General features: G+C 36.0%; 4 protein-coding genes across 5 annotated transcripts; 1 reads left to right on the forward strand and 3 right to left on the reverse strand.

The window, feature by feature from the left end:
* Positions 1–18617: 18617 nt before the first annotated feature.
* On the reverse strand, positions 18618–32183 carry LOC129260505 (follistatin-like). Of its 2 annotated transcripts, none has more exons than XM_054898474.2 (6): positions 32019–32183; positions 24770–24964; positions 21595–21813; positions 20921–21145; positions 19997–20227; positions 18618–19013 (listed from the first exon to the last, which is right to left on the reverse strand). In XM_054898474.2, exons 1-6 carry the CDS (start codon positions 32089–32091, stop codon positions 18691–18693), a joined length of 1266 nt encoding a protein of 421 aa, XP_054754449.2. In that variant the 5' UTR covers positions 32092–32183; the 3' UTR covers positions 18618–18690. The 2 variants fall into 2 exon arrangements, with proteins under 2 accessions (XP_054754449.2, XP_054754448.2); XM_054898473.2 differs by having other exon boundaries at positions 24755–24964.
* Positions 32184–36461: 4278 nt separating this feature from the next.
* LOC135154101 (uncharacterized) lies at positions 36462–43110 on the reverse strand. The gene is made up of 2 exons (XM_064099334.1): positions 42961–43110; positions 36462–36719 (listed from the first exon to the last, which is right to left on the reverse strand). Exons 1-2 carry the CDS (start codon positions 43108–43110, stop codon positions 36462–36464), a joined length of 408 nt encoding a protein of 135 aa, XP_063955404.1.
* Positions 43111–45675: 2565 nt separating this feature from the next.
* On the reverse strand, positions 45676–69197 carry LOC129262421 (coiled-coil domain-containing protein 112-like). Its single transcript, XM_064099830.1, has 13 exons — positions 69170–69197; positions 66678–66844; positions 66050–66171; positions 65034–65123; positions 64121–64196; positions 61881–62073; positions 56461–56547; positions 54570–54719; positions 53594–53734; positions 52490–52585; positions 51223–51468; positions 50475–50593; positions 45676–49099 (listed from the first exon to the last, which is right to left on the reverse strand). Exons 1-13 carry the CDS (start codon positions 69179–69181, stop codon positions 49066–49068), a joined length of 1533 nt encoding a protein of 510 aa, XP_063955900.1. The 5' UTR covers positions 69182–69197; the 3' UTR covers positions 45676–49065.
* Positions 69198–73077: 3880 nt separating this feature from the next.
* LOC129262420 (sperm-associated antigen 8-like) lies at positions 73078–78126 on the forward strand. The gene is made up of 5 exons (XM_064099831.1): positions 73078–73392; positions 73458–73738; positions 74286–74478; positions 75012–75235; positions 75700–78126. The coding sequence occupies exons 2-5, from the start codon at positions 73664–73666 to the stop codon at positions 75820–75822; spliced, it is 615 nt and encodes a 204-aa protein (XP_063955901.1). The 5' UTR covers positions 73078–73392; positions 73458–73663; the 3' UTR covers positions 75823–78126.
* Positions 78127–144179: the final 66053 nt, after the last annotated feature.

Here is a 144179-nt window from a genome sequence, read left to right on the forward strand (position 1 = left end):
TCTTTCTATGTGTATTAATCATGTCAATGGTGTAATGAAGACGCTGTTTGCGAAATTCATCATTGTTGGATTAATATTGGGCTTTCTCCTCTGAATACAAAATTCTAATATCTATCTGACCTAGTGACTCAGATATGTACTTTGGTTTTAGTATGGGGTTCACTTTATACGATGATGTATATGGCACAAGTTAAATCTGATAACCAAATTATGAAATCATGACGTGCATAACATGATATTCTATATATTCTATGTCAATTTCATAGTAATGCGGGGGCAGTAGGATGGTGGACTAGCGGTCTCGAATGTTTGGGGGTAGGGAGAGGGGAAGATAATCGGTGCAAAAGGAGAATATTGCTTATCTTATAAATTGTAATAATCAGAAATCCTATCAATGTTATCACAATCCAATTACATGTGATGACATCCCCTTCTCCAGCCCACCCCCCCCCCCCCTCCCACCCCTTCGAGTCCCTCATACGCCTCCGTTGGTCGTAACCAATCTTGTTATTAGTCCCGTAAAATGGATTATTGTGGTGTACTATTCTAGATATGGATAGCTACCAAATATGTGATTTGATCCCCATGACATTTTTGGACTGAAAATAAACCCGCTAATTTCATTTATGCTCTTCCGTTAAAGTTGACATTTAACTTACTAAACAAAATATATATTGGATCGTATCGACCATGGAGCTATAAAAAAAAAAAAGAAAATTGAACTGTTGCTCATACCCATGAGGTTATATTATATTGGATGATTATGGCAATAATATTTTCTAAAAGAAGTTTGATAACAATATAAATTTATTGTAAACATTGCGCAACAAAGGAAATGCCACTTAATCTCTACTAGCCAAGGGTACGGCATTTTAATCGGCAATGCAGTGAATATAGGGTATTGTATTTATTAAATATTAACTTAATCATACAACAATGTTCCATTTCATTTATTGATTTATTCAAGTTCATTAAAATTCACTTGGCATATAATAACTATAACAAAACATAAAAAGTAAAGAAAAATAAAAACAAAGATACATGTTAAGATGCGAGTAAGATACAAAAAAGCTAAGATTGAACAAAGGCTATTTACAGTACATGCATAAAAATGAACTTGAAATGGGAAGCTGCAAAAGAACAATTATGCAAAGGTTCTGTCGAGATAGTCCCTATGTATGTTATATGTAGTTGTCTAGTGGTAATGCCTCTCGTCTTTCAATCTGAGGGACGTGGGTTCGATTCCCAGCCATGACGTATTTTCTTTCAGCAAGAAATTTACCTTGTGCTACACTCAACCCAGGTGAGGTGAATGGTGCCCGGTAGGAAGAAACTCCTCGAATGTAAGAACGCCAGTAGGCAGTACGGATAGAGTCAGTGTAATAATGATAAAACAAATAGCATAATTGCAATGCGCAGTTGAGTATTATAACTATGGAAATTGTGCAATGTAAATGTACAATTTATCAAATAAATGTAAAATTATAACAGAGACTAACTGCCGAATATCATAAAATTATATCAAACCAATAAATACGGAGTAATCAAACATAAGTGGTTTGTGTTATATGAGAAAATGGTTACAAACCAAGAGACATCGGAATCAAACAGTTAAAAAGAGGCAAATTATTGGAAGAGATGGGTTAGAAGTTGTGTTCTTCACAACAGAAGAAAGTCCACCGTAAAGCCGGCCTTAAGAAAGTTATCAATATTTATGTTTTTCCTCTTTTTCTCATTCCAGAGAAGACAGGATTGAAGCGTGTCATATGTTTTTTTTCAGGGTTGGGGGGATATTCAGTGAAGAGAATTGACTAAGAAGAAACATTTTGCATGTTGTAATATTGCAATTGTACAATCTTGTGCACATCATGGAGGATTATTACCCTAAATCAAACACCTAATAAAATTTTGCCCAGAAGTTGTCTATCTAAAAATATCTAATTCTATTTTTTGGCTACAGCCTCGTCAAGTTAAAGTATCTTTGAACTTTTGCAGTGACCCGATTCCATTAGATTATTTTTTCTTTGTATGTGAAACCAATGCCCTATTCCTGTTTGCATAACTTGTATTGTTTTGAATGTAAATCTTATAAATGTGTAAGTTTGAATCTAAATTTGTATCTTTTTATCGAACGGAATAAATAAATCTTGAAATCTCGAAACGTGTATATAAGGAATGAAGAAGTAACATGCATGGTTACGTGAAAATAGTTGCTCCATGCCTCAACCTTGAGCACGAAAGAATGAAAATACAGGAAGGGTCTATCTTGAAATAATCTTCATAAAAAGTTAAGGACGTTGCCAATTTAGCCCCATGTCCAGAATTGAGTAACATAAGATAATAAAAATCTTAGAAAGTATCTTCGGCAAGCCCGAGAGGACGTTTTAATCTTCATTGTGTCCGATTCCTACCAGAAAACGAAACATTTCATTTCCCCCAAATCTTTCAGGCGTTTACCGGATCACGTGGATCTAAAGGGGATAACCTAGATTAGGCTTATAATGTGGTCTCTCTACTGGGTTTCGGCGGGGGACACGGATTAACTCAATCTCAGGATCAGGAAATCATTGAGCTTAGAAAGACAAACAGAGGATTAAGACGGTGACGACAGATGACAGACTGCGGTAACACCGCAGTAATCGAAACTAAAATAAAAATATATTTGTCAGACGCATGCATGCAAAATATATTCAAATTTTATCCAACATTGTGCAATATTCTTTTCTACAGTCTATTAAAGGAAACCAGAACACAAGAAGAGAAGCAATCTTATTGGAAAGAGTAAAATAAGAGGAACAATTTAAAACAAGTTTCATCAAAATCAGTTGTAAAATAAGCAAGTTATGGACGTTTAAAAAGTCTTGTTGTACCTTCTATGGGGATCCTCAAATTGGCAAAAATGCTTCAAAATGGCTGATTTTGTGGACAATTCTCCATTCGTTTTGTTCACAATTTTTCAGATATTCCATTTTATCTTTAAAATTGTCTAATGCCTCATTCTGAGCATAGCATATGTCATGGGAATATATAATTCACACCACAGATGTGAAGGTCAGGAGGAGATAATGTGAAATATGTAAAATAATGGGGAAAATCTAAACAAATTGTGTACAAAACATATGGAGGGTTGTCTACAATATCAGCCATTTTGAAGCATGTTTGCCAATTTAAGGATCTCCATAGAAAGTACAACAAGACTTTTTAAACGTCCATAACTTTCTTATTTCATTACCGATTTTGATGAAACTTGTTTTAAATTGTTCCTCTTGTTTTACTCCTTTCAATAAAATTGCTTCTCTTCTTGGCTTTTGGTTTCCTTTAATTGTATGAAAGCTGCCTGACATATGTTACATTTTTTTACATATTTTTTTTTTCAGTTTGATTTGATTTGAATTGAATTTATTCAGACAAATAAAATAAAATATTTACATGTCTTGGATTGGCAAACAAGGTTTAGAAAAACCCATACAAGGAGGCATCCCAGCTTATAAAACAAAATACATAATCAATGACATTAGATAGGAATAAAAATAGGCAACATACCAAGGCATATCATAATAGATTAAATTTCAAACGGAAAACTACAGCAGAAAGACAACAAGTAATTCTTAAAAATACTAAAGTTGCATATGGATATTTCAAGTGTCTAATTTGAGATATTTTAACAAAGCTGATTTAAATGTATGAAGTGATTGATCGCTAACTACTATTTGCGGGAGATGATTCCATTCATTAATTGTTGGAGGATAGAAGGACTTCATATAATAATCTGTACTAACAAATGGAACATTCAATTTATAGGTGTGGTCATTTCTTCCTATTCTATTTGCTCATGTGCACCTATTTACTTCTACATTTATCAAGTTGTGTACAATCTTATGTTGAAAAACAAGCCGATGGTATTTACGTCTTTTTTCTAATAAGTTCATATTAAACCGTTTTAATAACACGATATAGTTTGAAGTCCAGTCTTTGGACATCATCCTTACGTCTTTGGACATCATCCTTGCGTAACGTCTTAGGATGCTTCAATCATGCCTTTGTTTTTTATTCTGTAGGAATCCCACGCTATACATGAATATTCTAAACGTGAACGAATCAATGTTTCAAAAAGACTTGTTAAATAGATATTGGGCTATCAACGAGATTCCTCCTTATAAATCCCATTATTTTGTTTCATCTTGTATGTAGATCCATGCATTGGTCGTTCCAGTTGATACCTAAATAATTTTCAGATTTAACAGTTATGAGTTCATGTCCATTAATAGAATACATATGTGTTATATCATGATGTTTGCGTGACATTTTCATAATTTTACACTTACATGTAGATTAAAATCGAGCCTCCATGTTTCAGACCATTTGCTTAAAACTTCTAAATCGTGTTGTAGTATTTTGCAATCATTAACATTGAAAATAGAACGGTATACTATACAATTGTCTGCGTATAATAATCGAATAGTGGATGAGATATTATTATGTATATCATTTTTAAAGCTTGAAAATAACACCGTCCCTAAAATTGTCCCTTGGGGAACACCGGATTTAACCTTACACCATGAGGAACTTTTACTATTAATAACGACTCTTTGGTAACGATTTTGTAAAAACTTCATGATCCACTGTAAATTTTAAGAAATTTAAAGCATTGTTTGATATTGCTTTAACTTTTAAAATCTAATTTGTCTGACTCCTGATTTTTACATTTGTCTGTGATGTGCCGTAAAACAGAAGCCCTAAAATGAAATTTTGTTCTTCCAAAAGTGAATATGTATGCAGGTGAATATATCTCCGTAGGCTAGAAAAGGATTAGAATTACAAGGAGAAACATAACGGAGCCCTAACGATTATAATAACTTTCTAGAGGTAAGGTATTAACAAGAGTTATATTCTTGGTCAGAGTAATGAAGTTACATCAACTCGATAAAAGAAGGTAAAAAGAATACAAACAATCTTAATCTGCTGTAAAAAATTTCATATTCCATCGTTGTCTGGAAAATTAGAAAAATAGTGATGATTATTAGAATAAAAATATTTATTTATTTATTGGTTTTATTCATACAGGGTGGCAAAGTCAGTTTCAAAACTGCCTTCAACAGCGACCTTCTCATAACATGCAATTGGTTATAATTTAATATAATTGAATCAGTAATATTTACATAATCAATAGCACAAATTATGTATTCACTTATATACATATCTATTTAAATTTGTAACCCAAAAGCATTGAAAAAAGACTAACAAACAAAAATAATGTACATCAAAATCTAAACAGTGAATCAATTGATTCGAAAATAAACGAAACCCTAAAAACAAACCCCCAAAACGATTTAAAAAAAGTAAATAAATCATATGAAATTCGTCCTAATCCAATAATCAAAATAAAACTATCACACATTTTTTTTTTAACCAGGCTTTAGAATTCATATTTACCTTCATATATTTTGATTGTTTTATACGATATACGGAAAATTATAATTTCCCTCAATTAAGATAAATAAATCCTGATATAAAAACCTTCAAATATTATTCAAGTATTATTACTATACAACAATACGACTAAGGGTCAAGACCTAATCATTCCCCCTTTTCCTAAGTGAAAAAATAGCAGTTTGAAATGCCTTCGGGACTGCAGATTATCAAAATGATATTTTTTATCAATTTAATCAATTCACGATGTCGCAATTATTAGGTTTAGCGCGAATATCAAGCCGAATGGGAAACGTCTGCGGCTTTGTGCGACTGAGAGAGGAATGAAAGATATCCTTTCGAAGCAGAATTAGTCGCTTTGAGAGATTATCATCAGAAAACGAGAAAGAATTCATTATCTGGCTTCCTTTGTTTTTACACCCTGCCCTCTGACGAAATAGTTACATTAATTGCACAATTTTGTCAGTTTCAAGTAATATTTCTTACCAGGTGCCAGGTTAGCGAGCATGCATTTTTACATTTTCATCCCATAAATATCGATATCCTCGTGATATATCGAGGATTGTCATGAAAAAAAAACATATGTTAACAAAAGGAGCAATATGTTATTGATCGGGTAACATGGGTTATGTTTCTTTTCAATTTTTATTTTTTCTCGAAAAATTATGAATTGAATAATGGTTTTGTGATTTTCGACAGTGACGAAATAGTTACATTAATTCCACAATTTTTGTCCATTTCAAGTAATATTTCTTACCTGGCTTGCGAGCATGGATTTTTTGTTACATTGTTTTTCCATAAATATCGATATCCTCTACAGTGTATCACGATAAATCGAGGATTGATATGAAAAACATATGTAAATAAAAGGGGCAATATTTAATTTTCAATATTTATAATTAATCGGATTTTTGGTTTCTTTCTTCTTAACTTTTATTTTTCTTCCGAAAATTGCACGATAAAAGATCAATTATAAATTTTAAAAAAGAGTTTTGTACTTTTCGACATTGTCGATTACTTGATAAAATTCATGCTTTCACAACAACCACTGTTCTACGTTAGGTCCTTCCACTTTGAATGTAAAAAGATGGATTGCTTTTTTGTTCTTTATATGATTGCTTTGTGAATAGAAAATGAAATGAATTGGAATATAGTCATACCAGTTTAACAGGCTACACGCTGATCGATGATATGTAGTTTGAAATGACGTGAGAAGTTTGTTCGGTCTGAATTCAATTTCGACGTTATCATGGTTATATCTATAGCATAAGTCTTGGTTAAGCCCCTTTCACAATTGACGTACGACCACTTGCGACCTTTTGGTCGTGCGACAGGCTGCAACAGGCATCAATCGCCAGTCATCTCATAATATCGCACAGAGGCTTTCACAGTTGCAACAGCTGTCGTACAACAAAAACAACCAGTAAAACCCGTTGCACGAGTAAGTCGCTTATGATCCTATTGTGCTCGTGCGATCACATGCGAGTGTTGCACGAGGGTTTGCGAGGGGAACGGTCGCACACAACGGTAGTGCAATGTTGTAAGCCGTTGCGATCGGTCTTGCAACAGTCTTATGGCCCATCATATTATCGCACCCAGTCGCAAGACAGGTCTCTGTACATGTAGGTCGCTAGCACATGTGCAAGTGTTGTACGACCTCCAGTCGAGTAAATGCGACTACTTAGTTGTGCCACCTGTCGCACCAAGTCGTGAAACGTTGAACAACACTCCCACGATGATCGCCCGACCGATGGTACGACCTCGGATACGAGCTGATGCGAGTGAATCGGTCGTATTTGATCGCGTTCGGATTTTGAACATGTTCAAAGTTCAGATGTGACCAGTCACGACCACCTTGAGTTCGTGCGACCGTCTACAACGACTGCGAGTGCTCGCAAGTTACCAAGAGATCGATCGTGCAACAGCAGGAAAAAACTGTTGCAGGCGGTCGTAAACTGGTCGGATGTCAATTGTGAAAGGGGCTGTACGGTCGCATACATGCGAATGCAACGGTAGTGGAATGTTGTAAGCCGTAATTTCGATCGGTCTTGCAACAGTCTTATATTATCGCAACCAGTCTTAAGACTGGTCTCTGTAGGTATCTAGCGCATGTGCAAGTGTTGTACGACCTCCAGTCGACTAAATGCGACTATACGTAGTTGTGTCACCTCTCGCACCAAGTCGTACAACGTTGAACAACACTCACACGATGATCGCCCGACCGATGGTACGACCTGATGCGAGTAAATCAATCGTATTTGATCGCGTTTGGATTTTGAACATGTTCAAATTCAGATGCGACCAGTCACGACCACCTCAAATTCGCGCGTTCGTCTACAACCACTGCGAGTGCTCGCAAGACACCAAGAGATCGATCGTGCAACAACAAGAAAAAACTGTTGCAGGCGGTCGTAAACAGGTCGTACGTCAATTGTGAAAGGGGCTTTAGGCATGCCGATGGGAATAATATCCAATGATGTATTTCTTGTTTGCCTGTATTTTTTTTTAACGTACAAGAACTAACCTGAGTGGTTTAAAAATGAAATAAAAATAGTCACAAATTGTCATTCAAAATCAATGAAGTAGATTGTAAGAATATTCAGAGTTGTCTTTGGTAGATAGTAAAGTGTTATTGAATCCAATGGCCTTGATACTGCTGCTGGCGTTTTCAGTGGTGATGGTGGTGAGGGTTTCAAGCAAAAAATTACCGTGTATTTAACTAAATCTTGTACGGGCGGGCTCATGAACAAAAATAAATATATTTTAATGGAAATTCACATCATTATATACCACCACCATCACTTCCATGAAAACTTACTTCCAATTCAAAACATTGTTCTTGGTGAACTCAGGAGGATGGTGCCTTCTAGCTTCTTTGAAAGTGATTGTTGTTTTTTTTCATTTTGGAACGGGTGCATTTCTCAGTACCATATTACGTCATAAAGGATATTGGCTCTAAGGTTAAGCCTTGCAGTTTGGCTCTGTCATCGGCTTAACGAGGTTGGTCACGTGATAGGGATAGGAAGCCATCATCGGTGTAACTAGGTCACTCAGGTGTCCATCTTCCCTTGAGAGGAAACCATTTCCATGATGTCATCTCATTTGAATAAGCGTGTATGTCCACAGCCAAAGCATGAATGATAATAGTGGTCAATGCATAGTTTTCAGATAGCGTTGGTGACGTAACAATGGTTTTCTGAAGCCCGATCACCAACACATTATAATAATGATCAGGATCATTATCACATTGTCCTGATTAAACTAGTTACATTACTTAGTTACATTAATGAATATCTAACTACGACAGCAATAGTTGATATATTGGTTTTATGGTATGATTCAAGGGAAACGATACCCCTCCCCTTTGCATTGTTTTGTTATACTCATCTTCCTCATCTATAGTCATTGTTGTTGACCTTTTTTTCACTCTCTTTTTTCTCTCTTCTTCATTATCTTCTTCAGTTCTCAGTGTTCAGCTGTTATATATGTTTTATCGATAACCTGTCGGGATGAGTGAGAAGTTTGCAAGCATATTTGGACCCAAGTCGAATTCAATACTGCATCAGTTAGTATAATTCCATATGTGCTCTAAGTTGTCCAGTAAAAAATACTTCAATTTAGCCTCAATTATTTTATCACCATGATAACAGATCTTATAATCACATTGCGCAATACATTCCGTCAGTTGTTTATAAAAGATAAAGTTTTAACAATTATTTTTTTAGATATTTTACCTTCCTGTATACTTTTAAGAAAGTGGAGTTTCCATGTATGAGCCTCCATTAGTGCAAGGAATACGATGGGTAAACACAAGTTGTATTCATTTAGATTATCTCAGCAGATATTGTCATTTCAATTTTTTTTTTATATATACATTATTTTAGGATTTACTTAACGTTCAGCAGCCTTCCCCTTCTGCTCCTCATCATATTTTTTTTATCTTCTTTTTCTTCTCTTTCTTCGTCTTCTTCTCCTCCTCTTCCTCCTCCTCCATGTCTACCTTTTCTTCTTTCTCTTCTCTTTCCTAGATTCCCTCTTATTCTTATATTTCTTTCCTTCTTCTTCTTTCTCCTCCTCCTCCTTCTTCTTCTTCGCATGCTAACTTACTCCCCTCCACCTTATTCGTCTTCTTTTCCATATTGTACGAATGTGCGAAGACTTCTTCTACTTCTACCTTACCTGCTATGTCCATCAGCGTAGTGCTTGTTTAATTTTTCTTTATTCATTGAAATAATTTTTTTCCATGATAAACTTGACCTTTAAGGTTTCTAATGTACAAATGGAAACTTAGGAGGGAAATAACAAGACTGTAAGAAAAGAAGGTGATCGCCTCCAGGCTTTGTAAAATGAAAGTTTAGAGTCGTGAACATCTTGTCAAAGACAAGACATTTGTCATGCTCGTCCTTCTTCAAACCTTTTTTTCGTCATACCTCCCAGGGGAGACTGTCTGGCTACTATAACTTCATTAGCGTCAATGGCTCAAGTCCAAGTAAATGCCTGTCTCAACCAAATAAACCATCACAACATCAGTCATAGTTTAATGACATATCGTTAATTCAAAAGGATAATTCCCTTTTTTCCCTCAACTATATAGATGTTATCATGGATTCGAAGTGTGTGCCTACTTTTTTCAGATAAAGTGAAATTTACAGTCAGTCTACAAGCCCCTATGTTAATGAGCAAATGAGCCAGATTTATCCAAGTCTTCTCGTGACTGAATTTATATCCCTACAAAATCTCGTGAATTGTGAGATTTTTTCTCAAAGAATTTAACCATTTTCTCCTTGAGTAAAATTGATTATTTTTTGTACCATAGGAAAGAGTAAGTGTTACTCTTTTATATTGGTTATTTCTTTTGAATAAAATATTTTGATAAATAGGTGAATTTCAGACCTGAAAAGAGGCCTCAAACAGAGTTTTCTTCCTCTCTTTTCTATTGCAAATTGTGAAAAATTTTGTGTTTTGGGCACAAACATTATTTATATCATCAGAAAACTCAAACTCTCTACTTTCATACAATGTCACTCTTGATATGTGACACCTTTTAGAAAAGTCAGCAGCCAGCCTTTTCCATCAAGATGCAAGACGAGATTTCTGAAATTTCTGAGTGGCATAAAATCTATAGTTCTGATTGGCTGAATAATGTTTTTAAAGGCCCAGTGTGGGGAAAATTGGAATTTGCGTGGGTGTGTGGTCTCTACTTTGGGTCTCTATGACCAATCAGAGCGCAGTATTCTTGTTTTTGAGCTGCTACCCCTGCTAAATGTACTTGGCCTATGAATAGCTGGCTGCTGACCCATCTAAAATACCTCTTGTTAAACAATTATATCATATTAAAGCTTAGATCTTCAGCTTTATCATGATTTAAAAATCATTTGTGCTCAAACAGAAATTAAGGCCAAAAACAACAATTTCTTTTGCATGAAAATAATTATTTTGTGTCATGTTTTAGATCAAAAGATTCCCCTATATTACAACATCTTTTTAAAAATCCAAACGCATGACCTGAAAGAATGATTTTTTTCTTTCTAAAGATACCAAAAACATGAAATTTGGTTAATATTTAGAGCAGCAATGGCCGAATAAAAAGAGGTGTTTTTAGTCCGCACCAAGCTCATTAACAATGCAAAAACAGAACAGAACAAAAAACTAGTGATGAATATCACTTGGATAAAAGAAGCCACTTTTTGAGGGCTTGCCGACTGACTGTTTATCAGAGAAAGTTTATGCTATCCTTCTCCAACTGCTGTAATATATCTTACAACGAGGAAATTCATTATTATCATGATCACCCTCCCCCTACCCCCCCCCCCCCTCTCTCGCTATCTACGTTTTTATTCATCTTTCTAGCACCCGCCCACTCCCCTTTACCCCCTTCTCTGTTTAATATCAGAATGGCACTTAATCGAGTCTCTATTAAAAAGGATAGAAGATCCTTGTCAAGATTAATTTTGTTAAACATAAGCCCCCTTTGAAAAGATACGTGTTTTTTTTATAAAGAAGATTTCCTTATTTCATACAAATCCTATTAATTGCCCCTTTGATATATTGTAGAATCAATATGAGCAGAGAAGGTTTTCTAAAGTCAATGGTTCGTATTTTGTTTCTCGTCTCAATTCTGTTATGTTTTTAATTTTGCTGAGTTACGCAATCTATTAATATATTTTTTATATGATCAGTCAATAAGAATCCTAAACAGTCTCTGTATCGCCGTTTGGCAGGTCTGGGCTTTATCCTAAGATTGACTGTCGAATTCCTATCTACTGCATTAATTATCTTTAGTTAATTAATTGAAAATTATAAAAAATTGTAACATTTACATGTAGGATCTTGTTGATTACTTTTTAGGGGGGTGTATAATCTCAGTCGTGATCGCGAGATCATTGAACTGCTCATATCTGAGGGGGTGCTCCTTAGATATATAGAGTAGGAGAGTGGTAGATGACAGTTGGTTTATCGTTATCGTTGCTAAATAGAAAACTGCAGAATGTCTGGGCCGGATGGATCACTCCAATATTGTAATTAACCATCAAAACCGTGAGCACTGTAAACATACGGAACATAGCCAAAGCAAATTAAATATTTGGACGTTTGTAGCTACTAAAAAGTAAACCGCTGATTTTAACCATGCTTTTTCAGAAGAATTATACTTACCTTAATGGTCATATGTTATTTAATTGGATGCGGTGACCGTTAATGAAGAGGTCTGTTAAGAAGGGGCACTTTGTATCTTATACATATCTTTGATGTTGGCTGTGTTGTGGGTGGAAGACATTTCCAACCACATCCGTCCTGGATCGTTGCCCATCTCTGATGTGTCACTATCTTACTAACAAGCGTCTTCTGGAGACGTGTGACAGACGTGACAGACCAGGGTCCCCTAACACACAGAGTTACGATTGATCCGATCAATATCAACTGCATGGAAGTCCATCAATGTCATAGTTTTTGTTGTTTTTTTCTTCAGGAAATTTGCACAATGTCATTTGTAAACAAAAAGAAGCATACATAATTTTCAGGAAAATTAATAAACAATGAATGTATGAAAATACAATATATCTATTAAAATATTTTGAATGAACATGTATTTCATATGTTGATGTTGCTGGCTTTCAATAGTTGTGATTGATTGGATCAATCGCAACTCTTTGTAAAGCGGGGTCCTGAACCCAACTGGCTTAATATGTAGTTGTCAGTGACGCAATGATCCCTACTAAATTGACGCATTGGACAAAATTTTGTTTTACTCCGCCCCCAGAAAAAAATGTTACAGGCGAGCAAAGCGAGTAAGCAAAAATTAACGCCTCTTAAAAAAGAGAGACAAATGTAGTAATGAGATATATTTTGACATGAATATTTAAAAGCTAATGACATATTTCACCCTTTTTATAAATTTCCTTTTCTTTACTTATCTAAAACTTGTTTTGTAGTTGCGAAGCTTTCTCAGGGGAGTAAGTGGGAGGGGGTGGTGGGGTAGTCCAGTTTTTCACAAGGCCCCCAATCTATAGGGGAAGGCGGGGTAAGTTGTGACACTTTTTGCTTTTTGCATGTTAGAATTGATATGATTAATAATCTTGTAGAAATAAGTACCTTGCCTTAAAATTTAATTCTTCTGAAATATTTTTCACCTATATATAACTTTCTACCCCCACACTGAAAGTCATTGTCACCTTTGAAAAAAGATATGTCAAATGGCTCAACTTGCCCCATCTGCGGGGTAAGTTTGAGCCACCTTCTGGGGTAAGTTGAGCCACAAAAACTATGTACAAAATGTATGGGGGAAGAACCAGCATGTCAATTTCTTATTTAAAGTCTTTTCACTTGCTAATTCTCTATAAATACTAACATCTTCCAAAAGGAAATGAACAGTCGTGTAAATTTGCTCCTTTCAGCCTGCATATCGAGGATTTTTAAGGTTTTTTTTTTAAATACATTACCATAAGAATTACCATGGCTCTACCGATGTTGTCTGGCTCAACTTACCCCAGTCCGAACTTAATGCGATAATCTCGTATCCACACATTTCGTATGCATCCGTCATGTAAAAGACTATGACAAGAATGAATATCCATACCTGGACTGACAATGTTGTTCTCATGTCTTTATTATATTTAAAGACGTTTGTGTGTATAAAAAGCACTTACCGGTATCTATTTCACACCCTCTTTTACTTTTTTGGCTGAAATTTGTATTTTCCCCTCTAAAAGATATACTTTTTGTTTCAAAGTTGAAAACAATGTGGTGGGGTTAGGGGTTATGCTATGGGTCATCAATACATGACACCACCACAATGTCTGACTCATTTACATTATTGGCCTGGAGCTGGTGGCTCACATTGCCCCTATGCTCAACTTACCTCGCCTTCCCCTACACATGCAGTTGTTATTTTTCCCCTATTGTACTGAATTGTTTCATTGAATATTCAATATAACCCCTTCACAACTAATTCAAGGCGAAAATGCAAATGGAGCCACAAATAGTCTATATTCGAGGATATTTCATTGTCTTGTCTTTAAAACATAATCAACTAGACAAATATTCTCTTGGATTTAGGCATCCGCATTGACATATCATAAGGATGTTGTTTGAGTCGCTGTTGTCGCTACTGTACTATATAATTTTTTTAATTCAATATTTAAGGACAAGTCCACCCCTACAAAAAATTGATTTAAATACAAATAGAAAAATCAACATGCATAACATTGAAAATTTCATCAAAATGGGATGCAAAATAAGAAAGTTATGACATTTTCAAGTTTCGCTTAATTCACAAATTAGTTATGTGTACATCCCGCTTGGTATGCAAATGAGGGAACTGATGAAATCACTCACTCACTTTTTCTTTTGTATTTTATTATATGAAATATGAAATATTCTCATTTTCTCGTCATTGACCTGTGAAACAAAGTTTCTCCCTGAACATGTGGAATTACCTTTGTTTATTGTATGGTTCAGTCAAGTTTGTCCTTATGTCAAATCTGTAAAAATTGAAGTATTGTATAATTAAAAAAAAAGAAATATTGAGTGAGGGACATCATCGATTCTCTCATTTGCATGTGACTAAATTGTGCATAACTATTTTGTGAAAAGTAAGCGAAATTTTAAAATGTCATAACTTTCTTATTGTACATCCGATTTTGATGAAATTTTCAGCATTATGCTTGTCTGATTTTCTCTATTGATTAAAATCAACATCTTTTTAGGTGGACTTGACCTGTAAGCAAGGACTTCACGAAATATTCCTAACAACGGACCTGACATTAAGTACGCACCCCAATCAAATATTATTTTCTATTCTAAATAATAAGAGGAAAAGAAGTTTCATTATGAAAATAAACGGATTATAATCGTTCCTATCATTGCCATGTAGCTTCGTTTATAACATCTTTTTTGTTATTGCTATAATTACAATACTATTTCTAATATCATTATTTTATTGATTACCTTTGTCATATTAAAACAAAGATTGATATAAAATGTCTATGTTGATCTAAAAACAAAATACACAATATAACGACATAAAACATTTTTGTTTATATTACAAGACACCTCAAAGCAAACTGGACTACTAGGTGAGGATCAACTGAAAACATGATTGTGATAATGTGGTCTCCGAAACTGTTTTGGTATTTCATAGACAGTTCATTGAAAAGTGACTGCAAGTTTTGTTTTTTGATTCGACACTAAACTTTGAAGCAGAGAGATTACTATCTCACTATAAAATGAGTAGATATCATCACCATCAAACGGCACACCCCGAGTTTATCTAGGGAACTACCGAATGAAATATCCTTCCACTGTCTCCGCTAGACCAAAACACCGGGCCTTAAACCATGCTTTAAATCTTTTAAGATCACGAAAAGACCTGAAAAATCCCCATCAGAAACATGTGATCATGGAGATCGTAAATATAGGGAGTGGGGGAGGTGTAGTTTCCAGGGCGCTAGATTTATGCTCCTCGAACATTTTCTTCCCGGTGTCACATAGGAATGATAATTAACACGAATCATAGAGCTTTAAAGTAATTTGCAACTCGTCAGTGTGGTTCACTTTGAAGGGGGTGCAAAAAAAAACCCAACAAAATACGGGGAGGGGGATTGGGGAATTAAGTCCTATAAAAGTTACCCAAGTAGTTAATTGCGTAAAAATGGAATGGATGCGATCTCAGCAACCGCCCCTGCTTCAGAATTAGTAAGGGGGCAATTTCAGCGCTTGGGTTTAGCTGAACCTTTCCCACCCCCCACCCAAAAATCTACTTCGGAGAAAAAAAAAAGAAACAAAGAGAAGAGAAAGGGAATAAAAGTGAAAGAAAAGTGAAACGGTACGGGAAATGAAACATGGAAATTAAAAAGGTAAAATATTACTTATTTTGCATCATGTTAAAATATGTTGCAAAATTAAATTCTTGTTTCAAAATTGCCTTGCTCGCTTGCATGGAACTGAATACATTTACCCCCCTCGAGACATGTTCTACTCATTTTGTTATCATTGCCCCGCTTATTAATGCATATTTTCTTCAAGATTGTCTCATTTAGTCTATTATACTGTGAATCAATTTCGTCTAAACAAATCATGTCATTGCAGTGTGCTGTAAAAGCAGGAAAAATCTCCATTAACCTTTAACTTTTACCTTTTAATCCATTATTTTGTTAAATCTTCCCCTGGATAGTATGCTGGAAATTATGAATTATCTTTGCAATTGGTCGGTCAGCTTGGTTTGTATGGGTCAATGGTTAAAAACAAGAAGGGAGTAAACGAATAATTTCCTGGCCCAATCACCCGAGCCCGGTCAATTTCAAGGCTCATCAGAATCGAAGTAGATGACGAGTGCACTTTGAGAAACAAGTCTGTTTGTTTTGCTAGAAGATGAGGTTAAGGTCAAGTTATGCTGAAAGTTAGTCGTTTTTAATTATGACATTTTTATCATTATCACCACCACCACCACCATCATCATCCCCATTGTATGTTGAAAATTAGGTGTTTCTAAGTTTAACTTTATCATTCAGAAAAACATGAAAATTATTTATAAATAATGTTGTAACTTTGTTCACCTTCATGACAGTCATCATCATCATCATCATCATCATCATTATCATCATCCTTAACTTCAGTAAATATCAGCACCACCATCATCATCATCATCCATTTTATCATTAATATCATCATCATTATCATCAAAATTAATAAATACTCATATTTTTAAAATCGCACTACCCTACATGCATTTCATTGCCGAAAAGCAACTTTATTGTCTAAGGGAATGACAGCTTATCTATATTTTCATTCATCAAATAATCAGCTGATAGTTATCGGGAAATAATGAATTTCCAGATTGTTTAATGAAATATTTTCAATCACAGCCACAGAATATGGGGTATAGATGTATTATTGTGTCACTATATGCTGTTGGCAGAAATTCCTCTCAGAAAAACGAAAAAACAACATGAATTCTAAATATTTGATAGATTATTTTCAAGAGATATCAAACCTGACAGAAAAAAAACAAGAGCATAAATTAAGAGAGGGATGGAGGGAGGAGGGTGGGACATACCGATCATGTTAAAATTACATGATGAAAGTAAAGTAGCTTTAATTGCTCGTGTTATACAACACAGTTTATATTACGATCATATCACGATATCATAAAATGATCAATGATTGTTGCAGACACACAAAAAAAAATCACACACATTGTTTATGTATGTTTAAAGATAATTTATTTACAACATGCGCATTATTTCAATTATCCTATGCTGCTTACAATGGTCACTCCCTTGTATATTCTTCACAACATAAACAAAATTGATAGAAAATTTCAACAACAAAAAAACCTTTAAAAAATATAGAGAAGGAATGAGAGAAAATAATGAGGTAATTATTGACAAATGAGGTATTATTAGGCGATTTTATAACAGTAATTATAGAAAGGAAATATCTATTCATGCTGAAAAGGATTTCTTGGAATTTCAGAAAGGTATAGTGCATTGCAGCATATCGTATGAATAACGGAAGCTATAGAATTGTAATTTGAATTGTAAGCGATCTCACAGCAAAACGAGGTGAAAGGCAATACATGTAGTATTATTTGCTTTAATAAACGAAAATAATCGGACACAGGCAGTAAAATAATGTTGGGTCTACATTCACAATAGAGGGCGCAAGTGAATTTCTGAAAAACTGTTTTTTTTTCTTCTAGCAATGAAACGTTGCCTATTGATAGATATTAATTTTGGTGACATTTCCTACGTAGTCCTTAGATGACGTTATTGGTCGTCTTGTTGGGATTTTTTTTTATCAACGCCAAAACATGAAAAATACCTTGATAAAATGCTATTCACATTTTTCTCCGAACATAATATTTGAGAGAATAAAATTTAAAGTGCAATTAAGAAAGAAATAGTGAATTTTCACAGCAAATTTCAAGTCCTTGATGTATAACGCTTCAGTGATGAAGTATATATATGGAACACACTATTGCGATTATTGAAAAAAAAACATTTCTTTACGATAAACCCTAAATAACCTTCTCGAGGAGCACCAAATGTATGTTTGAATACACAGCAAAATGAAGATGCAGCAAAACAAATAATGTTTCACAATTATGTACAATTCTATTAGCAGATAAAAAAAATGTTTGGTGAAATTTTTAAGAAAAGAATTTAAAAGATAAATAAGGATTTTGGATATAAGAGTTCGAGATAAAAGGAGGAACAATTAGAAAATTCTGCATTATTTCAGCAAGCTTGAAATAACAAAAAAGCCTCTCAAAAAAGTAAATAAGTATACTACATGATTGAACAAACAAATGTAGCAGTAAAGATGATTTTTTTTTTTAATTATATATCAGAGAGATATTATAAAATCATCGACTAGGAAAGACTTATAAAGTAAAATAAAATTTCTGCGGAGCTGTGAAGCAACTCTTAAGAAAAAACGACCCTTCGCTAATATCAAAGCGAGTAATGATAATTTTAATAATATTGTAATAAAAAATTGTAATAATAATTATTATAATAATAAGATAATAAAAGAACAAATAATTTGAAAGATAAAATGAATGATAGCCTAGAAACAAAGCTTTAGACGCGTTATAAATATGACATATTATTTTCATCATTAAACTAAAATTCAACTGAAAAGACAACTTAAGAGAGCGTTGCAAGTCTTCAGTAGATATTCGTTGCAGCTTTTACCCATGCTCATTAATTAGCAAGTTTCTATTCTTTATTGTTCTTTTCTTCCAAATGTCATTCCAAGTCTCTATGCCTCGCCCATACCAGCTGAAGCAGGATCGGCCTGCCTCTTATTCGAGCTGCCTTCACCGTCACGGCCATCACCGTCAGTCACAACCAGCGGATCCTGAACATCTTCAATCTCAGTTACGATCGTCGTTTCGACTTCGATGATCTCCGTCGTAACGTCCAAATCCTTGTCGATTCGTGATATCGCATTCGATCTCTGAAGCAACGCCGATCGTTCTGTTTTGTTGACCTGACCGAGTGGGACAGCGATTGGCTCGACGATGTCGAGGAATGTTGTGTGGTCGATAGACCCAGTTTCCTCGATGCTGTTTGTGTTTTCCACTAAAATCATGATTATAAGAAAACAAATAGAATTAGTTCGAATCAGAGTCGATGTCAAGTATTTTGATGTGGTTAACTTAAAAGTCATAAAGTTAGACTTCGAAGCTTTTGTTCCTGAATTATCTTTCCGCTCCTACCCCCTTTTTAGATAATTTTTTAGGCTCTTGAATAGTCATTATTTGATATCGACCCCATTGCTCCTCATCCTATATTTTAATTGCACTAACATGACTAATAATTTTTCATTAGTCAAATCTAATTGAATCAATCATGTGAAATACCATATTTAGTCAACTGATATTAATGGATGGCCAGAATTCGGAGATTCGTCTGAAAACAAAATGCATTCATGGCATCTGATGAAATAAATAACGTTGAGGCGATAGATGGTGGTGTTTATAGAAGACTAAACAGAGATAGCACAGATAGTTATGCACTAGAGATGAGTTTTTACATGTTGGAGAAAAACCCAAACTATATATAAAGGGAAAATAATGAAGGGATGATAATTCATTACTAAATATGATTATGGCACAGATTGAAGGAGGGAGCTAGTATGTGGGCTCTGCCCTCTAAAAGCTCCGCGACCGAAAGCAAGGAGAAAAAAAGTAAAATGATGAAATTATTATTTGAGCATCATCCCCAAATTATAGTTTCTTTTTGAAAGGTAAATTTTTTCACTCGCTCGCTTTGCTCACTTTTTTTCTAAATTTACCCACATAGGCCATGCTGGAAATGTCCCTTGAAATGTTTCGCTAATTACGCCATTGAGATGAAAAAGATAAAGAAATAAATGAAATAATACATAATTGGTCCTCGATTATATCTAAGACTGAAATGAACTTATAAACGAAACGATATCATTCGCATAAACTTCGTTACACATCTAATCTCCTTAATTTTGTCTTCTTGAAAAAAAAAAGATTACATATATATAATTGTCTGGAATTTTCAAGGAGGAAAAAGAACAATGAATGTCCCACCGTTGCACGGGCTGCGTCTGTCCACGAAAACGTAGGTATTGTTCGCACACATGTGGTTGTGAAGATGACACTGTGTGGGATACGTAACGCCGTCACTCCCGCAGACGGGACCAGTGAGCCACCTTTCGGGACAGGTGATGTTACACAAGACACAGCGTGGTTCCTCCTCCATGTAATCCATTACACACTGCTTGCCGCGAACACAGCTCAACGCAGAACATGTCGTGAAATCTGGCGGGAAAAGATGTGACAATTATTATTCCATAAATTTAAATTTTCTTATCGATATAATCAATGAGAATTAGGAGCGAGATGACTACCATAGGAAAAAAAGACGGCATGTTACTCAAGCTTAGTGCTCCGTCACATTTTAAACGTCACTTTCAGATGTTCTATTAAAGAATGTACAGTCTAGTCCTGTTATCCTATCACGTTTTTATAGAATAAAGAGATTGTACAAGACTTTTCTGATGACAAATATGAAACGAAATTATTGACAAACATTATTCAAAGATACCAAGTAAATATGTGAATTGCAGCTAGCAAGTAGTTTCTAGTTTCTGAACAAAATTGACACAGCAAATGGCCAATCTATTGCCGAACGATATGCGTGGTAAAAAAAAAATGCTCTCTCTCCAGTAGTTAGTGTTTGTTTGTTCGATTTTTTCCTTGCTGTTGATTTGGATCAGTTTATTTACTAAATAATACACATTTCCAGGGGGAAAATGTCAATGGTTGTCTTATTGTAGAGAGAGAGAGAGAGGGGGGGATAATGGTGCAATATTAACGCCAAACTGACGCGTCAGTCATGACGGTAGGTCTACGTTATTTGTAATAACGCAATTTAGCTTTAATTTGTCAGTCTGGAGTCGGTTCTACTGGTGTAAACGTCGCTTAACGTTGGTCATCGGTCAAAGAACGTACTTTCGCATCTTCCTCTGTGAGCGATGCCCACGGCTCTCCCCATGAGGCAGGAACTAAGTCGGAGATGGCACCGCGATTCGTAGGTGATCTGATCACGACCGCACGCGTAATCGAGATCACCGATGGGATAGCTACACACCGCCCAGCAGAGAACGCAGTGAGGTCGCCCTGTCTGGTCTTCGACGCAACGGCGTCCTCGCGGACACGTTACTCCATCGCAGGATCCTGCCAAATAGAAAGGGATCAGATAAGTGACAGAATACCAACACGTAGTCATTACGGTTGTGATTATATTATTGGTGAAGCCACAGAGGAAGAAAGAGGGTGAGAGAGTGTGGAGGAACAAATTTGTTGACAAAATATTTTGAATTTTAGAAATTAGCACATATTAAAAATCGTTTACTTGAAAAATAAAAACCTTGGATATCACAAGGATGCAAATAAAACCAATTGAGAACCAGTTATTTTGTAAAACATTTTTCAGCACTTCTTTGGTCGGACAAAATCATATTCACCAACACCATGTGCATATTGTTTAATCTATTTATTTTTACATTTTTTTAGTGTACGTAGACATTTTTCTTTTAGTATTGTAGTCCTTAAGATAATCGACATTGTCTCAGTGAGAGCCTTTGCAACAATGAAGAACAATTTTGATCTCTACATGCCCTTACTCTGACATCGTCCGTAGTACGCCACTTCGACCTCGCTGGACCGGTGACACCGTTCGGTGCGGAGGTCGCATATTGATCGGTACTGGAAGTTATCCGTTCCGCATACCGGTCCGTCGTACTGAATGTCATCGCACCGCGGCTGGCAGATGCAGCGGGTCCGGTTGTTCGAGTCCAATATGCATTTCTGGTCATCGCGACACTGCATCTCTTCACATGTGTCTAGAATGGGGAGGATTATTTGGAAGAAGGAGAGCAATAATGGAAGAGGAGATTTATGAGAGAGTTGGAGTTGAACAATAGTGACGGATGACAATTCAATGGTGATCATTACTATCACTAATTCAGTATTTTATCTTATATTATGATTTCAGGCACAGTTTACATAGCGAGATCAAGTAATATCTGATAGGTAAAACCACGAGGGTAAACATCAAACTTACGATATTTGAGATGAGATGGGATTTCGGGGAGCCAACTACCCCCTAAAGACGACAACAAACAAATCAAGCGAGAAAAATAACAAAGTGCGACCCAAAAATTAAAAATTCAACTCGGAAGATCTCGGAGGATAAGTGTAAACGTTTCCAAAAGACAAAACAAAGAGTACGCTATACAAACGTCCACTTTTTATTTTTGTTCCATTTTTTTTTACAAATCAAAGAGAATTTAATTCGTGTTAGTTAAACATTCAATAGAAATGTGTCAGATTACATTAGTATTAATATCATCATACATGTCATATCTTTACGTACGCTACAATGTTGATATATGAATCTAAACATGACTTAGGCAAAACAAAGTGAAATAGAAACAATCACAAAATTGATAAGTTATGTTAATGTTATCGTACAAGATGTCTACTCTAAATAAATAATAATCTAATATTAGATATATCAAGGTTCGTGGATATAAAATACGGGTTGATATGAGTATGGAACATTTACAATCTACAGGATGGTATTCTAAAATATCAATAGAAGACTTCCAAGCGCCTAGGACACCAATATTCAGTGCCTGGATAAAGCGGTATCATATGACCAAATGAATAAGATCCAACGTTGAATGAAATTTCGGGTATACAAATCTTCTTGCTTGTTTTAATTGCTTTTTAATTGCTTTTTTAATTATTAGTGAGGTCTATTTCCATTTTTTTTTTTGGGGGGGGCTAGTTGATAACCATTTCTTATTCCATTTGTTTCTTGCTAGACAGATTTTTGAGGATGCAACTGTCGATCCATTTTAACTCCATTGTCAACCGTTTTGTGTCGACAAGAATAAAATGTTCAACAACGTGAACCCCCGAAAAAAATTTACGGGGTTGTTGATGATATTCTTGTTTTCTGTTTATGAAAAAACAGATAAGAATTTAATTAAATAAATAATCTCTTGTAATCTTTCTTTCATATATAACTAAACATGTATATATTACAAGCCTGAAGGTATTCATCTAGAATGCTTTTGGTGTTCTTAATAAGTGTTTCAATTCAGGTAACATTCAAAATTGAATATAAAAACCTTGTTGGTATTATCCCAATTTTTAATTATCATTTTTAATCCGCACTCTTCATCGTAATGTGGTTAAAGTGATATAAATACAAATGACCTCATGGCAAGATTATAATAAATTGTTTTAGTATTACTAATCTGATGTAAACCGATATCTATTATAATATTTGATGTTTAACGAATGATTAGGATCTATAAAATGATATCATGTTAGAAATTATGGATAGTTTGAGGAACATGGACACCAAGATACAAAGAGAATGCATTTATAAGTCAATGTGTTACCTCCTGTCTCGATGATAGCGCCATCTCGTGTTCTCAAAAAGAACATGATTCTTATTTCAACCAGAGAAAAAAAATAAAATAGACAATTAGCCGTCGAGACAACTTATAATCTCACTTTCACATAATTTTACTTTTATAGTTTTCCTCACCAATTTTCTTTATGAGCTTCCTTTTCTATATCTCTTTTTTGTCAATACCCTCCTGCTCCTTCTTCTTCATCTTCATCTCCATCTTCTTTTTCTTCCCTTCTTCTTCTTCTTCTTCTCTTGTTCTTCTATTCCCTCTTATTTTTATTTACCTTCATTTTTACTCCTCTTCATTTGAAAGACTTGTTGATTTTTTATGTAACTTTACTTTTTGAGATTTCAAAATCGGTTTGAGTCAGAATATTTTTCAAAAACTGTCAATATCTATGAACTCCGGGATCCGATAATCGATTAATGCTTCTCAATTCATATTACTTACGATACGATAGATACTGTATGGATGAATTTCAGTTTGTCCAACTGCATCCCAGCTGTATCCAAACTATCGTGACTATCAGAAAATTTCTATTTAAACTTTATTTTTACGAGTTTTTTTATACGATGAAAAATCAAAGGGGAATAATCAAAATTCGGCGTAAGTATTGCCAACTATTAAACAACAACAACAAAAACAACTGGCTGCTGTATTACGTAGAATTTGAAGTATCCTTATCTCAGTTGTGTCCCTTAGTGGTATAATTCGAAAAGTGTTTCCCAATTTAATTCACTCAGTTCATATCAACAGGTACTCTTGTTTTGCTAATTCTCCTCAGCAGGAAAATAGGTAGTTGTTGCTTTTACGACGGGAAACTCTCTACAACGCAGAGAAAATGCAATTAAAATCACAAAAGAGAGCTGGGAGGCATTTCTCGAAAGTTGGTGGAATTGGACAGCAGATCAACCGAAGATTTGCACCGGACGAACAATTGCAAACGGTCGTTGTCCAGAGCCAAGAGATTCCGATGCTGTCCCGGTCCACTAACTTTCGACAAAAGCCTCTCTCACCTCTCCATTGTGTATTACCTTGCATTTTCAAAGGATTTGGTTTGTTGGAGAGAGTTCCCCCGTAGTAAATGCGAAAAGTTCGGAATACAGCTTTGACGGACGACCGCATTCCTCGAAGACTTACCGATTGAATAATTACGATAAAGGCACACCGACAAAGCCAACTCCTAACCGTTCAATGGTATGTCATTGGAAACAACGCAATGGATTTGATCGGTCTGTAGTCGGTTTCGCGGGTGCGACTGTGTCAATAGTATAATATACATACCCTGTTTACATTAGGGTGGGGTGGGTGGGCGTGGTCACGGTGCAATACATGATGACGAGCGTGCACTTACCACTCACGGACTCACCTCGGCACGGGATACACTCAGACAATGATATTCTGGATGTAAACAATTTCCTCATGAGATTACCCAAGTCGAGATCCTGGCTCGACCATGAGATCGTCGGCCCTTGCTTGTGACAGCATTCTTCCTGCGAGATGTTGAGCTTGACGAGCTGGGAGCACGGGTTGCCGTTCTGGGGAGAACTCCAGCACACACCGCCTGGATAAAGAGGAGAAATTATAAAAATTCAATATTTCAGAGTGATGATTTTCCGATGACGGCATCAATAAAAGGGTCATCATTTTTTTTTCAATATTTTTATTCAAGCTCAAATTAAAACTACGAATCTTTGTCATGAGATTCGTTATGTCTTTTCTGGTTTTGAGTTGCAGCTTGTGTTATATCTGACTTTTAATAGAGAAATGAGCTGCAGTTTTTCTTTTAATTGATTTTCAAAGGTCAAGTCCACCCCAGGAAAATGCTGACTTGAATAAATAAAGAAAAATCTAATTAGCAAAGTGCTAAAAATGTCATCAAAATCGGATGTAAAATGAGAAAGCTATGACATTTTAAAGTTTCGCTTATTTTTCACACAACAGTGATATGCACAACTAGGTGAGTCAGTCGATGATGTCCATCACTCACTATTTCTTTTGTTTTTTATTGATTGAATTACACAATATTTCATTTTTTATATAAGGACCAACTTGACTGAACCGTATAGTATTAAACAATACTAATTCCATATGTTCAGGAGGGAATTATCGTTGTATCACTTGACAATGGGGAGAAAATTAGAATATTTCATATAATAAAATACAAAAGAAATAGTGAGTGGATGACGTCATAGTCTACTCATTTGCATATTAGCCAGATTGTGCTTATAAATGTTTTGTGAAATTAAGCGAGACTTTAAAATGTCATAACTTTCTTATTTCACATCCGATTTTGATGAAATTTTCAGTGTTATGCTTGTTGGATTTTTCTCTTTTTATTCATATCAACTTTTTGTTGGGGTATACTTGTCCTTTAAGGAGTTCGCTTCTTTACATATATCTTTATGTATGAAATCAGCACCACTAGCAGGGGCCGCGGAACCGGGGGGGGGCTTCAGCCCCCCACTTTTTTCCAAAACCGTTTACAAAAACGCAAAAATTACCATATGATTGTGATTTTTAGCATGGTCAGCCCCCCACTTTTGGCTCAGCCCCCCACTTTGAAAACCGTTCCGCGGCCCCTGACTAGTGAGTTCAGAGTGTTCTTAAAGACTGTAAAATTATAATGTGAAGTGCCGTGTATTAACGAGACTTCCTACAGTCTAAGTACTATCTAGAACAGTTTGTTAAATAATTGATATCAAGTAAAGTCTTACTAAAAGTAAAATCTTCTAAACCTTGGATGATGAAAGCAAAGCCTATGTAGTCGCTTGACGCCGCAGGCCATGTGCTAGAAAAGAGTCGTAATCGGCAGATATGGTGTTTGAAAATGTATAAATTTGTTTCATTATCTTACAGTAAAAAAGTTGCGTACAGATAGGGGGCTTGGGACGCTTGCCCGCCCCCCCCCCAAAAAAAAAAAAAAAAAAAAAAAAATCACGACCATGAAAAAAAAGAGAAAAGGAAAGAGAAAAGGGTGAAATATTATATTATGTTTTTGATATCATATCAACATTTATCATAAAAACTTGATTTTTGTAATAAAATTGTAGATTTTTTATATAAATTTTTGCCAGATACGCCATTTCTGACCCCCTCAGAGTTTTTGTCTCACCTGCATAGCAGAGTGAGACTATAGGCGCCGCTTTTCCGACGGCGGCGGCGGCGGCGGCGGCGTCAACACCAAATCTTAACCTGAGGTTAAGTTTTTGAAATGACAGCATAACTTAGAAAGTATATGGACCTAGTTCATGAGACTTGGCCATAAGATTAATCAAGTATTACTGAACATCCTGCCTGAGTTTCATGTCACATGACCATGGTCAATGGTCATTTAGGGTCAATGAACTTAGACCATGTTGGGGGAATCAACATCAAAATCTTAACCTAAGGTTAAGTTTTTGAAATGTCATCATAACTTAGAAAATATATGGACCTAGTTCATGAAACTTATACATAAGGTTAATCAAGTATCACTGAACATCCTGCATGAGTTTCACGTCACATGACCAAGGTCAATGGTCATTTAGGGTCAATGAACTTTGGCCGAATTGGGGGTATCTGTAGATTTACCATCATAACTTTAAAAGTTTATGGATCTGATTCATGAAACTTGGACATAATAGTAATCAAGTATTACTGAACATCCTGTGCAAGTTTCAGGTCACATGATCAAGGTCAAAGGTCATTTAGGGTCAATGAACTTTGGTCAAATTGGGGTATTTGTTGAATTACCGGCAAATAACTTTGAAAGTGTGTTGGTCTAGTTCATAAAACTTGGACATAAGAGTAATGAAGTATCACTGAACATCCTTTGCGCATTTTAGGTCACATGACCAAGGTCAAAGGTCAATGAACTTTGGCCTTAATGGGGGTATCTGTTGAATTACCATCATAACTTGGAAAGTTGATGGATCTTTCTCTTGAAACTTGGACATAAGAGTAATCAAGTATCACTGAACATCCTGTGCGAGTTTCAGGTCACATGATCAAGGTCAAACGTCATGTAAGGTCAATGAACTTTGGCCACGTTGGGGGTATTTGTTGAATTACCATCATATCTCTATAAGTGTATGGGTCTAGTTCATAAAACGTGGAAATAAGAGTAACCAAGTATCACTGAACATCTTGTGCGAGTTATAGTAGTTTTCAAAATCAGCACTGCTGCTATATTGAATCGCGTGATGCAGGTGAGACGGCCAGAGGCATTCCACTTGTTGGCTCATTACGCCACTGATTTCAAGGGTACTTTGATCATGGGATAACATAGCTATATATGTCTGTCTTCCTCCCTCGCTCGCTCGCTGCGCCCTCTCGGATGATGATGTTAGTATGTTTGATGTCTTGTAAAACAAATTCAGCAGGCGCATTCGCCAAATGTTCATAAATTATTATTGTGGTTCTATAACCCTTCATGCATGGTGTGATTTGATGACAAATCATCATTTTTACCATGTCTAATATGCTTTACAAAACCAAAAGTGTTATTTTTCATGAGCGGTATAAGATGGTATAATGACATAAAAATACAATAAAAACAAATGAATTCGGCAATTGAGGCAAATTGTTATTTCCAACGTAGCTCGTGTGTAGTGTATATTTAGGATATGTTTCATTTCCACCACGATTGCAGTGAACACGATTTGTCTTTGCATGGTACAATTACAAGTCCCCCCCCCCCTCCCCCCCCCCAAAAAAAAAAATCAGGCAAACAAACTGACAAACATTAGTTCACAACTTATCTAACGATCTCATCCCAGAAAAGTTCAACTTTAAAGGACCTTATTCACCTTACAGCCAAGTTTCCGAACTAATGTGAGTCATTTACGGTTATGTGAGGCTAAAGTTAGTTAAACCATTGGCAGAATTACCCGCAGGCAACTGTCCAAATTTCTATGTTAACACAGATAACCTATTGGTCAAATTGAATACCAAGTTTGTCAATTATAAAAGTTTGTCTTCCAAAGATTCCCTTAAAAGTAATGCTCTTCCAAAGATTCCCTTAAAAGTAATGCAATAAATGACAGGTGATACACATATTTTTTTTCCAGGGGGGGGGGCAAGACGGGTAAAAAAATCGAATATTCTCAAAAGCAATAGGGCAAAGCTTTTGCATTTGAAGGATTCTTTGAATTCTAAACAAATATTGGGTAAAAATGCTCCATGAGGTAATTATGTTTCCAACCAACAATGACCATTTCTTTTAGGAATATTTTTTTATCAAGTGTGATAAAAAATTTTCCCATTCTAAAATAATTGCTGCTTTTGTTAACCTTACTGGACAATATGCTTCCCGCATTGGGTAAAATACTGCCCAAAATTGGCTGGACACATAATTATCCTCAAGCTGGTTAAAATATTACTCAATATTTTTTTACAGTGTGCACCCTTTTCGTGAATTTCTTGAAAATGCTCAGTAAAACAATGTAAGTTTTCAAAATCCCCTCCCCTCCTTATTGATTAAAAAAAAAAAAATCAGTAAAACAATGTAAGAGTTCACCTCCCCCCGTGCGTACGGCCATGGCAATACCAAGGACGTAATACCACATTTAGTTCATCGGGGAAGCCGAGCCAGACCGACAAAAACTATTACGTTATTAAAAATGGTATACCACCGATAGTTTGCAGTCGGTTTCGTTAGTATGACTTGAGCATTATCGAGAACTTTTATAGAGATTAACAGCTGCTACGAATGAGCTTCTCATGCAGGCTTAGTAGTATTTGGTATTATAGAATTTGAAAATGATTTTCATTCGAGAAAGTCATGTTTTCTGTTGCATATCGTTGCAAATCTATTATTCACATTGATGTCATATGGACTTCTTCATAAATTATGTTATGTGGCTTGTCATTGGTAACGATCCCTTACGCGGTTTGAATTCTTTCTTTTTATAGAGAATCTTATATTCTGGTAAATTTCGGAAATACGGGGAAACAGCGAGAGAACAATGCGCGAATGGGGTGACTAAGCGATACAAATCCATGTTTCGGCCCGACAGACTGTTCGGGTCCCGCCCGGAAAACAACATCAAACATGAACATGGTCGAGAACAACGATATTGACAGAACTACTTAAGAAGACTCTAGTAGTGCTAAGGACAAGTCACGGAACTGACGTCGGGACAGATGTCGATGGTGACGCCAGATAAACGACCATCGAAACCTTGCTTGTGGACAGACTTGATTTTCTGAAAGGAACTGATGGTTACAAAACATTCATGTTCAATAATTTGCTGCGTTCATAATGGTATCAATTTCAGACCTGTACCCCACTGGGGACTTAGATGGCCATGTACCCCAAGAAATGTCACAATGTCACTACCAAGAAAATTATGAGAAAAAGAAAGTGACATAACATCGGTCGATGTGGGGTACACTGTTGAAAAACCCCTGATTTTACAGAAAAAACAGAAGATTTTGCAAAAAGCAACAACAGAATCATTCTGTAAATTCATAAAACAGGAATTTTTCTGCAATTTAACATAACAGGTCTGTTAAAAAAGGGGGAAAATCTGTTTTATATAAGGAAATTCGTAACATTCCATTATTACACCAAATACCAATTTCCTGTAAGATTACGCAATCTGGTAAGATTACAGGTGTTCTCGAGACTCTGCTGCAGGAACTTCTTTTATTTTAAGGATAAATTTTCTAACAGTGTATTTTTTCTATGTGTCTGTAGCATTAGATATTACAATGATTCATCTTTATTTAATTGGAATAAGATCAAGTGTGAAAGGGGGCATTTATTGTCAAATTTGCATTCATTACCCGAGGTTCAGATGATCGTTCATGGCAGACTTTTTCTTTGAATCGGTAACCTCTAAACCAAACCATAATAAATACTTCCAAAAGACTCCATATAATGATTTAATCTTTATGTCATTGATTTTATATCAAGCCAACGTTAATTTTATCTGATAAGAAATTCACACTTTGCATGACGGTTATTATTGCTAAAAATTGCAACATTTTGAGAGTTAATTTTGAAGAAAAAAAATGACAATGACAAATGTATAAAATACAACATATTATTATAGAATAACCTCTACATAATTCCATTTATAGTTTTTTAACTGTATTTGTAAATAAATACATGGATATATAGAAAACACCGAATGGATGAATATATGTCTGGAAGAAAAAATAAGCTGAATAACCAGCTTACTATGTAAATAAATACATAGATAGATAAATATATGACTAGATAAATATATATAGATATAGATAAATAAATACATAAATAAATAATTAACAAATTCAAGAACTAAAACAATATTTAGTGAGTGAGTTAATGGATAAGTGAATGAATAAAGGAATAATTGAATAAATGTATTTAATATGAATAAATTCATGAATTCATAGATTCATTTATTCATTCATTCATAAGTGATAAATAACCATCATTCCTGATTGTCGTTCTCTGACTGGTGGACGCCCAAACCATCAAATTGTTCTCAAGATCTATATCTTCTACCTGTCAGTCGAATGTTAACTATGATTGAGAAGTCGGTGCCTCTGATTCACTTGAAAGACAGAGGCAGCATCGAAATCTTCATCATCGTCATCATCAATGTCTTAATTATTTTCTGCTCAAATTACATTCTAAGGAATGGTTTATATCCTGATCGGAAAATACAGATAATAAACTAATGGTATATTTTTGAAACTTCACATGCCGCAGGTAAATGAAATCTGAAATGGATGTTTATACAGTAGTATGCAGGTAGATTGATATCAAGAGAAGTCACAGCAAATGTATAATTATGGCAAGTCATGAAGATACGATGGATGATTTCAAGTCCGGTGTTGGCCTTGGTGTTGGTGTTGGAATTTGGATTACTTCCCCTAGCTTCAAAACGTATACAGAGTTTGTAAAACTGATCCAGATCATATTATTGACAAAACATCAACTATAGTGAGTGACTTTTAGGGACCATCTTCATTTTATGTTTGGTGGTTTAATCGAGTAAAAATTGACACACACACAAAATTTGACACCAACACCAAAAGGTCAACACTGAACTTGAAATCACCGTGTTGCCGGTGTAGAAAAAAAGAAGAAGAAGCAATTACTAGGTGGAGGTTCAGATAGAATAGAATTGAAATGAGTTTACACAAGTGATATTATTTACTTTTTTATACCTGTACATCAATATATTGAAAATGTCTTCATTGTTTGCTGTTGGTTATTCACCATGGATAAAAATAAGTAACTTGATCTAAGTAAACAGTGTCGTTACACTGTTAAAAAAAAATTCTACTTAAAAAAACCCCAAAATTACTGCAGCAGCTAGTCTCGAGAACACTTGTAATCTTACTGCACTGTGTAATCTTTTATACAAACATTTGTGTAAAATTACAGAAAAATTAGAATTTGGTGTATGTAAACTTGCAAACCTGTTCTGTAAAATTGTAGAAATATTGAAGAAAATCTTTCCTGTTATAACAATGTACAGAATGATTTGGTTATTTCCTTCTGTAAATTCTGTTTTTTAATTTTTCTTCTGTAAAATATTCTGTTTTTTCTAACAGTGATTGAAAGGCAGTTTTGTAACATAAAATTCTACTGCGTGTTAATTCAAAGTAACAAGTAGATAGAAACACTATTTATTTACCATCTGCAAGCTGTATTCCACAAAATGTCCAGATTGATATGATGGCAAAGACTTGTTGATTATACCGCCTCATTTTGTGAAGTTATCTCTCGCTTTCACACCTTTTTGCTTCAATGATATGCAAATCGATAGGTCCGATGCCCAAACTCTCTCAAGATTGGTATAATTAGCGGATGTTCTAAGACTGGTGATGAAGTTCTTCAAGATGACATTCTCCGAGATGAAAATTTCCAAGATAACATATATCAAGATCAATAAGACATGCGCAAGATGCTTCTAAGATATAAAGCAACTTCGGCGGATTGGAATGATATATATAAGAGGCCTCACGTATGGATTTGTAGAAAATGAAGTTATGAATGGCGCTGTAAGTTGGCTCCCAAACTATAAACATTTTCAGTCATCGAGCAATGAGTTGAGATAACGCTGTAAAGAATTTTGAATGCCTGATGGTTCACGAGACACGAGACAAACCAACCAATCATGGGTCTTCAACTTCCATCTGGAAGCTGGTTAAAGATTAAGAAAATAGTCAGACACGAGATGACGTCGATGCCTTGCCAATACCCTCACCCCCCCACACACACACATTGTTTTCATATTTTTGTTTTCTGCTTTTGTCTGAATTTCTTTGTTCGTTCTTTCTTCTACTCAACCATCCCTATCTGTCTCTCTATTCATATCTCCCTATCTATATATATATTTATCTATCTATCTAACTATCCATCCATCCATCCATCTATCTAACTATCTATAGATCTATCTTTCTTTCTTTCTATATATCTATCTATATATCTATCTATCGATCGATCGATCTAGTAATCTACCATTCTTTCTTTCTCCCTTGCTATCTATCTATTTATCTATCTATCTATCTTATTATTTATATATCAACCTATCTATTTTTATGTCTATATATCTCTATCGATCTACCTATCTACCTACCTATATACCTACCTATCTATCTATCTATCTACCTACCAATTTATCTATATATATATATATATATATATATATATATCCATCTATATATCTATGTATCTATCAGTGTATCTCTATCAGCTGATATCATCTTAATTGTAATACCTCTCCTTCTGAATATATCTGTCTGAAAGTGTTATGGTAAAACTGTAGCAAGAATTTCAGGGAAATCGTTCCCTCCGTTTTCTCATTATTAGTTGCAGGTTTCCTATACCAGTCCGGTGGTGAAGACAGCATAATTAATCCCGGTTACGTCATTTTGTCTGAATTCATGATCTTAATCATCTCCTGTACATTTCCATTTGGTCATTAAAAGATTCCCTCTGCAGTATCTGCAATTTCTCTATGCACTGTTAAAAAAACCTGATTTTACAGAAAAAAGAAGATTTTGCAGAAAGCAATAACAGAATCATTCTGTAAATTCATAAAACAGGAATTTTTCTGCAATTTAACAGAACAGGTCTGTTTAAAAAGGGGGAAAGGGTGTTTTCTTTAAGGAAATTTGTAAGGTTCCATACACCAAATACCAATTTCCTGTAAGATTACGCAATCTGGTAAGATTTACAGGTGTTCTCGAGACTCTGCTGCAGGAACTTCTTTTATTTTAAGAATAAATTTTCTAACAGTGTACCCCCTACCCCCATTCTTATAGTCTCATCTCAAACACACTCAAACCTAGCTTCCCACCCCACCTTCCTCTATCCATTGTTCTATACAAAAAAAAAAAACTCACTTGCATATACCCTCACCCCACCCCACACACGCATTTCATATACGGATTTCGCACCTATACCCTATAAATATTAATTTATCTATACGTGGAATACATAGATACACTTGACAAGCACGCACACCACAAATATCCTCCTAAATTCGCTTAACTTTGCAGGTAGACACACAGAGCACACACACCCTCACACACACACACACACACACACATTTTAATACCAATCACACATCAAACCTTTCAATATCCTCTTACAAGATTACACAGAGCAAATGCAAAACACGGGCAAAACACCAACACCACCCACAAATATCGTCTACATTCATTTATCTGTAGATAAACAAACACACGCGCACACCTCACACGCGCCCACCCAGCCCACAAGTATCCTTCCTGTATTGTTTGTATACACAAAACAACACGTACAACCCACCCACACACACGTACATCACCCATCCCCTTATATCCTACTACATTAATTTATCTACACAATTTTATCGAAAAGAACACGCACACTCACAAACACACTCACACATCTCCCACCTCCCACACTTTATATGACATAAGAATAAAATTCCCTCATAACTAATGCGAAACCCTGTATCACTCCTTGAATAATGTGTGGTCGCCAATCTGCAACCTATTTTAATTCATTGAACATGCTGAGTAATCGTCAAATCGTCAAATCTGCACCAATTGATATATTTTGTATTTAATAAATAAAATACAACGGGGATAGTGAATGCGTGACATCATCGACTCTCTCCTTTGCAGATCATCCGTGTTGTGTAATTAGCGACATTAAGCAAAGCTTTGAGATTTCCTAAATTTCTTCATCCGCTTAAAAAAACATTTATCGAGATATGCTGGTTCGATTTGTCTTTTTTATTATTGAGACCTCCACTTTTTGTAGGGGTGACTTGACCTTTAAAATTTGTAGGTAGAGCATTTATATGTTGGGCTCTGACCCGACACAAATTGATATATATTACTGGACATGATCCAAAATATTAACGGCCCGTCCTTCTTCGATAAAATAAGACCTTAATCCCTATGCGATGCTCCTTGGAATGCCAAACGCTAGAAATATATTTAGAGTATGTACATAAATCATCAAGCGTCGATTTCATCCTTTTCAGTGGGTCATTCACCTGGCTTTGCCCTCTTTAATCATCACAGCAAAATGTTACATTAAAAATATGAATGATATTGTTTCATTTGATTGAATAAACAAAGATAAATTATTCATGCCTATTATTTTCTCATCATGTGATCAATTATTATTTTTTAATTTATTCAATATATCTCGTGCCATTACATTTTAAAATTGTTTAATTGATTTCTATAAACACTTTTTGTGTTTTAATTTTTGAAACAATAAATTCCATTTTACTTTATCTTTTTCTTTCGGTATATATATTAACAATCTATGTTGAGTTGCAATTATTTTCAATTTTGATGTTTTAAATAGTTTTGTACACTATCTTTTGTAACCCTGTAAAGTGTACGCAATTCAGCCTCTTGACTGCGAAGTACAATGATAATAAACCATTTTCCAATTCAACTTTATTCAATTCAAGTTACCGTTTCAGACAATGATTTGTTTTGATTTAATTTATTTCTTAATTCACCCAAAGTAATATTTTTCGCTTAAATCCTATTCATACAACGTCTATTTTTTATTTGATTCAATCATATCATTGAGGTTTTCTTCAACAAACCATTTATCTATTTTGTTCTATTACCTTTATTTGTTTCCCTTCTGTAATCTGTAATGTCAAACACATGGATCTTTTTAAGTTTATTGTTATTCTATCAGTCACAGAGGGCATATTACCATTGTTATTTTTTTCTTCAAATGATTTAATTAATCATCTGTGTCTTACCTTTGTTCAATTAAATTATTTTTTTTGATATTTTTTTTGTAAACTTAAAATGTTTAGCCTGCGAGCTTTTCTTTTTATGCTCTTTTTAATAAACCACTTCAATTCATTTCAGAAAGGGTCCCTCTATAAACTGTAAAGGATATGTCGAACCGAATCACGTGACATGCGCGCCCAAAACTTTGTCATCTGTGTGTGGCATCGTTATTTCTCCTTTTTATGGCCTCTTCATTAGAAATGAATTATTTCACACTCTAAATTATCAGCGATTTCGGGCAAAAAAATCGTCTGTAACATCATGGGTGGTTCAACTGTCTGGCGTGGTTCTTGCGAGCATGAAGGAACTTAGGAAATGGACGCTATTAAAATCGAGCATGTGTCTGGTGAAGTACAAGCAGGTGCTGTGAACAATGATAGATAAGGTACAATCCGTTTTCTGACTTAATTCTCTCTGTTTGTCATTACTTCCTCTGCTTGATATATATTGTTCTTTTCATGTTTCAAATAAAACATAACTGACATTTTTTAGGTAAATACATCGAAATTAACATCGATTTGACTTGATGAAAAATATTGTTATTATTATCATTACTATTATTATTGTTATTGTTATTATCATTATTATCATCATTACTATTACTATTATTATTTCCATTGTCCACAACTTGATGTTTTGTTGGTATATTAGACAGCAACCGGACTTCTTCCAGAAATCTAGGGTTATTGTTCTATATTCTATCAAATGGGTCCTCTTCTCATTGTTCAATTCTCTTTCTAATTCAAGACCTTCCGTAAGATATGAGCTGTTCCAAGCAAGCTTGCCTTCTGTATCGTTTCAAAGGACACCTCGACTCATAGAACAGCCAGAAAGCTTATGTGTCTTGATGTCACTGTTCCTAAGGCTCCGATGACTATTGGTACCACCTTCGTCTTCACCTTCCATATCCTTCTCAGCTCCCATGCCAGATCGTTATACTTCTGTATCTTTTCCTCCTCTTTACGCCAAGCTCTGCAGTCTCCCGGAATCGCAATATCTATGATGAGACATTCCTTTTCCTTCTTCTTTAAGAGAACGATGTCTGGTCGTCTAGCTTCAATGACCTTGTCTGTCTGGATATTAAAATCCCATAAAAGTTATTATTATTATTATTATCATTATTATTATCATTATTATTATTATCATTAATATTATTATTGCTATTATTATTATCATTATTATTATTGTTATTATCATTATTATCATTATTATCGTCATCATCATCATCACCACCACCACCATCATCATCATATACAATTCAATCATTCCTCTTTATTTTGATACCTAATATGAGACGAACACTTCAGGGCATTACTGAGCAAACGTGTTTGAGATTTTAATGTAAAAAACAAGTTGCACAGAAAAAATTGACAAGATTGGTGCGTGATACGACGACCGAGCTTATTTGACAATTAGCTCATTAGTATTTCTTTTGTATTTTCGTTGAGTTCCTATCACTGATCCCTGAATTGAGTATGGATTTAGATTCACCCGTGGGTTCGTGCGAAAATCGTTTCTGATATTCCTCAATATCTATTTTTTTTTAGTAATCTGCCATGCGTGAACGATTTGCTAAGCTGTTGATCTCAAATCAAAGACGAGATTCCATGCACTCTTACCATGTGTATCAAATGAAACATATTTATTGTGAAAACTAGCTCTGAAAACGGGTTTCTTATTTTTGTGGGACGCGCTGTATTGATTTACGTCCTTCTTTTTCGTTTCTTATATTTCAAGGTCAAGTCCACCCCAGGAAAATGCTGACTTGAATAAATAGAGAAAAATAAAACTAGCATAGTGCTGAAAATTTCATCAAAATTGGATGTAAAATAAGAAAGTTATGACATTTTAAAGTTTTTGCTTATTTTTCACAAAACAGTGATATGCACAACTAGGTGAGTAAGTCGATGATGTCCATCACTCACTATTTATTTTGCTCTTTATTGTTTGAATTATACAATATTTCATTTTTTATAGATTTGACAATAAGGACCAACTTGACTGAACCATAAAGTATTAAACAATGCTAATTCCACATGTTCAGGGAGGAATTAATCGTTGTATCACTTGACAATGAGGAGGAAAATTAGAATATTTCATATTTCCTATAATAAAATACAAAAGAAATAGTGAGTGGATGACGTCATCAGTCTCCTCATTTGCATACAGACCAGGATGTGCATATAACTGTTTTGTGAAATTCAGCGAAACTTTGAAATGTCATAACTTTCTTATTTTACATCCGATTTTGATGAAATTTTCAGTGTTATGCTTGGTGGATTTTTCTCTTTTTATTCAAATCAACTTTTTGTTGGGGTGGACTTGTCCTTTAATATTACGCAGGCATTATTTTATACTCAAATATCATTTGAATTTATTTTAAGATATTTTCTTTTTGCATGTTTTATATGCAATATATATATATATATATATATATACACACACAAACACACCGTCACACACACATACACACACATATATATATATATACAGTGCGTCCCAGAAAAAACGAAACCGAGATTAAGCGATGATTTATCATAACTTAATCACAAATACAATAGACAGATGACCTACCAATGTAAAGCTTAGAATCTCCTCTTTCATCTGATATTACTTAGATTTTTCCCCATTCACGCATAAGTGAGCAAAAACAATTTGAAGAAAGGATACCAAAAGCTCATTTGGCGGGGGGTATCTGAATTTCAAAAAGAAAATCACATGCCTAGAAAGTTCAATATCTGCTCTTTTATTTGATACCTTGATCACAAAAAATGGTCAAGAAGTAAAAAAGTTATGTTCCCTCGAAACAATGCTTGTATTTCCATAATTTCATTAAATAAACGTGTTTTCACCGGTTTCCCACAGAAGCAATCGCATGGTTAACAAAATACTTAATGCATGGCTGATCGTCAACAAAACGGAGTGTCAAGTGAGTTTAGCCCGTAGAACCTCTTAATTTTATGAAATTATTGAAATTCAAGCCTTATTTCAAATAAACAGAACTTTGTTATTTCTTGACCATTTTCTGTAATTGAATGGAATTGAATCAAATTAAAGAGCAGATATTTAACTTTATAAAAATGTGGTTTTCTTTTTGAAACCCAGATACAGCCCGCCAAATGACTTTTTGGTATCCCCTCTTCAAATTGTTTTTACTCAGTCATGCGTGAATGAGAAATAATCTAAGTAATTTCAGATGAAAGAGGAGATTCTAAGCTTTACAATCATATGGTAGGTCATTTGTCTATTGTATTTGTGATTAATTTATGATAACTCATTGATAAATCTTGGTTTCGTTTTTTGTGGGACGCACTATATATATATATATATATATATATATATATATATATATATATATTTGCACTCATTGTTTTTATAAACGAATAAAGATAATCAGTTAAACGATCGAGACCTTTTTATACAACTCAGAATTCCTTTCCCCGATCTCTTCTTTACAACCTGAAAACTTAAAGGCACGGTCACCGGTACCCCCCCCCCCCCCTGTAGGCTCTAGCGCTGCCTCTGAACTGAAATCATTTAAAGGGTATACGAACCGGCAGCCTTAATAGCTCCACCTCAAGTCCTGAACTACCCAGATCTGACCAGGTTCAATACCCATAATGCAATAGTCTTGTATCATAGTGTTGTAATAATATGTCCTCTTGAATGATAACACATAGATCAGCTAGTTAATGATTATGCTACCATGCAGTAAAACTCATTCATCTTTCCAATAGAAAAACTTCAACTTCTATACACAAATGAAATTAGTATAGCTAATCTGTCTTCTTTATTGTTAATACCGCCATTTCACACGGTAAAAAATATTGTAATTTGAATGATGATTCCAGCTAGTGAAAATTAAGGCTAACGACGAATATTTAGCACGTGTGAAACCAAACTATAACATGATTAGAATCACGCCACGCTAATCATAGTCACGAGTACAATAGCAATCGTCATTACAATGATGATTCAAGATTCACGTGTGAAAAGGCCCATAGTCACCTTGAAAGGTATATTTTGAGACTAAACATTAACCACATACAATGTTGGCCAGTTAGCTCCTCATTTGAACGTATTGACAAGACCTTGTTTTAAAGGGCAAGTCCACCCATTGATGACATCATCCACTCACTATTTTTTTTTGTATTTCATTATATGAAATATGAACTATTTTAATTTTCTCCTCATTGTCATGGGAAACAACGTTTTAAACCTCCCTGAACATGTGGAATTGACATTGTTCTATCATTTTATGGTTCAACCAAGTTGGCCATTACTGTAAAATCTGTAACAATAGTGACCCAATATGTGTATATATCTCAGAAATGTCAACCATGCTTGTGAAAAATATCCTAATATTTATTTTTTTACCCTATTTTCAGGCATGAAATCCAATTTTCTTTAAAATTGTAAAAGAAACCTACCAAACATCTTCATTCTTATAAGTTTCAAAAATCCTATTTAGTGTCACATTTCCCTAAAAAAAAATCCTACTAGATAAAATAAAACCATACTAATTGGTAGCTCCGATACCTCCAAAAAGTTGAAATTTTCATGTCAACTCATTGTGAACTTTCACGATGACCCAGAAAACTTGTCGACCCCAGTTCGAATACTGGCGTGAGGGAACCAGCTATGACCTGGGTAATATGAATTCACATGGGCCAAGGCGAAGAATTCATCGGACCCTTGACATTCAACATCACTCGGACCGGGATGAAGATACCAATGAAACATGAAGACATATAGCCCATAACCTAACCTATAAATACAAAAAACATTACACCTCTTCTGAGTAGCATTAATGGTATGATACTTTAAGGTCAAACAAGTACATGGAGGATAAGCATGGTGTTGAAATGGAAAAAAAGGTTTTAAGTCCCTAGCTTTGGTGACGATTCTGTATTTGTTTATCTCATACTTTGGTTACTGTTTGTCTGTTAATCATGCAATTGAATATTAGCTATGTAATCAGTTTGTGTTATATTACGTGGAAATGAATAAATACGAATTGACGTTTCGTGCATTTTGCCTCACTAGTGGGAAAGTTCACCCTGACGAAAAGTAAATTGTAAAAATACAAAATTATGAAAAGACATTGGTGAAGGGTTGAGGAAAATCCACCAAAGCTTTAAAAAGTTATTAGAAATTAATTTTGTTTATTTGTGACATCTATATAAGAGCATTCTCCCCATATATCCTGACAGGGGCGGCAGAGCGAATTTGAAAGTTGGGGGGGGGGGGACAGGAAAAAGGGCACCTTTTCTTTCGAAAAGGGCACTATCTTAATCAAATTTTTAAAAATGACTTATCTACAGTGGTGTAGCAGTGAGCAAAAAAATTGAGGGGGCTAGATATGTCGAATCATGTAAAATTTATATGAAGCTGTTAGCGAGTAAAAATTAAACATTTTTAAAGCGAAAATCCAAGTTTGTGATAGATTTCGACATGAATATTCAGAAAATGATATCATATTTCACCCTTCTCCCTTTCCTTTTCTCTTTTTTTTTTGGGGGGGGGGCTAGAGCCCCCCATCTGTACGCCACCGCTTATCTACCCCACTCACATGACTCTCGAAACTTATAGCACGTAGGATTTTTCTTACAAGTTTTCTTCCTATAAGCAGTTACATCTAAAAATGAGAATATTGTTTTCTTGTTTCAAAAGGGCACTTGTTAACATAATAATTATAATTAAACGGGTCCTTCTTAGGTATGAAAGGGGCACAGACCACGTTTGTGAGTAGCACTTTTCTTTGGTAAAAAGGGGCACTGATTCGAGAAAGGGCACTAACAAAAAAGCAAGGGTGCACTTGCTCACACAAAAAACGGATCCTTCTCAAGTGAAAGGGGCACAGAACACGTTCGAGAGGGGCATTTTTTTGGTAAAAGATTGGCACTGATTCGAGAAATGGCACTTACTAACACATAAAACGGGTCCTTCTCAGGTAAAAGTGACACAGAAATCGTTCGAGAGGGGGGGGGGTTGTAAAAATTGGCACTTATACGAGAAAGGGCACTAATTGGTATCCCCTAAAACGGTTCCTCCTCAGGTGAAAAGGGCACAGTACATGTTCGTGAGGGGACACTTTTTTAGTGCTTTAAAAAGTGGGGGGGGGGGCACTGTGATCCCAGGATCGCCACCCCTGTATCGTGATGTAAATGATCAATAAAATGTAAGTATCTTGATTACATCAACATACAAAATATTTTTTCATTATTATTATTATGTTATAATAATTATCAATATTATTTTGTTTTTATTAAATTGTCATTATTATTATCATTAGTATTATTTTTGTTGCACGTAATTTCTACTGTATTTATATTGTTCCGGGTAGGACTTCTACCTTGAACTTTCTTCTTTTGTTATTCCCCCTTCTGAAGTTGTCTGGTTTTCGTTTGTGCAGTAATTATCCCTTCCAAAATTCAACCTTGTGAGATCTTGAAGAAAAAAACACACGTTTGTATGGGAAAATACAATTGTTGTTATCATTATAACAAAGGACGTAGCTATTGAATATCAGCTTTCTGCAGCAATTAATCTCCTCGCCCGCCATGATTCGCCCCCCCCCCCTTTCCTCTCCCTTGGCAGAGTCGTTCTCCGGATACAGTGCACCTTCCCATGGAACCATTGTGACTCGACCCGACACACAATAATCGCCTCCTCCCAGAGGTGGAGTTTCGCCCGAATGATTGGGAGGTTTGAAAGTCCCGGCTCGTGAGATGGTTCCGACCACAGGCATTTCTTCCAGGAAAGCAGTGTGGCAGCTGTTTTAGTGAAGACGTCAGACCAGACAGTGAACTTGGATCACCCTGTGAGGCTGTGTGGACACCGCGACATCGAGTTGTCAATTTTTATTGCGCTCTCAGGGTCCCCGCCCCTGACCCCTCCCAAGTTCTTGGCACCGTCAATGAGGCTGCTAGTTGATTTATTTCAAATCAAGCGTGTTCTTGCTGTTATTGGTGCAGCCACAGGACCACTGGCGTACCTAGGATTTTCCAGAAGGGAGGAAAAAATTTGACAAGCCAAAAAAAAAAAAGGTCTTCAACCACAAATAAAAGATTTCTTACCACCCAAAAAAATTGACAAGAAAAAAAGAAAAATAAGAAAAAAAAGGTCTTCATCCAAAAAAAAGGGATTTCTTACCAAAAAAAGTCTTCAGGTTTTTTGTGACTCGTCAGGGAAGGGGGGCAGGGATACGTCCCCTGCACGAGTTGTGACTCGTCAGGGGGGCAGTCTGCGCCACTGCCCCCCCCCCCCCCTTAGGTACGCTAGTGCACGGGACATACATAATTTTAGAACTACTATCTCCTCTCTTCCTCCTCCTCCCCCTTCTTCTCCTCCTCCCCCTTCATCTTCTTCTTCTCCCCCTCCTTCTCCATCATTGTTTCCGCCTAGTCCTCCATTTATGCCTTCCAGTCCCTCTCTCTTAAAGGGGAATCCAGCCCTGGTCATAATAAGTTGTGTTTAAAAGGAGAAAAATAAATAAAACAGAATGGTGACAGTTTGAAAGAAATCGGACAAGCAATAAGAAAGTTATGGCTGTTTTAAAAGTGAGATCTCTAAGACTAGGTAGATTTCAAATTGGCAACTGGGTAAGTACATTATGAGAAGAGGCAAGGACAACTTTCCCATAGGCCATGTACTTTATTATCAGTAATTTGTGGTTTTCTCCCAAGTACCAATTCCCCTGGGGCTGTAATCTAAATAGAGCTTAGGTAGTATATTGTCTCATGTCCTCATGAAAGAAAAAAATAATTTGAAGTAAAACATTTGAAAAAAAAATGTAATTTTAGTCATTTTATGGAGTACATGGAAGAGTATAGTCCTTGCCTTACATCACTTTGACATCACATTTGTTGCCAATTTGAAATCTCCATAGTATAGTGATTACCAATATTCACAACTTTTAAAAATTCATAACTTTCTTATTGTTTGTCCGATATTGTTCAAACTTTCACCTATCAACTTGTCTGATTTTCCTTTTTCCTCTAAAAGCAAGTTTTTATTTGGGTTGGATTCCCCTTTAATGAGGAGGATCATTCTTAGTCTGCACCCTTATTGGCATTGTTTACTTCGCTCTTTTCTTTCCCCCTCAAACGTTATTTCTATTTATTCATTTTTATATTATTCCATCTTGTCTTTAACTCTTACTGGAAAATGCTCCACAACGAGTGGTGATAAACTTTGTTTTCTTTTCTACTTTTTTTTTTTTTTTTTGGGGGGGGGGTGTTTCAGAGATTTTTTTAAAGAAAAGGTAGGCCCCTATGTGAGTCCCTGGTCAGTCCTATATCCATAGCTGTACAGCACAAATTGATATCTTTCATAATCATATCTATTAAAATCGCCATTTAATCTTTGAGGAGTTTTTGGATCTTATCCAATTCTCTCCTTCTCAACACACACTTGCCCTTTCTCTCCATTTCTTTGTCCCCCTCTTTATTTCTCTCTCTCCTGCTTATCATCCCCCCCCCCCTCTCTCTCTCTCTATATCTGAATGTTTCTGTATCTATTACATTATATGGCCCGTATTCTGAAGTCGGGTCTAACTTAAACTTAAACTTAAGGTTTAAAGTTGTGGTTTAAGTATGGGAAGCCAAAAGTATCAAAATTTTCATTAAGTTATGTTTAATTTTCATTTAAGTTATGTTTCTTATGTTTGCTGTGCTCTTTGCTGATTCATCGATGGTGAAGACAATCATCTATTTATACTTCCTAGCAGGGTTGTTGATTTTTTTTATTTAAAAAAAAAAATCAAAAAATCAGATTTTTTTTATTTAAATCGGATTTTTATGATTTAAATCAGATTTTTTTTATTTTTTTCCAACGAAAAGTAATGGTCACACTTAACAAGTTTTAAACTATATTTAAACTGTTTTACACCAATAATAGTGGTCAAGTAGTCTTTTGAACATTGTGTATTGTACTATTTGACACAATAATCCATTTATATACAGGTAATCTTTTTTATTTTTTTATAATTTATTTGCATTATAGAGAGGGACATTTTATGGAAGCCCAAGTAATGTTATGTATTATGTATACATTTAAACTATTGAAATTTTTATATCAGTCAGTTCAAAACATCCAAAGTGTTACTCCAATGCATGAAGTACTCAAAGAACTTGAGAATTTCCAACAAAATTGACATTATTAAAGGCCTGTTAGGGTTCCTATACTGCCCTTGGGAATTCTAGCTGGGAATATTTCCTAGAATTATCACATGGGGGATTTTAGCTAGGAATATTTCCTAGAACTATCACATGGGGGACTTCCCAACTAACAGCTGGTAATAGCTAATAAACAAAGGGTTTTGCAACTTAAGTAATTGAAAGAATGGGTATTAATAGTAACAAGAAGGAGGTACATACAAGTAGTTCAGCTGTTTTGTAAAAGTATCCAAGTTGTGGACTTTGAGCACCTTTGTAGATTTTATATATTATTTCATTGAAGATTTAACAGTTTGGTGTACATACAGAGAGTTATTTATCATTACTTCGTTAGAAACTTGTTGTTTTCATCAGTTTTGCTTGTTTTACAATTTGAAAATAAAACAGTGGTGTTAAATCAGACTCCATGAGGGTGTATCATTCTTTTAAAGTATCTTTAAAGCATGTGGAACAGAAATGAAAATGATTACATTGAAAGTATCTGTTAAGAAGAAGAGATAATAGAGAAAACTATTTTTTTTCATAAAAGTTGATTTAAATCAGTGATTTTTTTGAAAAAAATCAAGTGATTTAAATCGCGATTTAAATCATGATTTAAATCGACATGATTTAAATCAAACAACCCTGCTTCCTAGACAATTATGAATGCTTTTGAGAGTCAAATGAGCTGAAGTATGATATCTCTACTGTTAGTGATTTATGTAACAATTGGCTATCCATACTTAAACCACAACTTTAAACCCGAGTTTAAGTTAAACCTGCTTTCAGAATACGGGCCTATGTACATGTATCTAATTCCTTTTATCCTACTGCTGGTCAAGTCAATATAAAATGGAAACACGTACGAATATTAAATTGAAATAATTATTATTGTAAAGACCTCTAATACATGTATCATTCTAAAAGCTTACAAATAAAATGAAAGAATCTGGTAGGTAAAGATGACAATATTCAGATCAAATTCAAATTTTATGCAAATTACTCAAAGACCCAGACCGGACCCAAAAGTGAAATAGACATATCAAAAGCTTCATGAACCACTTAACACAGAAATGTAAGCTTGATTCCTTTCTTCACCACTTAATTGCTGAGTATTTTGTTTAAGAATAGCTCCAATTATCGAGCTTCGAAAATAGGTTTTCTTGTCCTTTTTCACCAGCCCTTAAGATCATGACGTATTGTTGTATTAGAAGCGTTGTGATTTTATTAGTTTGTACACAGAAAAAACTGGGTGAATTTTCTGTTTTTCAGATTACACATTTTATTTTCTTCTCTTCTTCGTAGATATCATACACACAGAAAAAACTGGGTGAATTTTCTGTTTTTCAGATTACACATTTTATTTTCTTCTCTTTTTCGTAGATATCATACATATCTTTTCCTGCAAGCTTGGATGGAGGAAATCTACATCATTGGATTACTTTTTGCCATATTCCATTTCCCGCTTATTTGATGCAGCTTCCCAATTCTATCGGCATTCAGATTGTGTGTAATAACTTTTCCAGACAGCAGTTTAGGCACAATAAGAGCCAAATAACGAAATCACACACAAAAAAACTATACTTGTGAAGAGTTGTATGTTTCCATCCATTCGAGCACTGAATAATTGTCAGTGCCATTTTCTTCAGCAAATTGAAAAAAAAAATCATTATCTGAAAAGCAGAAAAATCACCAATTTTTTTCTGTACAAACCTATGGAATCACAACCCTTCCAACACAACAATAATGCCACAGTCTAGAGGCCAGTGAAAAGCACTAGAAAGCCTATTTTTTAAAGCCTGTTTATTTGAGTTTTTCTTAAGCAAAATACTCAGTTGTCAAGAGGGAAATATGAATAAAACGTACATTCTTGTGCTATGTATCTTGATAATTATCTCCCATTTGTCAATTTCACTTTTAGCTCTGGGCCTTTTAAAGGACAAGTCCACCCCAACAAAAAATTTATTTGAATAAAAAGAGAAAAATCCAACAAGCATAACACTGAAAATTTCATCAAAATCGGATGTAAAATAAAAAAGTTATGATATTTTAAATTTTCGCTTAATTTCACAAAACAGTTATATGCACATCCTGGTCGGTATACAAATGAGGAGACTGATGACGTCATCCACTCACTATTTCTTTTGTATTTTATTATATGAAATATTCTGATTTTCTCCTCATTGTCAAGTGAAACAGTGATTAGTTCCTCCCAATACATGTGGAATTAGCATTGTTTAATATTATATGGTTCAGTCAAGTCGGTCCCTATGGTCAAATCTGTAAAAAATGAAATATTGTATAATTCAAACAATAGAAAACAAAAGAAATAGTGAGTGATGGACATCATCAACTGACTCATTTGTATGTCACTGAGTTATGCATATCACTGTTTTGTGAAAAATAAGCGAAACTTTAAAATGCCATAACTTTCTTATTTTACATCCGATTTTGATGAAATTTTCAGTGTTATGCTAGTTTGATTCTTCTCTATTTATTCAAATCAACATTTTGCTGGGGTGGACTTGACCTTTAATAATTGAACAACGGATAATATTTGATCTTCTTCGTCAAAGATAAGTCCAATGTATAATTGCAAGTGAAACCTCAGAAAAATCAAATTCCATTTAGATGCATAATTCAAACATTAAAAAATGCTTGTGTGTTTAAAGGGGAAGAACACCATGAAGAATAGTTGGTTTTCATAAAAGTAAAAATTCATGAAAATATTGGTGAAGGTTTGATCATGGACCTATGAAGAGATGGACATTCATCGCTTAGATACTGAATTCACTAACAGATGACTGATATTGTCGTCTGAATAACATCCTCTTCATACTTCATACGTCTACTTTGATCCTGTGATCAGATGATCGTTACCGTAAGAAGGGCCTGAAGCAGTTTGTCATTGGAACTTTATGGAACTTTATATTTCACAGATTGTATGCGCAATCACTTAAATCATGGAAAATTGATGTGCAGTTCTTGTTTACCTTTGGTAATCTCTGTTCCATGTGTTTTATTTTGGACAATGTCGGCAAATATTTTAATAGAGGCAAATTTGTCATTGATTGTTAACCATTTTTAAGTTCATTTTCCCAAGTTTCTCCATAATATTCCAGATATATGTGGCACATAGCGTGTATAGATCGTGTGTCTCTCAATGTTACTGAGATCCTTGCGCGTCTGGAAGTGTCCGGATCGAATAATATCATATTTTATATCACAAAAATTGTCTGCTTCTCAAGTTTGCTGCTCCAAATATGAAGCATATTGATTGAAAGGCACATGCTGAAAGAGGGTATCAGCCAACAAAACTAAGACCGGGGAAACTGATCCGTCTTTAAGCGATCAGATACGTCTTGATATTCATGATAATTGCTATTGTCACAACACCTGTATGTTCGTATAAAGATGCACATAACCAGGTGACGGTCACTATCATTGGATCCAAGAAATGCAGACCCCAAATTGCTCAAAAACATGAATTTGTGTACAAATCCAATGCAAATTGTGTTTTTAGCCAAAATTCATAAATGTATCATTATTTTTACTTTTACCGATTAAAATCAATTAATTTCGTTTTTTTATGGTCAAAATAAAGCCACCAACAATTCCCACTGAAAAAAAACAATAAAAAACAAAAAGTAAAAGAACAAGGTAATATATAAGAAATTTAGAAAACAATAAAATACATAAGAAAATAAATGTGATGTTGAAATTTTATAAAGTACATTTTATCAGATTCCTATAAAGAGTCTGTGAACCAAAAATTGTCATTTTAGAGGCATTGTTTAGTTGGAGCAATTTTTTTATTTTACGCATAAATTAGCATAATTAATTAGCAATGAGATTTTTCACAGAATTTGACCTAATAGTTTTGTAGATTATGACATGGGTAATGCGTGTGCCAATTTTTTTGGCGATCGCGTGATTGACGGCCGAGATCATAAGGGGGGGGGGGCTGAAACAGACCCTCCTCCCCCGTCTTCTTATGCGTCGAAATAGCCCAGTCTATTTAGCGTTAACTGTATATATTGTATCTCTGATAAGTGGTCTATCATCATATATTGCCAAAGTGCATTTAATAAATAATCATACAGTATACACACAGCTGATCAAGGTTTTGAAAATGTCCAAGAGTCGTGACACCTGAAGTAACCTCATGGAAACTCTGAGATGAGCCGATATCAGGTAGAAGGTTTGCACGGGACATAGAAACACTGACGATCCATACTACTCTTGTCAAGTTGTGAAAGAATCAAGATGGCCCGCCCCTCCAGGATGGCACGGCTCTGAAAAAAAGATGACAAGAACAGGATAAATAAAATGATTTGTTGTATTAAATGTACCACATTTTGCATTACGATTTTTGTAACTGTAATGCTATCGCCATTACACGTATATATTTTGGTAGTTGAAGAAGCAAGCTGGAGTAAAACATCAAAACTCATTACAGACGAAGGGAGATGGATCTGGGAAAATTACAAAAAAAGTATCCTCTATTGTTACTGATATTAGTTTGCTGGCATATCAGTATGATGATTGTCATCACCATCATCATTGTCATCATCGTCATCATCATCATTGTCGTCGGCACCACCACCACCATTATCGTCATCATCACCCTAACCATCATCACTACTACAATTATCATTATCACCACCAACATCATCATCAACATCATGACCAATCACCATCAAATATCAACTCCATCCACTATCACCACCACCACCATCACTAACATCAGCAGCAGCAACATTACATATGAATATTATTTTTAAAAATCGGTTTCCTTCATGTGTGGGAAAACCAGGGAACTTTCTCACAAAGAGCACTTCTGAAAGCAATTATGAACAAACTCGGTGATCGTTATTTAATATCATGGAAAAACAGTCTCAACGATAACATGCAACATTCCAATGACCAATGCAATAAACTAAGAACCTATAAAACATTGAAAAAAAGATTAAGATTGAAAATTACTTACTATTAGATATTTAAAAGACGCACATCACTAATTTTGCAAAGTTAAGAATAAGCAATAGCAAACTTATGATAGAACAAGGTAGATATGAAAGGATTGCTGTAAACGATAGAATATGCCCTGCTTGTACGACTTATGTAGAGGATGAATACCATTTCACTGTACACTGTTAGGCCCTCGAAGAACCCCAAAATAAATTATTAAAAAAGTTAAAGCTGCTGGATTTTACGAGAATAACTAACAAAAACAAATTCCAATTGATATTAGGTAGCAATGACATGGATATCAGCAAAAATATGTGTTATAGGAATAAGTAACATGTACGTGGAGAGATTAAGGATGCTTGAAAGAAAAAGATAATATATATGTTTATGTATTTGTATAGGTATGTGTGTATTATATTTAGGTATATTATGTATGTGTGTGTATAGTTATGCATTGATATGTATCTCGCATCTAACACTTTATCCAATATTGTTTGTTTGTTTGTTTTTTGGAATCACAAGATTTTGCCTAATCGTTGTTACTATGTTATGTTTATGTTATATTATTTTTTTTCTTTTTTATTTAATGTTTCTTTGTTTTTGACGATGATCCTTCAATGTCAGGATTTGTTATCAATAAACTTTTGAAATTGAATTTGTTAAAGAATGTCTGTATATACTGGGGGTCGTCTGCAATACCTGTGCGGTATATGAAGGACTGGTCCATTTCCTGTAGCAGTAGTATCTTTCTTCCTCTCCTTCCATCCGGCTGTGAGTTGATAGAGTCTGGTAGGATCACGCTTGGCTTGCACTTCAACCTAAACACACACAAAAAAAAACATTCATCCTTTATCATGCATTCTCATAAACCCCAAAGCATATGGGGGCATCGTGGTCTAGTGGCTACGACTCTCCTCTTTTCATCTGAGAGACGAGGGTTCACCCTTATTAAAGCAAGAAATTTACCCAAGTTGTGCTGCACTCAACCTGGTTAGGAGAATGGGTACCCGGTAGGAAGATATTCATTGAATGCTTGATTGCCTATATAGGCAGCACAGCTTAAGTCATGGTAATAATGGCAGCGCTTTGTATCCTCAGGCAAAATGTGCTTTATAAATCCAGCTACGGTATTATTATTATTATATCACAATATCCAAAAGTTACATGTACATAGTATTATCAACTCTACTCAAATTGTGATTCAGAACATGTAAACTATATTTCAATATCTTGAAGTTGCAGACAACTTCTTTTTATCAATATTTTCTTCAACAACTACAGATCCCTGGCTGAACAGCTTTGCATCCCTTTTTTTCTTTTCACTTTTTCCCTATTTTTTACCCGCTTGAAAGTGACTTTCAAGGCGCATGCACGTCATGCCCTTCCACAAGATACGCCACTGTGGTGTGGATCATTTTAGTTTCATTGTCTGGAGTCCGACACCCACCTGGCCCTTTATTCTTTGCAACCTCTCTTTCTTTCTCTTCTCTTCCTCCTCCTTGGCCTTCTCCTTGGCTAATCTCTCTTCCATCTGTCGCTTGTCTCTCTCTAGGAAGCGGACCCTCTCCTGGGCAGCGATCCTCCTCTTTTCTTCACTCTCCGCCTCTCGTCTCCTTTCCTCTTCCATCTGACGAAGCAGGTCTTCTTCTTTCCTCTGCTGGATGTGCATCTGAACCTTGGCTTTCTCCTCCATCTGTCATCCAAAGTCAAGATAAATCAAGATAAATGCCAGCCGGTGTGGCGACAACCCAAAAAAATTTCTTGGAACAGAATCAAATGAAATGACCACCCAGACATTTGGTGTGTTTGAATAAAACATACGTGCCAATTGGTTTTTGAAGAAAATGTGTATTTGATGGGAAATGAGCAAAATAAGAAAGGCATACCAGCCAGGTGTCCAGTCGTTTCTAAGCAATAAATATACACAGTCCCACATGTGGTCACCTGTGTCAGATATTTTGAGTGCAATCATTTTCACGATATCAAAGAGTTTGATTAATAATAATGATATTAATAATAATAACAATAGTAATAGTAATAATGCTTATGCAGGTCGCACTTTGTGGAATAGCCTTCCTGAAGACATCAAAAAATGTACCTCTGTCAAGACTTTTATAAATCTTCTCAAAAATCTTTCATTTAACTCTTAGCTCTTTATGCTCAGATGCTTTATCATTATTATTATTAATAAATGTGACTTACAAAGCACCAAATCCACCCTGTAGAGTGCTCAAAGCGCATAAAGAAATTAGGAAGGGAATAGAAATGCTTTAAGAACTTGTTTAAAGTACTCAACTGCGATACAATTTTTGATGTCTTGAGGAAGTCTTTTCACAGTATGGGGCACGCAGAAGCAATGGATCTTTCATTTATGCAAATGAACCTGATCTAGATCTATGGTGATAATTGATTTTGGGGGAATTTTTCATGAAAGCATTGCTTGTTGCAACTACATGTATTTAGCTTTGAAATATAGTCACAAAAATTTGTCAAATTTAAATATCCAAACCAGTGAAGATGAACTGTCATTTAATTCAATCATCAATTTTCTAAGTTATTGTCCATCAGTCAAATTTCCTTCAATTTCCAAAACAAGGTTTAAAAGTTTACCCCAACTTTAATTTCAACTTCAGTTTGTTGAATGAAATAGCAATGTATAAATAATTGTAACAGAGGTGATGGATATATTGTATGATTCAATCTTGAAGGCTTACCTTTCGTTGTCTCTCCTGCTCTTGTTTCCTCGCTTTCTTGTACTCTTCTTCCAATATCCTCTCTTCCTCTTCAGCTTTCTCCAATTCCTTTTGCACCTGAAAGAGAACATTATTCTCCCAGAATTTAATGATTTTTCATTATCATCATCAATATCATAATCATCATCAGGAGCATTATCATCATCAGGAGCATTATCATCACTACCACCATCACCACTGCCATCATTAGCCTCCTCCTCATCATCACCACAACCATCACCATCACCATTATCCTCCTCCTCCTCACCATCACCACCACCACCATCACTATCTCCATCATCATTATCCTCCTCCTCATCATCATCATCACCACTATCATCATCACCACTGCCATCACTACCATCACCGTTATCTTCCTCCTTCTCATTACCACCACAATCACCACCACAGCCAAAATCATCATCAGATACAAAAAGAAAAAAAACAATGAGAAAATATGTTTCGGAAGTGAACCACCACTAATATTTCATTAACGATTTGTTAGGCATTGAGTTCATATTTCCCTTTTCTTTTTTTTATTCCAGTGTCTTAGCTTTTAGTTCTGCTTTTTATCATGATCAATTATCATCACGACTGCCAACACCACCATCACCACTACTTTCATCATTATCCTCCTCCTCCTTAACATCATCACCAAAACCAAAGCCAACACCATCACCAACAACATCATCTTTATCATCCTCATTATTATCATCATCAACACAACAACCACTACCATCATCATCCTCCTCACCATCATCACTAACACAAACACAACCACCACCATCATTATGATCATCATCATCACCATTCTCCTCCTCACCATCATCACTAATACCAACACAACCACCACCATCATCATCGTTATCATAATTATGATTATGATCATCATCATCATCATCATCACTATCATCCTCCTCACCATCACCACTAATACCAACACAACCACAACCATCATCATCTTTATCATCATGATGATGATCATCACCATCATCATCATCATCAGATACAACGTAGAAAAACAACAATTAGGAAATATATTCTAAAATTCAACCATTGATAGAGGGCGCTCTTTCAATTACTTACTTTCCAAGCATTGAGTTTTTCATATTTCTCCCTTTTTTCTTCTTCCAGCCTCTTAGCTTTGAGTTCTGCTTTTCTCTGTGCCACCTCTAGCTCTTCCTCATCCTCATTTCCCACGTTGGACATCAGCTCATCTTTCTGAGCCTGTCAAACAAATAAGAAGAGATTTTTTTTTCCAAAGAGGAAAAATAAGAGATTACCACAATTTCATATCATTAAATCTAGTTTAGATTGAAAAACATTTCAGGAAATCTATTTTAGGAAGAAAGACACAGTATGAAATAGACAGGGAATTGATTTGGACATTTGTTATAGTTATATCTTAAAAATGTCAAAATTCATATTTTCACCAAGCTATTTTTAAGTGAATTAAAGGCAAAACTATACAGTTAAAGGCAAAATCAAACAAATTTTCATACACTTATTTGCATAAATAATGAATTCAAAAAATAATAAAGACCATTTTATCAATTATGTCAGACTCTACGCGTGTGCAAATTTTCACGGTGACTGTGCGATCAGTGGCTGAGATCTGAAGGGGGGATCAATCCAACCACCCCACCCCCATAAAAGCCTGGTCTGAAAGAACCCAGTTAAAATAGGGTTAAAGTGACTAAAATGATACGATACAAATTGTGCATTTGTTATTATATTATAACAAGTCTTTATGAAACGGGAGCAAGTAATTTTGTGAATTAAAGTTTTAAAATCACTGATTTAGACAGACTTTGGCGACGGATATTGAAAATACCATCTCTCAGAGCGGGTACATGTCATAATTATCTTATCAAAAACTGAGTGAATTAATACCAAAATTATAGTCAACAGTCAGATAAACCCAATTAAATACATGCAGTGTCCGTATAAGCATAGAGTATCACATGTACCTGGCATTTTACTAACAATATGGTACAAGTCTTTTTTCTAATTATTATCTCACTTGCAATTCTCCACGTGTTAATTTATTAATTATGCTCACTTCTTTCACAAGTCTCCATTTCTGAATAGCCTCCTTCTTGCGCTGAAGGAGAGTACTGTATTCCTGATACCAGTTCTCATGGCATTTAACATCAATCATATCTCTACCGGGCAGAGACACGGCTGCTTCATCCATGAATGCTGGTCTTCCCTAGATTAAAAAAAAGACAAAAAAAGTATAATTTTTATAAAAATCTATACTTCTTGTTTTTCCATATACCTCCTTTGAATCATAATTTATCTTCATATTTAACCCTAAAATGGCCGGGGGGGGGGTTGAATCAACCCCCCCCTCAACATTTTCAGCGATCATTCCGCCGCGCGAAATTTTTTGACCGCGCCGCTCGCAGAGTTTATACTTTTAAGTCTCGCGCATCTTTTGAGACCAAATTTACGACGCCCGGGTACGCGGTTTCGAAATTACGCAACATTTTGTAAGTGCATGTCAGACCAAAAATTGTTCCAAAACGTGATTTTGTGTACAAAGTCAATGCAAATTGAGTTTTCTCATCTTATTCATAAAGATATGATTATTTATACTTTAAACAGCTGAAAGCAATTGATTTTAGCATAATTATGCTTCAAAAAGGTTGTGCAATAAATCTGGTGAAAAAAACAAAGAAAAACAAAAGGTTGAAAAACAAGGAAATACATAAGAAATTCATAAAACAATAAAATACATAAGAAATTGATTTCCAAACCGAAGTTTTTTTCAATTGCCATTGTTAAGAATGCTACAAAGAATATTTTTACCAAAAATTAGCATTCTAGGAGCTTTATTTATTGAATTAGAGCAAAAAGTATGATTTAATTCATATAAAATAAAATTTCATTATTTTGGAAAATTTTACCATACAGCCTTGTAGATTACATCGCACACTACCAGCGTGCAAATTTTTGCGGCGCTCGCGCGATCGGCGGCCGAGATCTCAGGGGGGGGGGGGTTGAATCAACCCCCCCCCCCCGGCCACAGAACAGCCAAAAAAGCCCGGCCTAGTTAGGGTTAAAGAAACAAAATACGATTCTCTATGTTTTCCCATTTTTTTTTTACACTGTACAATGCCTTGTATTCTGAAGTCATGTTAATTCAAACTCCGGTTTTAAAGTTGTGGTTTAACTATGGATAGCCAATAGTGGCATAAATCTCTTACAGTAGAATTTCAATGTAAAGCTCATTTTTTCCTTAAATCATTCTTAACTGTTTCAGAAGGATAAATAAGAAAGCTTTCTTCACTATCCATGAGTAAGGAAAGAGCACAGTAAACATAAGAAACATACAAAGTAGGAAATTTTTGACATTTTTGGCTCCCCATAATTTTAGCACAGATTTAGACCATGGTCTAAATTAAACCTGACTTCAGAATACGGCCATTAAGTCCTACAAGAAAAGAAATGGAATTCATAGAACTTTCACTTTCCGTAAAAAAATCCAAATACATATATATATATATATACATATATATATATATATACATATATAAATATGTAGCCTATATACCATTTTTTTTTCATTTAAACCTCTTTTTATGTCAACGGTCTCCTTTTCAAACAATTTTTTTTTTAATGAGTTAACATGTTTGCCCTATTTAATTTTCTAATAAAGGACTCTACCATTGCAATAGGTGAGTATATAAATTAGGTTGGTAACAAGCGGCACACATGCTAATGGGGGCAGATCAGGCCCTGTGAAGTGATGCATGCAAGTTGCTATGAAGATAAAAAGAACATCAAATTAATACATTACTTTCTATAAATTGTTGTTTCCATTACTAATAACTGTTAAAAGAGCCAATATGAAAGCTTTTTTTCTAAGGTTTTAATCTTCTCACAGCATTTATTCTTGCATTTATATTACCTTCAATTTATTTCTTAACTTCAATTCTCTCTCTCACCTTGAATTTAATTCTGATCTTCATGAATGTAGTGTGATCATACTCATCCCAACCACCTCTGTGACCTCCCGTTTGCTGCAAAAAACGCTGTATGAAAAACAAGACACACAAATACTTGGATAGTAAGTAACTTTTTATAAATAATTGTACATACACAATGAAAATATTTTTGTTGTTCTATTATCCAAATAAAAGTTTTTTTTTTTTTAAATAATGCTTATTCATATTAATGAAAATCATTGATTTGATCTCTTTTTGTGTTAACAATGGAAATATATTTCCTAGAACATGGAAGGGGGGCAACAAATCATTATTGTAAATATATTCCCTTTGTGTGAAATTATCATTCAATATAAGTAATTAGACTATATTCATTAAGTTTTGAACAAATTAAACTGCCGAAAATTAGTTCAAGCAAAACAAGAACAGCCTTGAATATTAATATATATTTGGGGGGGGGGTGCATTATATATAGGTATTATTGGCAAAATGCATGGTATCTTTATCATGATAATAATAATATACATGTAGGATTTGTATAGTGCACGTATCCACCTTGCTAGGTGCTCAAGGCGCTAATATTATATATCCCCGGGTAAGTTTGTCTACTGATTCCGGTGCGCACAGCTTTTTGAGGAACTACTTCCTGCCGGTACCCATTTACCTCAACTGGGTTGAGTGCAGCACAATGTGGTTTAATTTCTTGCGGAAGGAAAACACGCCATGGCTTGGAATCGAACCCACGTCTCTCAGATTGAAAGACAAGAGTCTTAACCACTAGACCACAACACCCCCACACTATTTGGTTTTATTGTATATTTGGTTGCAAGCATTATTTATAATGCTTGCAACCAAATATGGACAGATGGGGCAGAGAGAGATACATGTAGAAAAGGTTAACTTAAAGGGACGGTCCAAGCTGAAAATATTTATATCTAAATAGAGTAAAATTCACAGAAGACAATGCTAAAAATTTCATCAAAATCGGATAACAAATAACGAAGTTATTGAATTTTAAAGTAGTGCTGCAAGTCAGGCGCCATGTTCGGGTTCGGTTCGGTTCGGCAAGGTTCGGCAGAAATTTGCCGAACATTGGTTCGGTTCGGGGTTCGGTAATGATAGACTGATAAAGCTATAGTTCATTCAGGTATACGTAGCGTACCGGTAGACAATTTGTACTTGATTGACTGCATGTGCTCGCGTGTACCTCTGTCACATCAAACCATTTTATCTCTATCTTGTTGACATGAAACTATGAAAGTTATAGCGCTCAACGAATCAACTGTTATCTCGAATTTGATTATCTGATGACAGATTAATTGGGTATAACTCACAGTTCTAAAATGGCGACTCTTCCTAGTCGTCCATACCTGGACCACACTTTGGATACTTGCCAAATTAACTACGCTCGCACTCGTACCAGTACCAGCTAGGCCAGCGCATGCAGTCCCCTTGTAGCGGGACTCTGAGCTCATGAATATTTATATATACAGTCCGGCCAAACGTGATTGGCAAGAGGCGGCCAGCGCCAGTGCACTGAACTGTAGGCATAGTAGGGCCAGGGGCGTGTCGAAGAAAGCGTGCTTATGTAATGCGCCTTTCGCTAATTGGCTCGATGGGTGAACTAAAACACCAATCGCATGTCGCTGATTGTCGCATCGGCACATACAGCCACGTGCTTTGTCTGCTCGCGAAACTCAGCTCACTGATTAATTGAAGAGCAATTCCCGAGATTTCTATGATTTCATTGGTCAGATTTCATTCGACCATGAACATACAGACCAAGTGGGATGCAAAGTTTTATGACTGTAATGGGACAGGGGGAGTAGAGTGATCATCGAATTGTTTATGGTTAATTTGAGAAGTTGATAAGAAAGGAAAACAAAAGTAAAGATTGGGGGTCATTTTCCCCCCAAGAGATGAATGTTTCCGCATGGCTTTATCTTCATTCAACTTGTCAACGAGGGGAAGGGGATCTTGCTATATGCTATACCGTAATCATTCATGAGTATTTGATTTTTATTTTCATCTGATTGTTAATAATAAAAAAGAAAACTTCACCTCATCTCATTTCTATATTATTTGTTTTGCGTCTCTCCTTTCCATCTCTAACAGTCACTCACTTTATTTCCCACTTTCACTTGATCTCTCCTTTTCAAAACTCTTTACTTCTCTCTAAAATCATGAAAACTAGACAGAAGCGAGCCGACACCTCAATAATAACGTCAATCACCTCAATCAGATCTTTATTCTCCGCCGCAACAATACACGAGTTACGATCTTAATCACATCGTATCGTAATTCGTAATATTAATGGTACTTCATCTTTCACTTTCAGTTTATTGAGCTCGTTCATTCAAAATACTTTGAAGATTTTCAAACAAGAATCTTGTTCGCCACCTAAAAACAACAATATTTTAGATAATTAGATTTAACCAATGAACACTCATACAGTTTTGGTTTTCTTTACCATGCTTCGGCGATTCGGCCACAGAGCGAGAGATGATGAAAGCCAGTAAAATGATTATAGCGCAAGCTCGCGCAACATCATTCATCAGATCTCCTTTCTTAATCAGGGCCGTAAAAACCACAATGTCAACATGAAAATGAAAACAAAATCTAGTAACCGCAAAATATGCGCATACTTCCAACATAAAATTGCAAAGAAGATTCAATAGAGAATGCGCAAATATAATGATTAGAAAGGGTGTAAACTTATAAATTTATTAGCTGAAAGCCGTTTTTTTTTTTTTTTGCCGAACTTCCGAACCAAGTCTTAGTGTTCGGTTCGGTTCTGTTCGGTTCGGAAGTGCCATGTTCGGCGAACTACCGTCCGGTTCGGCTGTTCGGCTACAGCACTATTTTAAAGTTTATCAATATTTTGTGAAAACAGTCATATGCACATCGTCATGAATATTTATTAGGTTGGCTGATGATGTCACATCCCCAATTTCCTTTTTCTTATGTTATTACATGAAATCATAATTCTTTCATTTTTCATACATGTCTAAATGATGTGTCTCCATTATGATGAAATAAGCTGTGGCAATAAATAACGAATGCACTTAATCAGTTGTCAATCCGATCGTTTTAGTTCTTGGTAGAAATTTTTTGAATAAACCTAATTTCATATAATAAAATACAAAGGAACAAGTGGGGATATGACATCATCAGCCCACCTAATGAATATTCATGAAGACAAGCCTCGAACTGTTTCACCGGAATAATGCAAATCTTTATAATCAAATAACTTTGTTATTTTTTATCCGATTTTGATGAAATTTTCAGCATTTTGCTCTGTGAATTTTTCTATATTTCTTTAGATATAAATACTTTCAGCCCGGACCATCCCTTTAAGACAGAGGAAGTACGAGGGAGACACATACACAAAATGAAAAGATATCTAGAGAGGAAAAATAAAAGAGAAAATGAAAAAACAAATTGATAGACATAGAGAGTAGGAGAGAGTGAGAAAAGGGGAAGTAATAAAAAGAGCGATGGAAGGAAATAGTAATGATACTTTTAGCAACAAAGATACTCTCTAGTCCGATATCAATTACCACAACCTTGAGTTAAAGGGAAGAGACAGAGATTATAGATAGAGAGAGGAAGATAAATCAAGAGAAACAGAAAGAGAAAGTGAGGGATGGAAACACATAGAGTGAGAAAAAAAAGACAAAGACAAATAGAAAAAGACATAGAGAATAGAAGAGAGAGAGCGTGAGAAAAGGGGAAGTAATAGAAAGAGCGATGGAAAGAAATAGTAATGATACTTTTAGCAACAAAGATACTCTCTAGTCTATCAAATTACCACAACTAAAAACGGGAAGAGACAGAGATATATTGTATAGAGAGAGGAAGATAAAGCAAGAAAAATACAGATAGTGAGAGATGGAGAGAGATATAGAGGCTAAGAAGAGAGCAAAAGAGAAAAGAGAGATAGACAAATAGACGATGACATAGAGAGCGGGAGAGAGAGAGAGTGAGAAGCATGGATGGAAATAAACAGTAATGTTACTTCTGGCAACATGGATGCTACCTCACATCCGATATCAATTACCGCAAATCAGAAGTATGTGCACTTGTATGTTCATCAGAGCACGGGGAGGATGTCCTTTGCGACCATAAGATGAAATGGGATGCTGTTTGTGTCTAAGAGATGGATAGTCTTTCCAAAGGTGGTTAAGATTCAGAATCACAGGCTGTCTTGAAGTGTGGAGTGGTCAGTTTCAGAAGCCTTTTTAGCTATGCTTCCTTATTCAAGGATGCAGACAATATCAGAACTGTTCATGACTTCTGAAGCCAGTTTGAATTTTCTTTTTAACAACTGATTTATCAGAATATATACAGGCCTATGTTTTAAATTATTTAATATGTCAAAATCATCCTTTTTCATTTAATCATAGGCAGCTAAAATACCTTCTAAAACTACTATTATCTGATCATATGATAAGCATCTTTCTCATTCCATTGGATAAGATGCCTGCTATAATTTTGTTGATTTTGCTGGACTGCTTACTTTATACATTTTTGTACTCTTGTCATTATTTGCATCGTGTGTATATTTGTATGCTTGTATGACTTGTGCTTTTTAAAGAAGCGAATGAAGAAGCTATTATTATTATTATTACCTATATTTTTAATCATTTTAGTTAAAAAGTATCCCTCTCTCTCCTCCTCTCCATCTCTTCCCTTTTTGTATATCAGTCTCCTCCTTTATTTCTCTCTCTCTCACTCTCTCTTACAGTCTCAAGTTAAATGAATTACGTTTGTGCCCCACCTCAAATGAAAAATTTAATACGTACACAAAGTAGCTAGTCTTGTAAACTGGAGTTACATAGATCTCAATAAACCTGCATCATAATGGCAATACACAGAATTAACCCATGTAAGCTTAAGATTCAGTCGTACACAGTTTGTTAAATGAAAGCGGTTTGTGCCTAATGACCAAAAGCGCAGTATAATAATAATAATACAAAATATTTCTATAGCACACTTTCGTCTTTATCAGGATACATGTACAGAGTGAATTAAAAACAACACCACAGAGTAAATTACAGGTTAAAAACATAAATTATGAATGGATAAATGGATTTCTATCAAAATGCACTCTTATACTTATAGTCTTTAGGGGTGTCACACCACAATTGCTCCGGTCTTAAAATCTCAGATGGCATAAGGTATGAGTTAGAATTGTAACAGAGTTTTTGGTTCAGAATAGTGCAAAGATGAGGATTAGGGTTTAGTTAGTTTTGTAGGTTAGGGTTCATGTATGGCTTAACGTGCAGATTTTCCATCGGAGCAATTGTCGCCAGAGCAAATGTCATGGAACAGTCTTGAGGTTGCCCTGGCCTTGAAGGTGATTGCTGATGTCTGGGATGATAGCTGGTGTAGTATGATTACATAAATAGGACACTTACCTCAAAAGCTGCCACTTCAGGAGGCATGGAGGCCACGGCATTACGTGCCGACGACACTGGCTGTAGTTTGGACGATGCCTTGGTGGGTACGGGGATGGTTATTGGGGGCGCTTGGGCCCAGGATTCAAACCTCTTCTCAAGAGCTGATATCTCTTGCCACAACGTCTTCTCTTCTTTCATCAGTTCTTCGTAACTACCAATTATAATAAACAAGTTTAACAATAACAAAATGTAAACAGGATCTCGACTCTAACTAAATGTCATAAATTGGTCAAGCCCTCATGTCTTTGTCAGCATTCAACAACTCAATACAATGCATATTTGTTCCATATGGAGTCTGTTATGCCAATACGGCTGTGGCGTAGGTTCTTTCAATGATACTTGCTTCTAACACGGATCGGGATGAGCTTAACAAGTTCACCATTCAACTTTTGGGTGATTAAGATAAAAAAGACTCGTTCTGCAAAAATTCCATGGAGTTCTAATCCTTTTTCAGTGACCTTTTAACAATAATGGGAAGTGTGCTATTCTATACTGGAAAATTGTATAGAAGAGATGAATATTCTTCTCTTTGTGGAGTGGATTAGGAATGATTAATACAATTAACATTTGAGAAACTTTTTTATGAACCTCTACCTACATGTAAATATAGATGTACATCAAATACAGCTATCATTTCTTTTATTTCATTTACTAGTAATCAAATCTTTAATACTTTGATCTTAAACTTATACTTATTTTCAATTTTTTTTTATTATTTCATTTGTTATTTATGTGTTTGATTATTTTCATTTTTTTCATGTTCATTTATTTAAATTTATTCTTATTTGTTTATTGATTTATTTATTTTATCTATTTATTTTATATTATTTATTTTCATTTATTTATTTTTATTTTTATTATTATTATTTTTTTTTTTTTTGGGGGGGGGGGGAGTTGTGGTGCCCAGGGCTCTTATTATATATTTATTTCTAATGTTATATTTAATATTGTCTTACAAATATCTTCAGCATAAAGATTTTTTTTAATTTGAATATTCTCTTTACTTTTATTTGAACTTAGCTTTCTTTTCTGCACATTGGTTGATTATATGATAAAGGACATGTCAGGGAAAAGCATGGGTGGTCATAACATGGAGAAGATAACTTTGAAAAAATTGATTTATAATAATTAAGAAGATATTACTTTACTATGGTCAAAATTTAATACATGTAGTAAAGACATTTTTTGAAATATCACTGCTGGTCAGAATTCAAAGAGTTATTCTGGGCCCCAGATTGATTGATTGTTTGGCCGAGTTTTAATAAATGCAATCAATCGCAAAAATCAGTACCATGATCAATCGAAAAGCTTTATATTACAGGGCCCAAATATAATCATTATAACAATAATAATAATTACTCTTATTTACCCAGAGTAAACACTTCAGCTGTAAGCTGTTCTTCCAGTAGGCCCTGCATTACGCAACATGTTATCATTATTACCCTTCTCCATTTTCGAGCACCTGACAAGAAGGCAGAAGGTCCCATTTTTTAAAGGGGAATCCAGCCTTGGTCATAAAATGTTGTGTTGGAAAGGAGAGTAATAAATAAAACAGAATGGTCAAAGTTTTAGAGAAATCAGACAAGCAATAATAAAGTTATGGCTGTTTTAAAATTGAGATCCCTAAGACCATGTAGATTTCAAATTGGCAACTTGGTAAGTAAATTATGACAAGGGGCAAGGACAACTTTCCCATAGGCCACATACTTAATTATCAGTGATTTGTGGTATTCTCCTAAGTACCCATTTCCCTGGGGCTGTAATCTAAATATAGCCTAGGTAGTATATTATTTTATGTCCTCATGAGAGAAAAATATAATTCGAAATAAAACTTGAAAAAAAAAAGTAATTTTTGCCATTTTATGTATTGGAGTACATGGAAGAGTAGTCCTTGCCTTACATCCTTATGACATCCTATTTCTGACCAATTTGAAGTCTCCATGGGTATAGTGATTACCAAAAGTCACAACTTTTAAAAATTCATAACTTTCTTATTGTTTATCCAATATTGTTCAAACTTTCACCTATCAACTTGTCTGATTTTCGTTTTACCTCTAAAAGCAAGTTTTTATTTGGGTTGGATTTCCCTTTAAGTCTTTGGTATGACTCTGCCGGGAATTGAACCCACGACCTCATGTTCATGAGGCGGGCGCTCTACCACTGAGCTGATCTACCATGCCCGGTCGATAAATACTCACATTGTTCTCTGTTGATCCTTGAAGGAGTTGATGACACTCTCAATATCCTCCATTGTCTCCTTCAGCTTCTCTACAACTGTAATTTAATAAATTAATTCATTAACACTCACCAGGCCTGGACTTATGAAAACTTTAATGAAGTTTGTAAAAAACATACTCTATTTTGATTTACATATTAATTCTAAATGTATTTGCAATTTTATGTGTGATTTATATGCCTTTTTTCATATTTCACTTTCCATTTTATTCCCCTCCTATTCACCTACTTACTAAGTTCGTAACTTGCCTACCCCCCCCCCCCCATTTTATTCTGTTACCTGTTCCCTTCTTTCTCCTTTTTTTCTTTATTTCTTTCTTTCTTTCTTTGTCCTTTTTTCCTATTGCTATCATTCTTTGATCATGATTATTTGGTGTATTTTATTGTGTGATGTAGATCCCACTAAATTCATCTTTGGGCTGCCATGTTGTGTTTTTTTTATATAAATACCTTTTCAAGTTCCAGTTTGAATAAATATTTTCATAAAGTAATCACGGATGGAAAAGGCGATGGGCAAAGTTTCTTAAATCATTTAAAGGTCAAATCGACCCCCAAAACTGTTTGAATGCTTGAATCAATAGAGAAAAATCAAACAAGCATAATGCTGAAAATTTCATCAAAATCAGATGTAAAATAGGAAAGTTATGACATGTTAAAATTTCGCTTGTATTTTCACAGAACAGTGTGCATAACTCTGTGACATGGAAATGAGAGAGTTGATGATGTCCTTCACTCACTATTTCTTTTGTTTTCTAAGAAAATTTCAGTGTTATCCTTGTTGGATATTTTGGTTGGGGTGGAGTTTCTTTGAAATATGTGGAGACCAGACATGTGAATGAAATCAATTGTAGAGAAGGGAAACAGAGATTAACTTACATTCTGGGGTAGGTTTCACATTCTGTAGCTGGTGTTGGAATTTATCCACGGTACTCCTCATCTTTTCTAGCTGCCCTCTGACTTTCACCTCTATTCAATGGAAACAAAAACGCCAGGATAAAACAACAATAATTTTTTTTTTACCTGGTTCCCGGGGACCGAGTTGTGACATGGGGAGCGGTGTGTCGGACTGCTATGGCCCTCATTGCTAGGATTCAGTAATTAAAAAACCCCAAAACTTGGCAATGAGGGTTTGGTGTTCATGTCCTCGCTCTCAGAGATGGTCCCTGCTCGGTTCTCCGGAATTGGGTAAGGCACACTTCTTATGAATTATGTACCCCCTCATGTTTTTACGCTCAAAACTGATATTGTGATTCATCTTTTCTGTAATTCACCGCTGTTGCCATGCATGTAATGATTATTTTGTGACCTTGGCTTATTTCCTTTTTATTATGTATACACCTATGAATATTGAATAAAGGGACGATTAATCAACGTCATTTATATAGTGCCATTAATCTAGATATAATAATCTATCCTGAAGTGCACTATAATCATAAATCCCTGCTTTGAGCTGCCACTACAAGGACTCAATGCATTCAAGGAATTAATCCTGCAGGGTACCCATTCACCTCACCTGGGTTGAGTTGAGTCAATATGGGTATATTTCTTCCTGAAGGAAAAACGGGGCATGGCTAGCATTAGAACCCACAACCCTCTAAATAAATGATGAGAGTCAGGACAACTAGACCACTATGGATGTATTAAGAATGTTTGAGCATGTCTTTGTCTACCCCTTTTATATTATACCTAACACTCCATCATAACATTTCTATGGCATTTCCAAGATGCAAGTGTTGTTATGATATTTTGAGAATTGTAGAAAATTTCCACATCTATAAATGACCTATTTAAAGGTCCAAGGACATTAATTCTCTTTTTTTACAATAATACAATAATGAATATTCTTTATAAAAATTCAAGTTTCCTTTCAGCTGTTAGTTTTGTTGACTCACTTTCATTTCTCCTGTCGTTGACTGTCTTGGATTCCAATTCTTCCAGAGGAAGGTAGTCTTGTCTAAACTCACTCCGCTTGCTGTAGACATGTGCTTGTTTTTCTCTTTCTAGAGCAGCAATCCTGACAAAACAAAAGGAATAAGGAATGAAATTTAAAGAATTAAAGGATCATGGCATTGGAGGGAACTCGGTCTTAACTCTCATAAATTTCCTTTTAATATATCAACTTTCCTGGTCACACAGTTTTCTTTTATAAATTCCATTTTATTATACAACAGGCCTGAAACTTGATAGAAATTTTACTTCATTGTCCAAGGGACAATTTCCTAGCTGACAGACCAGAAAAAAAAAAAAAAATTTGGTTGATTTAAAAAACTTTGTTTCTTGCAGTAATGAATGCTAAACAGGAAGTAGCCTTGATAGGCCAATGGCTTTTTTGCTACTCCATCACAATTCTTTGACTGTTTACCTGTTTCAACCAGAGAACAATACATTAATTGGACTGAATCTATTGTTCTATAGTTGAAACAGGTAAACAGGACTGTGACTGGTACTATGTAGTGTAAATACATTCTTTAAGCTATTCTATAAGAAGAAATCAAAAGTGATGAAAATTGAATGAATTACTTTTTCTCTAGCTGGTCAAGCTCCCTTAGTAGTTCAATTTTCTTGACTTGATCCGGAGAGCTCTTGTGGATCCAGGTGGCTTTATTGCCTGTTCTTGATGATGTCCTGCCACTATTCATTCTGGAAGAGCTCCTAGATGAAGATCTTCCACTGTCTATTTTTGCTTTCTGTTAAAGGGTTGGAACAATGCTCATTTAGTTTGAAAGTGGATTGCACCACCAATCTATTTCATAAATTCATTCATACATATTCCTCAGACCTCTAAATCATAATGTACATAAAATAAAGATATGCATGTACATGTAAGACTCTATCTAAAGTTCTAAACCTATTGACTATACCAAAGATTACCCAAGAGTGCTGATGATCTAAACAGTCGTGCTTCCAGTTTACTGCCTTCATCAAGCTCATCATTCTCAGTAGTTGCCTAGTTGGGTATCATCCACTAACCTCGTACTAGTGTGAGTGGGTATCATCATACATGTAGCACTTAGCAGTCTACATGTACATGTAGCTTGGAATATATTGGTTATGTTATCAGCTTCAAATTGCATCGTTTTCGCATACATGCAAAATTTGGTTGCTTAGTTTAAAATGGTATTGTATTAGATCTATCCAATATCTACCCCAGGTGATGATTTGTGTACACTTCACAACTACACAACCCATCAGTGAGAGCCAATACATCCAAAATATGACTTTAAAATCAATTCAGATCACCAGTTTTCTTGCAGGGTGCATTTGCTTAAAAAATTAACTTTTTCCCATTTTATCGCGAAATGATCAACTGCACATTTTAAAAGCCTTTCTTAATCTAAACCTAAAGACAATAATAGTACTAATATTAACAAAATATTGTAAAATTTTTCATTAGAAATAGCTCATCAGTGTCAGTGATTTCATTGTGTTTTCAACTTTCCCCACATAATTAATGTTACCATTTTCAATTGATCAAAATATTTAACATGCAGAGAGGGGTGCGATTGAAAATGGAAGTTGTTAGTGATAAGTGATATAATAAAAAAGAAAAATGATTTCGAAAATATTTTTGCAAAAAGGGTGTAACAGTAGTAATGGCAACGACAAACATTTAGAGAGTTAGAATCTTCTAACGAGCAACGTCATAAATCTAGGTCTAACACTAACAGCATAATCTAATAAATCATGTATGGGTGGGGAACCTAAAGCTACGCACTTTGTTTATGGTTGGGGGGTCCTAAAGTGAAACTTTACTTAGTTTAGTGAAGTAAAGATCGTGATGTTGCATTTATTTTATATTTTCCACCCATAAAATCCCACCTTTGTCACTCGAAATATCAGATCGAGTTCACGGTCTCGAAGTTCGGGTAGCTGTAGGTGGAGCGTAGTGTAGACTGTGTAGTGGTAGTGAAGTGTAACCCAGAGAGCTGCGCGGGCGGGAGCCCAGGGGCTTACCGTGTATTTGACCATAGTCACCGGACTAGGGTGATTTATTATGGTCTAAATATTTCTCCAAATGAATTGTGATTCTGTGAAAACAGAAAGTATACAATTACCACGATTATATGGATGAAGGTCTAACGAGTGGCAGTTTCCTGACATCTGGGCAGACTGGAACCTCAAAAAAACGAAAAGTTCTCTCCTTCTACCCAGTCTCGATCGGCCATTTCGTTACGATTTTTAACAAAAATGGCCGATCGAGACGGGGGTAGAAGGAGAGAATTTTACCCAGTTTTCGTCTCATTTGTGCAGAAAATTGAGCAGATCAGATTCCCATGTTTCGCTCGGCGACTCCGATTCAATCCGCGTATATATCGACGATCAACGAATGCGACGATTTCCCATTTGCTCATTTGCACCCGTCTTTTGAAACCGACCACCCGCGGTACACTAAGTTTACGGCCGATTCTTGTCGCGGTGGCGAAATATTTACTCTTTCAAATCAGTTCTGTGACGTCAACATGCTAAATGATCGCCTCACTACTTCCACTGCGAGCTCCGGCACATGATTCGACGATTGACGACGGATATTTGTTCTAAAGCCGTTTCCTATCCGCTATCGGATTTCTTGGTTTTTCAGCGGGGTTTGGGTCTGGTCAATACAATTTTGATTAATTCTACTAAATTTTTACTTTTTGTTGCTTCTTTTTTTCTCATAAAATCGATTCTTACCGTTTCTATGACTATGGACACCGCGCCTACTCTCCCGCGTGTATCGTTTATTAATACACAATAATTTTAACGCGCGCAAGGTGGTCGGTTTCAAAAGAGGTGGTCGATATGTGGTAGTCTCACCATACGATCATGACGATCCACAACCATACACAGGAAAAAACATGTGGGGCTAAGGAAAACAAAGATTCATATTTTTTCTACATTTCACACTAATAAAACCAGAATTTATAACTGAAAAATGCGATAGAATGCAAATATTTAATACAATACATATGAAACATGGAAATCCAGCTTTTTAACGGTGTTAGAGATGTTATTATTAATATTATTTTACTCACGGGTGCCGCCATTTTATTTTTATCAAATAGGCCTAAATTAAAATTTATAATCATCATCGTTAAAAATAATAAAAACAAACTAAAAAGTCAATAACGTAGCTTAAAAAATATTTTATAGGTAATTTAATTTTTTTTTAAATTAACAATATGCACATTGTTTTAAAAAATACAATATAATGATCCTATTTTTGGCTGTTAAAATCAGGGCTGTGCGTTTGACAAATCGTCCTCTGTAAAATTCAACAGATAAGACGAAGTTGGAGTCGGTATTATTCTTTGCAGCTGCACGTGCAGTGGCGTAAAATATGAGCCAAAATTTTTGAGTGGGATAGATATGGCGTATCTTGAAAATTGTAGGCCTATTAAAAGTTGCGAGGGAGTGAAGCGAGTGAGGTAAAATTTTGACATCATTTATCACAAAAATCAAATTTTTGTGACACGAGATTTTTTTACCGCTGATATTTTTAAATAACTCCCCTTCTCTTTATTCTTTTCTTTCCTTTTTCTCTTTTCTTGGTCGTGATTTTTTTTTTTTTTTTTTTTTTTTTTTTTTTGGGGGGGGGGGCAAGCACACAAGCTCCTCCCCCCTATACGCCACTGCTGCAGTTGTGAGTTTCATTAATTTCTCATTGTCATAGTTTGTGCAGTAGCCTATTCTGTTTTTTTATTCAATTTTATTGGTATATTCTTATTTTCTTTTATTTATTAGGTTTTGGTATTAATATATATCATCAAGAATCATAATATTTACAGTAAATTGGCATAATGCGGGAGATGAATGGAGAAACAGAATAGTATGTTAATTTTTGTATGATCATTATTATTCTTTACAAATTTACTGAGCTCTCGTGAATTTTCAACATTGTCGGCGGACTGAGCCAAAACATTTAGGGGGGTCCACCTGAAATTTTGGGATGGGAAGAGGTAAAAAATTTGACGAGCCAAAAAAAAAAAAAAGTTATCAACCAAATTTTTTTTTTGGGAGGACATATAAATTTTAGGGGGGACATATACATTTTAGGGGGGTCCACCTGAATTTAGGGGGGGAACAGGAAACAAAATTAACAAGTAAAAAAAAAGAAAAAATTAGGGGGACAGGACCCCCCCCCCCCCCGCTTCCGCCGACTATTCAGTAAAAAAAACATGAGTTTTCAAAATTTCACCCCCCCCCCACCCTTGCTGACAAGTACGGCCCTATCATATTAGTTAGGAAGAAGAAAAAAAACATGAGTTATAGGGAGAGGAACGAAAGATCGTGAGGGAGAACGGAGAACAAACCATGCATACTTCATTAATTTGGCCAAATTACATTTCCTTTCTTTTGATAGGCAGATTTCAAAGCAAGATATTATAGGCATAATACACCTTTCATAAACCCAATTATGCGGCTAATAGCAGCATAATTCGGTCATAAATCGGAGGAGGACCAGAGTTATCCGCATTATTTTGATGCTGCAATTATCCGCATATAATAGCGGCATCGGGACCAGATTTTGACTTTATGAACGCATTTTCAAATAATGCAGGTAATTGCCATGGTGCGGTCACAAGGTCACCCTTTTCCAACACAACCGCATCGGAGGGGGCGTGTGCAGTTGTCATGACGATTATCCGCCTTTTTCAGGACGGGCGCTAGTCGTAAAAATAGTGCGGATTATTTTCGGAGTTTGTGAACGCAATTTTCATTGAATTATCCGCATTTCTCTTAGGCGGCTAATTGGAGGATGGGTTTATGAAAGGGGTACTACATAACAGGATGGAGAGTTTAATATCGACCATATAATAGCACACGTATGAAAAACAGTGCACAATTCAAAAGAATATGTCATATTAATTCTTCCTTTCCTTCCTTCTTCTGTCTCCTTTTCCTTCTTCTTCTTCTTCTTCTTTTCCTCCTCCTCCTTCTTCTTCTTCCTTATCATCTTCTTTTACTTCTTATTTCTCTCAAGTTCCTCTGTTTTCCTTTCCTCTCTAATGTACTTTGTGCATCATCAATTGTCTTGTATATTAGTGTCATACAATATACATTTATTGTGTTGGAAATTTAATGATGAATAATTACATTCCGCATATATTAGGATTGGGGGGGGGGGGGGTATTAGCTGGCCCGTGCCCCCCTTGAGACGCACAATTAAAATTTGTAATGTAAAAATGCCGTTAAAATAGAAGTGTGACCCCCCCCCCCTTGAAAGTGAAGACCTTTTTTTTTTTGCTTGTCAAATTTTTCCTCGGGAAACGGTGCCCCCCCCCCCCCCCTTTGGAAAATCCTGGATCCGCCCCTGCTCTTTTATCATAATCCTCATGCATTATAAGCTTTTAGGGGTATTGAAGTAATTGCAGTAAGTTAATAATGTTTGTGTAAAGTTTTCAATACTATGATATATTGTACTTTTCATCTTTGTGTATATGCTTATATTGTTAAAGCCATTGGAAACCACATTTCTAATAAAAGAATATTGAATCTTGTATAAACAAGACATCAAAGTTGCAATGGTGCTCATCTCATTAAATATTAAACCACCATGTCACTTTACTACCAATTACCTTCTGATCATGCACAGAATCTTCTGATCATGCGCAGAATGGAACTATACGAATTGGCTTGTTGAGCAGGGCCCTTATTCCATAAACAAGATAAGCATGCTTATGTCAAAAATCTAAGCATTTTGTCTTATTTTCTGTCTTAGACAAAATTCTTAGCCAAAACGCGTATTCCATAAAGAATTGGGCTGAGAATTTTGTCTCAGAATTTGGCTAAGAGTTTTTGCGCGACTAAGACAGATATAGACTGAATGGCTAAGCAACGTTTCTTAAAAGTGCAGAGTCTGTATTTCATAAATTCAACATAATAATTTTGCCCTAACTTTAAGACAGATGTGAGCTGTCTTAATTGTTTTAGTTTCCTTTTCTTTATCCTGAAACGTGATACATGAATTAAGCGTGGGTGTCAATATCTCTCAGTTCCCTTTCTCTTATTTTTGCTATTGGTGTAATTTTCTCTCCTTCAGTGAAATTTGCCTTCTTTTTTTTCAGCATCCATCTTGATATTTGTTATGATGCGATTTTTGCTTTAACACATAAAACGCATACCGTACCGCGGAGAAGCTGTATTAGAATTTTAAGTCATTTGTGACGTCGTAAACGAGCAGCCGGCTGCCTCATTATATATGTAAATGCATGAATTTCATTTTTTAATGGCTATTGATGATTCTACTCATGATCGGGTGTGAAATGATTTGTCTATTTGATAAACAAAAGGTTTAGTAAAAACTAAAAACCATTTTCAATTTTCTGAGAATATGACATTTTATTAGTATACCATTCGCGACTGTAGGAATTCTGCTCGCATAGGCCAATGACGTCACAAATCAAATAACTACAATTTTAATAACCTTTTAATTCTTTGATGAATTTTTCTCAAACCTTTGGCAATATTCTTTTTAATTATTTTTTTGCTATTTTTACTATGACTTTTTGTCAGGGTGAACTTCCCCTTGAAGTCCACACTGTAGACTCGAGTGCCTGTTCATCGATAGAAGAAATTAACCTAAGCAAATATAAAGTAGAACAAAATAAGGGCAGCAATAATCGATCGCATATAGTTCATAGTTATTATATATCTAATGAAAATAAGTAATAAAAAAAACTGAATAAAGCCAAAATACTGACTATATAGCGGGCGCAAAAAAAATAAGAAAAGGGCGAAAGCAAAACATAGAAGGAAGAGAAAAGGAGGAAAGAAACAGGGAAAATGAGAACAAAAAGAAAGAGAAAAATGCAAAAAAACATTAAACAAGAAAAAGAAAAAAAGGGAAAAAATGTGTAGCTGCATTGCCCGATTCATGGAATTGGAGTTTAATGTTCGGGACCGAAACAATTTGGGTCGTTATTTTCAGGGCGATTTGTCTAACGTAATTGTTATTGATATCGATAATTGCTGCATGGAAACGGTAAACAATCAATGTCCGAGGGTGTTTTAGTTTTCTTTTATGCTACTACCAATACTACTACGTTTAATTCGTGATTGCAATTGCACATTGAATGATATATCGTCTCGTACAAACTAAGTTGCATGTAGTCTAACGATCTCGAGTACGAATTCTTTATCAGTTTGTCATTTGCAAAGCTGAGTGACGTGAATTTTTGTGAGCGACAGCGCGACAATCTGGCCAGCCTTGCCGGGCTGCTCCGCATGATCAACGATACGGAAGGCCAAACCACATGCCACACAGCCGAAAACCTGCCCTAACTTTGTCTTAGCGTCAGTGCTCAATTGAGTCGAATTCAGATTGTTTGTTTATTTTCCTAGTCGACAAGAGAGAAGAAGTAATAAAAAAAATCCGGCATCTTCAGAGTTCAGTTCACTCAATTCAGAGTCAGAGAAGTCATTTTCAATCTCAGGCTCAGCTCTCACTCGGATCAGATCAATTTTACTTTTTAGGCTGAGTTCATCCATTAAATCATCACTTCAGGAAGTTCAGACATCAGCACAGCATGGCAACATTAAATCCAGCAAGAACACTTAACAATTCAGGAGGAAGATGCCTCATGGAGAATTGGGTTGAAGAGGTGAATAATATGTAGTCTAGGCCTAACTCTAACTCTAAGAGTAAGAGACTAAGTTCTAACTAGTATAGTAGTAACTGTAGTGTTAGTGTTGTTACTAGATCCAGGGCCAGGCCTACATGATCAGGTATAGTAAAGTTAAACCTCGAGGCCCTAGCTACATGTAGTTACCACTTCTATAAACAAAATTCTGATGTTTGTGGCTGATGCCGGCAGGGCCTGGCAAAAATCTTCAGGTTGAGTCAATAATCTTCAAAAAGTTCAAGTTCAATTGAATTGCCGTAATAAATATAAGAAGTCTATGTATGTGGGCATCAATCATGTCAGTGGAATGTACTTCATGTACCCCAGAGATGTAAATCTAATTTACAACATGTGAATACTAATACTTATACAGGGGGGGGGGGAGGATAAATTTTGTAGATCATTTGTGTCAAGCAAATCCAATAATGTAGATTATCCAATCTTGAATTCTAGATAAACATACATGTACTGTACGTCGCTATTAAATACTCTTTATTTTGTTCTTATTGATTTTAATTTTCCACAGAGACAAGTTTACGAAACTGGTCTGGACAGTGCAGGATTGAATTCTGAAGAAAGTTACACCTCCAGCAGCTCTCTCCCGTACAAAGATGGTCACAAAGGAATCCTAACGCGAGAATTGGACACTCTTGTGGAGAAAGAATCAAACAGCATGGGCTCCTATACGAAACCCGCATGTTGTGGAGTTCGAACAGTTGGTGAGTTATCTTTCTAAGAGCTATCCACAATACAGCTGGGGCCCGTTTCATAAAGAGTTACAACTGTTGTAAATTTGCCATTATGGCAACTACATGTACCATGGCAACAGGGCTCAGCAGCCAATCAAAATCAAGGTTGCCATGGTAGTTGCCATAATGGCAAAGTAACAGTTGCAACTCTTTATGAAACGGGCCCACATCCCTATTTCACCAAATTACTAATTTGGGGGAGGGGCTCATAAAAAGGTTAACACTGCACATTTTACCCAACAGAATGCCATGCTTATTTAAAGTTATTACTTGGCAATTAATCATTTTATACCACAATCATTTGGCACTTGATATATATTCATCCATCCATATATGCTCACAACCGATTGATCAGATTAAGAATGTAAATCTATTTAACTGTATAATGTAATAAAGTAAATTCTTCTGAATTCAAGTTGGTAACTAGAAAGCTAGAAAAGCAGGGGATAGCAGTCGTTGAAATAAACTATATGTATGAACTGCATTATTTTTTTGACACACAGGCCGTAAGAAGGAGTTGATGGAGAGAGCGTTGTATGCTAAAGTAAGCCAAGAGATACAAGATGAGGTCAATGAGCCCCCTCCTATCGCAGAGTACAAGTCGGTTACTCAGAAGGATTTCTTTGACGACGACTTCAAGTCGGAGTTACCAGCCCCTCTTTACGAGCATAATGTCAACACCGAGCAGCCAATCACGTTCTGGAGCCAGCATAAAGAAAAGATTCCAGTAAGTTTTCTAACCATTAGTATAATGTATAATTGAATATAAGCATCAGCACATGATACATTGTCAGCAATACTTTAGAACAAATGTCCGTTGGCAGTTTTTCTTTACGAAAAACCGGCACCCAATTCTGGTCAATAAACAGAAAACAATGCAAGACCGGAGTGCGGTGGTTGTGTGGGGTCTGCTGCATCAAATGCATTCCTTACGTTTAGAGTGACAGTAAAGATAATGAGCTGTAGCATCCACCTACATGTAGGTTATAGATAAGCTCCTACATGTAAATAAAAACAAAAATCTGCAACATTTGATAAGCTTTAAAATTGCAGTCAATCCGGATTTTCCTTGGCTCCTTTTTTTTTAGTTTCCAGGACTCGAGAGCATTTTGGGTGCTAAATTGGCCCCAGCCCCCATGTGTTTTTTTTTTGTCTAATAAAAAAAAATACTTCTTTTTTCTATCTTTGTAGGGTGTATCACAAGTCAAGACATTAGACACACCATTCAAGAAGAACTCGTCCTTCAGCAAACCCATCGCTGAGAGTGTTGATCAGCCACAGCCGTATGAACAGGAGAAGCATCCCTTCTTATAAACCAGGAGAATGACGGCATGCTATTTTCATCACCAAACAGCAACTTATTCTACCCTGTTGACCAATTAAGTGGAGAAAGTGAACATGAAGATGCACTTGTGGACATACATGTAACTGCATGTACTTTGGTCATAAGTCTGAGAGCAGTAAGATAAGAAAGAAAGAACCTGTCTTTGCTTCTTGAAGTATTTTACATGTACTAGGGTAGGAACATTCCACTACAATGAGCTTTGTCCATAGAGAACTTGCAGATATACTTACAATATATGTAGTTAATATGTTTACTACTGATTTCTGCTTTTTACAGGGACCACTTATTTACAGTAGGCTACAAGTTAATACCTCTAGGTCCAACTTGCTATCATAGCATCCAAAGCTTGTTAGTAGTAAAGGGACAGAATTAAAACTGAGAAGAGTCGTGTTAAAAACCTCTCATTTAGATCATCTTCTAAAACTATATTCTACTCAGAGATTTATTCACTATTCTAATTCTTTACCACATTACAAAAATGTGTATGCCCAAACAAATATTTTTCATATGAAGATATAGAAATAAAAACGTGTTTTATCAGGTGAATTTTCAATATTATGTCAATTTTTTCAATTTTTTCTTTTTATATTAAACCAATCTTTAAACATGGAATGGTCTAAAAATTTCAGATTATCATAAGTGCTGGAAAGGCCATTTTGGAAGAAACATAAAACCATTACCAAGAGAGGGCGCTAGACATGAAACAATTCCAAATTAAATACTCTTGGCAGCATAGTGATTCTAGAGTGATGTCATAACTTATGTCATCACCTAATGTCATGAGTGGTTGAAATGATGTTTGTGGCACAACTATGGAGAGATTGTTTTGCAATTACTTGCTTAGTAATTTTGCCCCTAACTTTGGAAATAGAATGAGGTTAATTTTCATTTGGTCCAATTGCCAACTTGTCTACTATCATTTGGTCTACCATTAGTTCTTCTGATGTCGAAATGGTCTAATTGCCATTTCGTCTCTATTAACCAGTTGGTTCAATAGCCATTTAGTCCATGTTTGGTCTAATTAGACTAAGTGTTAATTGGGCAAAATGAATGAAAATAAAATGAGTATTAGACCAACTGGTTATGGAACGAAATAGTCATAGACCAACTGGTGATTAGGCGAAATGATGAGTGGACCAAATGGTTATCAGACCAAATGCTTGTTAGATGAAATGTTGATGGACAGAATGGCATTAGACTAAATGAAGGTAGACCATGTGGTGAGTGGACGAGTTGGCAACAGACGAACTGGCAATTAACCTAGAATGATTGGTCTGCCATTTGTTGTTCTTTGTGTCCCAAAACAAGATTGTTTAATTGCCTCTGCTAGTTTTGTACATTCCTCTTTGATGCCTCATTCACATGGACTCTGTGCGCAGAAATCATGCTGAGCTTTGTCATAAAATTTGTGAACAAGTCTTTAGTTTCCGAGGAGACCATTTGATATTTGGAAAAAAAGTTATTTGTTTTGTATTTCTTGCGTGTTCATTCCCATCATCAAGCCTGAGCATGTATATGTATGACACATTGTGTTTTGTAAGTGAGCCTGATGCAATGCATAAAGAATGAATTTGCGAAGAAAACCTTTTTGTTTAGGCATGCTATACCTAGTTATATATAGATCACTATGAATGGGTTAAAATGTTCAAGAGGCTCAGGTATTTATTTTGCCAGGTTGGGTGACCACAGTCATGAGGCCATAATCATATGACAAATATCCACGTCATTATTTCAGAAAATAACCTCGTTTTGTTGAAACATTAGAAACATTTGTATTAAGCTATATTTTTGGAAAAATATCAAAATTAACATGCACCTTTGAGAAAGTCTAAAGCCCTACTACATGTAAATGCACCTGCCATGTTGGGTGTGTTCAAAATAGTTCCAACGGTATTTTATTTTGGCAATTTTTGCTTGACACAATCACCCAAAATTTTGTCCTGAAGTGAAATTGAAAAAAAAAATATATGTAATGAAATTATAATAGAACTGCAGTTCATAGCAAAACAGGTGATTGTATATTATTTTTCAGCATTTTTCACATCAATATTCTGGAAAGATTACTTGTCTCTACTGACATGTACATTATTTCATTTTATCATTATGAAATGCATACTATGTACAGATGTTTTGTGAGGTAGATTTTGTTGAATCTACACATACTGATTTTATAATGTGTTCCCTATAAGTTGAAGTATGTATATATTGGAAAGAAAATTATTTTAAAATGTGTAAGAATTAATAAAGAAAAATGTTCCTATTGTGCGATTCAATTACAGTTTGTATTGTGTGTATTTTGTCCAAATGAAATCTCGGTTCATATTAGGCCCTATGTGGAATATTTTGCCCTGGTTTTTTTCTCCCCTAGGGGGGGGGGGGGCGGGGGTTAAGGCTTTGTGTGGGTGTGTGTGCACATGTGAAGGGTGTTTTAGGCATTTGAATTCACTTGGTCTACTAGCAGATGATGTAATTACGGTTTGGTCCAAAAATCACTGTAAAATATAGGTCATTTTGGTTACATTTCTCAATTGTTAACCTACTGGAACTCCAGGGGGTGCTGCCTATGGAGAATAATACACGCAGCACCCTCAAGGAAAATCTTCCCAGCCAGGTCCGTGCATCATACCTCGTTTACATCTATTCTACACTACAGTACTACAATAGTCGTAGAGTGACCAAACCGAGTCGGCTCAACGATTTGGAAGGGGGGGGGGGTGTCAGAAATGCATACAGTAACAATTTGAATTGGTATTTTAAAAGATGTTTTTGTATATGGCTACTGACAAAGTGCCCCGCCCCCTTCTAGGTTACACGGCCCCTAGCCGCCTTTAATAGAGCTGTATAGATACATGACAATCGCAAATGTAAACGAGGCATTGATCATTTGAGGGCCCATAAGTTCGTTGCCCTCCTTAAGCATTTTCTGTATTTCTTTTCGAATAAAACAAATGATTTATTCACCATAGCACAATCCTTCTTGCTTTTAATGTCTGACTATATATGGCCCTAATTTTTAATTTTTCCAATATAGGCTTCTACCAATATGACAACAGAGAGTCATCAAAGGATAGACTACGCACATCTATCATTTCATTGTTCTTTATTTTCTATGATATCGTTGCAATTAGTGCTCCCCTCCCAATGATTTAAGTATTACAAAAAACCTTTCCCGATATCAATATTAACATCTTTTCATGGAAAACACACTGTCTGAACTTTGTTTGATGAATGGTGTGGTAATTATCCCAACCCTGCTTTGTCTCATTTCTGATTTGGTGAAATGGGAAGGCTTCCATAATACATAAAGGTTATTCCATAATTTCACTCTTTTAAAGGTGGTGCAAATTCTCAAAGGGCACTGCTGGATACCTTCAAAGATTAATGTTGCCTTGTTTTGAAAGCCGCAGGGAGACAAATTCGAAAGCACGGGAGGTGAGCGCAACCGGGCACATCAATATGTATTTTTATTTAACAAATATAATGCGAGCGCGAAGCGCACCATTTGTTTTTTTTTATATCTCAGACAAAATGTTAATGTGTACCTTACATGCGAGCAGCCTCCCAAACCAACAATAACTCACCCGGGAAGGTTCTCAGTCTGTAAATAGACAAAATAATAGTTTGGTCTAAAAAAAAAAAGCAAAAGATGAGAAAATTGGATTATCTGAAAGACCAATCTTTTTCTTCACTCAGTAAAAAAATTGAAATTGTATAATTGAATAATAGAAAAGATAAAATAATTATTTTGACACAATTTTTTGGACTGCTTGAAATTTTTACTAAAAATTGCAAAGTGTGCAAATCTCATGCTTGAGTGAACCCCTATATTCAACCCCTTTTTTTCCTCCCCTTTTCCTGAATTTTCACTGAATTTCCTCTGCATTCAATCAAGTAATAAGGGTTATTGTTGATTAAGTCCGTCAAGTTATCATTTTAAAGCTTAAAAGGTGTTTTTTTAAGCTCAATGAAACAAATATCAATAATCATTTTTGGCGACTTCTTGTTAGTTTCGGGGATTACTGGTCGTATAACAAACTAATGAAAGCGCGATGCACTGGCGGTCATTATAAGCAAAACAAGACAATTTACATGATTTAAGCGCCTTATCGACATCGAGCGCGAAAGTCGAGTTGAATTTTATTTTCATTGTTGTTGTGGTCTGACTTATCCCTAATTCTGTTTCAAAATATATATCTAAGCATAAGCTAATTTTAGAGTTCATTCGAGCCCATTCTCTTTGTGAATTGTTAAAGCCAAATACCATTCTCTTTTGGGATTGTTAAACCATTCTCTTTGGGAATTGTTAAAGCCCAATTTCATTCTCTTTTGGGATTGTTAACCATTCTCTTTGGGAATTCTTAAAGCCCAATACCTTTTTCTTTTGGAATTGTTAAACCATTCTCTTTGGGAATTGTTTAAGCCCAATATAATTCTCTTTTTGGGATTGTTAACCATTCTCTTTGGGAATTGTTAAAGCCCAATACCATTCTCTTTTGGAATTGTTAAACCATTCTCTTTGGGAATTGTTAAAGCCCAATATCATTCTCTTTGGGAATTGTTAAAGCCCAATACCATTCTCTTTAGCAATTGTTAAACCATTCTCTTTGGGAATTGTTAAAGCCCAATACCATTCTATTTGGGGTTGTTAAAACCCACTAATATTTCCTTTGCAAATTGTTAAAAGCCCAATACCATTCTCTTTGGGAATTGTTAAAGTCCAATACCATTCTCTTTGGGGATTGTTAAAAGCCCAATACCATTCTCATTGGGAATTGTTAAAGCCCAATACCATTCTCTTTGGGAATTGTTAAAGCCCAATACCATTCTCTTTGGGGAATTGTTAAAGCCCAATACCATTTTCTTTTGGAATTGTTAAAGCCCAATACCATTCTCTTTGGGGAATTGTTAAAGCCCAATACCATTCTAATTGGGCACTGTATTGGAGCAAACCCCTTTGTAGAATTCGTTCCCTTTGTTTAGAAAATGAAGTGGAGAGGGAATGTGAAGGGAAAATACAGTACGTAGCTATACAGTGCGTATCAAAAAAAAGTTTACACTTTGAAAAAGCCCTGGGAATTAAAAAATAAAGAACATGTGTGTAATTTGTTCATATATAATCTTGGGTTTGGGTCTCATCTATCAAATGAAAATAAAAGTTTTGACAGAATGCTACACTTGAGTGAGCACTGTCCATTTTTGTAAAACTCGCAGAAATCTGTTTGCGCAGAAATGCTTGTTTTCACGCTGTGTCAAGGGAAAAGGGCGAAATCAAACTTACCCTGCGAAACATTTCTCATACATTTCCCTTGTACTTTTAGTCAATTGAAATAAAACGGATACATTCAAGCATTTTGTAACAATTTTGCCACCCAAATTGAAATTTCAACACCTAGTAAGCACAACATTTACCCTTTTTTGTGCCAGCTGCATCTGAGGACATAACTGAATCTGAACAAAAGTTTATGTCAGACATCTATAGCATTTTTCACTAAGTTCTTATCATTTAAAGTGGGTTTACATTTCATTTTTCGTTTAATACTTGTTTCTCCACACTTTTCTCAAGCTTGACAATGATTAACAAAATGAAAATCAAGCCTAAGCCATTTCATGTAAATCACAGCTCTGTGTAAAGCAAATATCGTCACAATGGCCTCGGTGTGTGGGGAGTGGGGTGGGGCACAATGCACTCTTCGAAGTGTTTTGAGCGAGGAAACAAGTTAAAAAAAGTGAAAGATATCTTCAAATCAATTTTACTAGCTAAATTTTACGAGGTCTTCATGATTAAGGTCTACTTTTATTTGCATAACTATTTCAAAGTTCTGCGCAAATCATTTTTCACTAACTTTTCTAAAGTAAGCGGTGCTCACTCAAGCGGAAATATTTTTCGACAGTTATATCATCATTTGCTTAAATGGATCTGTACCAATGTTAAAATGTGGAAAAATCTTCAGGATATTACAAATGTATAATTTTACAGGATTTTTTCTAAGTGTAAACTTTTTTTTGATACGCACTGTAGTGATTGTATAGAAGGGCCCGGTGGCTCGATCCTCATGCAGCTTTTAGCTGAACTTGGGACTGGAAATTCATCATGTGAGTCTGTCCTTGTACTACTTTATAGCACTATTTTTACCCTTTTTGTACTGATTATGATTGTGTACTTATACCTAGGTGTATAGGCCTATACATACTTTACACGGCATTGGATGCAATTTAGTGTGAACTGAGGGTTTTACATAATATCTAATAAAGTAAATTTCGTGTATAAAATGCAGTATTACTGATGTAGCTTTGTGTATACACAGGCCTACCCTTTTTCATGGGAATACTTTATCCATCATCTCCCTGCTAGGCTGCACATTCAAGTTAATCAAATTAGGTCTTCGTTTAGAATGTTGATGCAAACATGGCCATAAACTCTTAGCTTACTCTGTCTTATTCTTGTATCAATCATGATGATGATATATAAGCGTCAATTTCGAAATATATCGTGCCTGTAATGTCGACCCAGTGCGGAAATGCCAATATATCTTGACAAAATACTCAGAACTAGAAGTAAATCAAATTCACGGCTCCTGACAAAATCCTTCATACTGATGTTCATAGAAAGATGTTTGCTAATCAATAATCAGAAGGTGCAGCAAATAAAGGTAGGCCTATTTCGGCTTTAGAAATATGCCTTATATGTTTGTTTTTTAGTCATTTATGTATAATTCATTTGTAGTCTTATTTATACAGGGTAGAATTGTCAGTTTCAGAACTGCTTTCCACAACGGCCCTGTCCGCATAACATACATTTAAAAAAAATTCTTGAATCAGTAATATGTACATAATCAATAGCACAATTACATATTCACAAATATAAATATCTATATGATATAGAACCTATAAAAGAATTGAAAAACAAAGGCAAACATATCTCTTCAAATCTGAACAATGAATCCATTGGTTTTCAAAATAAACGAAACCCCCAAAACAAACAGAAAACTCAATTTAACAAAAGGAAAAAAAATATCGTGAAGTTTTTTCTAATCCAAAAATAGAAATAAAACTATTATCAAAATTCTAACACACATTTTGTTGAACCTTTCATTAAAATGACTATCACATTTTTGGTTACATTGACATGGCTATATTAACTTAATTTAAGGCTTCTGATTTGTTTTAACCCTGATATATATATATATATATATTAATGAGGCAAAGTGGTAATGCATTGTACTTTGTTCCAACAGTTTATTTTGAATTCCAAATTTTCGACGTTAAACATACGTCTTCCTCAGGGATACAATAAAGCTCACAGAGACAAGAACTGAAATAATAACATTCATGATTGTGGTAGTCATGGGGGGTTAATTTCGTAAAGAAAATTGCATTGAAGTTGGATATTTCCTTCATACGACCGCTATACATGCGTTTTCGTCCTACTTTTACGATGCCACGGGGCTATTAAACAAGAGCCTGGATACTCTAGAAAGAACGGTAAGCGGAAACCTATGATACCGTAATTTAACGCATTAAATTCAATTTATGAGAATTAAAGCAATGGAAACTGCGATGGTATTTCATCATTCTATCTTTATCACATTTGTTGTTGTCTATTATATTGTTCGATCATTTATCTAGCTACAGATCAATTCTTATTCATGTGGGCCGATTTTTCAGTCTGGTCAGGTTGTTTTTCTTTTAAATAAGATATGATGACTTACAGACCGACTCCCTGACAAATATGTCTCAGAATTTATTCGGGGAGAATCAAAATGTAGGGCTCCCGGCTTCGCCACCGTCACAAGAGAATTATGTAAAAACATTATCGTATCGCATGAGCTTTAGGGATTTTCAATGGGTTTTTTTTCCCGGAAAGGATCGAGCTAGAAAAGGATCATCGCTATTTTGTATGTCTGACTTTTGTATAAAAAGTATGATCTTTATCCCCGGTCTTTATCTATGCTAGTCGGGAGAGCGCCCACTTCTCGTGAATTAGACCAATCCTATTCTGTGCCGTCAATAAGTTATAACTCTACCCACCCCCTCCCGACCCCACACCCACACACGCATTCAATGATTAATTCCTTTCTCGCAAATTAGGTCTTTGAAAGAAACCACTCTCGATCGAGTAGACGGGATGACTAATTGATGTGATCTTTGATTCCTCAAACAAATACACTGGCCAATATAAGGAGAATAATCACTGTTTTACGACACGAGGAAAGAAGGGGAGATGAACAAGATTGATGCGGGCTTACGTATAAGTCCATTAAATCATCTGCTTTGCTAATACCATAACGTGTTCCGTGTCTTTAATTTGAATTTGATACAAGGAAGGAGGATCAATAGATTGTACACATGAAATAATCTTTAAATTAACAAACTCATTATTTGAAATGCCAATAGCGTCCGTTCCACCATGGACCACTCTTAAAACAGATCAGTCAAATTGACCAGATGCATGGGTGCAACTGATATGGCAACCATGCACTGATAGTCACATTTCTGACAATTTATTATTCTAGTCAGAAATTACTCTGTTCTAGTAAAATACGACCAGAAGATAGTCAAATATGACTTGAATAACATTTGCACCCAGCTAACCCTTTTAATTAGTCATTTTGACGGATTTGTTCTTAGATGTTAGGTCCGGTTACACTTCGTAATTCCGAAGGTTCGTAATTCCGAAACACGTAAATTGCCTATACCTCGATGTTCGTTAATCCGAAAACGAAAAAGGGTTCGTTAATCCGAACATTTGTGGCGTTATTCCGACGGTTCGTTATTCCGAAGGTTCGATAATCCGAAAACGAAATAAGGTTCGTTGTTCCGAAGGTTCGTTAATCCGAAAACGAAATAAGGTTCGTTTTTCCGAAGGTTCGTTAATCCGAAAACGAAATAAGGTTCGTTAATCCGAAAACAAAATAAGGTTCGTTAATCCGAAAAATGAAAACCGGGAAAGCAGAGGCAGAGGCAAGGGGGGGGGGGGGGGGGCGGGGGACACTGTTGCCGTTCAATTGTTATGAGGATGGGAAGGCAAGGGCGGCCGAACGAATTTTCGTTCGGGGGGTAAAGCCAAAAAATGAAACTCATAGGTCAAAATGGGCACTTTGGTGATATAATCACCTTAAGATTACCATCTGCTTGAAGTCATTGTGTGTTTGATAGTGATTAAGTAGAGAAAAACTTTTTTGAAGTGACTTCATATTATGGCAAAATGTATATTTAGGCTTTATTTTTCGGGAGAGAGTATAATGAGCGAGCGGCTTGGTAAAAAAAAAATTTTTAAAGGTGAAGTTGTAAAACTCGTTTAGGGGTCAATTATTCTTAAAATGCCATTATTACGAGGTGTTGCGAGCGTAAATCACAAGCTAAAACTTAAGGGTATTTCAATAAAAAATGAAAATAAGTTTTTAAAAATCCGAGCAGATTTCTGCTGTCATTAAAAAGATGTGCATCTAACTAAAGAATTAACACGAGCGCAAAACGCGAGCTTAAACATACTGACCAGAAAAGGAACCTGTTAAAGAAAGCATTTAGTGACCTCTTTAGGATACATATTTCTCCAATCGAATAATTGAGAGTGCGAAACGCAAGCTGAAAATTTGCAATATTCCAGCCTAAAAATTTAACTTGTATACTTTAAAAAAAGTATTTTATTTCGAAAAACATGAAAAACAGCATATTTATATTTGAAAAAGGAACTTTCCCATTTTGGAAAAATATGCATTTCCCTGTTTTTTATTTCATTTTTGGGGTGCAAGTGCCCCCTGCCTCCCTCCCAGCGGATCCAACTTTTGTCAAATAGGGGGGGGGGGGCAAATTTTTTTTCAGCCATATTTTCCTCGATCGGCAGCTTAAAGTTGATTTTGTTTGTTTCTTTGAAAAGATAGTCCTAAGAGTCAATAATTAGCTTTATACTTATAAAATAAAGTAAATATGTAATAACATGATAAACCCTTTTTAAATAATGCGAGCGCGAGCTATATTTTTTTTTTTAATATGATGGGCAATATGTTTGTGATCTTCAAAACGAGATGCCTATGTAACTAAATAATAACTGCTAGCAAGAAGCGCGAACAGAAATTTAAGATATAAGCTCTGACCTGATCTAAAGGGGGCATTTTAAGAACTTTTTGCAGTTAGCCATGAAGACGATGCGTGTTTTTTAAACCAGTGGCGGCGGAACGTATTTTCCTTTTTTTTTTGGGGGGGGGGGCATACCCAAAAAAGGGGCCAATAGAGGCATTTTGGTGCAAACGGATATTTTCGCCATAAGATTATCATCTGTGTAAAGAGGTTGTGTGTTTTGTAGTAATTAAGTTGAGCAAAAATTTTTAAGTGATCTCTGATTGATAAGTTATATATTTACGTTTCATTTCTGCGAGCGTAGCGAGCAAGCGGTTTGGGGAAAAAAATCAAATCTGAAGATGTAAAATTCACCTTTTTGGTCAATTACTTTTAAAAGGGCATCCTTGTGAGATGTTGCGAGCGGATCACGTGCTCAAACTTTTGGAAGTTTCATGTAGGCCTAAAATGATAATAATGATAATAATGATATGGATATCCAGGGAAGCCACTTCAGTTCTGAAAACTGTTCTCCCAGCTTTTATTATTATCCCGGCTTTAGCTGGGCTGCCTAGGCGCCCAAAGGAAGGCATTAACGAATTTCTACCGGGTACCCATTCACCTCACCTGGGTTGAGTGCAGCACAGTGTGAATAATTTCTTGCTGAAGGAAATAATGCAATGACTTGGATTCGAACCTACGACCCTCTGCCTTAAAGTCAGAAGACTTATCCACTGGGCCAAAACGCCCCACATAAAAAGTAAACGTTCCGATTTTATTTCGTAAACATGAAAAAAGGATGTGAATTTAATTAAAGAATCAAACGCGAGCGCGAAGCTCGAGCTGAAATTTTTCATATACTGACCAGGAAAGGAACCTTTTGCATTTTGTGACTCATGAATGGGATATGTGCTAGGCCTACATATCTCACCAATCGATTAATGCAAGCGCGAAGCTCGAGCTGAAAATTTATGATATTCTATCCATAAAACTGGACATTCTAGGAATTTTATTTCACCAGGATCAGAATGACTACCTTAATGAGCAATAATTAGTGCGAGCGCAAAACGCGAACCAAAAATGTGTGATATTCCAACCTTAAAAAGTAGACATTCTATGCATGTTTTTGTTACCAAGAACTGGACGAATACCTTATACCAAATAAAAAACTGATGAGGAGCGAGCTTCTTTTTTTTTTTTTTTTTGGAAATTTCATGATGGCCAATTTCTAGTCAATTTAAACAGATTATTGTGCTCACGATTCGATTTTTGTAGCTTTCAGCGAGATACGCGATTACGCATTCTTTTCATGATTACAAAAGTACTGAATATGGAAAAAATGTTTATTTGATTAGAGAGATTTATATCCCATTCCTGAACTCCAAGTAATAATCTTTAAAATATCCACTTTTCTTGTCAGTCGGCCACTCTGCCTATATATATATATATATATATATATATATATATATATATATATATATATCCATTTCTTTCACACAATATTTAAATATAAAAGAGTTGCCAAAGCTGTAGTACATGTAAAACTTCACACATTTGTAAACTTTCTCCCATACGTGTACTGTATCAAAGCAATAGCTTTGATCCAGCTGAGGCATGGCGGCTTGTCATTGTTCAAAACCCACCTTCACCCGACAAAGGAAATTATAATTGGTATGGTATCGAAAATCTGTCTATCTGACGGTCAATTGGATCGGGGTCGCCCTAGCCACTAACCCGTCTCTGTGGTCTAGTGGTTAAGGCACCGGCGTTCAAATCTGGGGGCCCGGGTTCGATTCCCGGCAGAGACATTTTTTCGGCATCACCAATTTTTCCAAAAAGGGTAGATAGCTCTGGGGAACCTTGATTTAAGCTACGCCTACCATTGTTCTCTTCATCCATTTCTTTCACACAATATTTAAATATAAAAGAGTTGCCAAAGCTGTAGTACATGTAAAACTTCACACACACATATATATATATATTCAAATATTTAGAACGCCTTGCATTCGCATTAATTGTTTTGTTTAGATGCTCACCCTATTCATGATTACAAAAGTAGTTTAAGTTGCTAGAGCTAAATCGCCCATGCTCCAAAATCTTGCTCGCTTCACTCAGGGGTGGCGGAACCGGGGAAAGGGGGGGGGGTGGATACTTGCCCCCCAAAATTTTTTTTTTACAAGAATGCTTAGAATGTCCAGTTTTCAGGTTGGAAAATCGGAAAAATTTGGCTCACGTTTCTCGCTCGCATCAAGTATTGTTTATTGAGGAACTCATTCTATTCCTGGTTACAAAAAAATGTATAAAATGTCCAGTTTTCAGGTTGGAATATCACATATCATTATTCAAAATGACGTCCCCTCCAATACAAATCCTATTATCTGGAGGTTACTCGCACGCGACCAACAAACTTAATCCCCTGCATGACTGCATCCTTAAACCATTTGCTAAAGGCAGCAATTGCTCAGATAAAATCGAAATTAGCCTATGCTTGATCCGGGCGCCTATTCTTAATGAAATACATGGTTTTGGCCACAACACACGCATGTATCATCGATCGTTATTACTATCATTGCATAATATCGTGTTATCTTGTAATGACAACACCGTGTTTGTTACCAAAATGAATAATTTTCATTTTCGGAAATACGAACCTTATTTCGTTTTCGGATTAACGAACCTTCGGAATTACGAACCCTATTTCGTTTTCGGATTAACGAACCTTCGGAATTACGAACCTTATTTCGTTTTCGGATTGACGAACCTTCGGAATTACGAACCTTATTTCGTTTTCGGATTAACGAACCTTCGGAATTACGAACCTTCGGAAATACGAACCTTCGGAATAACCGAACCTTCGGAATTACGAAGCTTCGGAATTACGAATGTATGCGGTTAGGTCCATGGTTCAACAACAGGGAATGTTTTTCAAAACAAACATACGAAATGTATTGTCAAATGCCCTTCATGACAATGAGTGAAAGATCGAAACAGCATGGCCCTGGGATCGGGAGTGCTGGGGGTGCTGGAGCACCCCGAATATTTTCATTGGAGGCGCTGCGTGTGTTATTTTCCACAGGCAGCACCTCCTGGAAACCTGGTAGGTATGATAAATGGCAGAAATGTGATCAAAATGAACGATATTTTGTAGGAAAGGTGAATTAACGCCATAATGTTTTGGTGTTAGTGACATTCGGAATATCAGTCTAATTTCTAAGCCATGCTGTTTCAGTAATCACCAATAGGCAAAAACAAATTGATAGGCCTATATAGAGAGAGAAGAAATAACGTTGACTGAGGCCGTCGTCGGAGGCGGTACCCCCGTCCTTTTTTGTAAGCCGGACTGACGCTGACTCGGACTGAGTCCACCTTCGGATGTGGTTTGCGGCAGGCATCTCACCAGCTTCATTCCTGCAATTGGTATATTTCTTCCAAGTGGAATCAGGCCGGCTTGACCACTGATTCACTGAACGAGAAATAGCGAACAAAAGTGATAGCTTACGAAACGTGACATGGTGTAATTGAACAATGTTATCTTGACATGAAAAGTCAGGCGACTCGTGTCACGTGAATAGGCATCGTGAAGCCGGCCTATTTGTTGACGCACAATATAATTGCAGGTCTCAGACCAGACTGTGTGTATTAGGGGGTCATTGATCCCATGGCGGCTTCAAATTGCAGGCGTAAGGGCGGCTCCAATGCCGGCATCTGCATGAGGCGGCTTCAAACCCGACTCGTGTGTAGCCAGGCCGGTCTTACAGATCATGACCAACATTGAACGGTTCTTTCGTTATACACAGCAAAAACTGTGGTGTTAATCTGTGTACATAGAGGACCACACCATTTATTTTATACCGGTGTTAAATTGACAGTGTTAGGTTAATACCTATAGGTGTTATGACAACACCTTGGGTTGTTACATTTAAACTCTTTGGTTTTATGTTCAATCTCTAGGGTGTAATTTTAACAACTCAGGGTGTGGTCCTCTATTAACACCAACTAGTGTCAGTTTTAATACCACAGTTGTTACAGTGTATCAACACTGATAAAATACTTAGTGTGTTCTGTACATGTACGTAAACACTGCATGGTTATGTAAGTTTAATTCCACTGCAGGCCTATAAGCGATCTCTTGTATAAACATTATATTCGTGATATCTAAACTACTTCAATTTTGAAATCCTCCTCTCACAAAGCTCTGAGCAAATACAAAGACAAATAAGTCCTTAAATTTTTTGAATGCCTGCGCGGAAATCCCAGGGGGCCCCCCTACCTTTGGGGACAGATTTCCGCCCATGGTTGAATGTAAACAATTTTTTTGTCAGATTATGAATAAACCTTGCCATTGCCAAATAAGTTCTATACAGTAATTGAAAAGCATTACATTTTGAACATTTATATTGACGTACGAGCAGGAATAATAATGAAAAGAGCTTAATTTTTTTTTACTGCAGGCTATCCTGGTTCCCGTAACACAAAGCTTAGCGATTAATCGTACGTTTGATTTTTATGTTTAATTGTACAACGTAGTCAATGCAATCAATCGTTAAAAAAAATGTTGTATGATGATTGCTTAGCTCTGTGTTAAGTGCCCCATTAAGCGAATGCCCAGTGGTTGATTATAGCTTGTACGAACAACGAATCATTATAGCACATCAGCCATTAACTGGATTAAAATTTGGAGAAAAAAAATCTTCGATTCATCCGGAAAACATTTTTGGTTTATGTATAGGAGACTTGGGAAAAACATTAATGTTCTTATGAAAAAAGAACACATTTTTTTTTACTGTATTTACTTTAGTTAATCTGAAGGAAATTAGCATGACACAAATTGGATTTACCTTTCATTTTTTCATAGTAAACTTCTCGGTAGAGAAGTAGGTAAATAATCTTCTACCATATTCTTTTTGCCGGCCGCCCCGCGTATTAGAAGTCAGGGTTAGCGTTCGCTTGGGTGGATGGATGGATGTGTAGATGGGTGTCTATTGTCAACCATTTACCCCTCCCCCCCTCCCCCTAAAGTTGAACCTGACCAAGAAAGCAATCTCCGATTTCGATGCCGCTTGGCATGTGGGTATATAGTGCCGTGTATAGTATATCCCTGCAAAGTGATGACGGAATAATTATGTGCATGCTAATGACCTCCTTTGCATATTCATTCTGATTGGCTCATAACAAGAACAAAGGTGAATTTCAACTCCTTTCCATAGTCCGATTTCGATGTCGTTTGGCATAATGGTAATGCTGGGTACAAGTGTTGCAAAAACGGTGATGACGGAATATGTGCATGCTAATGACCTCCTTTGCATATTTCTTCTGATTGGCCAATAAGAACAAAGGTGAACGTGTTTCCATGGTCCAATTTCCATACCGCTTGGCTTGTGGGTAGTGCCGTGTACAAGTGTTACCCATGCAAAGTGATGACGGAATATGCGTATGTTAATGATCTCATTTGCATATATCTTATTATTGGCTCATAATAACAAAGGTGAATTTCAACCCCTTTCCATGGTCCGATTTTGATGCTAGAGTGCAGCCCACGGATTTATATTCTCTAAAAATAGCGCGAAACCCACGAATCGCGAAACTCTAGTTTCTTAATCCCTATGTACTAACATCGAGTAGGTGTTTATAGATCTAATATCGCATGTCTTGTAATACGGATGGAAAATTAATTTTATGTGTTTTTTTTTTTTTTTGGGGGGGGGGGGGTTCCTCCTTAAAGGGAAATGAAACCTTTGGAACAAGTGCATGGGCTTGTGTGAAAACAGAAAAATCAAAGAATAAGATCAAAGAATGTTTGAGAAAAATCGGACAAATATTGAGAAAAGTGATGAGCATTTGAATATTGCGATCACTAATGCTATAGATATCCTCCTATTGGCAATGCGTCAAAGATGTGTGATGTAACGTATGAACAACTTTCTCTTTGATGGACTACAAAATATCCTCAAATTTCTTATTTTGCTCTTTCTTTTGATGATAACAACTTATCCATAATATATTCTTTGAAAATCTGTATGACATGCCCTCCTATATAAAAAGAATGTATGATATACTTATAGACGTTATAAAAGAGACAGTTAAAGTGAAATAATACAAAAGTAATGCTGGGAAAGTTGTTCACATGTGACATCACACATCTTTGTCACAAATGCTCATAACTTTCTTATTCAATTTTTCTCAAACTTTCTTTGATCTGTTTCTTCGATTTTTCTGTTAACGCACAAGCTATCTTGTTCCAAAGATTTCATTCTCCTTTCATTATGTTAATTCAAAACAAGAGGCCTTAATTTTTGAAACCTTATAAAATTACTGTTTTTTCCGCGTCTTCATTTTCCGATTGCCATCACGAGGGGATTGGAATTCTATTGGACACGTTTTTGAAGGGGAAAACCACAAACAATTATTGAATTGTTTAAAAGAAATAAAGAATTTGATACTATTCCTTTGTATACCCTGAGGTAATAATATCAGAGTGTTCTTACCACACATTTATGTATTTTATACGCTCGGGGAAAAATGTGATCAGGCATTTTTCATCAAATGCGAATCATTATTGCAACATAACAGAGTAGTTAGAACAAATTTGAAGATGAATAGCAGTGTTATAATGTCAACGGAAATCCCACATCCGTCCACAGGCGCTATTCTCTGCATTTAAACTATAATATACTCATATAATGAACATAAAAAAGTCTATAAAAACAAACATCATGGCTACCCTGTCACCATGTTGCGTATCAAAATATTTTCGAACTGACAAGAGGGTTTTTTTTTGCTAGCATTTTTTTCAAACCCGCTGGGGGATCGAGTCAAACATGAAAGCAAGCCTTTTTTAATCTCTAGTATTTCATATCGATTACTCCTGTCTTGGCGGGTTTTACTCCTGAAAAGCGAAAGGGGAAGGAGACAAATGCTCGGAAGGGCAGTCCATTTCCAGCAATCCCTCGTGGTTATCTAATCAGTTTAAAACGGCGGAACGCATTTTGGTGCGTTTATCCGGTTGGACGGTTGTTGAACCAAGACCGAATATCAAGAGGGGATACCCAGTGATGTGTTGGTTCACGCTACACGTCGCTTGATATAATTTCTACCACCGAATCAGTGCATCCCTAAAAGCACGTTCGCATTGCCGTCAAAAGTATTTTTTTTGTGTATGCGACGATATGCACAACACTTTTGCCGCCCACAGTCGCGCATACTGCGTTCACTACACTGCAATAACTCCGGTGTTGATTTAACACCAGCCCGGAATCTATATATGTCCACACCAGAGAAGTATTGAAACAACACCAGTTTGAAATCAAACCGATGCTGTTTTAAAACTAATTGGTGTTGTATAAACACCTATCTGGTGTTAGACTAATACTAAAACCGGTGTTGTTTAATACTTCTCTGTTGTGGACATATATATATTCCGGGCTGGTGTTAAATCAACACCGGAGTTTTTGCAGTGTATGTGTACACGCTCTGAAAAAGTCGTGTAAACCAGCAGCGACAGTGTTTTTGTGTTATATGATAACGATCTTGAGTAGATCTTAAAACACTGTGTACCTCTTTGAACGTTAGACGTGGCACGTACTCTCTCTTTGAGGTAGTAGGTAAATATCAAATCAATAATATCGCGTAGCAAAGTGTATTAGGTCACCAACTTGAAGTGCTAAAGAGCTGGTATCTTCTACCTCTTCCTTCAACGGTAGACAAGAAAAATCAAGCAGTCCAATAATATACGACACCTCTTTGATTATTAAAAGCAGAGAGAGGCTTGGTATTAATTTTTAACAAACGTTTTGTCTGCTCGAGCTAAATCCCATTTAAAATCGAGCGTATATGGGGCAATGAAAACTGTGATGAAGTTGGTTGTTGAAGCGTAAAAGGATATGGGCCAAGAAATGGGGACCAAATTCTTAACCAGAGCAGTGCTGCAGTTCCTGGGTTCAATGCCAATCTTCAGTCTCAGTAACTTTGTTTCGTAGTTCAGAGGTCGAAAGGCGCATGTTTATAGGGGCCATGGAACGGTTATTAAAGTGGAAGGGGGGGGGGGGCTGACCAAGCAAAATTCGAAATTGTTTTTTAAGTTTTTGTTCACAGTTTTGGAAAGAAGTCAAGGGGTGAAGCCCCCATCCGCCCCCGGTTCCGCGGCTCCTGTTTATAACATTTATTTCAAGCGAAAACCTAGTACTATGAACATTCTTATTTCACTTTTAGGCCTATATCCGGGGCGTTTCATCAAGCTGTTCGTAAATTACGCATGGATTTACGAAAGACAGGTGACCCTTGAGTAGTTCCATGATATTTTCATACGCATGGTTGAATTCTTTTTCCACGTCAAATATTGATGAAATTTTCTGTGTTTATATTTGTTTGATTTTAAAATCTGATATTTTCAGCCTGGCTCCCTTGTAAAAAAAAGGTTTCAGCAAAATTCATCTAACACTAAAATCAAATGTATTTCCTATTTTTACAATCATGAAAGAAACATATAAAAAGATGATAATTGCATAACATTTAAAACGATAGGATATAACATCGTTCATTGCATATCCATGAATCATTACATAAACCGAAACAATCCATAATTTCAAAATGTCATATCTTTCTTATTCCATGTCAAATTTTGATGAAATTTTCAGTGTTTCTTTGTTTGATTTTAAAATCTGATATTTACTCACATTGTGCTGCACTCAACGCATGACTTGTGAGATGAATGTGATCCTTGAAACCTTTGCTTAATACCCCTGCGCGCGTAACAGCTACTCTGCCAGGGTATGCATTACTGTAGAGTGCTTAAGAGACTTCTGATAAAGTAAGCGTTAAGTGCTGTAAAAGAAAGTATTGTTATTATTATTATTATTATCATTATTGTTAGTATTATCCTCATCATCATTATTATCATTATTATTATTATCATCATTATCATTATTATTGTTGTTATTGTTATTACTTCTTCTACTACTACTACTACTACTACTACTACTACTTCTACTACTACTACTACTACTATTAATATTATTATTGTTGTTATTATTATTTCAGTGTGCATGCATGGAGTGACCATTCAGCACGCTTAAAGACTTAAATATCTTACTATCTTTGGTCACCTGAAAGTGCAAATCTGTGCCATTTTCTGAGTAGTGATTTTTAAAGGTCTGTGATTCAATTTCGACGAACGAAATGCACCCTGCAGCGTCTTGCTATTATAGGCTAGTAATCCAGTCATTCTCTGGCGAGTCCATTATCGTAATACTCATAGACCTTTGATACCGTTTGGGTTGAAGTTACAACTTAAGTATCTTATAGACCGAGCGATTCCTGAGAGATGATGGTCATCGCAATACGATCTATCCAATCACCTGATGGAAATCCCTTTTTTCATTGACTTAGGAAATCGTGATTTGGATTGGAGTGTCATGATAAAGTTCTCGTGAAATCATAGGCGGCGGAAGCGGGGGGACGAGTGGGACCTGTCCCCCCTAAATTTTAGGTGTTTTGTTTTTGCTTGTCAAAAATTTTGGTGGTCCCCCCCCTAAAATTGAGGTTGATTTTTTTTTTTTTTACCTGTGTCCATCCCAAAATTTCAGGTGGGACCCCCTTAAATTTTTTGGCTTCCGCCGCCAATGCCTGAAATTCATTATACTTCAAATATTTTTTTCTCCTGCTATTTTTACTTTTGTATATTTCATATTTTCTATTTCTATCCTATTTCTATCGGCATACAAAAAACATTAATAGTTAGATTTTTTGCTTTTGTTGTATGTAAAGCGCGAGAGAGAAATGAAAGAGGGATGTAAAAAAAGAAAAGAAGAAGGCGAAGACGACGCTGGTGATAATGAAGAAGAAGAAGAAAAGGAATAGGAAGAAGAAGAAGAAGAAGAGCTAGGAAAAACAAAAAGAAGAGGAAGAAGGAGGAGGAGGAGGAGAAGAAGAAGGAAGTAAAAAGAAGAAGGAGAAAAGAAGAAGAAAGTTAAAAGAAGAAGCAGATGGGCGATTCCATACGTGTCGTACGGGACATTTTGTCAACAATTTCTAGTCTCTTAGCTGATTGCTTGAACAATGAAAAATTATTTTTGGTCATTAATAAAGTTACATCATGTTAAGAACTGATTACCAACAAAAAATATTTGATTATGGCTGAATTAAGGGCGAAAATGGTGTGTGTCGTACGGGATTCAGAAATGTCCCGTACGACACGCAACATTTTCACCTCTAATTCACCCATGGACAGCATATTTTTATTGGTTGTCATTTGTTCATATGTCTACCCAGTAGTACTCTATTATTACCACAAAAGAATTGAAGTTCTTCGTTTGTTTGGACAATAGGTTGAAAAATGTTGCGAAGATAGCTGATTTTTCTAGCATGGAATCGCCCAGATGATGATGACAAATAAGGAGGAGAAGCAAGAAAATAAAATAAGCAAAGCTACGAGGATGAGGGAGGGGAGTGTGAGGGGAAGAGGTAAAGGATGGGAATTAGGGTACTATTAATGGACAACCATGGCTAACCCCCAAATATAAATAATGATTGTATGATAATTTTATATAGTTTTTTTCATTGATCCTTGATTCCCTTTAACATTTCAGTACCAAATACAAAGTTTCCGGAATCATTGTTAGGTTGATATGTCAAATTGTGACTAGACGAAAAAAAGACTTTTCTTTTATATATATTATTTATTTTCTTTCAGAATTCAAACGCGGAATACGGCCATTGGATGGGTTCGCCCAAGTCGAAGCAGATATTTGGACCAGATTATGCAAAAACATAGAACGGGAATCATGACGATAAAATGGCATGAACACATTAGTAATGAAGAGCTCTTTGTCAGGTCCGACCAAAATGGAGAAACTGAGCAGGACAATAATGAAGAGAAAATTGAAACCTATCGGGAAAAACCTGCAAGCATCTGCAACACTGCATTGACTTGGGCACCAGAAGGGACAAGGGAAAAGGAGCAGGCCCAAAACAAGTTGGCGGCGAACCGTAGAATAAGAAAGGACCTTGGCCGGATGGAGACGTTCAGTTGAGACCATTATGTGCCACTAGGCATCTGGAGGATAGGCAGGTAAGGTGAGGTTATGCAAAAACATGCATCAATTTTTTTCGAACAGATCTCGAACTCGTACAGACTTCTTTTGTACTAAAACATGCGACGTCAAGAAAATGAATATTCGGCCTCCTGGTATGACGGGTTGACAAGTGTCTTTTTAACAAAAAATATTGATTAAATGTTGTGGTTGTCATGACTATGTGATACCTGAAATAACATTTCTCTGCGAACGAAATGAATGAATCTTTCAATGTATTGCCGTGGTTATTATTGAGTTAAATCAAACAAAACGAACAACTTGTACCTTGATTTCTATTTCTTTGAGAACGTGACTCTGTTGTTGATGATTTGAATTAAACAATATCAACAAATTGTTGGCGAGTTTCCATTTGCCGGGGAACGTAAGTATTAAGTCTTTCGACTTGGTGTCGCTTTTGGTTTTATTGATTTCAATCAACAGATCAAGAAATAGGTCATTACGAGCGGGAACATATAATCTATTATTTACTCCTAAATCTATCTCTTTTTCTTTTTCTTTTTTTATTCAACACTGTCGTGACTTTTTCCTTAATTTCCATTTCTTGGGGAACGTATAATTGTTAAATCTCAACTTGGTATCGCTGTTATTTGTATCGATTTCAATTTAAAACTTGTACCTGAATCTCCGTAACGTAATGATTTTATCTTTTAGCTTGATTTGGTCGTTGTTTAACAGGTAGGGGTTCGGTGTGGGCGATTCCTCCTCGGCCGGGAGGATTGATTTCTGTGTTAGCTTGGTCATAATATAATTCACCGCCGATTCCCTGGATGAACAAGATAGGTGAGGACTTGTAGCTATCATCCTGGCATGACTGGAATAGCCGCTCATTTTCGAAATGCTATCGTGTTCCCTCACCCTACCAATCATGTCAATGGAGATGTAATTACATCCACGTTTGGGCGGCAATGACCGCCATGTATAAAATTTAGGTGCCAAAACCCTCCTAATTTGGAAATTAGGAAATTAAATTCTTAAAGAAAGAAAGAGAGAGAGTTTTAGGAGCCAATGATTGACGGTATGTTCCCACTCGTAATGACCTCTGTCTTATTCATTATTGATTGTTTTAAAATGAGAATGCCTGATAGAAATCGAACTATTTTTTTTTATCAGGCCGCTGTTCGACATTATATTCTCCTGTTACTTAACTATTATAAAACATCTATTTTTCTTTATAGCACAAAAAGGTCGTAACTATGATGGGCTTGTTTATCAAGGGGCTGTGTAAAATTATGGACCTATTATGGGTCCATGGTATAGAATATAGATAAAAATGTTTAAGAATACATACTGGAAACTAGTGACAGTCAATAATAATAACATAGGTGAAAAGTGACCGTCATTTAACAATTTTTTTTTTTAATGAAAAGCGATAAAAGGTCGGGGGGGGGGGGGTCTTGGGTCCGGTCATGATAGTGTTCATTTGAAATAATGCATTTCCTCATATCTTGCCGAAATCCTCCTTAGGAAGTGGGGAAAGTGCTTACATTGTGTGCATTTAACGCGACTATATAGATTCAGTGGCCAGGACATTCGGATAATCTGTAAACATGGTAAAGCGCTTAAACTGCATGCAGAGACACATTTTCGATGATTTGCATCCGTGGCCGGACTGATAAAACCTCGTTGCTCAAAATTTAATATTTTAATGACATCTCAGAATAAGCTATAATAATTTATAACATGGGGAGCAACCTTCCTTTTGCCTTTAAATAGTTCTTCACAGCCTGTTTTCAGGCAGCATGACACTTCCACCATTGCTATATTAAAAAAACAACCTTTTCTATAAGATGCCCTCCAATTTTTTAATTTTCGAGATATGAGGTTTTATCAGAACAGCCATAGGCTTATAAATACTGACTGCGGTAGTTAGAAAACCTTCAGTTTTATTTTGTTCTAAAAACCAAACAATTAAGAGAATTTATAATTATGCTCGATTATTTTTCATTGATATCACGATCTTATTTTGAAAAAATTGATTTTTAAATAAAAATTACGAGAAAAAATATCAATGCAGTACAATCCTCCATAAAATCCAAGTAATTTCTGGGCAAAATCGTCAGATGGGAATCAAATCTAAGTTGAAATGATAAAATGGCAATAATAAAGATATTTGTTATTAGCTACAAGAATCTCCTTTAGTAAAATTTACACTTCCAATATTTGCATTTTCCCCCTTTTGTTGAAACCCTTCTGACGATGTCTGTTTCCGTTTAAAACCCGAACATTTCTTTTAAATAGAAAATTGATACACTGGACGCGTCAATGGGAGATTTCAATAAGAAATTGTGAAAATGCACGAATAACGAAAAGCTTTTTTTTTTCATTCAGAGTTTAAGGACAGAACCCGATCTATTTCTTGGAAAAGGCATTACATAAAAATAGATTTTTCTTCTGGTAATATGAATAGCTAACAGGCATGCTTTTTTTAATTGAATCGTTTGTCCTTCTGGGAATGAAATTTGCAATTAATTTGATTTATTTTCCCAAACGAATATATTACTCAGCCTTTTGTTACAATCGATATCAATTCATTTTTTTCTGTTTATATACACGTTAAAAAGTGAATTACTTACTATTTCCCATGTTAGAGTTTATAGTTGGGATACCAATTTACCGGAAATCAAAGTGATGATCAGAAAAATGAAAAAAAAATGCTCCTATAAAGATGATAAAAAAGGAATATCATAATAAATTAAACAAAAACGTTCAAATGAATGAAAAGCTGATCAAAACAATTTTTTATATGAAAAATGAATAAACAATAAATTTGAATACATAAATAAACACAAAAACAAAGAAAAATACGTGTATACTTGAAAATTACTTTGATCTTTTTTAAAAAAGTAGGGAACGATCGAGAGTGGATTATCTGCAGATGGAATTTTATAAACCGGTCACTTTCATGACTATAATAACTGCAAGATGATCAGCATGCTCGGTCAAAGTGCTAATTAACGGGCACAAAACTGAATGATATGAGGTCATGGACCTGGCTACGGAGGATTATCTATTGGTAACGGGGGTGCTGTGACAATGCTCAGCACCCCCAGTAACAATAGACTAATCCTCCGTGCACAGGGCTCTGTTTGAGGTCATTCATGTAAGTATAGAAGATGCAGATTTTTTTAAATAATTTAAAAAAAATCAACAGAACGTGTTTAAAAAGAGCGTACATTATCTGAACATATCATCCTATAAAAAGATGTATTAATATAAAAAACAATGCACCACTAAAGCCTCTTAAAATTATTTCGCAGTTCTCTCTTTACCTCCCGCACAGCCCGCCCCCCCCCCCCTCCTCTCTCTCTCTCTCTCTCTCTCTATCTCCCTCCTGTCATCTTCATATCTCTTCATTTTGCCAGCTCCGAAAAATGATACTTCGCACTCCGTTCCTCTTTCCACCCAAGTTCACCCTGGCCTCTACATGCTATCAAATAAGGAATAAAGATCGCGGTAAAGTCGTTAACCGGATGTATTTTCAATAAGTTTACCTTAACGTATTACGTCAGCCGAATCAACTACAAACCCATACCTGTACTTTTTTGCTCTTGACCCGAAATCCGGTAACATAAACGCACCTAAACGTGTCAAACAAAAGTGGTATACAGAGATTTTCGCACACCTCTCCTCGTCTTTTCATGGATCTCTTATGTTTTACCAGATTGTGTGAAGATTCTAGGTTTTGGCACTGAATATATTGAACCTTCAAAATTTAAGTTGTTATTATTGACTGAATTGAATCGGCTCCTAATCTCCCTATAGAGACACACAGAGTCTCCCTCTAATTTCCAATCCGAGGGACGTTTCAATGAATGCATCCTATATAGCCTCGTTCACACGTTGGTTCCTAGTCAGGGTAAAATCATATTTTGAATAGATTGAAAATTCCCAAAGATGTTTATCTTATCAAGGCCCAGATGTATAGGCTATTGGTCGGAGGAAGCGCAGTCGGAGTGCCCGTCTGGACAGAGTTACTCCGACTTTTCTTCCGACAGGGCTTCTTCTGAACCTTCCTCCGTACGGCTGGGACGTGATAAAATGAATATCTTTGGAATTTTCATCCATGCATTATATTATTTTATTCAAACCAGGGGTCGTTTCATAAAGCTGGTCGTAAGATAAGAGCGACTTTAAGAAAGACTGGTGATCCTTTCTTGTGGTAAATGATGTTCACCATTATATATTCATTGGTGATTACTTAGCGCATAAGAAAGGTTCACCAGTCGTTCTTAAAGTCGCTCTTAACTTACGAACAGCTTTATGAAACACCCACCCGGAACACACGTCTGAACGAAGCTTTAGAAACATGGGACGGATTAGATTTAAAAAAGAAAAGCAATGGAAACATCTATTAACATAATTATTAATATGCACTCACAATCAAACCGTATCTCTTTGGAGAAAGAAATGAGAAACACCACAAGCACCATGATGGGCACCCTCATTATCCCTCTGCAAGAGGTGTTTATTGTGATGTGTCCAGTGAGAGTGTCTGCTATGTCAGGCATTCACCCACACTGTTAAAAAAACCCTGATTTTACAGAAAAAAAAGATTTTGCAAAAAGCAATAACAGAATCATTCTGTAAATTCATAATACAGGATTTTTTCTGCAATTTAACAGAACAGGTCTGTTTAAAAAGGGGAAAAGGGTGTTTAATTTAAGAAAATTTGTAAGATTCCATACACCAAATACAAATTTTCTGTATAAGATTACGCAATCTGGTTAGATTACAGGTGTTCTCGAGACTCTGCTGCAGGAACTTCTCTTATTTTAAGGATAATTTTTCTAACAGTGCAGAGTTGAATAAAGTCATGCTGAAAAATTCAACTTCCATTAGCGATTATTAAAGGAAACCATTTTCTTATCTTGTTGCTTATTCTTTATTCCAATTCTTCAGATGCCTTAAGGCCACCGCACACCTTACGACTGGTCTGCGACCCGATTTCAGAATAAAATGTAATATAATTTGATGCTAATATTGAGACTTGGAATATCTTACTGTGTAATATTCTAAATCATCGTACGAATACCTATGATAAAATTCGTGACTATGCTGTCATCCTTCTTACAATAAAAGCGAGTTTAATATCTAGTCGTAATGACATCATAGCAGTCGTACGATTGGCTACGATTTGAAACTAATTTGGACTTTACTCCAAAATAAGGACTTGCAATCTTTCAAAATTGTTATAATATTATTATTTCAATTAATTTTAACCTCAAATGAAATGATATGTTCCATTCACATCTTCAGAAAATGAGCAAAATGCGATTTGTTCCAAAATCGGGTCGCAGACCAGTCGTAAGGTGTGCGGTCGCCTTTAAAGGGGCAGTGAACTATGTGTGGTCTCTCATTGACTGTGTGTTATAAATACATAGTCTTAGAATAAACATTTTTCAGACATCTACAGAGAATACAGATAATACATTGACCTATAATTGTATTTGTATAGAGAAAGTAAAATGTTTTGAGAGGAAAAGTAATTGTTTTGTTACTTGGTAACATAATTATTGCAGTATATGTATTGAGTAGTTAATAAGCATGTTATCATTCAAGTGGGTCTATAACTAGACTACACTAGCATTATGGGTAAGGAAACTGGCCAGGTATGAGTAGTTGAGGACTCGAGGTGGCGCTATTGGTTCGTATCTGCTTTAAGACAATCTTTGCTGATTGCGAATCCACAAGTCCTCGTCAATTTCTCTCTCACATCAATGAGGAGGATTTTTTTTATAGTTTTCACATTTTCATTGGAACTACAGAAAAAGAAATTGAATGAAAATTAGACAAATATACATCTTTAATAAGTTGTACCAAATAATTCGAACGGTATATCCATACCGTTAATTATTGTGACAGATACATTGTAAATGAGTTTCGTCACCAAATTTATGTAATAATCCTTTAGGGAATATCTTTTCCAGCAGAAAGGCGGACAGAAATAAAATTAATTTTTAAAAAAGTATATGAAAATCTAGAGGCCCAAGAAGCTGTAGGTCATATCTTTATTTGGCATTTATCATTTAAATCTCCATGGTTTACTTCAAACCAATCACTAGTTGATGCGCTTTTCCTTAACAACGCTCCACATAATCATGCAATGATATAGAATAGACATGGCCCTGGGAAGGGTGCTGCGTGTATTATACTTTTTTATTAGTATTATTATTTTTTTTTGCTTTTCAAAATTCTCAGCACTCTCCTTGCATTTTGCAGTCAAAATCTTTTTTTTTTTTTTTGCTTTTCAAATTTACATCAGCATCCCCAATAAGAAAAGAAAAAATATCGTTCCCAGGGCCCTCTGAATAGAATGAAATATATACAAAAATTGAATGAAAAACAACAATAGTCATGTTGCCCTCGCTTATCTCAAAGATGAAATCGAATTTAATTAGATTTTCAAAATAGATTTTCCATTACCGTTTGCACCCCCTGTTACATCCCCGGCCTCTCACTCTCAATGCGTTCCCTTCCTCTGACTTGAACGGGATTTCTCCATGCTTTCACGTCACTCTATATTTAATCATGCGCACAAAGTCATTGACCGATTCCTATGTTGCATTCCAATTAACAAAGTGCTACAGAGACCTTCTTGTAATCACTCACACCGTTAACTAATTCACCTGATTTTAAAGTGTCTACACAATCTTGACTCCTTGTGCATCAAACTGAGAGAAAGGTTGCTCTTTTCACGGTTATGCAGTAATCATTGTGATGACGACGCCATTAGAAGGGCATTTTGATGGACTAAATTCAATTAGTTGCGATCTGCGGCTCGATCGAACCATGCATGCGAGTCATCTGTTAGCTGCCTAACTTCATTGGAATGGATCTCTCCCTCCCCCTCTCTCACACACACACACACACTCTCTGTCTCTCTCCCATCCCCTTCCTCTCCCCCTCCCCCGCTCTCTCTCTCTCTCACACACACACACACACCCACAGTTAAAATGCTGTTTAAGATCTTACACAACGCTGTTTGAGTATAAAAAATTACACTTCGTTGTTTAATCTTAAACACTCATTTAAGCTAACGATTTTGTTGAACTTTGGTTCACAACACAAAAAACAGAAAATAACGAAGAGTTACCTCGAAATTTTCGGCTGCTAACTGCAACCTTCGTCAGCGATGTAACCCGATACAAGCTTCCGAATGTCTACGACCCGATCATCGACCATTACGTCACTAAGGTCAAATCGGGTCACATCGCTGACGAAGGTTGCAGTTAGCAGCCGAAAATTTCGAGGTAACTCTTCGGTATTTTCTGTTTTTTGTGTTGTGAACCAAAGTTCAACAAAATCGTTATCTTTTACCAACACAGATGAACTTTCATGATCGTACTCATTTAGCTGTTACTGTGAAGTTAATGTAGTAACCATTGTTTACCCCACCCTCTTTTTAGAACATGCGTAAACAATGGAACTATTATGGACCTAAACTTATATCAGCAATTGTCGTATCATTTTCATTTACTTGATGTATGAGGGGCTGTGCTTCTTCAGGGGGCAGGGGCCGCCCCCAATCAATGAAAAAAAAGCTATGAGCACCGGAATCGGTAGACTAGCTTAGCCGGGGTAATAAAGGAGAGCCTTGAGCACCTAACAAGGTGGATACGTGCGCTATATAAACCCTATTATTGTTTATTATAGAAACCAAACAATAAAAATAAAAGGAAGAAAAGAGAAAGAGATTGAAAACATTTAAAAAGAGTGCCCTTGATCATGTGACTCAATAAATTCCTATTATTCAATAGAGACAGTATAATGTAATCTTGCCGAACCACCCCCCCCCCCACCCCACCCCCATCAAATACCGAAGCCCCGCCTCTGAGTATATGATAAAAGACAAATGAAGATAAATCTCATGCTCAAGGCTGGTGTGTCGCGGGAATATAGTGTGATCATAATTATTATTGCGAATGAAAGAAAAATACATCAGAAAAGTAACATCTGCTTCCTCTTTTGTCTTATTATTTTTCGTATAAATTGACACTAAATAGTGCTACTTTATATTTTTTTCGTCCGAATTTGACTAAATTGTCTTTGCCTCCATCTTTTCATAACATTGTTTTAAAAAGATTCTAGGCGCTTTTATTTGACTGAATTCAACGCTGAATTTTTTGAAAAAGAATACTTATTGTCTCTCTTCTCTTAAATAGAATGACTTTTTTTGGGGGGAGGGGATAATGATCGGGTATCTTTACGAAACGATGTTAATGATGACTTTGGAATGCGTGTTGGATGACGCACATCTTGGCCGTAATTGTTGACGGGAAAATAGCCACTATGGTAAAGGTCGTTTTGTTTTTGCTCCCTCTCAGAACATGAATGTAAATGCAATCAGCCACCGCTCTCTGATTTAGACTTTAAAAACACCTACGTGACTGCTTCTACTTCATTTTGTTGATCATTATACAAAGTCAGATGGAGGGAAAGAGCAATAGTGGGTATAGGGAATTATAAAGAGGGATAAAAAAGTGGTAAGCCATGTCATCTGTGGGCATTTCATGAAACAAAAAGTCCATGAGTGTTTTGCTCTGAGCCAAATCAGATGCAAGGATTCTACTAGCTTATAAAAAATAGTGAGTGGAAGTACCTGACGATGTGAATTCAACCTCTCTGAGAACATCTCCTGGATATGTCTTTTAATTGAGTGTATATAATAATCATTCTTGCTTATATAGCGCTTAAAGCTTACTTTACATCAGAAGTAATGCATAATGATTACCATGACTTTAGCAAAGCAGCTCATGTCACGCGCGCTGCGTTTCGAGGAACAAATTCCTACCAGGTACCTATTCACCTCACCTGGGTTGAGTGCAGCACAATGTGGGTAACTTTCTTGCTGAAGGAAGATCTGTCATGGCTTGGACTCGAACCCATATCCCTCAGATTGAAAGACTAGAGTCATAACCACTAGACCACGGTATTAATAAGTATGAACATAGTCAAATCCTATTTCACAGCATCCAAAAAATAAAGTTTTGCTTTGAAAAGGATAGCGAAGGCACGTTTTGAGTCACGTTTGTTAAAATAACTAGATCTGAATCGTTTTGAAAAAAAAATAGGTTCGATGTGATTTGCATAACAATGGGGGCGATTGCCTCCTGCTCCATTCCCAGAATTGACGCCACTGCCCATTGGTATAGAGATTATTATTTAGTTAGTTTTCAGTTTTTTTAGTTTTATGCACCATCCCATCCATGTAGGATAACCCTCTAAATTGAACATGAGCAAATGAAACGAATCGTTAGACGAATGAATAATAATATTAAAAAAAATGTTTGTTTGTTATTGTTAACATTCGTGTTCATAAGCGTTCATATATTGTCTTTGAGAGAATACGATTTTCTCTTCTTGCTTTGAACTGATTAGCATAATGCTTCAAGTCTTGTCACCGTCAGCATGGTCAGTAAGGCTATGGGCCTTTTCACACGTGAATCTTGAATCATCATTGTAATGATGATTGCTATTGCTATCGTGACTGTGATTAGCGTTCGTGATTCTAATCATGTTCTAGTTTGATTTCATACGTGCTAAATATTCGCCATTAGCCATAGTTTTCACTGGAATCATCATTCAATTTACGATTTTTTTAGCGTATGAAAGGGCGGTATATCAGATTCAGAAAGCAGATTCGTTCGGCCTGACTGCATGAACTATGTGACTTAATCGCGTTGACGTTGAATGGAAAGCGCATTTTTGTTAGACATTATACTTTTTCTTCAAAATTCAATCAATAAGGAGTTTAGGAACGAGGATGGTAGATTGAGTAAAAATAAAAAAAAATTGTTACCCTCCTTACGATCCATGCATTAACTTAGCACTGCTGATTAAGGGGCAGCTAGAGCTCATAAAAACTACTAAACACAGCATGGCAAGCTTTACTCATTTTCGAGCTGTAACTGGGGTAAAGATTGTTCTTTCTGTAAAAAGACACTGTATACACACACAGCAATTATCATTTAAACAGCTGTTTGTTTCATTTATAAACATTAGTATTAGCTATTTCTATACGAGGATCAGAAACATCCATGAATTCCGCAGCCACATTGGAAATGTTTTCTGACATCACATGATTTGGGGAAAAACATGTCTGACGATTTCCGATTATACAAATCCCAAGGGGTGCAATATTCTAAGCATTCGGAACGTATAATGGTGGAATGCACTTTTACAATAAGGGGACATCCGCCTTATAATAGTCACTTTATATTATATTCTGATATACATGGCCACCCCCATATATGCATATAGACTTGGATGAAAGGAAAAAAAGAACAATGACGTGAAAAACGTCGAAAACGTCGAGGGGGATAGAAAGACCATAATACAAGTAAATATATACTTAAAAAATAATAAATAAGACTAATTTAGACCAAAAATAACTCCAAACAGGTTCATAACGCTAAACGCTTTTCATGCCATTGGACGGGGAGGGGTGGTGCAGCATCGAGGGGGCTGAGGCGATCGTCATCATAATTTTTCAAGTAGTAAAAAATAAAAGAAAAATAAGAAGAAAAACGTTAAGGATAGAGAGAGAAAAAAGTATTGAATAATTTAAGGGTGGGTTTATAATGAGCAACAAGATCCATTTTTGTGGATGAAGTAAATAAACTGACGTCACCTTTTGGTCCCCTTTTTTCCCTGCCAATGCCAAAATACCTCGAATCTTTCTTTAAGGCCATCGACACAATACCTCATTTTTTCTATGCATTTCAGAAATGGCGCCCATTGAGGGCGAGGCTGGGGGGGGGGGGGCGACCGTTTCGTATGATTTCTTTTCTTCAAGTAGTAACAAAAAGGTGACAAAAGTAAAAGGGGTGAAAAATGACAAAAGAACAGCATAGAAAACGAGTTTTCGGTCCTATATTCCACCAGTTATTCAATTGAAAAGAAATGACGTTATATTTAGGTCTCCCCCCCCCCCCAAACAAAAAAAACCCGAATGAATAAATAAATATATAGATAAAAATATTTAGAAAATAAAAAAATAAAAATTACCCTGGCGCGTCCCCCATGGAATGTATTATATTGCACCTGTTTCTATTTTAAGCGTTTCTTTTATTACATTAAGCAGATGAAATCAAAACAAAAACAAAAAGACCCCCCTACAAATAAAACAAAAGTTAGAACTAATTCGTTTACGGATGCATAATCAATGGGTTAACGTATATAAGAACCAATTTTCTTTTTTTTTGCGAGGACATCTTAAAGGACAAGTCCACACCAGAAAAATGTTGATTTAAATAAATAGAGAAAAATCAAACTAGCATAATGCTGAAAATTTCATCAAAATTGGATGTAAAATAAGAAAGTTATGACATTTTAAAGTTTCGCTTATTTTTCACAAAACAGTTCTATGCACAACTGAGTGACATGCAAATGAGACAGTCGATGATGTCCCTCACTCACTATTTCTTTCGTTTTTTATTGTTTGAATTATACAATATTTCATTTTTTACAGATTTGACAATAAGGACCAAGTTGACTGAACCATATAGTATTAAACAATGCTAATTCCACATGTTCAGGGAGAAATTAATTGTTTTTTCACTTGACAATCAAGAGAAAATTAGAATTTTTCATATATCATATAATAAAATACAAAAGAAATAGTGAGTGGATGACGTCATCAGTTTCCTCATTTGCATACTGACCAGGATGTACATATAACTGTTTTGTGAAATTAAGCGAAACTTTAAAATGTCATAACTTTCTTATTTTACATCCGATTTTGATGAAATTTTCAGTGTTATGCTTATTGAATTTTTCTCTTTTTATTCATATCATCTTTTTGTTTGGGTGGACTTGTCCTTTAAAGATCTTTATTTAAGCAATGTTGAAAAGAAATTATGTTTCATGATCAAGGATAGAAAAATAGGAAAGTTGTGATTACTATATTTTGTTTAGGAAAATAGATTAGGTTGTTTAAGAATGATATCCAATTATGTTAACAATGAAAGTTAATCCTTTCATAATAACATCGTAACATCGTGACATCGTTTAAAATCGGTGTATCAAAGAGCGAGTTAGTGCATAATCCTGGTAAAACAATCACAGTTTTCCAAAACAACCTTTCTGAAAGCAAGCTACTGCGCATGCCTCCTGAAGCTGCGGAAGGAGAGAAAAAAAAAACTTTCACCAAACCAAAGATCGAGTCTGACGGACTGATAGGTTATACGGATGTTCACCCCCAACCAGCATTCACATGGAAGCTAGCAGTGGACGAGATCGGTAAACATTTCGCGACCCGCTCTTTTAGACGACAACATCGAGAGTGGAAAAGCAGTCACTAAAATATATAATTTTTGAGAATGAACATCGGTAGGCGAAGCTGTTCCGAAGATAAAGGCATTTTACAGATCGTGTCTCCGCTCCCGAAGGAGTTTTAATAAGTGTTCTTCAAAACTATAGAGGGAGAGAACGGATCGAGCAGCTTGGAGGCAATATGGAATATCGCGCCTCCGGGGTTTGGGTCCGAATGAAATCAGATTTACACCTCGGCGCCAAATGGTTCATTTGCGTGTCAAGAGAGAAGGAATGATAGAGTTGTTCGATTCGTGACCAGCAAACCTTGAACATTATCATCCAGTCATTCACTCATTCGCAGAGACATCTCTTGAGGATAATACACGAGGGGAAAGGAGCATCGGTGAACTTCGGTTTCATTCGAACTTGAAAATCTGACGAGGATAAACACGAACGGTGATTTCACTCCTGTGTCAAGACCTTAATAACGTTAGGATACTGATTTTGTCTGCTCGTTCTAGGTAAGTCAATTACATCACTTTATTCTTATTCAATTGTAACTTCTTGGAGAAATTCGGGGTTTGAATTAATGAAGATTTAAAGTCATTAGACTGAATTAAAAATGATTTTAACAAAATACTTCTTTAACCTGGTTTGGGGATCATGTCTTTTTTCTTGCTAAAAGTATTTTCACATCTTCTTAAGTCGGCGCTAAAAGGTAAGGTGGCAACTTCATTTATGTCTTTTTTCTTCAAGAAATTGAAAAGGAGGCATAGATAATCATAATTATAGTTTATATTTCTATACTTTTCCACGATATTCAAAGCGGTTTGAGATGCCATCCTTGATTAACATACTATTAGATAAAATATATATACCGAATTACCTGATGAGGGGGACAATGAAATCAAGAAGAAAAGAAATAACAGATGAGATAGAAGTAGTCGTAAAATGATTAAATCATATCATTCAATATTCAAATTTAACTCCCATTTAGGAAAGTTTGTCTCACCCACCAATTCATAAAACCCTCACTTCGCCCCTAGCTTTGTATACTGTGCCTTTTTAGCTAGAAGTGTTGGAACTATATATCACTGGTGTACGAATTGGGGGCTTGGGACACCCCCCCCCAAAAAAAAAAAAAAATCGCGACCAAGGATAAAGAAAGAAAAGGTAAACTATGATATAATTTTCTGAATAGTATGCCGAAATTTATCACAAAATACGATTTTTTTAATACAAAGGGTTAAATACAATACAAGGGTCGCTCACAGCTTAAAAAAAAATTATTCCCCTCGAAATTATTGGCTCATTACACCTCTGTAACATGTATATTTTCATGATTTATATGGCTATGGCTATCTATCTTAGGAACAGATGTTGACTTGCTTGTTCGTTGTCCCCCTTTCATGCCTTTGGCTGAATAGTTTTACAATGACGGTGTTTAATAAACAACTAAATAAAACCTCAGCTCATTGAACATAGGAATACTGCATCTCTTACAGAAAAAACCAAAAGGAATAATTCCCATTAAAACAACTTTCAATTTTTTTTTGTATTGAACTATAATTGTATACAGAATTGTTCAGATCAAATTGATATAATTATCTATTATTATATCGAAATGTGCGAACAGGTATGGAAAAGCATTTGAAGCAAATGAAATTTGAATTGATATGACAAGCTGACTCCTGTCGTTTCAAACTGTTCCGATATCAATCAAACTATTTTCTTTCTTTTCTATCATTGAGAAATACGGATGAACGCGTGACAATGCAAATCCGGAGAAGAAGTCAAGTTCAAAGAAACGTAAACCATCCTCGTGATTATATTTCTTAGCTTGTTATACTTCTCCAAGATCGATTGAAATTCTTTAATGTTTGAATTGGAGGAGTATAGAGTAGATGGGAGTTATGAAGTTGATTTAATACCCTGGTTGGAATATGTCCAGGGTCCCGTTTACACAAGCGCTAGCGATTAATCGTAGGCTCGATTTTCACGATTGATTTCACATTGAAGTCAATGCAAACGATCGTAGAAAAGGTTTGAACGATCGTTGCTAAGCTTTGTGTCGCGGGCCCCAGATGAGCAAGTGTCAACTGAGTCATAAATTGATGTGTCGGGCCTGATAACCGTCCAATCAATCTATTTCAGGAAAAACGTCAGGATAAAACTAAATGAAAAGATTGAGGTATTTTTCAGCGAAGGCGGGCTTGATAGGAGTTATTCGAACTAGATTGACGCAAGCGAAGTCTCATTGGAATGATCTATTCTTGCTCCCACTCCTTCATTAACCTATATACCAAGTTTAAATTGCAAAAAAAAAGACCTCATAATATTCTTCGGGAGAACTTCGTAAATATTCGGAAATACATTTCCGTCTCTTCATCATGTTCATGCTGTCTAGTTTGAGAAAATCGTTCTGTATATAATTTTGAGGAAAAAATATCTAATTAACCCTGGGTTTCGCTGAAGTTCATTAAATCGACACATTGACCTATTTATTGCTACGCTGAGAACGTGAGAGGAAGTTCGTCCTTTCCGAAATGAATAGTCAAGGTATTTTTTTCGATATATTTATTTTTGTAAACAAGACAGTGGACATTTGCTTCAAATCAGCAAATGGATAGGCCTTCTTTGTGTTCTTTCACCGTAGAATGATGCTGATAATGATGTCGATATTGAATGATCCAAGGTATGATATGGTGATGTCAACGAATGTGGCGATGGTGATTATGTTATGTTTTTTTATAGTGGTAATGGTTGTTGCTTACAACGATAGCGTTAACAACGACAATGATGATGATGATGATGACGATGATGACGATGATGACGATGATGATGATGATGATGATGATGATGATGATGATGATGATGGTGACATATGGTGGTAATAATGTTGGTGGTAGTGGTGGTGGTGATGATGATGATTGTGATGATGATAATGATGGTGATGTTGGTGGTAATAATGTTGGTGGAAGCGATGGTGATGATGATGATGATGACGATGAAGATGATGATAATGATGATGATGATGATGATTAAGGTGGTAATAATGTTGGTGTTGGTGGTTATGATACTGATGATAATGATTGTGATGATGACAATGGTGCTAATGATGGTTGGATGTTGGTGATGGTAGTAGTGGTGGTCTGATGATGATGGTGGTGATTGTGATGACGACGACGACGACGACGACGATGATGATGATGATGGTGAAGATGATGATGATGATGATGATGATGATTAGAATGATTTGTGTCTAGATGGCTATTTTTATAGTTCAATCAAGTTGGTCCTTAATGTAAAATCTGTAGAAATATTAGATATTGTATAATTCAAGCAATAAAAAAACACGAAAGAAGTAGTGAGCGAGGGACATCATCGACTCTCTCATTTTCATGTCACCGTGGTGTGCAAGTATAACTGTTTTGTGAAAATAAGGCTTTGAAATGTCATAACTTTCTTATTTCACATCCGATTTTGATGAAAATGTCAGCAACATGCTAGTTAATATTCAAATCAACATTTTCTGGAGTGGACTTGACTTTTATCGAAACAAGTCTTGAGTGATTATTTTGCAGTCGATTTGAATAATAGGTGAATAAACTGTATTTCTATAACATCATCGCTGAAGATTCGGGTATCAATCCTCTATTGAAGAGTATAAGTCAGATGGGCCATTCTTTTGCATCTTGGCTGCAAAAAGTCATGGTTCTGAAAGTCACTCATAACCTAATTATTGAAGATGGAGACCATTCAAATATAAATGAGTAATTCAACCGAACCGGAATTTCCCGATCTCCTTCGATGCATCAAATGACAAGGAACCGTAAGCAAATTTCTACGAAACTCTCTAAACTGTACTATTTGTTTTAATGCAGTCAACAACATACTCAATCAAGATACTTGATGCTATGTACACGTACACCTGCAAAACAGACCCCTTGTGGGTGTTTCATAAAGCTGTTCGTAAAGTTACGCACAACCTTACGCAGGACTGGAACATGATCTTGGGTCCTAACCCGGTCCTAACTCATTTACATATAGGGATATATCACTTGGCATGAGAAAGGGTTACCGGTCGTGCGTAAAGTCATTCGTATCTTACGAACAGCTTTATGAAACACCCACCTGGTCGACAAAAGCTCGGCCTGGAGCGGTCTTGTAAATTACAAAACAATCAGTCAGTTTGGAGTCGGTTTGTTGGTGGGAACGTGTAAAGATCAAGCCCCCCCCCCTCCCCCGCTTCCCACATGAATGGGTAGATAAAAACAAGCCTAACACTGGAATTAAGTTCAACTAGGAGAATAAGAATATAACAGTTATTTTCATAAAACAATGAATTGTACCGCATTATTCCTAGAATGTAAATGAGACAGCCATATACTCGGTATGAATGTGAAATAATTATATTTGTACTTCAATGAGAGAAAACTTGCTCGGTTAGAAACCTCGTAGGACCTTGTGAAATAATGATTTTCGTATATATACTAGGCCTATTTTTATCTAGTGAACATCATACATTTTTTTAGATTAAGAATATATTTTATATATTAGAATTCATAAGAAAATACGGTTTGGCACCTTTCCTTTGCATGTTCATATCACTGTTTTCTGCAAATAAGCATAAAGTGTAACTTTCTTCTTTTTAAAAATGAGAATTGATGAAATTCACAATCCTTTACTCGTGAGATCCCCCTCTTTATTCATATGGCAAGTTATTGTTAAAAATAATTGACCTTTAAGTGTTCCGAATTTTGTTTGGCCCAACGTGGCAGTGATGACTGCGCCCCGGCCGGATTTTTTTTCTTTCAAACCTAATAATGAGTGTAATTAGTTTGAGGATATAGAAGCGAGTAATCACTCCTCCATTTACAAGAATGATGACATAATCACTATCTGGGTAGCTCCTCTTTCTTACGTCTTTCACATCTTACAGCAACCAACGCCCGTCAAATAACAAAGAACAGCTGGGAGGTCTTTGTCGAAAATTTGTGAACCGGAACAGCAGTTTCGTCCGAAGTTTCGGAGCTGACGAAAAATCGCAAATCATTATCGTTTGTCCAGAGACCAGGACGAAACTGTTGTTTTGATTCACCAATTTTCGACAAAGACTTTTTGGTTGCCCTTTGTCATGAAGGTCATTTTGACAATACATTTTCTACGTTATTGATTCCGTCGTACATCGCAGAGCGAGAACTCCCTGTTGTATGACGTAATACATATTTGGTGTTTTATTTCTTGCATCAGCTTGCTCTATCATATTTCTGCAAGCAATATGGTTCTATTTTGTTATCTATCTCAATGTAAGAGTGAAAATCCACTCACAAAAGATTGAAATTCCACTCATTCAAGTAGTTAAATGGAGGACAACCCCTTTTCGAGTAAAAAAAAGAGTGAGCACGATATCACTCGGATGCCTGAAGACTTCAGTAATTCTTCTATTCCACTGGGTCTGTATTCGCTATGTTGACGCGATGTTGATGCTCGATTCTCGAGCAGTGGCGTGCCCACTTGTGATTGGTAACAAGTGCGAAATTCGCTCGCTTCCTATTGGTCAAGTTCTCCTTGGTCACACACTCGACAACACGAGTGAGATTGAGCGAAATATCGACTGTTTACTGTAAGGAAAATTGACCACTCGGAAAACGAGTGAGGTGGCGGACGACGAAATATCGTGCTAAACACTCGGATCAGAGTGAATAACTGCTCAATGAGGAGTGAACGTTTGTTCGCTCTTTACGTCGATTGACGATCTCACTCGCTTACTTTAAGAGATATTCATCAGGAAATATCCGTTGGCAAAGGTAACATTTATACTGTATAGTATCATAAGTAAGTTTCAGATTATTTTCTTTGTCGATTTCTATAACATTCCTTGGAACATCTCTTTTTGAGCCCGTCTGAGATAATTGATTTGTTCTAAAATAATTCTAAATAATTTTTTTTATTATTAGTGCATGGCATTAACACACACAGGCAATTTAAGCCACATTTTAAAAATACATTTTTTTTAAATCGTTCTTTAAGGTATTTTTACTTGCGATGCAAGGAACGGTTGGCAAAAAGAAAAAAAAAATCAATAGAAATTTGGATCATTGTGATCATGATTAAAATTAAGATTTCCTTTGTGTAAGAATAACTTATAATGTGCAATGAATATATTATTTCATTTGTTTACTTGTTAGTTTTCCATTTAAATTGTCGTTATATAATGGCAATATCATGTGTTTAGCAGTGGTGTTAAGATTCATAAGATTCATATTGAGGCTTTATTTTTTCCGCGACAGAACGTAGCGAGCGGTTTGGAAAAAATTCAAATCTGAAGTTGTAAAACTTGATTTTTGTCAATTATGGCACTAATCACTATTAAAAGGGCTTTTCTTGCGAGATGTTACGAGCGCGAATCGCGAGCTCAAACTGAGCAACATAATCATGAAAAAGATGCATGTGTATCTAATCTAACTTAAGAATTAACACAAGCGCGAAGCACGAGCTGATTTTTTTTAATATACTGACCAGAAAAGGAACCTAGAATAGGATACATGTCTCACCAATCGCATAATGCGAGCGCGAATAACTAGGAATAGAATGACTACCTTACTAAACAGTAATGGATGCGAAAGCGAAGCGCGAGCCCAAAATTTTCTAACCTAAAATATATTATGTTTTACTTAAAAAGGGTATTTCATTTAAAACAAAAGAGCATATATCCTTTTGAAAAAGGGCATTTTCCATTTTGAAAAAAAAAAAATCATAATGGGGGGGGGGGGGTTCCGCGGGTCCTGGTAGGTATTTAGGATATAAAGAACTTGCGTTACACAATATACTTATAAAACATGTCATATATGGGATCACATGTGAGTGGGCGTCTTATGCAGGCAAAGTTACGTTTTCCCTAAGGATTAGGGGTAACACCGACTAGAATGTACTCCGTGCCTGAATTTTTAATGAATATCTAGATTCAGCATTCGATTTTCGTTCCACAAATACTTAAAAATTCAAAGGCAATTTGAAATTAAGCTTCGATTCAATTTTGTATTCATAAACATCACCCACCGTAATTTGAAAAAAGTTAATTGATTGACACAATATACAATAACTTGCATAATAAGAAATTTGAACTCCCACTTCCACTCATACCCGTGGTTCTGTAGGAAACAAGAGGTGTTCGTAAGAAAAACCATCAGAGATTTGAAAATGAGATCGTGACGTATTTGAAGCGCCGATGCATGCAGATGAAATACGATTTTCCTCAGAAATTATTATATTTGGGCTTTTGAAAAATAGATTCATCGCCATAATGGGTATGACGCAGGTGGCCTGTATGGACAAACACCAATATTTATCTCCCAATCGTGTCAACTCAACCAACATCTGCCGTATTATTTATGATTGGAATATTGAGTTCAGCAAAATATTTGAATGACTTGAGTGATGTTTTATATATTTTCTTTTCATAATTGACACTATTGTGGCTTTTAACTAAACGAACGAGTGGGGTATCTGGAGGAAAAAAATGATTTAGAGGACTTGCGTCTTCACGGTTTTGAGTCAAGTGTTGTTACAGTCACACCAACGAAACCGAATCCAAATTGACCTATGGCTGTCCAGTGCTAATAACCTATTAGCTTTTTTCGGTTTTGAGTCGGTTTCGAATGTGTGACTTGAGCATAACATCGGAAAGTTGCGTGGTAATATTCATGCTTTGACCCGCATTGTGTAAGAATATGACGTTTTCGGCAATATCATTAATAAAAGCTTCACATGATAATGTAGACCATTTATATAGCGCAATTACTATATCTGCATGCTGCGCTTAACACTTGAATGATTACTCCGGCTGCACCCGAACTGTCATAATACGCGCTCAAGCATTCGAGGAATTTCTTCCTACCTGGTACCCATTCATAACACCTGGGTTGAGTGCAGCACAATGTTTGGTAAATATCTTGCCGAAGTAAAACACGCCACGCCAGGGGATCGAACCCACGTCCGTCTGATTGAAAGACGAGAGTCTCAACCACTAGACCACGACGCCCCCACATTATTTGACTAAACTTTGTGAGAGCAATTCATCACATTCGAATGAAATGAATTGTGAATGATAGAAGTGAACGGGAAGTGTGAAAGGGAAGAGAGGAGAAGGATGATAGAATACAGAATGTTAACCAACTTACGGTTAATAATTCTCTAAAGATCTATAAAGGAACTTGATTAACTATGTATGGGGGAAGGACGTACGTATTCGTTATTGCCCTCTAATATATCATGTTAGAAGGGCTTAATGGTCACATAAAGGTGCCCGCCGGTAGTAGCACTTGAGACTCTTTCAAAACTAGTTTATAAAGAGGCAACATCGCTGAACATGGCCAAGAGTAATTTATACCGTGATAAAACATCAATGAATTTGTTGTGCAGTTGCTTTATGGATTATGATGATAAATCTTCCCCTCATCTGGTTGTTTGTTTGATTTTCGGCGGAACAGATGTAGTGACGTCTTCTTGAAGGGAACCGAATTAATAAAAATAATGACCATCGCTTCATTCCCAAAATTTCCTGAAGTTGTAGAAGTAAAATAAAAACGTTTTTTTTGCGTCTTTTGAACGAGACCGGAGGTTAGCATGTTCCCTTTTTTTCTGTAACTAATTTGGAAGATCATATCAAAAGTAAGTAAAGTGCCTTGTTTTTCACTCAGCATACTCGTTCTTTATTATTCATGTTAGAAATTCCCATTATTCTCGCCCTGTATACATATTCCATGATTTTTTCTTCTTCGAATGATACGAGACTCTATGAAATTATTTCACCATCTATTTTAGGCAGTTCTATGCTAAAGACAAATACAATTCCGAAAGCACTTATGTAGTTCCCCTCCCCCTCTATCTCTGTCTCTCTCTGTCTCTCTCTCTGCCCATCTCTATCTCTTTTCTCCTTCTTCTTCTTCTTCTTCTTCTCCTTCTTCTTCTTCTTCTTCTCCTTCTTCTTCTTCTTCTCCTTCCTCTTCTTTTTCTTTTTCTTCTTCTTCTTCTTCTCCTTCTTCTTTTTCTTCTTCTTCTTCTTCTTCTTCTTCTCCTTCTCCTTCTTCTTCTTCTTCTTTTTCTTTTTCTTCCTCTTCTTCTTCTTCTTCTTCAACGCCTTCTTATTTCGGTTTTCCCTCACTCGTTCCTTTCCTTTCTCTCCCATTTACTCTCTTGCGTGTACATCAACGTATTGGGATTTGTTTTCGAGACAGTCATACTTTTCTTCATTAGAATTTTAACAACAGTGGACAATTTCGGTTGAGGTAATATTTATCTGTCTTCTCCCGCTCGCAAAAAAAAATCGTGTTTATTCAGAAGGATCGAATAGTGCCATGGTGTCATGAATAAATGATGTAGTCTCAATCTATTCTGTTTATTCAAGCTGCCAGTCCCTCGTAAATCAATGTACCCGATACTACTCTTCCATGTTACAAATGGATCATTCCAAATCACATTGCATCTGTGCATCTCTTGCTACATGTACCTTTGCCAGTATTTGGTTGAATTTCCTTTCATATTCCTGTTTATGATTTACAACGTCATATAATTTATTAGTCGGAACAACCGCTATCATGATGATTACGTCATATTCATGGTATAGGTATATATATTTAAAAAAATCACCTTAAGTATATTGGAATTTTTGTTGTGTTGAATTCATAATTACGATTACTCATGAAGACCAATATTTGTTAACTCGTGGTATGGTTTTGATATCCCATTTTAAGCCATCCAATATGATACAATAACGCATCCTATTTGTAATTCAATTTATCGTAAAAAAAAATTATGCAAAAGAAACACCCCGATCCTCTCTAATTTAATGACCTTGCTAATTTTCTGATATATCATGCATGTTCTGCATGTTAACGATTTAGCGCAGAAACAATGACCACCTCTCCGCACCCCACTACAGCAATGAGCCAAAAAAAAATTTTACCATGACGACTTTGAAATGTGGCTTTTTATCCATCAATGTGCTTGAACCTTGCCTAAAGAATCGAAAGATGCACAGCAGCCAGCCGACCAGTGATCTATCTTGAATAAAATTATCTTGACGACAGGGGCGACGATCCTTTTTTCAGATTGGGGGGGGGGGCAAAATCATGAATCAACTTTCCAAAGGCGCTCGATCACACAAAACAAACTCACACACACACACACACACATATGCCTATATATATATATATATGCCTCATGAGATATCTCATCAACAAATTAATGCGAGCGCGAAGCGCGAGCTGAAATTTTTTAGTATACTGACCTGATAACAGGAAAAAGGTGCCTGTTTAGGACTGTTTGTAGTAGTAACTCCTGAGGAGAATACATATCTTAATACACAAATAATGCGAGTGCCGAGAGCGAGCTGAAATTTCTTTATATTCTGACCTGAAAGCTTGATATTCTAAGTATTTTTGATTAAGATGGGTATCTAAAAAAAAGCAAAAGATGCGAGCGCGAGCTGAAAATTTTGATATTTCGATCTGAAAAAAAAAATTGAGTTTAGTGGACGTTTTTAATACAGAACAAGATATATATTCAACAAAAGATTATTGCATATCGAAGCGTTAGTTCTTTTGAGGTTTAGACCTGAAAGCGGGACATTCTATTCACCTATTTAATCATTGAAAAGTATGGGTTTTGCTACAGAAATGATGCGAGCGCGAAGCGCGAGCTGAAAATTTTTGTATTCCACTCTGAAAAGCTGACATTTTGAGCACGATTTTAAATAAAGAACGAGTTGTGTATCTCAATCTCGCTTGCTGATTTCTGTGTAATATTACAATCTTATTTTATTTGTTGCACATGCAGAATTATTGGGGGGGGGGGGCAAAACGATATGTTTGCCCCCAAATATTTTCATTGGTGGGGCGATCGCCCCCCTGCCCCCCCCCCCCCCATGATCGACGCCTTTGCTTGACGAATAATATCATTCCTATTATTAATATGAATAAAATATGAAGAGCGAACGAGAATGAATAAAGGTCCGGTCACATCAAACAGATCGTTTCGGTAAAGGCAGTCCAAGGAGCAGTGCGTGTGTGTCTAGTTTGACACCACAGTCACGCCACGCTGAAAACAATTACCAATGAAATACCATCGGTCGGTTTGGTGTCGGTTTCGTTGATGTGACTGAGCATGAAATTCACACTGTAAACAGTCACAATAGACAACCGATTCATTTTCACTGTTAAACTGGAAAGTGCTCAGACTGGCTTTGCTGTGACAAGGCCAAAATGCCTTGTTCACAGGTATACGTTCTGTTGTCGGGGATTGAACCCTGAACTTTCACGTAGGCCGCGTAGTCAAATTTGCTCTACGGCGCACAGTGGGCCAGAATGAGTTGAAAGTGCGCCAAAATTATATTCCGTGTTAGATTTTTACTTTAACATGTTGATTATGGGTTATTTTGGGCGTAGAATCGACTGAACATAATCTAAAGCCGATATGACGTCACCTTGATACCAAATTTTGATTGGCTGCTTAAAACCTATTTGTGAAAAGACAAATTACGCTAAACAATGTGTAGTATATACATTTTGTGTTATGTGCTACTTTAAGATTGACCAGAGTGAATGTTGGTTTATGCTTCTCATATGCCTAAAAGGTGTGTATGAAATGCCGAAAATAATTGTATGGCATCAAAATGATCATTAATTAGATTTATATAAAAAAAAACTTTAAAATCTGAAAAATATTAACCGTGCTTTATCAAGCTGTGTTGACTTGTGTAAAACGCAGAGTATATAACACCACGAATGTATCACTATGAAGAGGGTTTTTGGCTGAAATTATTCTACAAGTAAGTTTAACTCTGGAAGAGTTGTGGGTATAGCCCTTATTTGCGTTAGCAACCTTTATTTTGTTTACATTATGCCCGGAATTCATGTCATTTTCATGGAATGGAAGGGGAATCGTCCTCGCCGTGCAAAAGCGAACGGCAATGTACACCCATACGGTGCGCTACGATGACTGCGCGGTATAAAAATGACCGTTTTTGAACAGGTTTTTGGGGTGTTGTGTCAAGTAAAATCGGCTCTAACATGACAACGGGCAAAAACGGGCAGCTAAATTTGGTATCGACTTAAAGCTTAGACATAAAAAAAAATGATGCTTATAGAATTTAGACGGAAATCCACGGAAATCTAAACGTTTCTAATGTAAATGCAAAAAAATATGGATTTTCAGCCTATTTCGAGGAATAATCATCCTATAAACCTCCTGAAAGGTGCCTTTTATCTACTTTGAACCCTTTCACACGAAAAAAAGAATATACCAGGATTATGTTGGAGCCATTTTAGATTCCTACATGGAAAACCTCCTGTGAAATGGCCTGTTTTTCAACTAGGTTATCATATACGCGAAATTTCGCAAAATGTCACATTTTACGATTTGAGGTAGGAAATTAACAACCTTTATGCAAATTCCGGAATGAAATATTTTGCTGAAGTATTCTTCAAAGTGTTGTCTTTCAGCTGGGCATAACAAAAATTAAAAATCTGAAATTGCCCAAAATGACTTTTGGCGCACTTTTGTTTCGCCCCGGCCCACTGTGCGGCGGCCGTACGGCGAGTCGAAAACAGCCGTTGTATTCATTTTTATCCAATGTCGCAGGTACGAAAAAGGTTTGAACGGCTGTTACAAACACACACACTTTCCACACGCCCCGTCATGCATGCACCCACAACCTCAATCACACACCCACGCACACACGCACGATCACCCATTCATACCATAAAGAAACACAATCCTCTTAATATTTTGTATCAGAAAAATCATAAAGTGTAATTTTCGGTAGGAATCAGAAGAAAAAAAAATTCACTTTGGCATATCCTCTATATCACCAGTTAAGAAAAACAAGTTCTTGCTGATGTGCATAGTAAAAAAAAATATATATATATATAAAATATATATATATTTTTTTTTCTTTCTCATTAACTTCCTGTTCATATTTATTTCCTGTTTTTGTGACGGTGGATTTGTTCGGGTTTTGTGGGGGGGGGGGGGATTTGCATTTTAATAATTTAAAAAATTATCTAATCAGCTGGATAAGAAAACAAACGAACAGAAACGGTATTGAAATGCTTTTAAGAAAATTGTTCAGTAGATTATTCAGTTGAAATTCGATGCGCTATCCAGGCCCCAAGAATTGCGTTAAGCTACCTTACTTCACTTTATTGCTTAAAAGTTTAAAGTCAGGATATTAAAACTGTCTAAGTGCTCGGTGGTGAACAAAGGAGGCGCCGGTTATATGAATTTTAATCAACTTCTAATCGTTTGAATAAAAGTACCTAATGATCAGTTGGATATCAAAGAAATTGCATGAAATATTTTCATCAGTTGAATAAAAAAGCAAATTTACAGATATAATCCTGAAAGTAACGCTATTGTTCGAAAGGTTGTGACAAAAAACTCCGATAGTTATACTGTAAAGCAGGCAGGAAAAATAAAGAAATTACCAAGCAGAATTTCGTCGACGTGCTGGCTTCACTTAGGTAATCTTTAATTAATAATTTATATTTGTTTAAGATACTGGGCTGGTGTTGAGAATAACGTAGGCGTAGTGATATGCAAGGAGGCGTTTTCACATGAATTTTAATTACTGATTAAACCATATTCTAAAACTGTTGTGCGACGTGAGGCAAAATTACTATAGGCGAGACATTTCTTGCAGATGAAATTTAAGGTCACTGGGGGTCTGAGGAAGATGTAATATTTTAAGTTAATTTTGTTGGTGTGATGTCGGGGAAAGTGCATCACGTTTAGATTATAATAGATCATAATGGAATAAGCGTACATGATTTCACGGGGGGGGGGGTACTGTTCTTGGCAAGAACGATGTTGTAGCATGTGTGACTAGAATTTTGTTGTAACGTACCTGAAAAGAACGTTGTAATGTCCGTTTGACAAGAACATCTGCGTGTGATAAAACGTGTAGTACCCAAAGTCAGAAGAAAGGCTTTGATAATACGCGTTACAAGAACGTCGAAACATGCGTGACAAGAAAGCCGCATGCAACAAATAATCAAACAATAAAAAAACAAAAGAAATGGTGAGTGAGGGGATCATCAACTCTCTCATTTGCATGTCACTGAGTTCTGCATATAACTATTTTGTGAAAAAAATTTCGACAACAGGTACAATTACAATTTCGTGACGAAAGGACAATCCAAATTTTTATCTTGTATAAATTATGTTCAAAGTAAATAACAATGTTCCCTCATCACAAACCGTTGTCTCATTTTACAAGCTCCTAGGCAATTTTCGATTTTTGGGGCAATATCGACAACAGGTACAATTAAAATTTCATAACGTGTCGGTAAAAATAAAAAATAGTCGTATCGCCTTCATATGCTTTCTTTTTAATGTCTGATCATCTTATTACAGTAAACCAAAAGTTAATAATTTGGATGATTAAAAATAACCATTACAACAAATATGATTATGGCGATAGTTGATTTGTATCGTTACCAAGGTAATTGCAGGGGCGGTGATCATGGGGACGGGGGCACAGTACCCCCCCTTTTGAAGCACTGAAAAGGTATTCGTTTTTACGCAAGAAAAATGACCCCTGACAAACGTGTACTGTTCCCCTTTCACCTGAGGAGGACCCGTTTTAGATGTTACCAAGTGGCCTTTCTCGTATAAGTGCCATTATTTAAAGCAAAAATGCCCCCTCTCGAACGTGTACTGTGCCCCTTACACCTGAGAAGGACCCGATTTATATATTACCAAGTTCCATTTCTTGTATCAACGCCCCTTTTTACCCAAGAAAAGTGCCACACACGAACGTGTTATGTGCCCCTTTCACCTGAGATAAGGACCCATTGTACGTGTTAACGAGTGCCCCTTTGAAACAAGAAAACAATATTCTCATTTTTACATATTACTACAAAACTTGTAAGGATAATCCTATACGTGCCTTAAGCTTCATGTGGATGTAAGTGGAGTAGATAAGCAGAGGCGTAAAGATGGAGGGGGGGGGGGGGCTTGGGGGACTCTTGCCCCCTCCCCAAATTTTTCACGACCAAGAAAACAAATGAGAAAATTGTAGAGAGAAGGGTAAAATATGATATCATTTTCTGAATATTAGTTGTCTACATCTATCACAAAATTGGATTTCGCTATAAAAATTTCAAAATTTTTGGTCGCTCGCTTCGCTCGTTCGCAACATGTAAATTTATGTGATACGACATATATAGCCCCCCAAAATTTTGACCCATTACGCCACTGTAGACAAATCATTTTTTCTTTGTTTTAAGTGCCTTTTTCGAAAGAAAATCTGCCTTTTTCCCTGTGCCCCCCCCCCCCCCACTTTCAACTACGCTCCGCCACCCCTAGGTAATTGACTTGCCTTTTTATTGTTTTTAGAACGAGTCTATGCAGTATTGTGGAGAATCATGATTTACGACATCATTGACTTAAAGGGAACTTTATGGAATTATATAGCCGGTTGGCCTGTACTCTCACTCGATCCGTAATACAAATGTGAACAAACAACATTCAAATATAAATGCTCATTCATGGTGCATACACAGATAAAGCAACACAGAATGGTTTTTATGATTAGTGACTCGGAAATCTTCCAAAAAATATTCATGAGACATATTTTTTAAATGTCATTTTATAAATGATTTGTGATTGGAATCAATAAATAATTTACATTTCATAAATGATTTATGTTTGGAATGAATAAATAATTCATATCGCAATGTACTGACTTTCCAAACTCTTGCCCCAAGTAATTTTATATCATATCAGTCCTCCTCCTTTCTAAGAAATTACCTCTCGCAGGTGTTCGCTGACTGAGAGAGGACTGTCCTGGGATAATATACAGCATGAAAAGAAATAAAGTATCAGCATGGAGCTACTACTGTGTTACCTCCATGGTATCAGGTTTTAGATTAAGTTTTTTTCAATCTCATAAATTTCAGTCCCTTCTCACCCTCCCCCGCCCACCCCCCCCCCCCTCCCTCACTCTAATGGCGTTATGGAGCTCGGAACCGGGGATCGGAAACAACAGACCTGTTACTGAAAAGTTGGCATGTTTTTGTCCGTAAAGACAAATGTTGTTTGACGAGGAAAATCCTGGAAAGCTTCGAAGAAACAATCTCTTTCCCAGAGAGACCGAGCTAGGTCAGTGTTTTGACCTGCAGGTAGCTAGATAGTTGATATCGGTTTTTTTACCCATCCAGAACATCTGAACAGCTGAATAGGACCATATATATACTCCAATAGGATTCCATGTTGCCAGTCGGGATAAACAATCACCTGTTGCTAGATTTTAACGTTAAAATAGCGTAATGAGAAGAGGAGCTCTTTTTTAGGATTAAGTTAAAAAGCACCCTCTAGAATTTTAAAGCAATAATGATCACCGCTCTGGTGAGACGAACGAGCCCTCCGATTCCAGAAGCGCCATTTTTTCATATTTATGTTTGTCTTTTTACAGCCTTGCTCCCGGCGAACCACCTACACGCAGATTAAGGGTTCTACGTCGGTGGCTTGAGCAAGGTAACGGAGCGTTGTTTCCCCATAGAATCATGTAACAGTCACACTAATATAACGATACGGACTCAAAACCAACCGATACTACACTGAAAGAACAGCCCGGAATTTATATGTCCACACCAGAGAAGTGTTAAACAACACCAGTTTGGTTTTGGTCTAACACCAGATATGTGTTTATACAACACCAATTAGTATTAAATCAGCATCGGTTTGATTCCAAACTGGTGTTATTTCAATACTTCTCTGGTGAGAACAGATATAGATTCCGGGCTGGTGTTATATCAACACCGGAGTTTTTGCAGTGTATGTTATTGGTAATTCTTTGTTTGTCTTGGATCGGTTTTGCCGATGTGTCTGTCGCATTTATGCCCTTTCTTGGACGAGAAGGTAAAGTCATATTTGTCCCTTGTCAGAGTTTTGAGATGTAGCTTTAACCATGGACCCTACGGTCCATGCTTTTACCAAGGAGTTGAAACAGAGTTTTTCACCTTATTTACTTATAAAAAAAAATCCCATGAAGAATATTCGCAAGATTTTTCACCCTATTTAGAATGGGCCGATGAATCACAGCTGTAATGCGAGTATTATTAGAATCATTACGGATATAAACATTTTTTTGTGTACAGTAATAGAAGTCAATAAAATTACTGATGTGTTGTACTTATGTTTAAGTATCATATCATTTGACTCTTGAAAAAAGGGAATTCCTATGTAAATATGCGTATATTTAAATATTTTGAAATAATAATTCCTCACTGAAGAGGTAAAGAGAGAGAGAGAGAGAGAAAAAAAAAGGATGGGTCGATGAGGTAAATCATAAAGATTCGCCAAATTACAATCACTAATCTTTTAATAAACCTTCGGGCTAGTTAACAGTGATGGATTACTTTTGGAGTGTCGGGAATACTTCACGAAGGAGTTTTTCCATGAAGCATGTTTCAAGGAATAATTTGTTCTAGGGCAATCAGAAGCAAGGATTTCAGTAGCTTTTAACAGATGTCTGTGAACTTCAATGATTATTTGTTTCATGAAAAGCTCCCCTGATCTTGAGTTTGTAGATTTGCAATTTACTTCAAAGTGTTGCCATTTCTGCTAAGATATATACGTGATCACCAATTTCGATTTAATAGGGGATGCAGGGGGACGACCACGCCTTTTATTTTATTTTATTTATTTATTTATTATTTTTTTTCTGGGGGGGGGGTTAGTATGAATATCTTGGGGCGCTGAGAATCTAGAAAAAAAATTGAGACACGAGTATGTGCAGAAAAAAGGACCGGCACTAAAAAGGTTTGCTTGGTCGTGAAACTATAATCAACGAATTATTGATAGTGCTATAACTGTAATGCCCCTGTTTTCATTGTGCAAAATGTCCAATAAATTGGTGTCACTTAATTTGCTCAAACTTCCTTGGTGCCTCTAGTATCCCGAAAATCATATATATAAATCAAGACAAAATTAGAGAGAAATATAACCAAAACACAATAAATCAAAGAAATTCTAAAGGAAAAACTGCTCATCTTTTTTTCCCCTGTATATACGTACATTGGCGAAATGTGAGACAAACGACATTGCTTTTTTTATATCTATGAAAGAGAAGCTATGGAATTTGTGAAAGGTATTTTCGTACTTTTTTTCATGAGCAATGAAGAGTAACGTCACAAATATGTCTCCTTGAGATACCGTCTACTCACTCGTTTTTCTTACTGGAACTGTTCCCCAAAGAGCAATTGACATGTTCAAGATATCATCTCGAAATTGGTTAAAATGACATTTTAGCAGGGACTTCTTTTATATGAATTAGAATTTTGCTCTCGACTCCATTGCCTCAAGCTCAGAGGCAACAAATCAATCGGCATGTAATCATATATTTCTGTTATTATGTTGAGTGATTTCAACAAACCTGACCTTTTATGGTCTGCTCCAAGTTTCAATTTTACATTATTTATTTATTTATTTATTCATTCATTTATTCATTATTTATTTATTGGTATCTAATGCACATAAAAATTGACCAGCGGCACATGCTGAAAGGGTCAATTTACAAAAAACAATGAAGTACAATGTAAGAAAGCAAATGAACGAAAACGTAATTACAGTATTTGATATCAAAGTCTAGTTTAAAAAATATGAATATCACGTGGAAGATTAAGGAAGATAGGGTTAAGCACAGGGGAAGAGAGAGAGAGAGGGAGAGAGAGAGGGGGGGAGGGAGATAAATAGACAGAGAGAGTGTGATTAAAACTTCAATAATAGAAACATTTTAGTGAGGTAGGAAGAACTTGAACTATCACTGAAGGTGAAAATAAAACGAAAATATGGATTGTCATTTTTCAAGTAATGGTAAATTGCAAATGTTAAACTGGGATATACTATTAATAAAAAGTTTGCCTAATAATGGGGTAAATAGATCAAAACGGTGGCTCAGTGGTAGAGTGACCGCTTCATGAACTGGAGATCATGGGTTCAGTCCCTGGCCGAGTCATTCCAAATACTTAAAAATTGTATCTACTACCATTTTGCCTAAATTAACGGGTTTCGGCAATAGGCCTAACATGCATGAAGCACACTTTATCCTGGGCGTAATGTTTACATAGGATTGTACGCAGAAAGGATAGATTTTATCTTAATTTACAGATTATGAATTCGTTTTATTTTTTTTTGTCAATTTGCGGAGAAAATGACACTGACAATATTCAGTGCTCAAATAGATGGAAGCCTGCATTTTTTACTAGGTTTTCTTCAAAATAAAAATGCTGTTCAAAAATTTTATACATCGCTGTTTACAACATAAACATTACAGTGGTTGTTCAAACAGCTTAAACAAGTCTTATACACTCTAAAAAAAAAGTTTGCTCAATATTTAGTGAAATGGGAACATGCATGTTTGCTTGGTAAAATGACGACAAAGTACTTGTAAATTTATTTTTCGCAATGTTACCCTGAAATTTACCCTTTAACATACATTTTGCCCAATATGGTAAAAAAAAAAAAATACAGCAAACATGCATGTTCCCTTTCTACCCAATATTGGGTAAATTTTTACTCAATATTTTTAGAGTGTAAAATCTTAAACAATTTAAAGTTTAATTTTTAATATCTAATTCTCAATAGATTAAGCATGGGTGTTTAGACTGTTGAACAACTAGTACTAACAGCGTCGTATATGATTTTAAACAACTTTTTACTGTGTAGAGAATTCTTTATTTACTTGTTATTGGCCTAAAATGCTGTGTCAGCGCTTGTAGCATTGTCCCTTATGGGGGTAATGACCATAATTTATAATATCGACACACCATTATTAGCAGATACTTTACTCTGTAGTGCCCGGCATACAGTATATAACATATACCATGTATACGATCTTTGGACATGATATGTATATATTCCCAGAGTTGAAAACCATAATAACGGTTAAAGTCCTAGTTATATTATGATATTCACACTCCTGCCATTGCTTACAATAGAATGATAGATGTTGAGGTATCGACGACTACGGAAATGTATAAAAAGTTTGTAAAAAGGGAAGGCGAGTTTTCCTCTCGGAAACCACCAATGATTAATATACCATACGAGGTTATTTGGCCACTTTCCTGGTAATCAAGCTGATCGAACATAAAGAAGGACATAGGGATAAATGATTTTATGGTAATATTTGAATCATATTGGCTATATATTCACCAAAGATCTCTAACTTGTAGTCGAGTGACAATTGCTTTCCTAAATGTGATTGCGTATGAGAACACCCTAGACGTGCAATATTCAAACACCAAGGCAAATAATATATTAAAAAGGAAATGTGGCTAAAATAACAGGGAAAAACACGAAGATTTAAATGGCAGGACAGTATTAAATCCATGATAAATGACGTAATATAATCCATATTTCAAAGAGCTGCACAGACATTGTTTTTAATATAAATTATAAAAATATCATTTATAGGGCACTCTTTGCCGATGTTCCAGAGCGCAGGTGGGCTGATAAATCGAATAAACAACACATTCAATGTCAAGGTTGGTTTTTATGCTTGCTTTCTGTTTGATTATACGAGCAATTTGAAAGCAAGGTAGATCCCCTTCAAAGCTGAGACTGTCAACATTTATATTACAACGATTGCTCAATAGATTTTCTTGGAAATTTCCGTCTCCTGAAATAGGCAACTGGCACACGGTCATACAGGTGATATACACTGTAAAAAAAAACTGATTTTACAGAAAAAAAAGGATTTTGCAGAAAGCAATAACAGAATCATTCTGTAAATTCATAAAACAGGAATTTTTCTGCAATGTAACATAACAGGTCGATTTAAAAAGGGGAAAAGGGTGTTTTATTTGAGGAAATTCTTAAGGTTCCATTAACCAAATACCAATTTCCTGCAATTTTACATGATATAATGTAAGATTACGCAATCTGGTAAGATTACAGGTGTTCTCGAGACTCTGCTGCAGGAACTTCTTTAATTTTAAGGATAAATTTTCTAACAGTGTACATGCTATAGCCATATGGTAGGGCCATAATTTTAGCCATCTTTACACATTTCTTTTGTTTTTTGTTTTAACTGCGCCATGTACGCGTTCCATAATTAGCGGCAAAGGAGTGATATTGATATCAAGAAGTTCTTATTCGACATATTGTGGAGGTAAATTAACTTGCTATATTGCACTGATGGACATGAATAGTATCACAATATTTGCTCCGGCGAGAATACGTACCACAAACTATGTGCGTGTATCCACGCACTACCCACTTGGCATGTTTGGTATACCCAGTTATATGTAGGCGGATATAATTTATACCATCGCCCTTCACCTCGAGTCAACCTTGAAGTTGAAAGAACATCATGGTATGTAACATAGCCCTCAAGGGTCTATACGATGTTTACTCCATGTTGTATATAGTGCACTGTTGTAGGAAATAATGTAACGTGATAGGAGTTGTCGCCAATTGGACTATCTCATGTGCATCGTCAAAATATTTCCTTAAACTTCACAATTTGTACGCCAATAAACACAGCAATATCGTACCAAGTTCATGATGTTTTGTTTATTTTTGTACTAGTAAGGTTTGTTGATACTTAAAAGTCAAGTCCATCCCAGAAATGTGTTGATTTGAATCACATAGAGAAAAATCAAACGAGCATGTAGCCCTCAAAATGTCATCAAAATCGGATGTGAAATAAGAAATTTGGGACATTTTAAAGTTTCGCTTATTTTTGATGTCCATTACTCACTATTTCTTTTGTTTGAATTATAAAGGATATTTCAATTTTTACAGATTTGACAATAATACCAACTTGACTGAACCATTAAATGTTATAATAATCGTAATAATAATCGTAATTCGCCTGTTCAGAGAGGAATAAATCTTTGTTTGATATGATAATACAGAGAAAATTAGTATATTTCATATTTTATGCAATGAAATACAAAATAAATGGTGAGTGGATGATATCATCCGTCCCCTCATTCGCATGCCGACCAAGATGTGCATATAACTTTTTTTTTTATTAAGAAAACCTTCAAAATGTCATAACTTTCTTATTTTGCATCTTTTGATGAAATTATCAGTCTTATGCTTGTTTGATTTTTCTCTTTTTATTCAAATCAAGTTTTTTGGGGGGTGGACTTGTCCTTTAACACACCCTCGAAGGGGTCGTCTAAGAAATAAAAATTTCTGAGTATCACTGTATCAACGGGCAGATTGATTGTTTGGTGATAGCCTCCCCATTGTTTCGTCACAGATCATGTGTCTTTGTCGATCATTTTGATTCCTTGCTCATTTTGGGCTTACCTTTTCGTCCTTTTGCTTGTAAATTCAACCCGCAGTATAAAATATCGTCATTCCTATTGTTACCCCTAAAGGTAAATGCCAGTTGGGGTAACGATCTCAAAATGACATCTAACATAATCCAATGTATAAATACATGTATTATTAAATTTAAAAAAAAATTGTGCCAAAATGGCTCTTGGAGAAAGTGTGTAATCGTTGAGAAATTAGCAACATAACGTGCATAAGGAGGTGCCGTGGCCGAGTGGTCTAAGGCGCCTTGCTATACATACAGAAAGTCCGGGGTTCGACCCCGGCACCTATGCCCGTGAGCAAGGCAATACAATCTATAATGCTCTTTTATCGTGCTTTCAGATACATGGAAATGATATATGCATTATTGGTAACTAGGTGTGCACTTGTTAATACATATATATATAATATAATAAAATATAATAAAAGTAGAAAAAAGCACGGAATTCCATCAATTATTGTCTGGTATTTCACATTGAACTTACATGTACAACTTTTGATTTTCTATAAATCATTTTCTTTCCTTTTATGCCACACTCTTAAAGTTCTTGGGCAAAACATGCCCAACTTTTAACCAACACTGGACAGCATACTGTCCACACAACTAGGTTAAAATCTGCCCAAAGTCGGTAATGAAAACTAATAATTGGGTAATTAATTTGCTCAATTGAATAATAATTGCCTAGAATTATTATATCTGTTTACCAACATACATTACCCAACACAGTGGACAGTATACTGCCCATCATTTGAAGTGTGGATTGCGTTAAACCCCGACGACATTTGTGATTGGGCGTTCAGTTGATTCCTACCATTTCCCCTTGTTTTCATCCTAACTTACAGATCACAGACTTGCATGTATTTACATTTACTTGTGAGTGATAAACCCTCCATTCAACAGTTGTAACGCGGCTTTTCGATGAATTAACCAATTCCTGCAAATTACTGATTCTGTCAAGGGCCGACTAAGGTAAGCTAAGTGAAATAAGAGACCTAATGGTGCAGTCACATCAACGAAACTGACTCCAGACCGATCAGATCTATATTTACGTTATTACCAATGCCATACTATCGGTCAGTTTGAAGTCGGTATCGTTGGTGCGACTGCACTCTAAAAATTAGTAGGTGTGCTCCATGAGGGTATACAGTGCGTCCCAGAAAAAAAATTAAACCGAGATTTATCGATGATTTGATACAATAGATAAATGACCTACCATTTTAAAGCTTAGAATCTCCTCTTTCATCTGAAATTACTTAGATTATTTATCACTCACGCATGAGCGAGCAAAGACAATTTGAAGAGGGGATACCAAAAAGTCACTTGGCGGGCTGTATCTGGGTTTCAAAGAGGAAACCGCATTTTTAAACAGTTCAATATCTGCTCTTTAATTTTAATGAGGAATAATGTAGGTAATTTCAGATGAAAGAGGGGATTCTAAGCTTTACATTGGTAGGTCATTTGTCTATTGTATTTATGATCAAGTTATGATAAATCATCGCTAAATCTCGGTTTCGTTTTTTGTGGGACGCACTGTATGTGTCCAACCAACATTGGGCATTTCTTTTGGGTATTTTTGTTTATCTAGTGTGATGAAAATGTTGCCCTTTCTAAAGTAATTGCTGCTTATTATTTAATCTTACTGGTCAATATGCTTCCCGCATTGGGTAAAATACTACCCCAAATCGGTTGGACACATAATTACCCTCGTGCTGGTCATGGGCGGAAATCTGTCCTGAAAGGTAGGGGGGACCACAGGGGCGGATCCACCCTTCGCCAATAGGGGGGGGGCGATTTTTGTTTCTCAGCCATGTTAATCCCCGATCCGCCGCTCGAAGATGATTTTTGTTTGTTTTCATTGAAGGGGTAATCATCATCACTTCTTAGCTTTATTCGTATAAATCAACATAAATATATGATATCATAATCCTTATTCATATAACGCGAGCGCAAAGCGCGAGCAAATTTTTTTGGGGGCGGAAATTTTATGTATTTTTTCCTAAAATTTGAACATTCTAGGCAATGTTTGTTATCCTGAAAAAGAAGTATATGCAACTAAATAATTACTACGAACGCGAAGTGCGAGCAGAAATGAACTGATGGAAAAGGTACCTGTTAAAGACTGCTTGCAGTTAGCCATGAAGACGTTACATATATCAACAATCAAATAATGCGCGCGCGAAGCGCGAGCTGGAATTTTTACCTAAAGAATTGAAATTCTACGCACTTTTGGTAACTTTAACATAATAGGTATATGATAGGTAAATAATTGATGCGGAGCGCAAGCGGAAACTTTGAGATTTAGACCTAAGAACGAGACACTCTATTCATGTTCTGTAAATCATGAAAAGGATGAGTAATTGGGGGTCTTCCTTGCATTAATAATGCGAGTACAAAGTGCAGCCAGAAAATGTTTATGTACGTTTAATTTGAACTGATCGAAAAGGTACTACTTAAGCAGGGGCGGATCCAGCCTTCGCCAGTAGCCATATTTTCCCCGATCGGCCGCTCGAAGATTGTTTTTTTGTTTCTTTGAAGGGGTCCTACAGTCACTTCTTGGCTTTATTCTTAAACATAATCACAATCCTTATTTATATAATGCGAACGCGGAGCGTGAGCTAATTTTTTAAAAGAATTATTATGTATTTTTTACTAAAATTTTGAACATTCTGGGCAATGTTTGCTATCCTGAGAAAGATGTGTATATAAATGAATATTTACGAACGTGAAGCGCGAGCAGAAATGAACTGATGGAAAAGGAACCTTTTAAAGACTGCTTGCAATTAGCCATGAAGACGTTACATATTTTAAAAATCAAATGATGCGAGCGTGAAGCGCGAGCTGAATTTTGTTGACATTTTTACCTAAGGAATGAAAATTCTAAGCTTTTTGTAATTTAAACAGATAGGTATATAACTAAACAATTGATGCGAGCGCGAAGCGCAAGTGGAAAAAATCGAGATTTAGACCTAAAAACGGGACACTCTATTCATGTTTTGTCAATCATGAAAAGGATGAGTAATAGGTGATCTACTACATTAATAATGCGGGCACTAAGCGCGTGCAGAAAATTTTTGATATTGTGATCTGAAACTGGATAATGATTTGAATAGAGAACAAGTTGAATATCTGAATAAGCATGCTCATGTTCCAGATTTAGACCTATAATCTAGGCATTCTACACATCTTTTATCATGAAAAATCAGAGCGAGCGCGAAGCGCGAGCTTAAACTATATGATATTTCAATCTGAAAAAAAAGTCAATTTCAGCTATTTATTTCAAGCACTCTGTAGGAAAATTGTGAGGTGGATATGGATCGCACTTAATAGAGAGCTGATATTTTTAATTATAATTTGAGTTTTGACATAGGACCGGGACATCCTTAGGACATGTCATATGAAAATGAGGTTACAGCCCGATAGACCGCGGGTCCGATAGACCGCGGGTCCGATAGTCCGCGGGTCCGATAGACCGCGGGTCCGATAGACCGCGGGTCCGATAGTCCGCGGTGTGTGTAAAATTATGATCAGGATATAGTGAGATCCAATGTCATCAAGAGGTCAAAAGGCCAATGATACGAGTCCATGGGGTTCTATAACGATGACCCAAAGGACAATCGCCCCCTGACATCTACTTCAAGGAAAATATTATCCCCATATTTTTATCGTGCAGGGACTGTTACCCCCCCCCCGGAAATTTACCCTCTAGACGCCATACGGAGCCTCTAAAATGCCATCGACTTGACGACATGGCGAGATACTTTATCTTGCCTTGTCGACTAAATAAGCTTATTATGTCCGCATGGCGCGATACGTTATCCTGCCAAATCAGTCCACTTATAAAAAGTTATATGTCAACATGGCGAGATATTTTATCTTGCCAAGTCGACTTAAATAAGTTACATGTCAACAAGGCGATATATCGGGATTCTCGCCGGGACTTGTACACTTCATATCTCGCCATGTGGACATATCGACTTGACAAGAATATATCGCTATGTCGAAATAATAAGCGTATTAATTACTTAGGCGGTGGAAGCGGGGGGGGGGGTCTTTCCCCTCTAAATTTGAGGTGGGGGACGGTCCCCCCTAGATTTTTAGTTGAGAACCTTTTTGTTTGCTTGTCAATTTGTTTTCTACGTCCCCCCCCCCTAAATTGAGGTGGGCCCCCCTAAAATATTTTTGTCCCCCCCTAATTTTGGTTGATAACCTTTTTTTTTCTTGTCAAGAAATTTTGGTGGTCCCTCCTATAAATTTTGGTTGATTTGCTTGTCAAAATTTTTACCTGTGTCCATCCCAAAATTTCAGGTGGACCCCCTAAATTTGTTTGCCTTCCGCCACCAATGATTAATTAAGACATGGCAAGATAAAGTACCACGCCATGTCTTCACGTTGATGGCATTTTCAAGGCTCCGTACTAGGGGTAATTATCCGGGGTAATTGTCTGGAGAGTAAATTTCCGGGGGGGGGGGTAACAGTCCCCGGTGGTAAAAATATGGGGATAATATTTTCGTTGAAGTAGTTGTCAGGGGGTGATTGCCCTAATTGGGTTATTGTTACAGAACCCAGGCGCGGATCCAGGATTTCGTGGGGAGGGAGGGGGGATTTGACCTGATTTTTGGCGCCCATGTGTACTTTTTGAAAAATGGCGCCCACTCCCTCCTGGCCAGGCTAACTTAAGTGCCTTAAATGGATTTTGATTTATCTTATAATCACATTTTAAAAAAAAGACCACTTTTTCATGTGTTCTATAAAAAAAAAATCCATCAATATATAATGTGATATCAATTGGAGCGCGAAGCACGAGCGATGGGGGGGGGGGGTTCAATTTGGTGTAACTTCTAACCAGAGTAGGCCCTACTAGAATATTGTGTGAACGGGAGCTGTAGTTTCTGTACTGTTGATTTAGAATACCCTTCAATAATATTAATAATAACCTCTTGGGAATAATGCAATCTCGAAGCAATCGACTAATTCTCCTCATCAGTGGCGTATTAATTCAGCATGGGTGCACGGGGGGGGGGGGGGGTGGTGGCGACGGCACCAAGTTAAAAAAAAATAAATGAAGTGGGAGGGGGGGTAGACGTTAAAGAAAATCTGAGATTTCATTCTTAAAAAAAAAATTGAGGTATCTCACATGGCCTAAATAAATAATGAGAACGCGAAGCGCGATCTGATTTTTTAAAATAGATTTTTATGTATTATATCCTGAAAGCCTAAGTCAGGGGCGGACCCAGCTTCCGCCAATAGGGGGAGGGGCCATTTTTTCACCCATATTTTCCCCGATCGGCCGCTCAAAGTTGATTTTTTTTCTTTGAAGGGGTTGTCCCAGTGCCGTAATGAGCCAACAATTTCGAGGGGGCTCGATATGGTGTATCGCATAAAATTAATAAGAAGTTGCCAGTCAGCGAAGCGAGCAAGCAAATATGCCGACATTTTTATTACAAAAATACAAGGTTGTGATAGATTTTGACATAATATTTGGAAAATAATATTATATTTCATCCTAATCCATTTCCTTTTCTCTCTATTTTTTCTTAGTCTTGATTCTCTCTTTTTTTTGGGGGGGGGGGGGGTGGGCAAAACGCCCATGTCCTAACAGTCATTTCCTAGCTTTACTTTATAAGCAACATAAATGTGTAATAATCTCTTAAGCCCTATGTAATCTAAAAATAAAATTTCATGTATTTTGTCCTGAAAATTGAACATTTTGGGCAATGTTTGTGAACCTGAACAGGACGCGTTTGTAACTAGATAATTACCACGAGCGCGAAGCGCGAGCAGAAATGTTAAATATTCGTTCTGGCCTGGTCAAATAGGGTCCTGTTAAGGATGTTTTGCAGTTAGCCATTAAGACGATACATATTTCAACGATTAAATAATGCGAGCGCGAAGCGCGAGCTGAACATTTTTTGATATTCCAACCTAAAAAGACGAGATTTCAAATCCCCCTATGGGACATTCGATTCATGTTTGTCAATCATGAAAAAGCATGGGTAATTTTTGGTATCTTCCTACAATAATAATGCGAGCGCAAAGCGCGAGCAAAAATGTTTGATATTCTGATCCGAAACTGGATAATTTTAGCACATTTTGAATAAGATCAAGCTTTGTATCTCAAAAAACATGCGTGCGCGTGTTTTAGAGTTCGACAGAATCCTGGCAATCTGAATACAATTCATTTTTCATCATAAAAATCAATAATGCGAGCGCAGAGCCCGAGCTGAAAATAATATTTGAAATTCCGATATGAAAAGGGTCAATTTAAGCTCTGTTTACAGCACTTTGTATATAGTGAAATTTGATAGCACTATATAAATAATGCGAGCGCGAAGCGCGAGCTGATATTTTATTATAATTTTGACCTAGGATCGAGACATTTTAGGCCTAAGGACATTTTGTCATCATATAAGAATGATGACTGTCTTCTATTTCTTTTCCTAAAACTTGTCGATATTTATTTATGAAAAAGGGACAATTTAGTTATTATGAATTCATACAAATTTTATTTAATATTTATTAATCTCTTAAGCCTAATGTGTGAAATTTGTTGACAGTGCATGAGGCCTGAAAACTGGATATTTTAAGCATTTTTGTAATCATGAATAGGATTCATTGGTTGATATATTTTTAGCAAATAATGCGAGCGCAAATCGCGATCCGGAATTTTTTAATGGGGGGATTTAAGTAGTTTGTTATAGAATTAATATATAGGTATACATAACTCATCAATCAAAATGCGAGCGCACAGCGCTAGCTCATAGGCCTTTATTATTATTTTTTTACAATCGAGACACCTGAAAAGGTATATTTAGAGAATCTTATATGAAATACAAAAAGACAATAGGTAGGCCTACTTGGCAAATAGTGCGAGCGCACAAAATGTTGTAAATGTTGATTCAAACCATAAAACGGACATTTTCCAGAGCACTTAAAAACATAAATTGGTAAATAAAACAAAATAATGAAAGATCGATGTCCGGGCTGAATTATATTTTGTATATTGATGTCAAAACTTGATATTTTAAACTACATATCAGCATATTGAGCAAGATATGTATCTCATCGAACAGGCAATGCGAGCGCGATGCGCGAGCGAAACTTTAATATAGTGACATTAAATATTTTCAAAAATTGTTTTCCAAGTCTTCTCCTGACCTTATTTTATTCACTCGTCTTCCTCCTGTTATGTTTCGTCTTCTTTTTTTTCTCCTTTCTTCCCCCCTTTTTTCTTTCCCCGTTTTCCCCAATTTATTTGCTCTGTCAATAGGGGGGGGGGGGGTTTGCCCTCGGGCCGCCTGGATCCGCCTATGTTAGTAGTTGTTATGATGAACACGATGCATATCTATTAAGAAATGAATGCGACCGCGAAGCGCTAGCTGAAAACTTGATGAAATGAAAAATACATTTTCAGTTGTCAGGTTAGAATATCAAATATTTTCAGCTTGTGCTTCTCGTTCGCATAAAAAACTGTATGGTCGGGATGCGTATGTAACTAAACAATTTATTGATGCCAGCGCGAAGCGCGAGCTCAATTTTTTTATATACTGACTTAAGAAAGACTAAGGTATAATTCCTATTCTAATTGCTTGTCGTTTTTCTCTTTTTTCTGTTTCTTACCCCTTTTTTGCGCCACCATGGGGGGGGGGGGGGAATCTTTGCCCCCTGGATCGGCCAATGTATGTTGACTTGAAAAACACTAACACTTACATGTGGGATTGATGCAGAGGATGCATACCTCATTAATCAAATATTGCGAGCGCGTAGCGCGAGCTGAATTTGATAATAACCCTTTTTTGTTACCCTGAACAGGGTATCTATCTCGCTAAACAGACTTAAAACCCGAAAACATTGGTTTTGTCTGTTATCGTAAAAACGGGACATATTAATTCAGCCGCATTAATTTAAGTTTTTTGGGCAGGACATATATTTCACTATAAACAGGCAATACGAGCAATGTTGCGCCCCCGGTCAAAAATGAATTTGCATTAAGCCCCCTAAGTTCAAGGTCAATTTGTCGCCCTCGGTTGAACATAAACTTGGCGCCCCCATGTGAAATATAACTTTGCCCTCCCTCCCCCTCTCTGAAACATGTATTTGTCGCCATATGGTCAAAATTCAATTTAGCGCTCCCCTAGTTCGAATATCAATTTGGCGCCCCCCTCCAGTTCAAACATCAGTTCGGCGCCCCATAGTTCGAACGTCATTTTGGCGCCATCAAATCGACGTCCAGATCAACATCTCCCTCTTCCGTTTCCCATCTCCTTTTCTTTCTTTTTTTCTTTCTCTTATCCTCATTCCCCTTCCTTCCTTTCTCTTTCTTTCTCTCTTTCTTTCCCCCTCTTCCTCTCCCCTTTTCTTCTTCTCTTCTTTTCCTCCTCTCTCTCTCTGTTTCTTCTCTTTATTTTCCCCTTTTCTTCTCTTATTTCTTGTCTTCCTTTTCCCCTTTTCTTCTCTTTTTCCCCCATCTTTTCTTTCCCCCTTTTCTTCTCTTTTTTCTGTCTTTTCTTTCCCTCTTTTCCTCTCTCTCTTTCTCGTTTTTCTTCTCTTCCTCCCCCCTTACTCTCTCTTTTTTCTTCTCTTTTCCCATCTTCCTCTCTCTTTAAATATTATTCTCTTCCTTCCTCTTTTTTTCTTCTTCTTTTCCTCCTTTTCCTTACTCCGTTCTTTTCTTTTCTTTCTTTTCCCCTCTTCCCCTTTTTTTCTCTTTCCCCCTTTACTTTTCCCTTTTTCTTTTTCTTTCCTTTCCCCCTTTTTTATTTTAATCTTTTAATTTCTTCTCTCTCTCCCCCTTCCCCTCTCTCTCGCTTTCTTCTCTTCTTTTCCCCTCTTCCTCTCTCTCTTTTTTCTTATCTTTCTTCCCATCTTCCTCTATTTAAATATTCTTCTCTTCCTTCCTCTTTTTTTTCTTCTTTTTCCTCCTTTTCCATTCTCCTTTCTTTTCTTCTCTTCCTTTTCCCTCCTCTCTTTTTTTCTCTTCTTTCCCCTTTTCTTCTCCCATTTTCTTTGTCTTTCCTTTCCCCTTTTTCTTCTCTTTTTTTCTTCTCTTCCTTTCTCCTTCGTACTCTCTTTTCTATTCTCTTCTTTTCCCATCTTCCTCTTTCTTTTTTTATTTTCTCCCTTTTCCCTCTCCCCCCTCTTTTTTTGAGCTGGGGGTGGGGGGCTGAGGCAGTTCCCCCTCGGCCCCCCCATGGATCCGCACCTGATAGAACCCCATGGCCTCGTATCATTTGACCTTTGGACCTCTCGATGACATTTGATATATCTGATCATAATTTTACACACACTGCGGACTATCGGACCCGCGGTCTATCGGACCCGCGGACTATCGGACCCGCGGTCTATCGGACCCGCGGTCTAACGGACCCGCGGTCTATCGGGATGTCCCCGAAAATGATGACTATCTTTATATTCCTCTTGCTAAGCGCGAGATGAAACAAAAGGGACAATTTAATCATTAAATTAATATCTTATTTATTAATGCCTAATGAGGGCGAGAAATCTGATGATATTATGGCCTGAAAACTGGACATTTCAAGCACTTTTGTAATTATGAATAGAATGCATCAGTTAAAATATTTTTAACCATTAATGCAAGAGCCAAAATCTTTGATAAACTGTCATGAAAATCAATATTGAGATATACATAACTCGCCAATCAAAATGCGAGCGAGTAGCGCTATCTGATACGTTTTCAATCAGACTTCAAGAGGGATATTTTTCAAACTAAATGGAATACACGAAAATAATAGGAACTTAATAAATCGAAATTTGCGAGCGCTCAGCTCGAGCAGAAAATGTCAATATTCAGACCATAAAGCTGTCATTTTAACAGAGCACTTTTTAAAAATCAGTTTGTAAATCACAAAAAATAATGAAAGTTCGATTTCTGAGGTGAAATGTGTAATGTATATTAACTTCCAAACTTGATATCTAAGCTCCATATTGAACAATCACCTAACAGACAATGCGAGCGCGAAGCGCGACCGAAAATTTTATATAGTGACATGAAAGATTCTTTTGGTCTTCCCCTCATCTTATTTTATTCACTCTGGAAAATTTGACAAGCAAAAAAAAAAACCTTTTTCACCCAAAATGTAAGGTCATTTAGTCCAAAATACATGTATTGTTTCGAATGTGAATGATGTATTTTTTTCTATCATAAAAGACCCAAAATAGTAGGGGGACATTTGATATTGTGCCCCCCCCCCTACTATTTTTGGTAGGGGGGACACGTCCCCCCTGGGATTTCCGCCCATGGTGCTGGTTAACATTTTACCCAATATTTTGTACAGTGTGTAACGTAAGAGTGACTGAGATTTAATATAATTAAGACATCCGTAATATGAACTCGGGTTGAATTTGACTCTGATTTAAAGTTGTGGTATAACTATGTATAGTCAATTGTGGCACAAATTTCAATTAGAACAATGTTCAATTTGAGTATCAAATGATTTGACACTCACCGCCTGGAAATGAGAACTGAAGGTTTTTTTTTCTCAGTCCATTATGAAAGCATGGTGAGACAAAAAAATTGTGATATTAAAGATTACGAACATAATTTTGGAGTTTCGGCTTTCCATAATTTTAGTAAAATAAGGGACATACATGTACAATGAGCCAGACGGGACATAGTGTTCAGACTCATAGGTAGGCCTACATTGTGACGTGTGAATAGTGACGTCAGCGCTGCGTCAATTCCCGAACCATGCCTGCAGATTTCATGAACAATACTTGTGTCTTTGACGCAAGGTTTGAGATTGTAAAACATATAGGTCTGTGATCGATGGAAATAATTGAAGTAGTAGCACATGGACAATACAAAATGCTATTGTTTTGCCTTATCTTGTGATTAAAGATGACAGTTGTATGAAAAAAGGGATACAATTGGAGGTATACAAACTTAATGAGGACACTTTAAAATTGAGTAGGGCCTACTTATGCGTATATTTTATTTCAGAAACACAAACTAGGGGAAGTGGTTTTTAGAGACTTGACCTAACTAATCAAAACTTAAGTACGATATGAGGTATATGGTGTTTGTTTTTTTGTTACAAATATATATGATCGATTTTTTAATTCAATATGCAATTTAAACCTCCCGTTCTTCATCTTGAAGCATGCCATACGTTCAATCACATCAACGGATCCGTCTACCGATCGATCAATGGTATTACGTTATTTCGAATGGCTTATCATAGGTTAATTTGGAGTCGAATTGTGTTGATGTGACTAAACAATAAGGCGTGCTCTTAGATAATTTAATGCGTAGCATTGTGGATTTGACCATCCTTATAATAATCATTACTAGGAATAAAAGCAATACATGTCATGTTCCCCGGAAACAATCCTGCAGGAGTATGTATCTTTTAATAGAAATGCCCCTTGCCAATCGAAGATATTTGTTTGGCTGCATGGCGTTAGATTTCGTTGACGCAAGTAATAACGTACACGACAGACTGACAGACAAACTTTTTTGTCTCAGTTCATCTCTTAGCAATATTAGTGTGTAAATCCAACCAATCGATTTGTATTTGAAGCTGAAATAAACTGGTATCCTCGCAATGTTTTGAATTATGTACGACTGTTTCTCATAGGAATTCGTGCATAATCAATACTTGAAATCCGAACCGTTTCTGCCTTGAGAAAAGAAATCCATCTTGTAGGAGACAAAGGGTATATATAGGACTGTCCTTGGGTATAGGTTGAAAGCAGTGTAATATTTTTGATAAGATATGAGTTTCATATTGTCGCGATGTTATTGCCAAGCTTGTACTTTAAGAGGGTCACTGCATTGGTGACGACAGGTATTGATTTCAGCATTGGTTTATGCTCCAGTCAGTCACACCAGCCAGGCCAACTCCAAACCGATCAAAGATATGTCATTCGAATTCATGCGATGGTTTTTATCCGACTGGAGTCGGATACACTGGTATGACCGTAAGCATCGGGTGCAAAGAAATCAATGATGAGTTGGAAAATTATGGTCACATAATCGAGACGGTTTCCAGAGCAAAATTGAACCGAAGAGTAAAATAATGCATTATAAGCCCGCCATTTCAAAAGGTTGTTTAAGAAAGGAAACGATTGAAACTGGGTCGGTCTCTAAGCAGTTCGAAGTTCATTCGGGTCGGTTGCATCGTACCAGCAGCATTATCGTTAACCCAGCGTAACTCAGTGCTTGTATAACCGATATGTTAACCGGACTCTTAACCATTGTAATGCTACGTCGGATACACCGGAATTCGGGTTTAGGTCGGTTCTGCTTGCGGGCGCCTATTCAGTATGATAAGATCAAAAGAAGATGATATTCTCGCTGAAAGAAAGACTTTTTATTAAAGTCTTGTTAGAAAAAAAGGGTTCAGTGTCAGGGATTGGTAAACTCAATCTATAACTAAGATTGCCTGATTGATATGCATGTATGCCCTCATGTACGTTAGAAAATAATCTTCATCAAACGCTTCACCATATTTACTGATTCCACATACATTCGTGAAATACCATGAATACGTCAGAAATTACATTGCCAGAGAATCTAAAGATTTCTAGCGGACCTTGCCTTTATTCCCTTATATAAAAACATGCTGATTAA

Source organism: Lytechinus pictus, chromosome 5 (assembly GCF_037042905.1).
Source record: "Lytechinus pictus isolate F3 Inbred chromosome 5, Lp3.0, whole genome shotgun sequence".
In the NCBI taxonomy this organism is placed as follows: domain Eukaryota; kingdom Metazoa; phylum Echinodermata; class Echinoidea; order Temnopleuroida; family Toxopneustidae; genus Lytechinus; species Lytechinus pictus.

Coding starts and splice junctions, on each gene's coding strand:
- LOC129260505 (XM_054898473.2), bottom strand. CDS start 32,091: ATGAGGCGGTATAATCAACAAGTCTTTGCCATCATATCAATCTGGACA. Junction 21,814..24,754: donor CCGAGGTGAGTCCGTGAGTG/GTAAGTGCACGC, acceptor TCCCCATTCTAG/ACACATGTGAAGAGATGCAG. Junction 21,146..21,594: donor GTACTACGGACGATGTCAGA/GTAAGGGCATGT, acceptor TCTATTTGGCAG/GATCCTGCGATGGAGTAACG.
- LOC135154101 (XM_064099334.1), bottom strand. CDS start 43,110: ATGACCAGGGCTGGATTCCCCTTTAAGAGAGAGGGACTGGAAGGCATA. Junction 36,720..42,960: donor GAGGAGGAAGAGAGGAGATA/GTAGTTCTAAAA, acceptor TTTAATATCCAG/ACAGACAAGGTCATTGAAGC.
- LOC129262421 (XM_064099830.1), bottom strand. Junction 51,469..52,489: donor AGCAGGAGAGACAACGAAAG/GTAAGCCTTCAA, acceptor TTTGGATGACAG/ATGGAGGAGAAAGCCAAGGT. Junction 49,100..50,474: donor GTCCTTCATATACCGCACAG/GTATTGCAGACG, acceptor TCTTTTTTTCAG/AGCCGTGCCATCCTGGAGGG.
- LOC129262420 (XM_064099831.1), top strand. CDS start 73,664: ATGGCAACATTAAATCCAGCAAGAACACTTAACAATTCAGGAGGAAGA. Junction 73,739..74,285: donor TGGAGAATTGGGTTGAAGAG/GTGAATAATATG, acceptor AATTTTCCACAG/AGACAAGTTTACGAAACTGG. Junction 74,479..75,011: donor TTGTGGAGTTCGAACAGTTG/GTGAGTTATCTT, acceptor TTTGACACACAG/GCCGTAAGAAGGAGTTGATG.